The following is a 144,179-nucleotide window of genomic DNA, read 5'->3' on the forward strand; positions in this document are numbered from 1 at the left end:
CTCCTGTACTCCCTGTTCACCCACGACTGCGTGGCCATGCACGCCTCCAACTCAATCATCAAGTTTGCGGACGACACAACAGTGGTAGGCTTGATTACCAACAACGACGAGACGGCCTACAGGGAGGAGGTGAGGGCCCTCGGAGTGTGGTGTCAGGAAAATAACCTCACACTCAACGTCAACAAAACTAAGGAGATGATTGTGGACTTCAGGAAACAGCAGGGAACACCCCCATCCACATCGATGGAACAGTAGTGGAGAGGGTAGCAAGTTTTAAGTTCCTCGGCATACACATCACAGACAAACTGAATTGGTCCACTCACACAGACAGCATCGTGAGGAAGGCGCAGCAGCGCCTCTTCAACCTCAGGAGGCTGAAGAAATTCGGCTTGTCACCAAAAGCACTCACAAACTTCTACAGATGCACAATCGAGAGCATCCTGGCGGGCTGTATCACCGCCTGGTATGGCAACTGCACCGCCCTCAACCGTAAGGCTCTCCAGAGGGTAGTGAGGTCTGCACAACGCATCACCGGGGGCAAACTACCTGCCCTCCAGGACACCTACACCACCCGATGCTACAGGAAGGCCATAAAGATCATCAAGGACATCAACCACCCGAGCCACTGCCTGTTCACCCCGCTGTCATCCAGAAGGCGAGGTCAGTACAGGTGCATCAAAGCTGGGACCGAGAGACTGAAAAACAGCTTCTATCTCAAGGCCATCAGACTGTTAAACAGCCACCACTAACATTGAGTGGCTACTGCCAACACACTGTCAATGACACTGACTCTACTCCAGCCACTTTAATCATGGGAATTGATGGGAAATGATGTAAATATATCACTAGCCACTTTAAACAATGCTACCTTATATAATGTTACTTACCCTACATTGTTCATCTCATATGCATACGTTGATACTGTACTCTATATCATCGACTGCATCCTTATGTAATACATGTATCACTAGCCACTTTAACTATGCCACTTGGTTTACATACTTATCTCATATGTATATACTGTACTCGATATCATCTACTGTATCTTGCCTATGCTGCTCTGTACCATCACTCATTCATATATCCTTATTACACTGTGTATAAGACAGTAGTTTTTTTTTGGAATTGTTAGTTAGATTACTTGCTCGTTATTACTGCATTGTCGGAACTAGAAGCACAAGCATTTCGCTACACTCGCATTAACATCTGCTAACCATGTGTATGTGACAAATAAAATTTGATTTGATTTGATTTGATTTGATTTGATTTATCTTGAAGCATGTGGGGACAGCAGACTGGGATAGGGATTGATTGAATATGTCCGTAAACACACCAGCCAGCTGGTCTGCGCATGCTCTGAGGATGCGGCTAGGGATGCCGGCAGCCTTGCGAGGGTTAACACGTTAAAATATTTTACTCGTACTGGCCATGGAGAAGGAGAGCCCACAGTCTTTGGTAGCGGGCCATGTTGGTGGCACTGTATTGTCCTCAAAGCGTGCAAAGAAGTTGCTTAATTTGTCTGGGAGCAAGACCTCGATGTTGACGGGGCTGGTTTTCTTTTTTGCAATCCGTGATTGTCTGTAGACCCTGCCACATATGCCTCGTGTTTGAGCCGTTGAATTGCGACTCTACTTTGTCTCTATACTGACGCTTTGCTTGTTTGATTGTCTTGCGGAAGGAATAACTACACTGTTTGTGTTCGGTCATGTTTCCAGTCGCCTCCAGTCGCCATGATGAAATGGAATTGTTCGCACTTTCAGTTTTACGCAAATGCTACCATTAATCCATGGTTTCTGGTTAGGGAAGGTTTAAATATTCACAGTGGGTACAACATCTCCAATGCACTTCATAATAAACTCACTCACCAAGTCAGCGTATCATAAAGTCAGCGTATACGTCAATGTTATTGTCTGAGGCTACCCGGAACATATCCCAGTCCACGTGATCGAAGCTATCTTGAAGTGTGGAATCCGATTTTTCAGACCAGCATTGGATAGACCTAAGCATGGGCGCTTCCTGTTTTAGTTTCTGCCTATAGGAGGGGAGTAACAAGATGGAGTCATGGTCAAATTTGCAGAAGGGAGGGTGGGGGAGGGCCTAGGGTAGCAGTGGTCCAGTGTTTTGCTTGATTGGATGCTACAATCAATGTACTGGTGGAATTTAGGTAGCCTTGTTCTCAAATTAGCTTTGTTAAAACCCCTACATACACTTAATGCAGCCTCAGGAATAATGGTTTCCAGTTTACATAGAGTCCAGTGAAGTTCTTTCAGGGCCATCGAGGTATCTGTTTGGGAGGGATATACACGGCTGTGACTATAGTCGAAGAGAATTCTCGGTCGGCATCTGATTGTAAGGAATTCTGGGTTAGGTGTATTACACCATGAGTTGTTAATCATGAGGCATACACCACCGCCCTTCTTCTTGCCAGAGGTATGTTTTTTTCTGTCGGCGAGACTCATGAAGAAACTCGGTGGCTGTACCGACTCTGACAACATATCCCGAGTGAGCCATGTTTCCATGAAACAGAGAATGTTACAATATTCTCTGGGAGGCAACTCGTGCCCTAATTTCGTCCACCTTGTTGTCTAGAGACTGGACATTGGCGAGTAATATGCTCGGAAGTGGTGGATGTTGTGCTCGCCTTCTAAGTCTGACTAGGAGGCCGCTCCGTTTGCCTCTCCTGCCGCGCCAACGTTGTTTTGGGTTCGCCTCTGGGATTAGATCTAATGTCCAGGATGGAGGTCCGAACAAAGGATCTGCTTCAGGAAAGTTGTATTCCTGGTCGTAATGTTGGTAAGTTGACGTCGAAATAGTTATTCTCAGCTGTATGTAATAACACTTAAGATTTTCTGGGCTAACAATGTAAGAAACAATTCATAAAAATGTATTACTGCATAGGACTTGAAGCGAGGCGACCATCTCTGTCAGCACCATCTTGACAGAGAATAAGGGAAGGACAGCTTAAAATAAAAACAGGCTAGCCAGGCAAACCAGTGTATGAATCAAATTAATTTGCATATGAATGGAGTGGAAATTAGCTGACTTTGATCATTAAGGTAAGTAACATTAATGTGCCAAGCAGATTACACTTTTTCTTTGCTATTTCCAAAACATAGCAACTTTTAAGACATGGATTTCATGTTAGCAAGGTACCCAAAAGTAGTTTGAAGTAATGTTTTCATCTTATATGCTAAACAAAACTCGTAAATTGTTTCGGATAAGTTTCGGATAAATAAGCCTTGTTTGCATAACGAGGATGAAAATAATGTAATTTAGGCTGTAATATCTCCAAAATGTGACACATTAGGTCATCACACCGTTGATATAGCGACAGACGCTAATAGTTGATCGATTTCCCATTGTGGGGCAAGGGGGACACTTATTTGGCATAACAGGCCCCCGACAAAAAAATATAAATTTGAGGAACTCAGTCATGGTCTCAAGTTACTATTGACAATAAGAATAGTAGAATACAAGGTGCAATTAAAACATGTGGTTGTGCATCAGCAGTCACTGACAGTTAGTTACTCAATTAGCCATGTCAGAAAAAATGTTTTGACTAGTAGTTAGTTTAGCCAGCTATCTAAACGTGTAGTAATCATGGCAGAATACCACCCTGGCACGCAGGGGGCCCCATTGATTTTGTTAGTCATTCTCACTCAGATATCATATTAACATAACATAAGCAATTACAAAATGTGTAGAATTTCAGGAAATTTGTTTTAAAACTGCAAAAATGTATAGCACAGTCATTGTAAGTAAAACTTTCCTCAGTAAAGCAGCAATCAGCAACATCTGTGATATTCCGAAATGTGCAAGTTTTAGTGCAAGAAAGGCTAGACTAAGCGTAATCTAACTGCAAGTGCAAGAAAGGCCGGTACATCACTGAGATTACATCTCAAGCCTGGCTGATATTGATTGATTTGTATATTTGGTTGGATGGTACTGTACCTATGATAGTGATGCTGTTGGGGTCGCAGAAACAGTTCTCATGGACCTGCCAGGTCTTCTGCCAACCTCTTTTGTAGGTGATTTTTTTTCACTCTTTCCACGTTGACCATAACTCTGATGACGAGCCTCTGATGCTCAGGGAGATTCCGTAGGCATCTGCTAGCCTTCTCCAGGTCCCAGCTCAGGTAAACTTCACAGCCCAACACACTTATATCGCCACACAACGGATGGAAACCATTGGCCAGAAATTGCTGTGCAGCCATCCTAGAGGTGCCGTTGGTACATGATGTACAGTAGGTCCTGTGATCCTCTTTGATTCAAACATTCATACTGTCGCATAAGGAAGAGTGAAGTCATTCTCAGCCCACATGATAGTGTAAATGTTGCTGTAGAGAAGACACGACTGTCAGCTATGTGTGAGAGCAGCTTGGTATCAGTTTGTATTCGTCACATTTTTATATTTTTTTCTAAAAGATATACAAGAGAGACACAGCACCTTATAGTGATAAGCATACCCTACATTATTATGATGTCTCATCCCTTATAACCTTATAACCGGTAACTGCTGACCCTTGTAAAGTTAGGATCAGGTCCAGCTGATGCAAGTGAAGCTTTACCCAGAGTCACAGGCAGAGTTCAGAGCAGGAATGTTCACCAGAGACATGATCTTTGCTCTGATGCAACTCCAGGAGAAGTGCAGAGAGCAGAAGAAACCACTCTACATGGACTTCATTGACCTCACAAATGCTTTTGACCTCGTGAGCAGGAGCAGCCTTTTCAAGATGGTTGAATGAATAGGATGCACCTCAAAACGAATCAACATTCTTTAGTCTTTCCATAACACCATGCAAGGTACCATCCAGTTTGACGGGATCACTTCAGACCCTTTTACAATCTGTGACGGAGTTAACACCTCTACAGGAACGGTGAGTCCCCGCGGGACAGTTGAGCTAACGTATGCTAATGAGATTAGCATGAGGTTGTAAGTAACAAGAACATTTTCCAGGACATAGGCATACAGTATCTAGAATTGGCAGAAAGCTTCAATTCTTGTTAATCTAACTGCACTGTCCAATTTACAGTAGCTATTACAGTGAACAAATATCATGCTATTGTTTGAGGAGAGTGCACAGTTATGAACTTGAAAATGTATTAACTAACCAATTAGGCACATTTGGTCAGTCTTGATTCAAAATTTTTAACAGAAATGCAATGTCTAAAACTTTGCACATACAATGTAGTGGTCAAAATCTAAATTGCGCCTGGGCGGGAATAATACATTATGGCCTTTTTTTCTTGCATTTCAAAGGTGATGGTATAAAAAAAACGCTTGTTTTTTTACCATATTTGACCAGATCTAATGTGTTATATTCTCCTACATTCATTTCACAAACGTCAAAGTGTTTCCTTTCAAATGGTGTCAAAAACATGCATATCCTTGCTTCAGGTCCTGAGCTACAGGCAGTTAGATTTGGGTATGTCATTTAAGGCGAAAATTGAAAAAAAGGTGCGGATCCTTCAGTGGAGAATGTGTGCTCGTGCCCACCTTGTTCGTGATATTATTTTTACTCCTCCTACGGCAAGCCTTTGGGACATCCACTGAGGGAGTAGAGTGTACCTTCACAAATGATCAGATGGGAAATGATTTAACCTTGCTCGGTTAAAAGAAAAAACAATGGTGCGACCACTCCTCATACACGACTTCCTGTTTGCAAACAGCGCAGCAGACTCACAGGAGCACCTACAAACCCCCATGGACTGGTTCACGCAAGCATGTCAGGACTTCAGCCTGACCACCACCTGAAGAAAATTTTAATAATGGGACGGGGCACCGAACAGGCCTGTGGTCACTAGCACATTCCTTTATGGCAGCGAAGCTAAACAGCTTGCCCCACTGAAAGTAAAGGGGCTGAATAATTTTGCACGCCCAATTTTTCCGTTTTTGATTTGTTAAAAAAGTTTGAAATATCCAATAAATGTCGTTCCACTTCATGATTGTGTCCCACTTGTTGTTGATTCTTCACAAAAAAATACAGTTTTATATCTTTATGTTTGAAGCCTGAAATGTGGCAAAAGGTCGCAAAGTTCAAGGGGGCCGAATACTTTCGCAAGGCACTGTATATTGCAAAATATTCGGGAAGAGATTTTCAATGTACCAATTCCATGGCACATGGTTTATGAACCGAAACGTCAAAAGATACTGGATTCAAAACACAGACTTTTTCAATTGAAATTATCATACAAAATTCTTGCAACCAATAGAATGTTATATACACTGCTCAAAAAAATAAAGGGAACACTAAAATAACACATCCTAGATCTGAATGAATGAATATTCTAATTAAATACTTTTTTCTTTAAATACTTTTTTCTTTCAACATAGTTGATTTGTGCTGACAACCAAATCACACAAAAATTATCAATGGAAATCAAATTTATCAACCCATGGAGGTCTGGATTTGGAGTCACACTCAAAATTAAAGTGGAAAACCACACTACAGGCTGATCCAACTTTGATGTAATGTCCTTAAAACAAGTCAAAATGAGGCTCAGTAGTGTGTGTGGCCTCCATGTGCCTGTATGACCTCCCTACAACGCCAGGGCATGCTCCTGATGAGATGGCGGATGGTCTCCTGAGGGATCTCCTCCCAGACCTGGACTAAAGCATCCGCCAACTCCTGGACAGTCTGTGGTGCAACGTGGCGTTGGTGGATGGAGCGAGACATGATGTCCCAGATGTGCTCAATTGGATTCAGGTCTGGGGAATGGGCGGGCCAGTCCATAGCATCAATTCCTTCCTCTTGCAGGAACTGCTGACACACTCCAGCCACATGAGGTCTAGCATTGTCTTGCATTAGGAGGAACCCAGGGCCAACCGCACCAACATATGGTCTCACAAGGTGTCTGAGGATTTCATCTCGGTACCTAATGGCAGCCAGGCTACCTCTGGCGAGCACATGGAGGGCTGTGCGGCCCCCCAAAGAAATGCCACTCCACACCATGACTGACCCACCGCCAAACCGGTCATGCTGGAGGATGTTGCAAGCAGCAGAATGTTATCCACGGTGTCTCCAGACTCTGTCACGACTGTCACATGTGCTCAGTGTGAACCTGCTTTCATCTGTGAAGAGCACAGGGTGCCAGTGGTGAATTTGCCAATCTTGGTGTTCTCTGGCAAATGCCAAACGTCCTGCACGGTGTTGGGCTGTAAGCACAATGCCCACCTGTGGACGTCGGGCCCTCATACCACCCTCATTGAGTCTGTTTCTGACCGTTTGAGCAGACACATGCACATTTGTGGCCTGCTGGAGGTTATTTTGCAGGGCTCTGGCAGTGCTCCTCCTGCTCCTCCTTGCACAAAGGCGGAGGTAGCGGTCCTGCTGCTGGGTTGTTGCCCTCCTATGGCCTCCTCCGCGTCCACTGAAGTACTGGCCTGTCTCCTGGTAGCGCCTCCATGCTCTGGACACTACGCTGACAGACACAGCAAACCTTCTTGCCACAGCTCGCATTGATGTACCATCCTGGATGAGCTGCACTACCTGAGCCACTTGTGTGGGTTGTAGACTACCACCAGAGTGAAAGCACTGCCAGCATTCAAAAGTGACCAAAACATCAGCCAGGAAGCATAGGAACTGAGAAGTGGTCTGTGTTCACCACCTGCAGAACCACTCCTTTATTGGGGGTGTCTTGCTAATTGCCTATAATTTCCACCTGTTGTCAATCAGTGTTGCTTCCTAAGTGGACAGTTTGATTTCACAGAAGTGTGATTGACTTGGAGTTACATTGTGTTGTTTAAGTGTTCCCTTTTTTGAGCAGTGTGTGTATATATATATATATATATATTAGTGCATTCAGGAAGTATTCAGACCCCTTGACATTTTCCACATTTTGTTACATTACAGCCTTATTCTAAAGTGTATTAAATTGTATTCCCCCCTCATCAATCTACACACAATACCCCATAAAGACAAAGCAAAACGTTTAGAATTTTTTGCAAATGTATTAAAATATAAAACATTAAATATCACATTTACATAAGTATTCTGACTCTTTCAGTACTTTGTTGAAGCACCTTTGGCAACAATTACAGCCTTGAGTCTTCTTGGGTAGGATGCTTCAAACTGTATTTGAAAAGATTCTCGCATTATTTTCTGCAGATCCTCTCAAACTCTGTCAGGTTCGATGGGGAGCGTCGCTGCGCACCTATTTTCAGGTCTCCAGAGATTTTCGATCGGGTTCAAGTCCGGGCTCTGGCTGGGCCACTCAAGGACATTCAGAGATTTGTCCCAAAGCATTCCATCGTTGTCTTGGCTGTGTGCTTAGGGTCGTTGTCCGGTTGGAAGGTGAACCTATGCCCCAGTTTGAGGTCCTGAGCACTCTGGAGCAGGTTTTCATCAAGTATCTCTCTGTACTTTGCTCCATTCCTATTTCCCTCAACCATGACAAGTATCCCAGTCCCTGCCACTGAAAAACATCCCCAAAACATGATACTGCCACCACCATGCTTCACCGTAGATTGGTGCTAGGTTTCCAGATGGGATGCTTGGCATTCATGCCAAAGAGTTCAATCTTTGGTTCATCATTCCAGAGAATCCTTTTTCTCATGGTCTGAGAGTCTTTAGGTGCCTTTTGGCAAACTCCAAGCGGGCTGTCATGTGCCTTTTACTGAGGTGTGGCTTCCGTCTGGCCACTCTACCATAAAGGCCTGATTGGTGGAGTGCTGCAAAAATGGTTTTCCTTCTGGAATGTTCTACCATCTTCACAGAGGAACTCTGGATCTCTGTCTGAGTGACCATCAGGTTCTTGGTCTTCTCTGTGACCAAGTCCCTTCTCTCCTGATTACTCAGTTTGGCCGGGCGGCAAGGTCTAGGAAGAGTTTCGGTGGTTCAAAACGTATTCCATTTAAGAATGATGGAGGCCACTGTGTTCTTGAGGACCTTCAATGCTGCAGAAATGTGTTGTTGCCCTTTCCCAGATCGGTGCCTCGACACAATCCTGTCTCAGAGCTTTACATTCATTGCTTGAATGTTGCTCTGACATGCACTGTCAACTGTGGGACCTTATATAGACAGGTGTGTGCCTTTCCAAATCATGTGCAATCAATTGAATTTACCACAGGTGGACTCCAATCAAGTTGTAGAAACATCTCAAGGATGATCAGTGGGAAAAGGATGCAGCTGAGCTCAATTTCGAGTTCCATAGCAAAAGTTCTGAATTCTCATGTAAATAAGGGATTTGTTTTTATTATAATTTTTCATTTGAAAATATGTCTAGTAACCTGTTTTCGCTTTGTCACTATGGGGTATTGTGTGTAGATGGATGAGAATTAAAAATAAATACATTTTAGAATAAGGCTGTAACGTAACAATTTGGAAAAAAGTAAAGGGTCTGAATACTTCCCGAAAGCACTCTTTATACACTACCTGTCAAAAGTTTGGGGTCACTTAGAAATGTCCCTGTTTTTGAAAGAAAAGCAAACATTTTTGCCCATTAAAATAACATCAAATTGATCAGAAATACGGTGTAGACATTGTTAATGTTGTAAATGACTATTGTAGCTGGAAACGGCTGATTTCTTTATGGAATATCTACATAGGCGTACAGAGGCCCATTATCAGCAACCATCACTTCTGTGTCCCAATGGCACGTTGTGTTAGCTAATCTAAGTGTATCATTTTAAAAGGCTAACTGATCATTAGAAAAACCTTTTGCAATTATTTTAGCACAGCTGAAAATTTTTGTTCTGAGTAAACAAGCAATAAAACTGTATTTTTAGACTAGTTGTGTATCTGGAGCATCAGCATTTGTGGGTTTGATTACAGGCTCAAAATGGTCAGAAACAAATAACTTTCTTCTGAATCTTGTCAGTCTATTCTTGTTCTGAGAAATGAAGGCTATTCAATGTGAAAAATTGCCAAGAAACGGAAGATCTCGTACAAAGCGGTGTACTACTCCCAACGCGGTGTACTACAGACGCCTCACAAGTCCTAAACTGGTGGCTTCATTAAATAGTACCTGCAAAACACCAGTCTCAACGTCAACAGTGAAGAGGCAACTCCGGGATGCTGGCCTTCTAGGCAGAGTTCCTCTGTCCAGTATCTGTGTTCTTTTGCCCATCTTAATCTTTTCTTTTTATTTGCCAGTCTGAGATAGGGCTTTTTCTTTGCGAACTCTGCCTAGAAGGCCAGCATCCCCGCTCCTCTGCCTAGAAGGAGTCGCCTCCCCACGCATCGCCCACACAGCAGCCTCTGCAGTGCTTGTGAAAGCTGTTCAGGGGGCTGAATCTCATCCTGATCCACCTGAGGCTGGGGAAGGCAAGATGAGGAGATACCAATTCTGCCCCCCAAAGAAGGACTGTAAACAAATACTATGTGCTGCACATGTGAGAAATACATCTGCAATGTTCATGCACACACTTGCATACTGTCCTACATGTGCTTATTAGAGTTGATAGATTTATGTTCTTCACGTTGTTGTTTAGCATCTATTAACTTATTTTATTATTTGTTGTTGCTGTTTATACAGCTTGTGTGTGGGAGCAATGGTTTAAAAAATGGGAGAAGACTCGTATTTTGTAGTTCAATTCCTCATTGTACAGTATATAAGAATATATCACGCTGTTGCCAAAAAGACTGTTATTGTTCCCCTTCAATAAAATGCATTCAAAACTACTTTCTGCACATTTCTGCTGCTTTCTTAGGCTATACAAGTGCTATCTCTTGCAAAAAAATATGTTTACACCTATGCAGGACCTTTAGAAATAACAATAATCATAATAATAAACCTCTACTTTAGTAAAGAAAACAATTATGACAGGTGTGTTGTAATAAAAACGAGTGGTGTTCACTGATTAAATGCAGTCTTTCTGCATTGGGAAGAGGGAAAACCCAGATATTCACAAAGTTTGAGATGAATGACAGGTTGTTTCTTCATGCAAAATAGATTTGGGGTTTAAAATTCAATTAAGCTGCTTTATTTTAGGGGTTTAGTGAAGGTGGGCCATTTTTGACCCTTTAGAACAAGGGGAGTATACAGAATGTTAAGACGACACATGCCATTGCTTTAACCAATTATCTGACAAACACTTTTATTTTCCAGATTAGGGAGTTTGTCCCAAATCGCACCCCATTTCTGGTATAGTGCATTACTTTAGTGTACTATGTAGGGAATAGGGTGCCATTTGTGTTGCATTCTAGATCTGTACAGATCTAATGTACTGTGAATGTGCCCTAGTGGGAGTGGGAGTAGCAGAGATTTAACTCACTTATATCCTCATGTTGCCAGAGAAGTGGGAGGTCCTGGAAATCCAATTTACTTGATTTCTTATATCAGCAAGCACAATACAATTGAGTTAATGTCCTGTGTAGTAATTCGGGTTTTGCTTCCCACCCAGATTCGCAGCATTACATCCACTACAACATGACATACTGACAGAGTATGATAGGCTTGTCAAAGTAAAACCTTAAGTGATGTATATCACCATCAAGCAAGGCAAAAACACCCTCACAACCTCTTTGAAACAGAAATAGGGTTTTGTGATAGCAAAAGAGATGACTGTATCAGCATGAAAATTTATGCTGATGTACAAAATGTCAACAGGAACAAATAATACGTTTGGGTGCAACCTGAGCTTAAACTACCAGAGATCTGTATATAATGACAAGATGTTCATGTTTATGCCCTAACAATGGTCGTGGTTGTCCCTAAGTGGGGAAGGCAGGCGACAAGCTGAGGTCCAAAATAAGTCCATAGAAACGCATTAGGCTTATTTTGGAAAGATTTGGGCAAAAGTGAAACCTCTTCCTCGCTGATACTACTCATAAAAGTATGGTAGTCCTTAGGGGCAAAGTATAAAATAGTATTTCTGTGTAGTCAAACTACTTCCTGTGTGACTTTTTTTCATTACACTTTCCTTTATCTCAGTAATTAGACAATCACTCTCTGGGTGTCAGAACAAGAACCCGCAGGTGGGTCCTAAGACTGTCTATCATTATCTCATCATCCTATCAATCATTTCTCCTGGGTCACTAAGAGGACAGCATCGCCCCCAGGGCGTGTTTGCTAATAGACATACAGGTGACTCACAAGCCTGTGTGAAAGGTGTGGGAAAGTTAGCCGTGTTCTCTTTTTGTGGTATAAATGACTCTGTGCCAGCCGGGTACAGAGGTAAATATCATAAATGATCCCCCGTAATGAATATTATGTAGAAACAAGGTTTGATGGGCAGAACTCTATAGAAGCCATATTCAATGAACATTCAACTAATCCAAATATGAAATTATTAATAATCATTTCAGCCACATTATTAACATTTCAAACATTTACCTGCTGCAAGACATGTGCAGTAGTAGTCATTCCATGTTATTGCTACCGTGTCTATCCTGTGTACAATACTAGTGGGTATCCTACTTTGTTTCCACCAGATTCCAGTCTCTTTACCATATGTGATACGTGCATGTGCCCAACAGTCCCTTCACTTTACATAAGCTGTTAGCAAAACACAGTCCGAGTCACTCTTCACTAGCCTTAATGTAACTGCAATAGTAGGCATCAATTTGGCTGCTCGTACTCTATACACACAGCATCAGTCACTACATCATATGTGAGTGAGAGCAGTGCATCATGGGTGTGGTACTGTACAAGTCTCTCTAGCCAGTGTAAAGGAGTCTGCCACTGAGCTGGACTAGGGCTGGAGCTGAGTGGGACTGCAGCCCCTGGACTCCCCTCTCAACTCAACACTGCACATTTATTGACAGCCTTTAAATATTTTACTGCTCCAACTTCCTCTCCCCACAGGCACCAAGGCTGTAATCTCCTTCCCGGTTTATTAGATCATTTGTCAAAGCCCCAAAGATTTTCTTCTCTCTTTTCTTTTTGTCTTCCCTTCGGTGAGAGTTATTGTGCAACCAACGGGCCATGCAGGTCAGAATGGGAGATTAACTCCTTCCCTGCCTCCCCTTTCCTTTTTAAAACTAGAATTTACAGCTGATTAGGCTCCTTGGTATAGCAAAACATTTATGCAAGGCCAGACGCTCAGACCCTTATAAAAACCACGTGTTCCTCCACAGCCCCATACCCAAAGGTCCCAGCGGAGACTTCTACGACTCAAAGTAGTAGAAGAGAGAGTTGTGTGGGGAGCTGTGTGGAACTAGTAAGAACATCAGAAAGGAAAAAGCGGTGGTGGGTTTCATCTGGCGGTGGTGCAAGTAAAGAAATAAACAAGGCCATGTGGATGTGACCCGGAAGACGTGGTCGCCAGGCTCCCAGTTTGTATATTGAAACTCACCTAATAATCACAATATCGACGTACATGCATATTTGGTTTTCTGCATCTGATTCAATGTTAGCACTGAGCTCATCGTCCGTAGCAGTCTGTGGAATCACCATTTTGCCATTTCTTACATGGGTGTCTGAGGCTAAGCAAAAAAACTGGAAAGTGTGGCTAATTTGCATTCCCCCAGCACGTGGCAGTGTGCTATTACCAAGGTGTACAGTGAGGTGGCGGTTGGGAACTGGGACATGTCGGCTTCAAAATGGCCACCAACCTCTGTGTGTGATTTATGCCACATGCCCACAGAGTACACAGGGACGGCCACATGTATGTCCCGTCGGCAACCCTAGGCCTGGCCAATCAGCTGTCAGAACCTCTCAAGCTCTCTCCGCATGCTAACGAGATTTGACCAGAGCTGAGCAGCCAGCAACTTGGAGGATTGTTCCATTATAATGTGTTCACACACACACACACACACACGCACACACACACAACTTAGACTGATATATGGAGATTTTCCCCTATCGGTTTCAGCTTAAACGAGCTAGCTGGAACTGAGTGGTAGAGTCTTGATCTGTGACTATGGAAAAGATCATGTAAAATTGGGACTTTGCATAATAAGTGTGGGCAGGTGCAGTAAAAGTGGTTCCCTGTCTGGCACCATAGCCTCGCCTTGGAAGGATCTGAGGCCTTTCTGAAGTGGTTTATCGCAAATGACTTGGTGAATGGAAGAAATAAGCTGAAATGAAATGAGTTGAGCCGAGACTGTTACTATAGGGGTGCATCTGAAATCTGACCTGGGTCATTAGGGCATATAGGGAATATGGTGTCATTTTGAATACATGTAGGAGTATTGCTGTTAAGCATGGCCTACTATAAAAATCACTCAACATAAACTTATGTCTCTTCATCCCCTAAGGAAGAGTGATACATCACGTAAGGGAGAGAAACCACAGATCCTGAGTATTTCTACCTCATACTTTGCAACTCATTCATTGCAAATGAGAGGTGACCAGAGCAAATCAACAGAGGAAACCACATTATAAAAATGTCAAGGAATATTATCATGGGGCTAAACCGTGCCCTATAGATTAAGAGTATTGAAGCACCTATACAGACAGACCTGAGTCATTTCATGAATGTGTTTCTCAGTAACATTGTGTCGGCACACATCCGAGTATAACATGTTTGTTATACTTACCGGTGTGGTGTAGCGCTGCTCACATAATCCATGGATTCAAGTTCTTTATTCAATGGATATTTGTAACTTGTGTTTGCAGTTGTGAAAAGCTTACCGGCCATTGGCGTACCACACACACCTGCAGCCACTGCAAGGTGTGAGGGCCTACGGGCTCTGGGAGCCCACTGGTTCTGGGGGCCTGTCATACCAAATACCGTCCCTCTGCCAAAAAGGGTCCCCCACAGCGTCACAATAGGATTCGATGAGTTCTAGCTTCCTTTGCTATGCTGGTTGCTTGGCTCCATTTTACCTAGTGGTCACAGAGGACGCGGGCAGTTCTAGTTCTATTTCACCTCTTAAATGCTAGCTCAGTCCGCTCAAAATTATTACCTCAAAATCGCTCTCCAAGGATGGTGTTTTTGACAGCTACTACCTGCTGACTACCTACTGCTTCAGAGGACTGACAAGAATGTAACACTTTCTTTACCATGTATTTGTCTTTATATAAGAAAATATTGTTAAATAGGAAGAAATAATTTAAGTTGTTTTTAGATTGACGTTGCTAGTTACTTTATTTATTTACCCCAGCCTGCCTTGTCAGCCAGATAGCGAACCAGACAGTTTTATTTAGCTAACGTTAGCTGGCTAACTGTTATTGTATTTTTCTGTTTGTCTGTAGCTTGCACTTCAATGGCATCCCTCGAGGAGATTTTACCACTGATCTCAACAACATTCGTAAGCAGCAGGGAAATTCACAAATCCGGATAACATTTAAGCAGTTAACTTCTATTAGATAACTGGAAGGATTTAGCTATGTACAACCCTTTTTCAACAAGCATTTTCCATCTAGCTAGTTGGTCATCTACATTGCTAGCTATACATGTATACTGAACAAAAATATAAATGCAACATGCAACAATTTCAAAGATTTTACTGAGTTACAGTTCATATAAGTAAATCGGTCAATTGAAATACATTCATTAGACCCTAATCTATGGATTAGGGTCTCAGGATCTCGTCACAGTATCTCTGTGTATTCAAACTGCCATCAATAAAAATGCAATTGTGTTCGTTGTCCGTAGCTTATGCCTACCCATACCATAACCCCACCGCCACCATGGGGCATTCTGTTCATAACGTTGACATCAGCAAACTTCTCACCCACAAGACGACATACGTACGTGGTCTGCGCTTGTGGACGTACTACCAAATTCTCTAAAATGACATTGGAAGTGGCTTACGGTAGAGAAATTAACATCAACAACTCTGGAAACAGTTATGGTGGACATTCGTACAGTCAGCATGCCAATTGCATGCTCCCTCAACTTGAGACGTGGCATTGTGTTATGTGACAAAACAGAACATTTTAGAGTGGCATTTTATTGTCTCCAGCACAAGGTGCACCTGTGTAAAGATCATGCTGTTTAATCAGCTTCTTGATAAGCCACACTTGTCAGGTCGCTGGATTGTCTTGGCAAAGAAAAAATGCTCACCTCTAGGGATGTAAAAAATGTGCGCACTACATTTTAGAGAAATAAGCATATGGAAAAAGTATGGGACCTTTTATTTCAGCTCATGAAACATGGGACCAACACTTTGTTGCATTTATATTGTTTTATTATATTTTATATATGTATTTTTTTTAAATATTTAATATTTTTGTTCAGTGCATTTATATGTCATATTGAGGTATAAGTTAAACCTAATCAGCTGTAAGCAATTATGGTAATTCCAACTGCTCTAACTAGGTGTCTTCGCTAGACAGCAAGAAGAAGACAGAGAGAGAGATGGAGAGAGAGACAGATAGCAGTGCAAATTTACTTAGACTTCAGTATTTCACCAACTCTTCTCGTCCAACTTGTTGGGAAATCACATGTACCTACAGGGGAAGGATGGCCATCCACACAGGAGGGTGATTTTCACTGAGGAGAAGGAGAATGTGCAGACCGAGATGCATGCTGGCCATTTTCGAGTGAAGCGCATTACTGCCAAAATCAACTCAGCTTCTTCTGGCGTGGGGTTGTGAAAGATGTGGACATGTACAGCAGTGAAATTACCTTTTGTTTATCAATTTTATTATATCTGAAATTATTATGATTTCAATGAATGTCATATCATAGAGCACACAATGTTTCAAATTGTCACTTTGTACTTAAAGGTCAGTACCTGTCTAGCCTGCCAGAAGTTTGAGAGGGTAAAGACTGTGGCACCGGAGTTGAAGCCCATCAGTTGTTTAAGCATGGCACATGATCTGTAAGTGGCACAATTAACATTTTTCCCTGATAAGTTGTTTTGTAATGGCTGCTTTATTTGACCACAACAGAGTTCAATATTATAGAATGTGAGTCAGTATCCTTACGAATATGAACATCTGCATACTGTATGACACAGATACGGGTAAGAAGGAAGTAATCTTCTCTCTAAAACTTAAAATGTTAGGGATATACCTCATCGGACCCTTCATGAAATCCAGGAATTGCAACAGCTGGTGTCTGACGGCAACCGATCACTTTACCAAGTGGATGTAGGCAATACCCCATTAAGGTCAGTAAAGGAAGAGAATGTGCTTAACTCTAAATCCCCTTCTGTAACCCATTAAAAAGGGGGCTTGGAACCAAAAATAGATTTCCGTTTTGTATGATACCCATCAAGGAGGAGACTGGCGAGGCCACCTCCAAGGCGATGATGGACATCTTCAACACCCACGGTTCTCCCGGGGTCATCTTGAGTGACCAAGATTTTGAACTCTGGAACAAGGTACGAATGTTCTAGGTTATATTCTGTCACCAATGGTTTGTTTTGTTTATTTTTTACAATTTATCTTTGTTTTTCCATGGTACATAAGAAATACACTACATGACCACCTTGTCGAACATCTCATTCCATAATCATGGGCATTAATATGGAGTTGGCTTTCCACTAGATGCGTTCCAATTCATCCCAAAGTTGTTCAATGGGGTTGAGGTCAGGGCTCTGAGCAGGCCAGTGAAGTTCTTCCACACCGATTTCGACAAACAATTTATGTATGGACCTCGCTTGTGCACGAGGGCACTGTCATGCTGAAACAGGAAAGGGCCTTCCCCAAACTGTTGCTACAAAGTTGGAAGCACAGAATCATTTATAATGTCATTGTATGCTGGAGCATTAAGATTTCCCTTCACTGGAACTAAGGGGCCTAGCCCGAACCATTAAAAAAAGACCCAGACCATTCCTCCTCCACCAAACTTTACAGTTGGCACTATGCATTCCGGCAGGTAGCGTTCTCATGGCATCCGCCAAACCCAGATTTGTCTGTCGAACTTCCAGATGGTGAATTGTGATTCATCACTCCAGAGAACGCGTTTCCAGTGCTCCAATGGCAGAGAGCTTTACACCCCTCCAGGCAATGCTTGGCTTGCGCATTGTGATCTTAGGCTTTAGTGCGGCTGCTCGGCCATGGAAACCTATTTTATGAAGCTCCCGACAAACAGTTATTGTGCTGATGTTGCTTCCAAAGGCAGTTTGGAACTCGGTAGTGACTGTTGCAACCGAGGTCAGACCATTTTTACGCGCCTCAGCACTTGGCAGTCCCATTCTGTGAGCTTGTGTAGCTTACCACTTCATGGCTGAGCCGTTGTTACTCCTAGACGTTTCCACTTCACAAAAACAGCACTTACAGTTGACCGGGGCAGCTCTAGCAGGGCAAAAATTTGACGAACTGACGTGTTTGAAAGGTGACATCCTATGATGGTGCAACGTTGAAAGTCACTTAGCTCTTCAGTTCAGTAAGGCCACTCTACTGGCAATTTTTGTCTATGGAGATTGCATGGCTGTGAGCTCAATTTTATACAACTGTCAGCAATGGGTGTGTCTCAAATAGCTGAATCTACTAATTTGAAGGGGTGTCCACATACTTTTGTATATACAGTGCATTCAGAAAGTATTCTTTCTTTCCCTTTCTCCACATTTTGTTATGTTACAGCCTTATTTCCTCATCAATCTTCACATTTAGCCCATAATGAGTTGAACTTTTATTAGCAAATGTATTAAAAATAAAACACTGTAATACCTTATTTACAAAAGTATTCAGACCCTTTGCTATGAGACTCAAAATTCAGCTCAGGTGCATGCTGTTTCCATTGATCATCCTCTAGATGTTTCTACAACTTGATTGGAATCCACCTGTGGTAAATTCAATTGATTGGGCATGACTTGGAAAGGCACACACCTGTATGTAATTTCCCACAGTTGACAGTGCATTTTAGAGCAAAAACCAAGCCAGGTCGAAGGAATTGTCCATAGAGCTCCGGGACAGGATTGTGTGGAGGCACAGATCTGGGGAAGGGTACCAAAAACATTTCTGCAGCATTGAAGGTCCTCAAGAAGTGCCCTCCATCATTCTTAAATGGAAGAAGTTTGGAACCACCAAGACACTTCCTAGTGCTGGCCGACCGGCCAAACTGGGTAATCGTGGAAGAAAGCCCTTGGTCAGGGAGGTGATCAAGAACACGATTGTCATTCTGACAGAGCTCCAGAGTTTCTCTGTGGAGATCGGAGAACCTTCCAGAAGATCAACCATCTCTGCAGCACTTCAGTATAAGGCACATGACAGCTCGCTTGGACTTTGCCAAAAGGCATCTAAAGGACTCAGACCATGACAAACAAGATTCTCTGCTCTGTTGAAACCAATATTGAACTCTTTGGCCTGAATTCCCATCTTCACGTCTGGAGGAAACCTGGCACCATCCCTACGGTGAAGCATGAGGGAGGCAGCATCATGCTGTTAGGACTGGGATACTAGTCAGGATCAAGTGAAAGATGAACAGAGGAAATTACAGAGAGATCCTTGATGAAAATCTGCTCCAGAACACTCAGGACCGCAGACTGGGGCGAAGGTTCACCTTCCAACAGTACAACGACCCTAAGCACACAGCCAAGACAATGCAAGAGTGGCTCTGGGACAAGTCTCTGAATGTCCTTGAGTGGCCCAGCCAGAGCCAGAGCCCGAACTTGAACCCGATCGAACATTTCCGGATAGACTTGAAAATAGCTGTGCAGTGACGCTCACCATTCAACCTGACAGAGCTTGAGTAGATCTGCAGAGAGGAATTGGAGAAACTCCCCAAATACAGGTGTGCCAAGCTTGTAGCATCAAACCCAATAAGAATCAAGGCTGAAATCGCTGCCAAAGGTGCTTCAACAAAGCACTGAGTAAAGGTTATGAATACTTATGTAATTGTATTTTTTTTATTTTTGTAAATTTGCTTTGTCATTATGGGGTATTGTGTGTAGATTGATGAGGGGGGAAAAACTATTTAATCCATTTTAGAATAAGGCTATAACGTAACAAAATGTGGAAAAAGTCAAGGGGTCTGAATACTTTCCGAATGCACTGTATATTATATTTCAATATCTTACATTGTCAATAGATATCCCTTTCTTACCTCTCCCTCCAGGTTTGGATGAACGGACCATCCAGACCCTCAAGATTGCCATGTGAAAGTTCCTTGACGGGTATCGGGAACAGTGGGAGGACAACCTGAAAGTAATTTTCTTTGCACACAACAGCAGAGTCCCAGGGCTCCAACAACTACTTATTGTCTGCTGTATCGACGGGAGCCCCAGCTGTTGACTGAGGTAAACAATGCAATTGTATATACAATTATTGCATTTTCTGTAGTCTTTCAAATTTGTGATTGACTTCCATGCTGACCACACCACATTTATTGTGCGGTGCAAAATAAATGTACACCTACACGTTATTCAATCATTGCACCCACACTACTCACGAGTGTCTGCGTAGCAGGACGCTATTTCTGACACTCAACAAGTCCTGCCTCTCAAATCTCCTCATTGGTTTTTAGGAGCATGTACTCACGTGGGTGATTGAAAGATGAAGTGACGTCCACACTCCAGTCAGTTGTAGTAATGCAAAAAGTTGCCAACCACCATATGAAGTCCAAAGAAGAAAAAGAAGCCTGAAGGAAGGAGGAAAGATGACGAGAAACAAATTAGGCTTCCCGTTTTATCTGTGGATTAATTGTCGGAGTAGAGGACCAGGTGCATTTTAGGCAAAATAACAACCCAATTTTTATATCTCAAGCTAGCAAGCTAAATTGCCATACATTGTTTAATGCTTTTCGACCTGTCCCCAAATGAATATAATTGGTTCAGAGTGTGTTTTGATATTTAAACCTGTGTGTCCTGATCGTGTCTGGTGTGGGGATACAAAATCAACTGCGCACGTGCAGTTTGGACAGCATGTTTGCTATTTTAGGATAACGTACTTTCAGATCACTGAAACCCCACCTGATGTGGTAGAAGATCAACCGTCTTCAAGGACCACCTTCAGGCACGGGCTGAGAAGGATGTGGTGGTTTTTGACCAGGTAAAAATAATTGTCCGATGTTAATTTATTTTCTGTCCCTCCAAGGGATATGTAAGAGTTGTATTTGTAATAATATTAAATATAATTGCATTTATTTATGTTATCAATCAAGGTGAGACAAGGCACAGGTGAAACAGAAGTAGAGCCACCAGAGGAGAATCAAGAAGGGGACCACGTGCTTTGACATCTGGGCGAATGACTCGGTTTGCAAGAAGAACGAAATGAAGGTGAGACCTGGAAAACCCTGCTGCTCTTTCACTCCTAGCTCGGGTCAGTATCCGTTAAGGTGAATATAAAAATCTCAGATAACTATTTGCATTTGCACACAAAATAACCTGAAGCTAGTTTTAGTTTCTCTAACACCGATATTTTTCTCTTTGTCTTCTTAGGGTTACCTCGGTGGAAGCCAGCAATCTCCTCCAGTTGGAGCAGTTAGACGGTCAACTATTGAAAGCCCTGACACCCTACACTTCGGTGAAGCCCAATAGACAAAGTATGTTAAGCTTTGGTTAACATTTGAGAAAGCAGGAAATGGTAGTTATGCTGAGTTTATAAAAATGTACCTTAATTTATCTTCTACAGGCAGCCTAATTCAGATATTTTTTTTGACTAATCAGATCAGTACGGAAAAAGATCTAATGTGAAAAGATCTGATGTGATTGGTCAAAAGACCAATTAGTGGGAAAATGATCTGAATTGGGCTTCCTGTATAAACGCAGTCTCTTCATTCACAACTTGACAATTGATAATGTTGTCACCCATCAGACTTGTCAATTAAATTTTGTATTTTGCCTATATCTATTACATGCGTTTAATTAGTTTCAATATAGTTTAGGTGTAGTTTCTATAGCTCATTATCAGTTGGGAAGGCAACTGTCGGCTGAAGAAGGAGCAGGGAGAACAAAAGTACGTCCTCAAACTGAACACAACCTCTTAATGTACAGGATTGACAGAATCTGAAACATCCACATAAGTATTAGATTTAAAATATTCCACTTATTAAATGTAAGCACATCAATAAATTGTACAGTTATAGCAGGGCAAAACCGTTAAACAGAACTTTACAATAGCTCATATTCTTGAGCATGTCTGCACACAGCATGGTGTCATTTCATGGCCCATCCTTTGTACCCATATAGAATCATGAAAAGGCTTTTCAAAAGAACCTAACTTTTTTTTTTATCCCTGAACTGGCTGAAGTATCACTCTGTCCACCATAATTTCCTTGTCTGCTCTCCAAGTGAAGTTTGAAAGGCCAGATGAAGTACAGCCTCAGGTTTCTACCAGTGTGTGTCTGTGCGCGAACGTGTGTGTGTGTGTATGTGCATGCGTGTGTGTGTGCGTGTTCATGTGTGTGTCTGGAATGGGGTCTAGTTCTGGTAGCCCTGGCCAATTCAAACAGAGCAATTCCTTACCAATTAGAAACGCTAAATGCATTTGACTCGGTGCCATTGCCTAGTCTGATACGTGCAATTAATGTTGCCCTCGTCTCCACTGACTGGTTCAAATGGATACAGTTACAGTTCAAGGCAAGTGGTGGTGTGATTGTGCAGAGACAATTGTAGACCTTTAAACAGAGCTGACATGGACATTCAGTGGCTTTGGTTCTCAATGGTTCAGCCGGTGGTGTGTAACTTTGGTAGCAATAATACTTGTATCCATCAAGGGTTGAATTTAAAATGTGAAGGGAAGTACTGCAGGGCAGTTGATGATGATATTATGTTGCCACAGTGGATGGACTATAGGAACATTGATAACTGTATCATTACACGGGGGATAAACTGTGACAACAGCTTGAAAATGTCACTTGATTTTCAGGTGAATGACTTCTACTCATAGTTATGCACATAAGGCTACTGTATGCTAAATATGATACATTCTGTTTCCATCCGTGTTTGGTCCTGTAACATTGCTGCTTACCTCTTGGGCAAAAATTGGTTGAGTAAACATTGTTTAAAAAACAATTAAACGTACAGTACTATTACTATCTACATATCTCCATACCCCTGTTACATGATTGGTTGAATTTTCAAAAAGTCATCAACCTGCATAGTTTTAAACCCCCAAAATATCGGCCAATTTTAACCCAGATTTCAACCACAAATGCCCAAGTCTCAACGTTTGGTTTATTTCAAGTTGAATTCAAGTTTTGTTAACAACAATAAAATATCAACCAAAACTGGATGACTTTGACTTTGCCACAGTGATAGAACGCCAGATTCAGGCTTGGAGTCTTGGTTTGCATCAGATTACGGAGTTTAAGTGTTTCAAAGAGACTTTACTAACAGTGAGAGCAATCCATTGCCTAATGAACATCCATACCTCAAAACATTTCGCTGTGTGTGTGAGACAAGAAATGTAATAAAACATCTGAATTAGAGGAAGGCCTAATTGAACCAGCCGACATAATGGAGAAGCATTTTGTCTTTGTTTGTCTCTTCGTTTATTTAGTATTTTTTGCATATGACTGCACGACCAAATCTCCGGAAATCTATTTCTTGCCCCAAATTACGTTCAAATCTGTTTTTTTTCTGACCTGATTTTCAAACAGCTATTCAAACATTAGGCCACAGATGTCTACACAATGTTACCACTCCACTAACTAATGGTCACTCTCAAACAAGCACGTCGATGGTAAACAAATCTGAACCCTGGAAGGCACAGGAAACCAATCTTATTAGCACTCAATGAGCTATCTTCCAAGGAAACTTTCATCTTGGAACCGGCCTGACAAAAAGCTTAAGTCTGATGTGAGTCACCACTTCTGTGTGAAGAACTACTGTAGGGGTGACCGGGGCAAAAAGTAACATTTACAGTCTTGCTTATTTATGAAAATATTAGATTCATAATATTTTTATATAAACAACATACACTTACTCCACATTCTGTTACGTTACAGCCTTATTCAAAAATGTATTCAATTATTTTCTTTCTCATCAATTTACACACAATACGAAAACAGATTTTTAGATTTTTTTTTACTATAATACTTTATTTACATAAGTATTCAGACCCTTTGCTATGAGACTTGAAATTGAGCTCAGGTGCATCCTTTTTCCATTGATCATCCTTAATATGTTTCTACAAATTGATTGGAGTCCACCTGTGGTAAATTTAATTGATTGGACATGATTTGGAAAGGTACACACCTGTCAATATAAGTTGACAGTGCACGTCAGAGCAAAAACCAAGCCATGAGATCAAAGGAATTGTCTGTAGAGCTCCGAGACAGGATTGTGACGTGGCACAGATCTGGGGAAGGGTACCTAAACATTTCTGCTGCACTGAAGGTCCCCAAGAACACAGTGGCCTCTCTCATTCTTAAATGGAAGAAGTTTGGAATCACCAAGACTTTTCCTGGAGCTGGCCGCCCGTCTAAACTGAGCAATCGGGGTAGAAGGGCATTGGTCAGGGAGGTGACCAAGAACCTGATGGTCACTTTGAGAGAGCTCCAGAGTTCCTCTGCGGAGATGAGAGAACCTTACAAAAGGACATCCATCTCTGCAGCAGTCCACCAATCAGGCCTTTATGTTAGAATGGCCAGACGGAATCCACTCGTCAGTAAAAGGCACATGACAGCCCGCTTGGAGTTTGTCAAAAGGCACCTAAAGGACTGTCAGACCATGAGAAACAAGATTCTCTGATCTGATGAAACCAAATTTGAACTCTTCGGCCTGAATGCCAAGTGTCACGTCTGTAGGAAACCAGGCACTGCTAATTACTTTGCCAATATCATCCCTATGGTGAGACATGGTTGTGGCAGCATTATGCTTTGGGATGATTTTCAGCAGCAGGGACTGGGAGAGTAGTCAGGATCAAGGCAAATATGAATGGAGCAAAGTACAGAGAGATCCTTGATGAAAACCTGCTCCAGAGCACTCAGTATCTCAGTCAATCATGTATTTATAAAGCCCTTTTTACATCAGCCAATGTCACAAAGTGCTATACAGCCTAAAACCCCAAACAGCAAGCAATGCAGATGTAGAAGCACGGTGGCTAGGAAAAACTCCCAAGAAAGGCAGGAACCTATGAAGAAACCTAGAGAGGAACCAGACTGGGGCGAAGGTTCACCTTCCAACAGGACAACAACCCTAAGCACACAGCCAAGACAATGCAGGAGTGGCTTCAAGACATGTCTGAATGTCCTTGAGTAGCCAAGCCAGGGCCCAGACTTCATCCTTATCAAACATCTTTGGAGAAACCTGAAAATAGCTGTGCAGCTAATTTTAGAATAAGGCTGTAACGTTAAAAAAATGTGGAAAAAGTCAAGAGGTCTGAATACTTTCCGAATGCACTGTATTGGGCTATATATCAATCTAGAACAGGATTATCTATTTTGGATGCATTTTGAATGGAGTGATGGAGAGAGAGAAAGACTACGAGAGAGTGATTGTGCGTGCACATGATATTCGAGTGTTAGGCTGTTTTTAAAACTATGCAGCTGCAACTAAAACAAATACAAATCTTTACAATTAAAAAACAAGGTGGAGATTGGTAAATTAGAGAGCATTTGGTCTTTATTTTACTGTATCATAGGAAATGCTGCAGAAAATGTAGGCCTACCTGTCACAAGAAAAAAAGTTACCATGATGAGATGACACTGTAGGTCCTTATGCATTGTGAACTGCACTCCATACTGAGATGAGCTGTCAGTCCCCACCCTGAGCGTTGATTCATCATGCAGAGGCTGTAGAGAAACCAGATTTAGACATTGTATATCATTTAACAGTTCCATTTCATGCCATGCTGTTCATATAAAAAAATATTAGAATTGACCGGTTTCTCGCAGTTATTTATACCGGGAAAAGGGAGTGGTTTTGGGCGGTAAATCTCGGTAACCTGGTTCCCACCATTCAACCCTAACTCACACTGGCTGCCATCAGATATGCTTTGGTGTCTGTATCTTATCATTCATGTACTGTACATATCATTACTTCTGCTTATATATTTTCACAGGGAAGAGAAAACACACTGTGAGCACAACCAGTGAATATCTGAATTTCAGGAGGGAGGCCGAGGCCTCATTTATGGAAACACTTGAGGCCCAGTGTCAGTAGCAGGATCAGCACTTCAATCAGATGCTTGAAAATGAGGCAGCAGCCAGTGTAGCAGACAGGACAGCCAGGGTGGTTGAAATGGCCCAGACCGCCTCGTTTAACAACCGCTTCATAGCTTTTGGACAGTTTGCCAAGCCATAAAAGGACGTCAGACACCAGCAGGAGACATGTCACTAAACTAAACTGGTTCTTAAGTTCTTATGTAAAATACTTTTCTTAGTTCACTTAAATTTGTACTACAACAAAAGTATTGTGTAGCTGGGTTTCAATTACTGTTAATTGAATATCGCCTGCAGTTAAACAATGACAAAGTACATTTTGGAGCAATAAAGGTCTTAAACATGCTTACTTGTGTTGATTTTAAATGTTGGATATAACGATTAGGGATACATTCGTAAAACACAGAAAAAAAAACAGAATTGTGTAGTAGGGTATTCACAGGGGGTAAAACGTATAAGGACATAATGTCTGACTAATGGTAAAATGAAAATATATTTGGTACTTTAATAATCCCCAAGGGCAAAATTGTGTGAGGTGTTTTAGTGACCAAAAAAGGGAGAGAACCAATGAGCTAATGGACCAGGCTTGGTCTGTCATGCTAGAAGTTCTGTTTTTGGTCCAGGCACTTTGTTGTCCAAATGGTGATGGAGTTCGGTGTCTGTAACAGGCGGGAGAAAATCACAAAGAAAGAAAATAGAGAAAATATTTTATTAAACATTGTGTTCATTTGTCAATGGGACACATATCAATTTACCATAGCATAGGTGGAGATCATATAGTTGGTTATTTTTCATCTGATTAGGTCAGGAAGGGTATCTCATAAGAATGTGCTGCTAAATGACCTGCAGTATTGAATGAGGACAGTTAGCTAGAACACTTAAATGCTGTGTATGATGTAGGCCTAGGTATATACAATGTATATCTATCACAAAGACAGATACACATTATGTAGCTAGCTAGCTAAATAGATGCATTGTACATACATCCTAGGGGCCTATCACACACAGCATACTGCAAGAGTAATACCGTATTGCAGGACTGCACCTTATTGTAAGCAACTGTAATAGCTGTCCTCATTCCAAATACGTTTTCAACAATTCACAAAGACTGATAGACAAATGTTTCTTTCAATGCGTAAGCTGTTCTTTCAACCGGCTGTAGCGATCCTCTCCTTGCCTGATAACTTACAGTATGCTGTATAATTCTCTGTCTCTTTTCAGCTGGCTCCTCTTGTTCAGACTCCATTGCTCCCCACAAACAAAAATGAAAAGGATGGCACAAAACTCCTGGTTAACTCCTCCAGTGCATCTCCCTCCTCCTTCCAAAAAATACCAGTCACCGAGGATCCCAACAATGTCGCTGTCGAACCAAAAAGGCTAGTTCGTACTGGTTCTGGGCACAGCCTGGCACGGTTTGGTTTCTCTGGTGGAATTGTGCAATTTGTGGCCCTCCTGTTAGCTTGCACAATTCTTGGCATTCTCCTTCCACCTCTCTCATTAACAAGCTGTTCTCGCACACAGGACTGACGCAGACTGGATGGTTTTTGTTTGTCGCACCATTTTCAGCAAACCCTAGACAATGTCTTGTGTGAAAAACCCAGGAGGACGGCAGTTTCTGAGATACTGGAACCGGTGCACCTGGCAACGATGATCGAACCACACTCAACGTCGCTTAGGTCACTCGTTTTGCCCAATCGAACAGTAACTGAATGCCTTGATGGATGTCTGTCTGCTTTATATAGCAAGCCACGGCCACATGACTGTAGGAACAAACCATTTTTTGAACGGGGTGGTGTACCTAATTAACTGAGTGTACATACGGTGCCTTCGGAAAGTATTCAGACCCCTTGACTTTTTCCACATTGTTAGGTTACAGCCTTATACTAAATTGTTATTTCCCCTCATCAATCTACACATAAAACCCCATAATGACAAAGCAAAAACAGGCTTTTAGATTTTTGTTGCTAATTTATATTTAAAAAAATGAAATATAACATTTCCATAAGTATTCAGACCCTTTACTCAGTACTTTGTTGAAGCATCTCTTGCAGCAATTACAACCTCAAGTTTTCTTGGGTATGACACTACAAGCTTGGCACACCTGTATTTGGGGAGGTGTTCCCATTTTTCTCTCCAGATCCTCTCAAGCGCTGTCAGGTTGGATGGGGAGCGTTGCTGCACAGCTAATTTCAGGTCTCTCCAGAGATGTTCGATCGGGTTCAAGTTTGGGTTCTGGCTGGGCCACAAGCATATTCAGAGACTTGCCCCGAAGCTACTCCTGCGATGTCTTTGCTGTGTGCTTAGGGTCGTTGTCCTGTTGGTAGGTGAACCGTCGCCCCAGTCTGAGGTCCTGAGCCCTTTGTAGCTGGTTTTCATCAAGGATCTCTCTGTACTTTGCTCCGTTCATCTAACTAGTCTCCCAGTCCCTGCTGCTGAAAAACAACCCCACAGCATGATGCTGCCACCATCATGCTTCACCTTAGGGATGGTGCCACGTTTCCTCCAGACGTGACGCTTGGCATTCAGGCCAAATAGTTTCATTTTGTTTTCATCATACCAGAGAATCCTGTTTCTCATGGTCTGGGAGTCTTTCGGTGCCTTTTGGCAAACTCCAAGCTGGCTGTCATGTGCCTTTTAGTGAGGTGTGGCATCATCTGGCCACTCTCCCATAACGGCCTGATTTGTTGAGTGCTATTGAGATAGTTGTCCTTCTGGAAGGTTCTCCCATCTCCACAAAGGAACTCTAGAGCTCTGTCAGAGTGACCTTCGGGTTCTTGGTCACATCTCTGACCAAGGCCCTTCTCCCCCGATTGCTCAGTTTGGCCAGGTGGCCAACTCTAAGAAGAATCAAAGTAGTTTATCAATACATTTCTGCCTTTATAATGTTGAATATTGTAAAATTATTTAACATTTACGATAGCAAATTTCAATTTACAAAAAAAAAAAGACGTTTTCGTCTTTTGAGCTTCTAGTCATGAAATCTGTGCAGCCTACTCAATCACTTTTTATAGCTACTGTTTACAGGCCTCCTGGGCCATATACAGCGTTCCTCATTGAGTTCCCTGAATTCCTATCGGACCTTGTAGTCATAGCAGATAATATTCTAATCTTTGGTGACTTTAATATTCACATGGAAATGTCCACAGACCCACTCCAAAAGGCTTTCGGAGCCATCATCGACTCAGTGGGTTTTGTCCAACATGTCTCTGGACCTACTCACTGTCACAGTCATACTCTGGACCTAGTTTTGTCCCATGGAATAAATGTTGTGGATCTTAATGTTTTTCCTCATAATCCTGGACTATCGGACGACCATTTTATTACGTTTGCAATTGCAACAAATAATCTGCTCAGACCCCAACCAAGGAACATCAAAAGTTGTGCTATAAATTCACAGACAACATAAAGATTCCTTGATGTCCTTCCAGACTCCCTCTGTCTACCCAAGGACGCCAGAGGACAAAAATTAGTTCACCACCTAACTGAGGACCTCAATTTAACCTTGCGCAGTACCCCTAAAAACGAAAAACATTTCTCATAAGAAACTAGCTCCCTGGTATACAGAAAATACCCGAGCTCTGAAGCAAGCTTCCAGAAAATTGGAACGGAAATGGTGCCACACCAAACTGGAAGTCTTCCGACTAGCTTGGAAAGACAGTACCGTGCAGTATCGAAGAGCCCTTACTGCTGCTCGATCATTCTATTTTTCCAACTTAATTGAGGAAAATAAGAACAATCCGAAATTCCTTTTCGATACTGTCGCAAAGCTAACTAAAAAGCAGCATTCCCCAAGAGAGGATGGCTTTCACTTCAGCAGTAATAAATTCATGAACTTCTTTGAGGAAAAGATCATGATTATTAGAAAGCAAATTACGGACTCCTCTTTAAATCTGCGTATTCCTTCAAAGCTCAGTTGTCCTAAGTCTGCACAACTCTGCCAGGACCTAGGATCAAGAGAGACACTCAAGTGTTTTAGTACTATATCTCTTGACACAATGATGAAAATAATCATGGCCTCTAAACCTTCAAGCTGCATACTGGACCCTATTCCAACTAAACTACTGAAAGAGCTGCTTCCTGTGCTTGGCCCTCCTATGTTGAACATAATAAATGGCTTTCTATCCACCGGATTTGTACCAAACTCACTAAAAGTGGCAGTAATAAAACCTCTCTTGAAAAAGCCGAACCTTGACCCAGAAAATATAAAAAACTATCGGCCTATATCGAATCTTCCATTCCTCTCAAAATTTTTAGAAAAGGCTGTTGCGCAGCAACTCACTGCCTTCCTGAAGACAAACAATGTATACGAAATGCTTCAGTCTGGTTTTAGACCCCATCATAGCACTGAGACTGCACTTGTGAAGGTGGTAAATTACCTTTTAATGGCATCAGACCGAGGCTCTGCATCTGTCCTCGTGCTGCTAGACCTTAGTGCTGCTTTTGATACCATCGATCACCACATTATTTTGGAGAGATTGGAAATTGGTCTACACGGACAAGTTCTGGCCTGGTTTAGATCTTATCTGTCGGAAAGATATCAGTTTGTCTCTGTGAATGGTTTGTCCTCTGACAATTCAACTGTAAATTTCGGCGTTCCTCAAGGTTCCGTTTTAGGCCCACTATTGTTTTCACTATATGTTTTACCTCTCGGGATGTCATTCGAAAACATAATGTTAACTTTCACTGCTATGCGGATGACACACAGCTGTACATTTCAATGAAACATGGTGAAGCCCCAAAATTGCCCTCACTAGAAGCATGTGTTTCAGACATAAGGAAGTGGATGGCTGCAAACGTTCTACTTTTAAACTCGGACAAAACAGAGATGCTTGTTCTAGGTCCCAAGAAACAAAGAGATCTTCTGTTGAATCTGACAATCAATCTTAATGGTTGTACAGTCGTCTCAAATAAAACTGTGAAGGACCTCGGCGTTACTCTGGACCCTGATCTCTCTTTTGAAGAACATATCAAGACTGTTTCAAGGACCGTTTTTTTCCATCTACGTAACATTGCAAAAATCAGAAACTTTCTGTCCAAAAATTATGCAGAAAAATTAATCCATGCTTTTGTCACTTCTAGGTTAGACTACTGCAATGCTCTACTTTCCAGCTACCCGGTTAAAGCACTAAATAAACTTCAGTTAGTGCTAAATACGGCTGCTAGAATCCTGACTAGAACCAAAAAATGTGATCATATTACTCCAGTGCTAGCCTCCCTACACTGGCTTCCTGTCAAGGCAAGGGCTGATTTCAAGGTTTTACTGCTAACCTACAAAGCATTACATGGGCTTGCTCCTACCTATCTCTCTGATTTGGTCCTGCCGTACATACCTACACGTACAAGACGCTGGCCTCCTAATTGTCCCTAGAATTTCTAAGCAAACAGCTGGAGGCAAGGCTTTCTCCTATAGAGCTAAATTTTTATGGAATGGTCTGCCTACCCATGTGAAAGACGCAAACTCGGTCTCAACCTTTAAGTCTTTACTGAAGACTCATCTCTTCAGTGGGTCATATGATTGAGTGTAGTCTGGCCCAGGAGTGTAAAGGTGAACGGAAAGGCTCTGGAGCAACGAACCGCCCTTGCTGTCTCTGCCTGGCCGGTTCCCCTCTTTCCACTGGGATTCTCTGCCTCTACCCTATTACAGGGGCTGAGTCACTGGCTTACTAGGGCTCTTTCATACCGTCCTAGGAGGGGTGCGTCACTTGAGTGGGTTGAGTCACTGATGCGATCTTCCTGTTTGGATTGGCGCCCCCCCCCCTTGGGTTGTGCCGTGGCGGAGATCTTTGTGGGCTATACTCGGCCTTGTCTCAGGATGGTAAGTTGGTGGTTGAAGATATCCCTCTTGTGGTGTGGGGGCTGTGCTTTGGCAAAGTGGGTGGGGTTTTGTCCTTCCTGTTTGGCCCTGTCTGGGGGTGTCATCGGATGGGGCCACAGTGTCTCCTGACCCCTCCTGTCTCAGCCTCCAGTATTTATGCTGCAGTAGTTTGTGTCGGGGGGCTAGGGTCAGTTTGTTATATCTGGAGTACTTCTCCTGTCCTATCCGGTGTCCTGTGTGAATTTAAGTATGCTCTCTCTAATTCTCTCTTTCTCTCTCTCGGAGGACCTGAGCCCTAGGACCATGCCTCAGGACTACCTGACATGATGACTCCTTACTGACCCCAGTCCACCTGGCCGTGCTGCTGCTCCAGTTTCAACTGTTCTGCCTGTGATTATTATTATTATTTGACCATGCTGGTCATTTATGAACATTTGAACATCTTGGCCATGTTCTGTTATAATCTCCACCTGGCACAGCCAGAAGAGGACTGGCCACCCCACATAGCCTGGTTCCTCTCTCGGTTTCTTCCTAGGTTTTGGCCTTTCTAGGGAGATTTTCCTAGCCACCGTGCTTCTACATCTGCATTGCTTGCTGTTTGGGGTTTTAGGCTGGGTTTCTGTACAGCACTTTGAGATATCAGCTGATGTACGAAGGGCTATATAAATACATTTGATTTGATTGAATTCCTCTCACCTGATATCAAATCATTCTCAATTTTAGCATTTTTTAAAAAGAAGATTGATATTATAAGTATATATTATAAGTATTAATATTGCTGAGCTAATCGTATTTTGAGAATTCTGTGAATACCTGAGAAGGATGATGATGCGTTGGTATTATGAGCCTGCATTATTGCATAGACATGGAATTCTAATTAATGGGACTTTGAAAGCAAAAGTCCCACTTTAAATATTGTAATAATGACTTATTATTATTATTTAGCACCGTATTTCTCTTACAATGTTTAAGCTAGAGACGCCATTCAAACTTCACAATGTGCAGACTGATCTGGATTAACTTGCTATTAGGCAACTTTTTGATAACATTTATACGTTTTAAACTTCGTGTTGACCTTAAAAAAATATAATCTGCTTTCACGGGATTTCTTCAACATTCTGAAAGTCCCATTATTAAAAACTCCCAGACTTTCAACATTCTATTAATTATTAAGAACTTTTTGACACAAATTAGCTACTTCGAGGACTGTCCCAACAAGTTAGACAAACACTGAGACGGTATGGAATCTTAGTCTACTTCTCTGATATTCAAATCTGAAATCAGCGCAGAAATACATTCTACTAAGATAATTTAAACAGTGTTAAGTTAACTCCCTCAGAACTTAATAATTAAAGCACTGGGGGAGTAGTTCGGGCACCAGTCTTTTTAGCTAACATTCCAGTCCTGTCATTTGCCAAAGAGACTCACTCCTCTTTTGGCAATCTCATATGTTCCTCATTGGTTGTTGCTTATTGGTTGTTGTAAATAATAATTTATTTTCCCATGACAACATGTTGAGCCTTGAAAATAGAATTAGAATTATAACAAAGTCAAAAACAAACATTTAGCTATTAGTTAGGCAAGTTGTTGTATTTTGAGGCTTAAAATCAAAGCAAAGACTTTTTGTGATTGGAATTGCAGTATGTATTTAGTTTAAGAATTTAGACATGAGCTAGCAACTTTTGACAGACTGGTTATTGTCTGAACAACAGGCTGAAGGCTGAAGAAAGGCCAGTCTTTTCGGGCATATTACAGGAGTGGCAAGGAGTGGAATTTGAGCTAAAAAGACTGGTATGGAGGCCACTGAGGGAGCACATTCTAAGAATGAGACAATTAGTAAACAATGAAACTTTTGACACATCAGCTACTTTCACCACTTTCTCAATAACTTAGACACAAATTAGATAGTATGAAATCTTAGTCTACTTCTCTGCTATTCAAATCTGAAATCAGAACAGGAATAATGTTATGGCTGTAAAATGGCACAGTGATGCCATCTGTTGGTAAATGTTAATTACTGCAACTCCAGTGTTTCTAACGGTGTACTTGAGATACCCGGATCTATTCCAATGTACTGAACAAGACTGGTTACTCGCATCAATACCTCTGTCTCGTCATTTAACATTCAAACATGGTGTAAGATCGGATAACTAACCATGCTTTCCGTAAATTAAAGTCACCTGTTCTGGTTTACCAAAAAAATGCTTATTTGAGTAAAACTTTGCCGGAATTGACCTTAGCTAGAGTGCGTTTGCTCGCTAGCTTCAGTTTTGTTAGCACCGGTTAGACATGGTAGCGAACATTTCCCCCTCCCGCCGTAAGGAAGCTCAGCGGATATTGGAGTGCGAACTGGGATACGTTTTGAGGTGAATGGGAGGACTATACACTAGCCACGGGACATCTGGAAAAGGACGATGAGGTAGTGGCTGCCACTTTGACGACTATAATGGGAACTGAATGCCAACACGTATACAAACACAACCTGAACCTAACAGCAAGGTAACGCAACAGCTATTATTGATGCTCTTGAACAATACTTTAAGCCAGCAAAACGTTATCTACGAGCATTATGTTTTCGGTTGTTGCAAACAGGAGGCAGCTACATGTGACTATGGTGCTTTAAGAGATGAACTGATCAGAGATAAGATAGTGCTTGGCATAACTGATGAGGGCACGCGCAGACGTTTGCTGAGAGAACGTGACCTGACGCTGGTCTTGGCAGTGGAGACATGCCTTGCAGCAGAGCCTACTGATATACGGATAAGTTCCATGGAGCTAGAAAGGCAACTTATGGACAATGTCAATGCTACATTCAGGCAGCTAGTAAAGAAATTCTCCTTTGCCACAGCTAATTCTATAGCCAACTCTGCAGTAGACAACCCCAATACTTGTCGATAATGTGGCATTTCTCATGGGTGGGGAAAAGAACTCTGCCCAGCCTATGGAAAAATATGCACATCCTGTGGTACAGCTAATCACTTCGCAAGGGTCTGGCATGAAAAGCAAGAGAAAGGAGGGTAAAGTGCACTCCATTGAAACAAACACAGATGAAGGGAACAACAGCACAGATTATGTATATGCTAGCGAGTGCATATGGGCAGTGAGGGCAAAAGGAAAAAGGTGGTTTGTCACTCTGCTACTTAATAATAAACCACAGCGATGCCAAGTAGATTCAGGAGCCACATGTAACGTTATGAGCCTTAAAGACAAAAGGAGGCTCACGCCCAGAGACAAACTCACACAGAGTAGCACCAAGCTGAAACTGTATTCAGGCCAGTTCATGACCTCTTTAGGCTTGTTTGTGACAGTGTGTTTTACGTGGCCAGAAACACACCCTTGAGTTTGAAATAGTTGAGGGTAGTCAACAGCCAGTACTGTCAGGTTCTAAATGTGAGTGCCTTGGGCTTATTAACTTCATCCCAGCTGATCTTAATATTATAGACAAAGTCCAGGCTGGGCCCCTGAGCAAGGAGACACTCCTAAGCAAGTACCATGATGTCTTCAACGCACCGGTCGAGTCAGTTCGAAGTCCACTTTGAGTTGGACGCAGCAATCCAGCCTGTCCAGTGTGCACCCCACAATGTACCAGTGGCCATGAAAGCAGCTATGAAGGCTCAACTTGACAAATATGAAGCAGATGGCCACATCATATCTGTCACAGAGCCTACAGACTGGATAAGGAATATGGTTATCGTCAAGAAACCAGACAAGCCACGGATATGCGCTGATCTAAATACCTCAACTGGGCTCTGCGACGTTCACATTACATTATACCCATGTTGGAGGATGTTCTTTACAAGCTCCCGAAGGCCAGAATCTTCATGCTCGTGGACGCCAGAGATGCCTTCCTGCTGTGCAAGCTCGACGAGCCCAGCAGCTACATTACCACCTTTTGTACACCCTGGGGCAGGAAGAGGTGGTTAACACTCCCGTTTGGTGTCTCCGTGGCTCCAGAGGTGTATCAGCGGAAACGGCACGAGTTGTTGATGGGACTTAGTGGCGTGGAACTCATAGCAGATGACATCCTCGTAGTAGGCTGTGGGGACAGTGATGAGGCAGAATGTGACCATGACGTCAAGCTGCTGGCCCTGATGGTCAGATGCAGACAGGTCAAGATAAGGCTAAGCTTCAGTTTAAAGTGCCAGAGGTCCGCTTTCTTGCACACATCTTGTCTTCCACCGGATTGAAGGTGGATCCTGAAAAAGTGAAGGCTATCTTGGAAATGCCCCCATCTGACGTGAAGGCAGTGCAGTGCTTCGTCGAATTCGTCACCTACCTGGCCGAGTGTTCCCTACCTTTGACTGTAGACTGTCAGGACTACAAATGAGAAAAAGGACCTCACTCACATGGCTCTCTCAGATATCTCAATTCTTATTAACCAATATTAGTCCTTCTCACAGGCTATAAGTGAAGACAGACACAACTGTGCAAGTCCTTATCGAATTGCGAGACACATATTGAAGATGTTGGAAAAACTGTCCACGTTTTTTTTGTCAGCCATCAAGATGAGTAGGCCTAATGAACAGCAAAAACACTAGCCTATGTCAATCTACTATCCCCCATAGTACAACACTTGACCTATTATATTGGTCAACTTGTCCTTCTGTGTGAGAAATAAATATTCCAAACATGGTATAGGACAGTTGTGGGATGCAATTGATCCCAAATTAATACAACTACTAGCATCAACAAAAACGTTTACAAGCAATGAGGCTGATGCAACAGATCAGAACGTTTAGCTTAAAATGTCGATAAACTATTAGGCTATTTCTTCACATTATATGCGCAGCAATGCACACACGGCAGTTGGCTCTAAGTGCTAATGTTCCAAAATGCAATCAATTAGCGGGAAAACACTGTTCTAAAAAGTTACCACTTTTTATGATTATGCTTGTGATTCTTTAATATAAAGGTGCATTTCTATGGTGAAAAGGATCTTCACCAAACTTGAAACGCACTGCCTATGTATGCCAGTTAGGCTTTACACCGGTTGTAAAGCAGATTAATGTACTTAATTTTATGAAGTTATTTAGACACTTTAGTTTTGATACAAACCTTATCAAAAATATATAGGCATATGGGCTAAGCTACATGACGTGTGCAACTATGATTAAATAGTCGCCAAAGTCATGTTTCTTGCCTCGCTGCACACAAACTGGGCATCATTCACAAGTGATAGTCTGAGGGGTGAAAATATTAGCCTATCTTGTCTTTACATATACTTGAAATTTGTTTTGATTTATGTATAATGGACCATTCTCATGCACCTGTCTCGATATTGGGGCAGGGGAAAAAAATACATGTCATCAATTCACTAAAATTACTCCTGTTGTAAAAAGAAGCAATTTGCTTCATATTAGGAAAGTTGAGGAATAAACAAAGTAGGCATAGCCTATAGAAAGCTGATGGGACCTGCTTATTTTTAATAGGGGCCATCAAAACTCTGTATCCTCACAGAATTGCATAGCCTATAGAAATATTCCAGAACATGAGCTCATGGGCTCTCAAGAAGTGTTTGATTAGATTTTCAATTACCTTTGCGTTATGTCAGAGTGATTAGAGGGACAATAGAGTGCTGAGTACCAGGCAGTTAGCAAGTTTGGTAGGCTACTATTGACAATCAGCAGCATCAGAGCTTGGAGAAGCCTAGTTACCGTGACTAAACGGTCACATGGAATTTGACTGCGGCCATGACTTGTGACTGCCGGGGTGGCGGTAATACTGTCGAAGTAACAGCCCTAGGTGAGAGTGATATGTGGAACCATTTTCACCAAATGGTTCTTTGCATATCAGGAAGTTCTTTACTGGTGTGATGTTTGTGAAGAACCATCCTGTCCTTTACCTCTCTACCATGTTGTCCTTTATGCCATGAAATGCTACTACATTGTTAAAAAGTTTCTGTAATTTTACGTTGCAGTGAAAGAATGGTAAACAACAACAAATTACTGCATGTTGTGCATTTGTGCCAACAATCAGTGGAAACATTGTACCAGTTTAAGTGGCTGATTGTTATGTTGTCAAAGTTGAGCACCTCTTTTAACACTGTCACTTTTGTCATTTTTGTAAGAATATGTGACAAAGAGCTGCACTGTTAAGAGGTTACTGTGCATTTCACACTAACTTAATGGCAGTTAGTTACCTATTTTGTGTTACCTAACTGGCAACTAGCTATCAGTAAAATATTGTAAAATTCACAGTAGCTTAATAACCGTTAACTGATAGTAACTTACTTGGAACTATCTGCCAGTAACTTACTGTACTTTAACTAAACATTTTTGATTACAAGATTAGTTGAAAACTACTAAGCATTAGTTGTGGTGAGCATACTTAGGACTCAGCCTCACCTGTCTCACCTCTAGGGTGGCAGCAAATGTACCTTCCTGACCCACCATCAGGTCAGTGCGTGTGACAGAGATCAGCCACAGTAAGTTATTGTAAACAGTAAATTATTGAGAAAAAAAGCATGAACTTCTTGGTGACCAACTTCTATTTGCTGGAATATGCACAGTAACCTTTTGAGTGCAGCTCTTGATTGTCACAAGCTCTTACAAAGATTGTAGAACTGGAGTGAACAAATGAGGTACTCAACCTTCATCAACATAATGATTAAAACACTTAAACTGGTACAACACTTCCACTAACGGTTGGCACAAATACAACTTATTTTAGACCATGCCCGCCAGCACATTGCCCCACCTACATTTCAAATTGCAGTAATGATTTTACTTTGTAATTAAAATATTGTGTAGAACATTTTTCCATTTGCCAAAATGTACCAGTACCATGTGAGTACCTAACAGTGTGTCATAAGTGCATTCTAAGTATAACTGTAGAACCTGTCATTGGTTCTACCAAGAGCCAGAGGGTTCTTCATGAGAAGGTTCTAAATGGTACTCAAAAGGATTCCCCTACAGGGACAAATCAAAGGGTTCTACGTGGTACTCAAAAGGGTTACGTGCTACTCTACGTGGTACTCAAAAACCCACCTAGGGTTTCTTGTGAGAGGGTTCTAAAATAATTTAAGGGTTCTACATGGCACCCAAAAGGGTTCCTCCATAGTGACAAATGACAGAATGTCTATTAGTTTTAATCTCTGTCATACCCACAGACCCAGGGGCATAGCAGGATATTCAGGTCGCTGGCAACTGAAAGCTTGTGAGTTCAAATCCAAAATATGGTTCACTCACAAGTAATCAGAATACAGCAGAATAATGTCCCTTACAACAATAATACCTTAAACCAGCTAAAAAAACGGACCTTTTATATATTTGCCATATTTTCACAGAAACCAGTGTGTAATGACTTCTCTTATGGTTCCTAAAATCACATCCTTCTCTTAACAAAAACACTCATCATTTTTCATATTTCATGCACAACGCGTAGGATGAACACTTCATACATTTTTAATTACATCACAAATTGACATTAGTGTTCTATACATCACCTCTGACGATTCCCCATGTTCTATGTTAGAAATATTGTTCCAGTATTCGCTTTAGAACATGTTAGAGGTTCAGCGGGGAAAGGTCTGTTGAAACAAAATACATTCTTCTGGTGAACATTGGAGAGGGAGAGCTGAATGTTCTGTCCTTGATTTAAAACAGGGTGTGAGTTGTTAACCCCCACCAGTTCCCTCCCCCACTCTGCGGGTGAGAGGGGGTCTGGTTGAAGTCATTCATTGCAAACATGATCTGACCTATTTGGATCCTCACAGGATAGTCATGACAGTGATAAGGGTACAGCTGTAAGGCACCAGCTTTGGACAGTCTACAGAGCTCTTCTCTGTTCTCGTGGGGAAGTTTACAACTTGATTTGTTTCCTGATCGGGCGGCCTCGTACAGTGTTGCACGTAGCCTCGACGCCCCCCACTTGGCCTTGACGAGGCTCGATCTGTGTCACAAATAGAGCTTAATTCTATTTTAGCCTTAGGTAACGCAGACGCTCGTTGGCGCGCGCGAGCAGTGGGTACAATAATTAAATATAGACTTCTAAATTTATTTTGCAACGCTCGTGCACGCGACACGAGCTGTGTAGTCAGGGTATTACTGACCAGAATATTACGTATTTTTCTGGCCACCATGTGAAAGGTTGGTAATAATTGTGACCTATGTGCTATATTATATACTGGTAATAGTTAAGACCTAATCATAACCTGGTAATGAACACCTGACTACAGCTTATTACCTACTGTACTTCAGAGGATAAAGTTGGATATTGAAAATATTGTTAATTACATTTCTATTTGTTTCCATAGGTACCAATTACATTTTAAATCTGCATACAGTAATTGTATCATAATTCAATTGAGCACAAACGAGTGGTACAAAAGGTATATTTGCTCCTCTGTCCCTTCATATTGAAGTGGGACACACATTTATTTGTCTTCAATCTGAAACATTTTAAGAAAGAAGATTTCAAAATTAGACAGTAGCTGGACAATGACAATTTTTTACTTCTCTTTAAATGGTGAAGTTTTGTTTATAAAACTGAGGCCATTGTCCCAGATAGAGGTTCCCCAATTGAGGACAGCTTGACAGTCTTTAAAAAAAGAAAGGTAAATGCAAAATGTAAGAATGTACTCTAAAAAGAAAAGGTTCCTGGAGGCACATTTAGGGGTTCCTCAGATTGCAACATCTGCAGAACCCCTAAAGGTGCTTCCAGGAACCTTTTCAAAAGGTTCCACAAATAACATTTTAGGGTGTTAAGGTTCCTTTTATGTCCAATGTATTTGTTATAGTGTGGACACTAAATTATTACATTGAATATGTGATTGTACTTACCTGCAGTATAGTATGATTACTATTCATGTGTTTATGGTTATTTTTGGCATTGGCCTTGACCGTGACTTTTCTGCTTTGAGTGATGTCATCACCCAGAGTTGTGCCTTTTCAATGCATCTCTACCACAGGATGAGTAGGCTGTATAGCTTTACCGTATTTGTACCATTTGTACACCTTTTATTTATTAGATGTAAAGGAAAGTAATATTGAATTGCATATGGGCATTCCTTGTCCAAGTTACTACAGTATTCTATTATTAATAACAATAATAATAACATTGAGTGTCAAACTTGTAAAGTCACATTAATTTTTATTAACTTTGAAAGTCGCAGGTATCACAGAAATCTCTGGTCTCCCTTATCCCTCTCTACAGCAAAAAGTTTGCCATTCGTACAACATTTGTTGGTAATTTACCTCTCTCATCAATTCCCAGAACACATTTCAAAATTAACAGCACAGTGCTTTTCACTGATGCTGCATACTCAATATTAAAAAGGAAATGGACCCCCATTGCCACTCCCAATCCCATGGAGATGTACTCCAGCTCTTCAGTGAGTAGCTCTTCTACATCCAGGAAGAGTTGGATGTGGCTCTCATCTGCAAAAGAATTCCCCCCTATTCGTATGGTAGGTGATGGGAACTTTACACACTGTAAGACGTAAAAAAAAAAAAAAGAATAATACTTGAGTCATATTTCAAACAGTAAAGTAACAACTGAGTACAGTACAACTTATACAGTACTACTAATTTTGCATTTATTTATTTGTCTGCTGGGAAATACATACCATGTCTGTGACGTACAGTCCCTTGGATATTCTTTGAAGGGGTAAGGGAAGAGTAAAATGGCTGCAGTGATCTTCAGACCTTAAATTGGAGGGTGTGTAATAAAAAGGCTGGATTAGAATCAATAGAATTAGAACAGCTCCATTCTGTTTTGGGTACATGTTACATGCAGTAACACTGATAAAAAATAAAAAAACCTTTGAGCTTCCTCCGTGTGTGAAAGAAATCTCCATGGCCATACCCTTCCTCTCCGTTTCTGCAATGATTTTGCTGGCAACTGTGCCAAATTCGGACAGAACGTTTCTGTCCACATCCATACCGAATTTGCTTCTCATCTCAGAGAAATTCTGAAAGTCAATTTCTTTATAATGCATCAACTACATATCTTAAATTCATTAGTTTTTTTTTTTAACCATTTCTTTCTATCAGACTTTTCATCCACTTCGAATAAAATGTTATTGGTTACATACACATGATTAGCAGATGTTAATGCGAGTGTAGCGAAATGCTTGTGCTTCTAGTTCTGACTATGCAGTAATATCTAACAAGTAATCTAACAAATTCACATCTACCTTATACACACAAATGTAAAGGGATGAATAAGAATATGTACATATAATTATATGGATGAGCGATGGCCATGCGGCTTAGGCAAGATGCAGTAGATGTATAGAATACAGTATATACATATGCAATGAGCAAGGTAGGATATGTAAACATTATTAAAGTGGCATTATTTAAAGTGACTAGTGATACCTTTTTATTAAGTCCATTTATTTAAGTCGCCAGAGATTTGAGTCTGTATGTTGGCAGCAGCCTCTATCTTAGTGATGGCTGTTTTAACAGTCTGATGGCCTTGAGATAGAAGCTGTAGTGTCGTCTACTAACTCCCTGTTCACCCATGACTGCGTGGCCATGCACACCTCAAACTCAATCATCAAGTTTGTAGACGACACTACAGTGGTAGGCCTGATTACCAACAATGACGAGATGGCCTACAGGGAGGAACAACAGTGCCTTCAACCTCAGGAGGCTGAAGAAATTTGGCTTGTCACCTAAAACACTCACAAACTTTTACAGACACACAATTGTCAGGCTGTATCACAGCCTGGTACGGCAACTGCACGGCCCTCAACCGCAAGGCTCTCCAGAGTGTGGTGCGGTCTGCACAACGCATCGCTGGGGGAAACTACCTGCCTCCAGGAAATCTACAACACCCGATGTCACAGGAAGACCAAAAAGATCATCAAGGACAACAACCACCCGAGCAACTGCCTGTTCACCCCGCGATCATCCAGAAGGCGAGTTCAGTACAGGTGCAACAAAGCTGGGATCGAGAGACTGAAAAACAGTTTCTATCTCAAGGCCAACACACAGTAGGAAAATGGAGAACACTTTTTTTTTCAAGTTTTTCTTTTAATATGGCTGGATATTCTGGAAGTCTAAACACAGACGGCCAGACTCTTTGGCTGATTGATTTGTCCTGTTGCTGGCCAGTTGACACGACAGATGCTGGGTCATTTTGCTGGGCTGTTTGCTGCAGCTGGGAATTAATAAATTAACCCACCGTTCCTAGGCCGTCTTAACTGCCTCGTTCAGGAGCAGAATGACAGCTTTTCACATTGTCAGCTCGGGGGATCCAATCTTGCAACCTTACAGTTAACTAGTCCAACGCAATAACGACCTGCCTCTCTCTCGTTACACTCCACAAGGAGACGGCCTGTTACGCGAATGCAGTAAGCCAAGGTAAGTTGCTAGCTAGCATTAAACTTATCTTATAAAAAACAATCAATCATAATCACTAGTTAACTACACATAGTTGATGATATTACTATGTATTATCTAGCGTGTCCTGCGTTGCACATAATCTGACTGAGCATACAAGTATCTAAGTATCTGACTGAGCGGTGGTAGGCAGAAGCAGGCAAGTAAACATGAATTCAAACAGCACTTTCGTGCGTTTTGCCAGCAGCTCTTCGTTGTGCGTCAAGCATTGCACTGTTTATAACTTCAAGCCTATCAACTCCCGAGATGAGGCTGGTGTAACCAAAGTGAAATGGCTAGCTAGTTAGCGCACGCTAATAGCGTTTCAAACTTCACTCACTCTGAGCCTGTGGTTGTTTCCCTTGCTCTGCATGCGTAACGCTGCTCGATGATGGCTGTTGTCGTTGTGTTGTTGGTTCGAGCCCAGGAAGGAGCGAGGAGAGGGACGGAAGCTATACTGTTACACTGGCAATACTAAAGTGCCTATAAGAACATCTAATAGTCAAAGGTTAATGAAATACAAATGGTATAGAGGGAAATAGTCCTATAATAACTACAACCTAAAACTTCTTACCTGGGAATATTGAAGACTCGTGTTAAAAGGAACTACCAGCTTTCATATGTTCTGAGCAAGGAACTGAAATGTTAGCTTTCTTACATAGCACATATTTCACTTATACTTTCTTCTTCAACACTTTGTTTTTGCATTATTAATTAAACATGTTTCATTATTTACTTGAGGCTAAATTTAAGTGTTCATTCAGTATTGTTGTAATTGTCATTATTACAAAGACATTTTTTATATAAATCGGCCGATTTAATCAGTATCGGCCCCTTTGGTCCTCCAATAATCGGTATCGGCGTTGAAAAATCATAATCGGTCGACCTCTAAACAAAATAGGAAAAATGACAAGGGGTGAATACTTTCGCAAGCTACTGTATGCATGGCCATCACATGTCTAATGTTTATCATAGAAAGATTGTATTCAGCTACATTTCTTAATGTTTTGCTTGAAGTTAAATCTTGCATTTTACCAGCTAAAAGGCTACACCATGAAAAGTACAGGAGAAATAGAATGCCCATTAGTGAATTCTCATCTGAGTGGAGGTGCAACTGAAGCACACATTTTGTCTGATGCACAGCAGAAATTAAAATAAGAAGAATTTTAGATCTTCATCTACAAAACACAGAAAGATTTATCTTCTGCATTTTTTTCTGCTTGAAAAACACAGAATTCTGCATTAACACTACCCCTGGAGTTTAACATCAGGCAATCATGGGCAGCTAAATAGGGAATTCTTAGGGAATTCAGTGTCAGTGAGACCTGATGCAGGGAAAAAACATTAATGATCTTCAGAATAGCTAGTACAAACCTAGCTCTTACAAAACTGCTTAGTTGGAATCTTAAGATCAGAGTATCACATTTAGCATACATAACCTATTGTCTATAGCTATGTTTTCAAACAATTGGTGACAGATTTTCATGCAAATACTGTTGAATCGGCATAAAGAAAATATGCACATTTTCCCACCAGTGGTGTTTCCACCAAATGGACTTTTTGCGGATAAAAATCAGTGCGTGATGACGACGTGCATACAAAATGCACTTTTTCCCTGAAATGTTAAGTTATACAAATGTAAAGTTCAATATGTTTCCATCTCATTTCCAACTCTACCGTTGCATTAAATAGCAAATGTGCCTAGTGTGTTCTTGGCATGTGCACAGTCTACATCAGTGATCACCAACATTTTCTGAGTCAGGGTAATTTTCAGAGTCAAAACGCAAGATGTAACACTCAGATTTGGTTTTAAACTGCTTCAAAAACAAGCATATGCAACATTACCCAATTAAAAACAGTTATGTAGCAATGATGTTTATGCAGTAGGATATAGGCCCAATGCATTATAAGTGCATTATAAGTGCATATTGGCTAAGCTTGAATTGCCCTGCTAATGTTTTTCTTCTCAGAATATTTTGAAATTATATTTCAAAATTGTAGGTATATAATCATACTGGTTTAGATAATTTGTTGTATTACTTATGAGACTTATGGGATAGGGCAGGTACTTGTGTAGTTCCAATCACTAGAAGTGAGTACGTAGATAATAGTAACATACGTTTCTATTCAAGCGTTGATTGACATGGTAATGGCCCGATAGTATTGGAGAAAATATGAAAAAAATTGACCCCTCCGACGCTGTACGTTAAATTGTGACGTGTCATGACGTACCGTACAGCACGAATAATGCAACTCATTCTGTGTCGTACAGCCTCTCTCCACCAGGTGTAGCGCTTCTCTCACAGATTAAAAACAAGAAAGGTACACGGTGAGGGGGGATAACTAGTCAATTGTACAAGTCATTACTGCAAGCCATCATGACTCTCAAAAGCTGCGACAGACACTGTTCACTTCTGAAGATAACTTTAGCGCCGCTCTTAAAACCTGACTCAAATTCGACACAAACCTTCAAATAGGTTTGTAATGATACATTATATAAACTCTTTATAGTGTTTCATTTTCGATATAAGTTGGACAGATCAGGTGAAAAAAGTTGTTTCCCCACGCGACATCTCTCTCCCCAATTTCCCTATCATGCAGTAGGTTTCGCTTCCCCACCCGCCATTAAAAAAAAAAAACAACGGAGCTCATTGCCTTCTTCAAACATGCAGAGATGGGCAGCATGAAGGTCTCGTCATTGTTTTTGTTGGAAAGGGAAGAAGTTGTGCTTTACAATGGCATTCATATTACAGTTGCCTTGGAAGTATTACGTTTTTTGGGCACTAAAATAAGGTAAATTGTACATTACAGCGTAATGTACAAAGGTGCGTTAGCTAACACTAGCTAGCTTGCTGTTGCTAGCTAATTTGTTCTGGGATATAAACATTGGGTTGTTATTTTACCTGAAATGCACAAGGTCCTCTACTCCAACAATTAATCCACGGTCAACCAAATTCATTCTCGTCATCTCTCCTTCCTTCAGGCTTCTTTTTCTTCTTTGGACTTTTATATGGCGGTTGGCAACCAACTTTACAGTGCATTACCACAAAGATGAACAGAGTGTGTACCTCAGTTCATCTTTCAATCACCCACATGGGTATATGCTCCTAAAAACAACAAAGGAAATGGTACGTGGGTATATGCTCCAAAAAACAATGAGGAGATGGGAGAGGCAGGGCGTTGAGTGTCACAAATAGAACCAAGTTATATTTTAGCACCTGGCCACGCAGCCTTTCGCGAGCGGTGTGGGTGCAATGATTGTTTGTGTAAATTTATTTTGCAACGTGAGCGACGTTGTCAGCATGTGGGCTGAAAAAAACAATGTATTATTAGTTAACTAGCTACAGTGCAGGCTAACTCAATGAGCTAGCTAGTTGGATCTTGCCAACTTTACATACTGTAGAGATAGCTAGCTAAGTGAATGAAATATCACCAGCTACCAAACTTCATATTAGCTAGCTATCTTGATGTATTCGTCAATGTAAAAAACAAACTCCAAATGCATTTGTAGGTAGCAAGCTAACAACCATGGAGGAGGGTGAAAGGATAGCCGCCCCAACTGTAAAAGTGAGAGAGTAGGCTAGGGCAGGTACTTGTGTAGTTCCAATCACTAGAAGTGAGTACGTAGATAATAGTAACATAATATTCAATGTGGTGTAATTTGAGTATAATGACGTCTGTTTCTTGTGAGGTTGTCTGTCCTCAGATAAAGAGAGCTATGAAAGCCTGTCTACAGATGAAGAGGTCCCAAGGAAGAGCAGTGATTCTCAGTCCTGGTCCTGGGGACTCAAAGGAATGCCAATTTTTTTGTTTGTTACCTTAGCACTATATAGATTAAGGAAATTAGATATTGAGCTGAACCGGTTTTACATTATTTACATGATGCATAAGAAGTGTAGTGTGCTGTTTAAAAAAATATTTCTGTATATATGAATTACAAATCAGCTTTTAACTAGTTAAATCATGTTTCTAGTCTATTGCATAGTTACAATGTGTAGCCATTGATGTCCCAGGACCAAGATTGGTAAACTCTGTTGAAGTGTATGTTTGTAATACATACATGCAGACACAGCATCATTCAAAGACTGGAATTTGATACTCCTGGTATTGGATATGACTGAAACATGAGCTCAAAGACATTCATACCTGAACTGCACCTTTATTTGCCAAGGTAGAGTACATGATCAGTGAATATGTTACATGTACAGGCTACAATGTGGGGATCTCATGCATGGTAATAACTACATGTGTATATATGACTTGCATCCTTGGCACACAGTTATATTTTATTCTACTCAATCCATAGGCTTCATTAATGTCATTCAGACTGTTTTGAAGTTGATACAACTGGCTATGATAGCTGAGGTTCATAGCTAGGTTCTGAACTAATGTGTATACCAAACGCTTTATGGTCCATACACAGACCGGCGACATAGCTAGCTACACATCCATAGGCATACAGGTATTTTTATCCTCCACTGCACAATAAGCAATAAAATAGTTAGCTAGCTACTTTACTTCATCTGCATTGCATGGCAAATATCATCAAGGCAAGCTTACAAAATCGTAAATTACATTCAATTTGTAGTAAGTAAATCCACATTGATGGGACAGGAGTGGAGAGGGTAGTAAGTTTTAAGTTCCTCGGCGTACACATCACGGACAAACTGAATTGGTCCACTCACGCAGACAGCGTTGTGAAGAAGGTGCAGCAGCGCCTCTTCAACCTCAGGAGGCTGAAGAAATTTGGCTCGTCACCAAAAGCACTCACAAACTTCTACAGATGCACAATCGAGAGCATCCTGTCGTGCTGTATCACCGCCTGGTACGGCAACTGCTCCGCCCACAACCGTAAGGCTCTCCAGAGGGTAGTGAGGTCTGCACAACGCATCACCGGGGGCAAACTACCTTCCCTCCAGGACACCTACACCACCCGATGTCACAGGAAGGCCATAAAGATAATCAAGGACAACAACCGCCACAGCCTGTTCACCCCACTATCATCCAGAAGGCGAGGTCAGTACAGGTGCATCAAAGCAGGGACCAAGAGACTGAAAAACAGCTTCTATCTCAGGGCCATCAGACTGTTAAACAGCCACCACTAACATTGAGTGGCCAACATACTGCTGACAACTCCAGCACACTCTAATAATGGTAATTGATGTAAAAAAATGTATCACTAGCCACTTTAAACAATGCCACTTAATATAATGTTTACATTCCCTACATTATTCATCCCATATGTATATGTATATACTGTACTCTATATAATCTACTGCATCTTGCCATCTTTATGTAATACATGTATCACTAGCCACTTTAAACTATGCCACTTTTATGTTTACATACCCTAAATTACTCATCTCATATGTATATACTGTACTCGATACCATCTACTGCATCTTGCCTAGGCTGTTCTGCACCATCACTCATTCATATATCTTTATGTACGTATTCTTTATCCCTTTACACTTGTGTGTATAAGGTAGTAGTTGTGGAATTGTTAGGTTAGATTACTCGTTGGTTATTACTGCATTGTCGGAACTAGGAGCACAAGCATTTCGCTACACTCGTATTAACATCTGCTAACCTTGTGTATGTGACAAATAAAATTGGATTTGATTTGATTTAAATGGAAGAATACTCTTTTTGCAAATTGGATGGCTCTTAAAACAGCCTTTGGTTGTGCATAGTACTATACAGTACATGGTGTTGCCAGGGAACAGCACCTTCTTCGAAAAAGTAGGAGATGAAGATATGCCACACACGGATTGCCTCTTGCTGCGTTGTTGGACCCCATCTTTAAAACTTCCTGTAGAGCAGCAGACTTTTCCTCTGGCACACGGTATCGAACTGCAGATCCCCTCCTGTTTCTTGTGTCCATCCTCATGAAGGTATGCAGGACATAGGTAACCTTCACACGCCTGAATTCCTCCAGGAGGCAGTCCCAGATGGCCCTGGTCACCCAACCTTGCACTGTCCTACACGGTAACTATGTAATCGTTTTGAAAGAATCTCCAGGTACAAGGTATATATAGGAATATGGAAGATAATGTCATTATTAGACTTTTACATCACCAGGTAGCATGTGACAATAACAGGATGATATCAAGGATAGCATCACAAATTAATACATAAGTACCACTTGAAGCTTGATGAAGAGTTGATCATTTGAATCAGCTGTGCAGTGCTAAGGCAAAAACAAAATGTGCACCTCTTTGAGTCCCCAGGACCAGGACTGAGAACCACTGCTCTTAATTGGGACTTCTTCATCTGTAGACAGGATTGCATAGCTCTCTTTATATGAGGACAGAAAACCTCACAAGAAACAGACTTCATTATACTCATTACACTGCACTGAATATTATGTTACTATTATTGTAGTATCTTGAATAGACCAACATATCTAAGGAGGATATGTAATCTTTACTTGTCATTTATTAGTAACTGATTTACACCACTATCTATCATGGAGACCAATACTCAACTATCTCTATTGCTCACAGAACAGTTACCAATATAGGACTGGTGATGGCGCCGCCTATTGGTTAGATGAGCCAGCATCATTTATCACACTATAACAATCCTCCCCCCATAAATCTGAACTAACTCTTGGTTAGTTTAACATTTTCAGATTTAACACCTACTGTAGGAGTATTCCAACAACAGTTACCATTATCATTGTAACTGGTAAGTAATCTCTTCACTTAGCATCAATAACATAACCTTACAGTGTGTTTCTTACATCAACTGAACAACTGATTCAATGTTTTTATTGCCATTTCACTTTTGTTTATTGGAAGCAAGGGTAGACTACCTTACTTCCTAAAGGAGATAAGGGTGCATACTAGCCCATGAGAAACAAATATCTCCTTTACTTTCCTAACTCTTTGTGAGAGTCGCAATTCCCCTCTAGGTGAACCTTAATGCCTTAATAAGTGCATTGTCCGTTGGTGGCCGTGGAGTACCTGTGTCCTGTGGCAACTCCTCGCCTGCTGGACTGAGCTCTGTGTTGCATGTCACTGGCTCTGCATAGTCCTGTTCCTGTCTGCTGTCCTCGTCTCTGTTGTCTGTCACTGGCTCTGCATAATCGGTTTCCTGTCTACAGTTTACGACACTTGTCATGTGATTTCTTGAACCAGGCCAGGTATCCATTTAGGTCCATACCCAAAGTTCTGGGTATACCGTACACTGAGTCAACACCTCAATACACCTCAACATCATCTCCATTATCATCTCAACCAGTGAAAGTCCGGTGGATGAATGTGGCGTGACACGATAGCTAAACAACGCTCTACTCAGTTTTGTCTCAAACAAGTCACCTGCACTCTTTTTCATTAGCTCTTTGAATGTCTGAACAGCTCTCTCTGCCAAACCATTCGACGCAGGATGGTGTGGTGCAGAAGTGACGTATGTGATTCCATTCTTTGTCATGAACTCCTTACTGTTCTCACACACAAAACACTGAGCATTGTCTGAAACAATCATCTCTGGAATGCCATGAATACTGAAACTGTTCCTGAGGCACTCCACAGTAGCAGCAAATGTAGCTGAGCTCACTGGATATACATCCATTTTGAGTGAGCGTCTACTATCACCAAAAACATCTTCCCTATGAAAGGGCCTGCATAGTCTATGTGTAGCCTTCTCCAAGGCTTACTGGGCCACTCCCATAGATGGAGTGGTGCACTAGCAAGTGCTTTCCTTTGCTCTTGAGATGTGGTGCATGACTTTACCTTCCTTCAATGTCAGTCCAAATTAAGTCACCACATGTAGCTCCTGGCCAAGCCTTTCATTCTGGTCATGCCGGGATAACTCTGATGTTGCTGCTCGATCATCGGTGTGTGTCCTCTATCTGGAATGATGACATGGGCTCCCCACAGCACACAGCCGTCCTGGACACTGAGGTCGTGCTGCCTCTGTTTGTATGGAGCAAACTCTGGTCCCACATTATGATCTGGCCACCTCCTCAGTGTGTACTCACGGACCCTCGACAAGACTGGATCTTTCGCTGTCCAGTTCTGGATTTGCTGGGAGGTCATCAGTAGGCTGTTCTCCTGGTCCAACATCCGCACTCGTTCCTCCGGAGGCAGACTGCTTGGACACTCTGGGAGAGGGAGGCGGCTGAGGGCATCTGCATTACCATTGTCCTTGCCTGCTCTGTAAGTAATAACATTCTCATATGCTCGTAGTGTTACTGCCCATCTCATTACTCTAGGAGATGCCATCTGTGGCACTGCTTTTATTTCATTCAACAGACTGATAAGAGGCTTATAGTCTGTACAGATTTCAAACTTTCTCCCATATAGATACTTATGAAACTTCTGCACCCCGAATACGATAGCTAACCCCTCCTTAACACGTTGTGAATAGTTCTTCTCTGCAGGTGAGACAGTGCGTGAAACAAACCCTATTGGCTTCTCCCCCCCATCTGGCATGCGATGAGACTCTGCCGCCCCTACTCCGTAGGGGGCGAGGCATCACAGGAAAATATCAGTTATTTTCCTTCATCATAATGCACTAACACTCTGCTTGACTGCAACAGTTCTTTTGACATTTTGAAGGCCTTTTGTTGTTTTGATCCCCAACACCATGGCTCGTCCTTCCTCAGCAGCTTGTGCATATTTACATTTTTTTTAATTTTACTAGGCAAGTCAGTTAAGAACAATTTCTTATTTTCAATGACGGCCTAGGAACAGTGGGTTAACTGCCTGTTCAGGGGCAGAACAACAGATTTGTACCTTGTCAGCTCGGGGATTTGAACTTGCAACCTTTCGGTTACTAGTCCAACACTCTAACCACTAGGCTACCCTGAGATTCAGTAGGAAACTATTATAGTAGTTGATTAGGCCCAGATATGATTTCAGTTCTGTGACTGTGGTAGGCATTGGTGCATCCTGCAGGGCCTTTACTTTCTCTAGCACTGGATGCCGTCCAGTAGCGTCCACCCTGTTTCCTAGGAATGTCACTTCCTTCTCCATGAAGCTGCACTTACTCCGTTTCAAACGTAGCCCAGCCTACTCCAGTCGCTGTAACACTCTGTCCAGTGTTCGGATGTGGTCCTGATTATTTCTTCCTGTCAGGAGAATATAATTGAGATACCCTCACAGCGTGCAGTGTGTCTCCATAGCTACAGTCCTGTGCTAGCTTCCTTAGCTCCGCGACATATTCAATTACACTTTCCTCTGGTTTCCTATTTCTTGAGTTGAATTTCCACTTTTGTACTATTTCATTTGGTTTAGGATTTAAATGTGTTTTCAGTACACTCACCAAGTCCTCAAATGATTTCTCCCCTGGCTTTGCCGGGCTCAGTAAATTGCTCATCAAGGTGTATGTTTGCATGCCCACACAGCTCAGTAGAATGGCCCTTTTCTTTGCCGCGTCAGCATTCTCATTTGCAACAAAAAAAATGGTTTAGGATTTCGCAATATTCCTCCCACAACTGTGTCTTGTTGTCAAATGGTGCCACCAATCCTACTGTGCCTGCCAACCTGTCCAGTCACACACTGTATTTGCTAGCTTCCCCATGTCAATAGCTGTCACTCGCTTAGCTTAGCATTTCCTAGCGAACTAGCATGCTAATATTCACTCACGTTAGTTTCACCGTTCATAACTCCTAAAATTCCGTATTCTCTCCGAAAACTTCTTCTGATTTTGCCTTGTCGTCAAATGTAGTATCTTGAATAGACCAACATATCATTGGAGGACACAGGATGTAATCTTTACTTGTCATTTATTAGGAACTGATTTACATCACTATATATCATGGAGACCAATACTCAACTATCTCCATTGCCCACAGAACGGTTACCAATCTAGGACCAGTGATAGCGCCGCCTATTGGTTAGATGAGCCCGCATCATTTATCACTCTATAACACTCCTCCCCCCATAAATTTGAACTAACTCTTGGTTAGTTTAACATTTTCAGATTTAAATCCTACTGTATGAGTATTCCAACAACAATCTCCATCCTCACTTCTAGGGACTGCCCTATCCAGAATAGCCTACTCTCTCACTTTGACAGTTGGGGCTACTAACATTATCCATTCACCTTCCTCCATGGCTGTTAGTTAGCTACCTTCAAATGCATTTTGAGTTTTTTACAGTGTTAAATACATCAAGAGCAATAGCTAATATGAAGTTAGGTAGCTGGTGATATTTAATTAACTTACCCAGCTATCTATACAGTATGTAAAGTTGGCTAGATAGCTAGCTAGCTCATTCAGCAGCTCATTTGAGTTAGCCTGCACTGTAGCTAGTTAGCTAATAATACATCTATTTTTTTTAAACATTTTTGAAATGTATTTACTTTACTTGAATAGATTGTCCCAGCCATATGGACAACTGGAAACAGGGCAGCAAAGTTTGTTTGTCACCAGAGTGTTTTATTGCATATTGCTATTGAACTGTTTACCCATTTAATAACTAGACCTTCATTGCTGGATTGGCTTGTGGGGAAAGCCAACTCCACACTATTTATCCCGCATCTGGAGGAGACAGTGGAAGAAACACATTTGGCAAATCGAAACCTTGCTCATCCAGTGGACCCAAATCGACTTTATCTGTTACTGGGTCAGGAGATGATGCCACTCCCTCTGACTCACCTCCTGGTGCTGCTGGCAGCGATATGTGTGGCAGAGCCCCTTACCACCCCCCATGGCAGTGACAACAAGGTCCTGAAACACACAGAGGCATCACTCACCAAGAGCCAGAACCTAGAGATTGAAAATGCCATTGGGTAATTTAGTAGAACTGAGCAGGGAGATGGACCAACCGCAACCCCTGCAGCCTCTTTCACCACCACATCTCTCCCCAGCTCCTACCCCCACCCCTCAGTGCCCAGGTAATCAGGTAATGTTGGTGGGCAGCGACAGCTGTGGGTGCCCTGTTGCATGGTGAATATTGGAGGAGAGATCTGCACCTACCCTGTGGGATACACTCTGCAGGGGGCTGCAGAGTGCCTAGATATAGATGAGTGCAAAGGGGATGGGCCAGGACCATGCATTCTCTATGCCAACTGCACAAACACACCTGGCTCCTACCTGTGCAAATGTCTCCGTGGTTACCTGAGTACAGGAGGATGCCAAGATATTGATGAGTGTGCTCTAGCTGAAGTGACAGGGCTGCAGACGTATGGGTCTGGGGCTGACTGCAGGAACACCCCTGGATCCTTCTCATGTTCCTGTCCAATTGGATACGTTATGGCTCTTGATGGACATAGTTGTGTGGATGTTGATGAGTGCAGCTTTGAGGAGCAGTGTCGCAGGGAGCTGGGGAACGTGTGTGTGAACACCCCTGGTAGCTTTGTGTGTCAGCCTGGATTCAGAGCCGAGGTCCCAGCCTGCATCGGCCTCACTCACCCCTATCTGAGATATCAACTGCAGCCCTCATCCTCCACATGCAACATCTGTTTTGCCAGTCACATTCTGTTAAAGGTCCCCAAAGCACACACACCCCTGGGTCACTCCTCTTTTCAGTACGCTGCATCTAGCCACTGGAATGAGCTGTAGCAAACACTCAAACTGGACAGTTTTAACTCAATCTCTTCATTCAAAGACTCAATCATTGACACTCTTACTGACAGTTGTGGCTGCTTTGCGTGATGTATTGTTGTCTCTACCTTCTTGCCCTTTGTGCTGTTGTCTGAACCCAATAATATTTCTACCATGTTGTGTTGCTATCCTGTTGTGTTGCTACTGTCCTATGCTGTATTGTCATGTGTTGCTGCCTTAGGTCTCTCTTTATGTAGTGTTGACTCTCTTGTTGTGATGTGTGTTTTGTCTTATATTTATATATATTATTTTTATCCCTGTCCCTGCAGGAGGCCTTTTGGTAGGCCGTCATTGTAAATAAGAATTTGTTCTTAACTGACTTGCCTAGTTAAATAAAGATGAAATAAAATAAAAATACAAACTTGCTATGCTCATTTCTTGATGCACAATCGAACGTGCGGCTATATGCTGCCAGCACGCCCACAAGCGAGTCACAATGGGCGGCCTAAGTGGCATGCGGCAATTACCGATTGCTAGTGAACATGCCGCGTCCCACGCCACCTTCGCGCAGCCCAAAGGTCCCCCGTCCTCTCTGCTTCTCACCGCTTTCCTTCCATTGAAAATGAACGGGAAGCGGTGTTTCACCACGCGTGCTAGTGAACATGGGGCCAGAGAATGTGAAATATTCCTCGATATTAAAAATGACACAAGCTGCAAGTAATAACAACGCAAGCTTGTCGAAACGCTCATTTCATGGCTTATAAATATGTGGAACAAAGTTCTAACAGTGCTGAATAACAACTTACATTAGCATACTCATAAAAACAATTGCTCTTTGCTCTATTGGTTTAGTCTCTCTAGTTATGGTTTTAAAAGTTTTTAAATCTCACATTATTAACTTGTGTGCGTTCGAGGCTTCTTTTTTGTTTTACTGTCTATGGCGCGAGGAAAATGCAGACACCGTGATCTGAGCTATCTGATTGGCCAGCGGTAGATTTAGGTGCACTTGATTTGCTCTCTGGGCCTGCGGGGTAGCTGAAGTTCTACCTGAAGTACAGACACATGAAATGGTTCAAAATGGAAACACTGCCTTCCCGGCCCTGGGCTGCTGAATCAAGTGCAGCTACCGGCAACAGCGTGAACCGAACAAAAAAATAGGAATGCAAGGCTTTATCGTTGGGTTTTTTACAGAAATGTTGTCGCTCAACTAGGAATGGATTGGAGATCGACCAGAAGATAGGTTGGTGACCACTGGTCTACATGATTAGATTATTATGGAAAGAGTGAGAATATTTGTATTTGTCAAACAGCATTCAATTGTCGATCATCGTGTCACCAGAATAAGACACTCAATATTTTTTGGGAAAGGAGCATCTAGCACTTTCACCACCCTGTGAAGTTCATCATATTTTATTTAAGCAATAGCCTAATAAACTGCATGCTTTCCCTAGTCGTAGTGTGAGGACCACCCACCATATCATCGTGTGACTTCAATATGATGGTTATTATATCAATATTTGCGCATAAAGGCGTCTTCACTCTTTTTAATAAAGTATGACTTGCTTAAACTGTGGATGGAAATGTGGTTAATGACTATGGATTTAAGGAGGGGTGGTCCTGCTGTCTCCTTTTCCTGGAATGTGGCAGAATATGTCACTGGTAACTGAGTGGGTGGCCAAGCACTGCTTGGAAGCCATGCATCAGGTCATTGATATGTTTCAGGAACTGTAAAGACAGAGATGAATCGTGATTAACCCTTACCTAAGGTCTTCACTAAATAAGACATAGCCTAGCAAGTACATTGACTATGTTGCCCCTCAGCAATCTGAGAGAGAGAGAGTCTATGTTTTGCTGTCTATTTACATTTCTTAGTCAGCGGGCTATATAACTTCTGTACCCCTTCCATTTGTTCCCTCCCCCAGCCTTCCATCCAAGCTATAAGATTCCTGCCAAAAAAGAGACTCCAAAATGTTAAAAAATAACGCGTTTGGTGTTCGTCAATAGGCATGTGGGAGACTCCCCACACATATGGGAGAAGATACTCTGGTCAGATGAGACTAAAATGGAGCTTTTTGGCCATCAAGGAAAACGATATGTCTGGCGCAAACCCAACACCACCAAGGGGGTGAATACTTTCGCAAGCCACTGTATTTGTAAGGGTGTGAGAACCATGAGCCTCCTAGGTTTTGTATTGAAGTCAATGTACCTAGAAGAGGACGGAAGCTAGCTGTCCTCCGGCTACACCATGGGGCTACCCTACAGAGTGCTGTTGAGGCTACTGTAGACATTCTTTGCAAAGTAGTGTGTTTAAATCCATTATTTGGTGACGTGATTATATTTAGTTCAGTTTTTTCTAAAAAAGGATCACACTTAAATGTTTGACTATTTTTATTTTTGAAACTCACTGAGGATGGTCTTCCCCTTCCTCCTCTGATGAGCCTCCACCGGTTTAAAGTCATGGTGATCAACTGCACTGATGGAGTGCAAATCACAGAAAATAGGTGTGGCAGTTGCAGCAGTAGAAATAAATATTTGGGTGTGAGAGATTTTAGTGCAGAAGGTCTACAGAAAGTTTTGAGAGATGGGGTTCCATCCTCCCATGCCGATGGCCTGGTGTTGGGTCATTTTTTACTCCATGTGTAACTCTGTGTCGTTGTATCTGTATCTGTCGAACTGCTTTGCTTTATCTTGGCCAGGTCGCAATTGTAAATGAGAACTTGTTCTCAACTTGCCTACCTGGTTAAATAAAGGTAAAATAAATAAATAAATAAAATAAATAAATTTTGGGCCAAAGTAGTGGGATGGGGTGGTGGGTATTGGGGATAATGTATACGATAGATGGTTGTGCAATGTAAAATAAAAAAATGTACCTTCCCATTTTCCTTGTGACCAAAGTGTGCAATCCGCACTCCGACCTGCGAAAGGCAGCAATATGCAACACAGCGTCTAGTCAGCCGGAAATACAAACGAAGAAGAAAAGATTACGCGTTTGTTTACAACCAGCCTGTTCGGTTTTTCTCCTTCAGACCAGTCCAAGAAATTACTTTTGTGCTATTTGTTAAAATGGGATGTGATGGTGGAACTATTCCTAAAAGGCATGAGTTGGTAAAAGGCCCAAAGAAAGTTGAGAAGGTATGTAGTGGTATAACGTTAGCTAGCTTTAACCTATCGTAGCAGGCGTAAAATAAACGAGCTAGCCTGCACTTTAGCTAACCTTCTTTCAAACATGTTAGCATTTTTTAAAATTGGCTAACTGGCTTCGCTAGCTAACGTTTTTTTTTTTTTTTTTTTTAAATCAGGGAAGATGTGTCCGCCCAAACTGAACTAATGTTAGATAAATGTATAAATTTAATTTAGGTAGCTAGCTTTCTTGTATTAACTGGTTAACACGCCATGTTCACACAGTCACCTAACGTTAGTTCTAACTGATTTAGCGCCTATTGACGGTGGTATAGTCTGACGGAAGATGTTTTGTAAGGACCGACGCTGGCTCTAAACGTTAACACACATCACTTGCGGTACGTTTTTGGAAACATAAGCAACTACCTTTTCATATCAGATAAATAGTTTAAGAAACAAAATGTTAAATTACCATACACCTTTTTATATAGGGTTAGGGTTCCCACACGGCCATATATCCATGTTACAACGCTTTTTTACGCAACACACGGCGTGGACTAGATAGCTACCTGTTAATCAGCATCTTAAAAGCATGGGGACCGGGTGGGTATAATTTGTGTTACGTTCCAACATGAATCTGTTCCAAAAACTTAGTAACTAACAAGGTTGCCAACAAACAACGCATACAAAGTTGTATAGCGGCAAAATAAGATACCAGGTAGGGAGGGAGTGGGCAATTTTGTGGAGTTTTTCACTCACCACGTTTATTCCGAAAAATGCCTGTCCTGGTTAGCCTATGGACAAACATTAAGAATAAACTACGTGGTGAGTTGATGCCTGTTCGGCAGCAAGTTAGCTAGGTGAATTGATCATGCTACTTTGTGTGCGTTGTTTGTTGGCATCCTTGTTTACGACGTCTTTGGAACAGATTCATGTTGGAACGTTCCACAAATTATACCCACCCATGGGGACCGGTTAATATATTTTTTGTTTTTACATTTGAGTCATTTTTTTTCAGTCCCACAAAAAATGCCGAAGCCCTCACTCTGTCAAGCATTATTATGGTGTATGCCTGCCTGTAAGTCTTTGCTAGTGTCTTGTGTGATGTGTGTTAGAAACGTGATTTATGTTTCTAGAACCATAAACAGAACATGTAAGGTTCTTGGAATAACATTAGGCTCCTTTAGTCCATTATTGGGCTAGCTAACAAGGGGCTTTATGGCACAGGTGGTAGTCAATCAGAGTTGCACCATGGCTGTAACCTCTCTTATCACTATTCTTGCAAGCAAAGTATTTCAGATATAACCAAATGCAACTGAACAGTGCAGTGGGCAGCAGCTAAATTGAATGTGTAAATCTTTCTGCACTACAGGTTGACAAAAATGCAGAGCTTGCTGCCCGGTGGAAGTACTGTGCTCTCAGTACAGAGAAACTCCGGCGCCCTATTGTTGCTTGTGATCTGGGAAGGTGAGGACTTTTTAAAATCAGTTTGTTGTGAACTAGTCATATAGTATGACACCATTTTGTTTCTAGCAATCTACAATATTTTGTGTTGGCATTATCAGTCTCCTAGGTGTCCCTATTAGATAATTGGATATAATCAGCCTTTTAGTAATATGAAAATCAAGAAGTAAGTGCTACTTGTTGATTGGGTGCAGTTAAGAATTAAATGGCGCTGAATATTATTAGCTTAGGTATAGGCTACTTTTACATACTTCTAATCACACATGGATTTCATAATCAAAATGCTATTCTTGCTTACAGACTCTATAACAAAGATGCTGTGATTGAGTACCTTCTGGATAAATCTGCAGATAGACCCAACAGCGAGGTTGTATCACACCTTCGTGGCATTAAGGTATGGTAATTTTCCATGATTTCAGCTGAGGCCACATATCATTTCATTATCTAAAGTGAATCAAGTGTGTGTTTGTGTCATTCCACAGGATATAAAGGAGCTGAACCTGACTGACAACCCAGCCTGGGAGGGCGAGAGAAGGAACACCAAAGGGGACCGCTATGAGGACATGCACTGTGCCATGTTCATCTGTCCTGTGGTGGGCCTGGAGATGAATGGCAAACATAGGTATGGTGTGTGTGTGTTGCTATGGTGTGCACTAATGAATATGACTCTATATACAAGCATCTCATCAATGTCTGCATCTTATCAATGTCTTTCAATGACAAGCGTAGAGTGGGGCATTTTGACCCGGAAGTGTAATCTCACGATGTCTGCATTTTGCTGAGTTCTGGCACTGAATCATGTCCATTAACCTAGAACCTGAGTGCCAGCCTGTCTGCGCTATAAGTTTTTTTTAACTCCGTCACAAACCGATCTGGGACCAAGGTATGTGCAGTAGGCCTCAGTGCTATACTATAGAGATAAGATTCTAAGTGATGATGTGAGCCACTACACTATTTGTGCATTGCCCCATTTTTATTTTATTTTTTAGGTCTAATGCAGCCTTAAAAAAAGACATGTAGCTCTATTTAAATAATTTCTGGGTAATAATTTTAGAACCTTACTGTAATTGTTTTCAATTAAAATTGTCAAAAATAAACAAAAAGCTTCTTAGAAAATATAGCAATTTCTCAAGCAAGAATTTTACCAGGACTGTCTGGGAGTGGTCTAGGTGGGCAGGAGGGAAAATGAAAACTAGTTATTGGCAGAGGTTTGGAACTCTCTTATTGGTCTATTAACTAGTTTCAAGTATTGTGCACAAGTACAGTGAAATGCTTTTCTTGAAATCTCTTTTCCAACAATGCAGTAATCAATATCCGTAGTACTATAAAGTAAAGTAGAACAAAAACACACAAGTAAGTAATTAAGCTATATACAGGGTCAGTGCCAATACCATGTTTACAGAGTGCAGGGATACTGAAGTAGTAGGGGTAGTTACATTTTATGCCATGTAATGCATGTGGACACCTGCTCGTTGAACATTTACATTTTTTAATCATGGGCATTCAAATGGAGTTAATCCCACCTTTGCTGCTATAACAGCCTCCACTCTTCTGAGAATTTCTGTGGGGACTTACTTCCATTCAGCCACAAGACCATTAGTGAGGTCAGACACTGATGTTGGGTGATTAGGCCTGGCTCGCAGTCGGCGTCCCAATTCATCCCAAAGGTGTTCGATGGGGTTGAGGTCAGGGCTCTGTGCAGGCCAGTCAGGTTTTTCCACACCGATCTTGAAGAACATTTCTGTATGGACCTCTCTATGTGCATGGGGGCATTGTCATGTTGAAACAGGAAAGGGCCTCTTCCAAACTGTTGCCACAAAGTAGGAAGCACAGAATTGTTGAGAATGGCATTGTATGCTGAAGTGTAAAGATTTCCCTTCACTGGAACCAAGGGGCCTAACCCAAACCATGAAAAACAGCCCCAGGCCATTATTCCTCTTCCACCAAATTTTACAGTTGGCACTATGCATTGGGGCAGGTAGCGTTCACCTGGCATCCACCAAACCCAGATTAGTTGGTCGGACTGCCAGATGGTGAAGCGTGATTCATCACTCCAGAGAATGCATTTCCACTGCCCCAGAGTCCAATGGTGGCAAACTTTACACCGCTCCAGCCAAAGCTTGGCATTGTGCGTAGTGAGCTTAGGCATCTACTGTCAATATTTGTCTATGGAGATTGCATGGCTGTGTGCTCAGTTTTATACAGCTGTCAGCAACGGGTGTGGATGAAATGGCCAAATCCACTAATTTGAAGGAGTAGGGAGTTTCTGGCACCAGATCCCATTTGACTACAATACCACTATGGCTGCATTTAAACAGGCAATTCTGAACTTTTTTTCATTAATTGGTCTCTTGACCAATCAGATCAGCTCTTTTGCCAAAAATTGGGCAAAATATCGGAATTGGGCTGCCTATGAACCACAGTGGCAGCTTGGCTTGATAATGATCCCCTGTCCAATCCCAATTTGCTAAAATATCACCATTGCTAAATACAAAAGTTTTGGTAAGAGGGTGATAATTCCCATGGCAGAGTTTTTTTCATGTACTGATGGTAGCACTATATTTTCCCTTACAATAGATGTGTTGCATCACAACCTTAACCCTAAACCTTATGCGATCTTGTTTCTCTCAGGTTCTGTTTCCTGCAGACCTGTGGCTGTGTGTTTTCAGACCGGGCCCTGAAAGAAGTCAAGACTGAGATCTGCCACAAGGTAGGACACAAGGTAGAACAGTGCATTCGGAAAGTATTCAAACCCCTTGACTTTTTCCATATTTTGTTTTGTTTCAGCCTTTATTCTAAAATTGATTCAATAGTTTTTTCCCTTCGATTTACACCATAATGACAAAGCAAAAACAGGTTTTTAAAAATGTTTTGCAAATTTAAAAAACTATCACATTTACATAAGTATTCAGACCCTTTACTCGGTACTTTGTTGAACTAACTTTTTACAGCAATTACAGCCTCGTCTTCTTGGGTATGATGCTACAAGCTTGGCACACCTATATTTGGGGAGTTTCTGCCATTCTTCTTGGCAGATCCTCTCAAGCTCTGTCAGGTTTAATGGAGAGCGTCACTGCACAGTTATTTCCAGGTCTCTCCAGAGATGTTTGATCAGGTTCAAATCCGGGCTCTGGCTGGGCCACTCAATGACATTGAGACTTGTCCTGAAGCCTCTCCTGTGTTGGCTTTGCTGTGTGCTTAGGGTCATTGTCCTGTTGGAAGGTGAACAATCGCCCCCAGTTTGCGATCCTGAGCACTCTGCAGCAGGTTTTCATCAAGGGTTTCTCTGTACTTTGCTCCGTTCATCTTTCCCTCGATCATGACTCGTCTCCCAGCTCCTGCCTCTGAAGAACATTCCCACAGCATGATGCTGCCACCACCATGCTTCTCTGTAGGGATGATGCCAGGTTTCCCCCAGAAGTGACTCTTGGCATTCAGGCCAAAGAGTTCAATCTTGGTTTTGTCAGACCAGAGAATCTTGTTTCTCATGATCTGAGAGTCTTTTGGCAAACTTCAAGCATGTTGTCACGTGCCTTTTACTGAGGAGTGGCTTCCGTCTGACCACTTTACCATAAAGGCCTGATTGGTGGAGTGCTGCAGAGATGGTTGTCCTTCTGGATGGTTCCCCCATCTCCACAGAGGATCTCTGTCAGTCACCATCGGGTTCTTGGTCACTTCCCTGACCAAGGCCCTTCTCCCCCGATTGCTCAGTTTGGCCGGTCGCTCTACAGACAATTCCTACTACTTATTGGGTTGGTTTTTGCTCTGACATGCACTGTCAAATGTGGGACCTTATATTGACAGATGTGTGCCTTTTCCAAATCATGTCCAATCAATTGAATTTACCACAGGTGGACTCCAATTAAGTTGTAGAAACATCTCAAGGATGATCAATGGAATCAGGAATCACCTGAGTGCAATTTCGAGTCTCATAGCAAAGGATCTGAATACTTTTGTAAATATGTTTTTTCTTATGTACATTTGCAATAATTTAGTTCATTTTAGAATAAGGCTATAATGTAACAAAAGGGGAAGAGGCCTGAATACTTTCCGAATGCACTGTAAAACATACACCACATCTATTCAACAAGCTCTGTGCTACATTTGTCAAATTAGTAACAAAACAAGGTACCACCATGGTTAACTTTTTTTGGTTGGTAAAACTAATAAGAGGGTAGGCTCTCACAAAGTAGATAGACTCCAATATCTTCATTTTTTTCCCCCACTAGCAGCAGCAGCAGGGGAAAAAAGCTTTTTCACAGGTGTTTCAGTCCAAGCCTTCAGTGTGTACTAAAATAAGATATTGGAATGTTCTGTATGCAAACCTCTACCCTCTTATTATTGAATCAGTTACTACCCTGTCCATACATTTTCCTTTGTTACACAAAACCTGCTGTTATAGTCAGTCATCTGTATTTTGACAGTAGAGAGTTTTCAAATGGAGGGTGGTGCTGTTTGTGTCTTCTACTGTAGATTAATCAACCTTTAGGACGGCGTGTCCCTGCACAGTTGTTAGACAGGTACAACTGTGAACCAGTTAGCTGTTTGTGCTCACATGTGAATGATTAACCTTCCAGTCTGCTGTTTTTGACTTGTTTGGTTACTTTGAGTTCCATGGAGTTGGCCACAGGTCCATTTCTGTTCTTATGGCGTCAATTGTTTGCCTTGATATGGAGATACGAATTTCCCTGGTTTGAAATTTCGAAATTATACCGTATGTGTGGTTTAGCAAAGGAAAGCAAATAAAATGTTGGAGCTACTGTATCTGCCATCTTTTACATAGAAAAGTACCATGGTGCCCCATTCACCATGCCTGCTGCACTGTGTTCTAACATTTGTATTGATTACATGTTCTATTTAAGGTAAGAATGTGATAGGTAAAGTAGGACACACAATGCACAGGAAATCCTACTGAGAAACAGCAGATCGCCTCCAAAAAATCATTGTGCTGTAACTTTACGACAGTAAAAGCCCTCCTCGGTGTCATGGAAACCAGATAACCCCCCCCCCAGCCCTGTGCCTGTCGTTATTCCCAATCCCATGATTCCTCCTGCCAGCTGACCGTAACCTGAGCCAGACTAAATGACGAAGCTGCCAGATGATTGGAAACCATGTGGTGCTGTGGTATTAGTTGTGAAAACCTGACCCTAGGCCACACATTGACTAGAGTCTGATTTCAATGATACTCTTATTTTTGGGAGGCATAGAGGAGCAACATCACTGTCTCTGATCTCCATCTTGCTAACTACTATTTTGATTTTTATTCAAACAGATAAAGTAGTGATGTAGTTCCTCTATGCCAAAAGAGTCCATTATTGAAACCAGACCCTAGTCACTGTTACCCAAGGTCGAATTTTCAGGACTACTGTGGAATCGGGAGAGCGAGCAGCACAACAGGTCACCTTTCCGACTCCATCAGAGCGTGAGAGCAGCATTGTTGTGGTTGTCCACTTGTGGGAATTTTCCTTGCTAATTCTCAAGGGGGAACAGATTAAAGTGCCTTGTCCATTTGCACTGCATGTGATTGTACGATTTGTTTGCAAAAGGGCTGTTGATACAATTTGCACAAAGTCAGGAAGCAAAGCGAAGATCAAGCTAAGTTAAGATCAAGTGAATTTAGAACAAATGTTTAATGTATTCAAAGCATTTGGGAATTTCAGTGAATAGCTAAACTTCCTTTACAGTGAACAAACATGTTCTGGGTTAAAAAAAAGTGCATGCTGTATGATTTCCACTTTCAAGCCCTTAATATGTTACATTTCTTGAAATCAATTGAATTATGGTTTGATGTCAAAGTGGCAGTTCACATTTATTGTACCCTGTTCTCTTAAATTGACAACATACACAATGTAACAATATTTAATGTCAGTGCAAATGTTTAGGCCTATTTGGCTTATTATACAGTTGTACTGTACAGTTGTACAGTTGTACAGTTGTGCCAGTACTAAGCTCAGAGGGTAGCATTTAGCAGTAGTTTAAATTATCAAAGAACAGTGGGACATTTTTTTTAATGTAACTTTAAATAATTATTAACATATTTTTAGTAGTTGCAAAACAAATAGGAAACAATGTTAACGGGTCATGATTAGCACACGCAACATTTATACCTTTTAACAAACACACCTGTTTACTGCTCTTTGTTAAGCTTTACATATCAGCCTCAAGGCCTTCGTCAGAGCTTTTGTCAGTGTTTTACATTTTTTGAGATTGGAGTATAAGGAAAACAAGCATATGTTACCAAATATAACAAGGTGTATTTCATAACTATTCTAATAGTGTGTACATAATATATTAAACAAGACTGTGAAACCACAATGAGGACATTGACCCGTCAAGCAAGTTTTCATAAATCATTGGGTACAGTACAAGAAAAAACATCAGTTATCTGAAGTGGAGGCATTAACTTAATGTTCACATTTACAACATAACAATCACAGACAAACATATGTAAAGCTGTCATAAAATGAGTGCCACTTTTTATTTGCAATAGGCAATCACACAATATAATAGTTTACTTTTAAATGGATTATTCTTAACATGTAATCGAGTGTGTGAGTGAGTTTTTGTTGTTGTTGAACTGGCAATATTCAAGTTCCCACATCTAAGGAGCCATGTCCAGAGAGCTCTGTATTGCTCTCCCTTGTAAAGTTTTGCCGAGTTTCTTAGGTACAGTGGCCAGTTGTTACAACACATCTAAGCAACCATGTCCACAGAGCTGTCTGTTTTTTTTTTCTGTAAAGGTTGACAAATGTCTTTGGTACAGTGGCCCATGTGGTTCTGTTGTCAAAGTGCACCACAGGTCAGTAAAGGTCCTTGTTTGACGTGGGGGGAGACTAGTGAATTCTTTAGTGATTATGGTTGCATCAGACACTGTGCCTCTTAGTGATACAGAGCCTAAATTTACCACAAAGTGTTTCCGGACAACTGAGATATGTCAATAACAAGTCTTCCCTGCTCCCCTCGCAAACAGTTTCCTACGAATAGAGAAGAATGTTAGATAATTGTTGCTTAGCTTTTAATTGCGTGTCCAAGCAGTGACTTTCTCGAGATTTGAGCTAAACGAACCAACAGAAGTGCATCAAGGCTCTAGCAGCACACTTTAGTACAGCCCTCTGAAGTGATACAATAACCAACAACTATTGGGAGAACTACATCCATTTTGGTCAGGAAGAACCCCACAACCTCGTCAAAGTCCTACCGTGGCATTGAAAAGAGAGGTGGCATTGCCTTGCGTGGCAAGTTGCCACCATGACTGGATGGGAACCATGGCTTGCTGCAGGACCTTGTCTCTGTGCCACTGCTCCAGGCAGTCCAACGCTTCTGGGAAGGCCTTGCTCTCAAACTTGTTGGCAAACATGCTGTTTCTGTCGATGATCCATTGCAAATCCTCCAGACCATAGATGCAGATGTCCCTAACATAGCGGCCTGCGGAAAGACGTGCAGCAGAAAGGACATAAAGATGAGATTCAGCTCAGTATCAAAGTCTATCAACTGCTGTTGCTCAAACAATGGCACCGGAAGGGATGGCTGCCGTTTTACGGGCTCCTAACCAATTGCACAATATTATTCGATTTTTTTCCGCACTAACTTTTTTTGGTACATAATGTTTCTGCTACCTTCTCTTATGACCGACGAGATTCTGGATATCAGAACCGTGATTACTCACACCGAACTGGACAAATACTTTTTTTCTGTAATCCGTCTGACGCAAAGGATTTACTGCTGCTCCCGGACCAGGTCCAAATCTCCGTCATTCGCATGAAGAGGAGACGGAGATACAGAGGCCGCAGATCTGGGTGCCTTGTGAGAATTAGTCAGCGACTGGGTAACCCGCCTCTCCCATTCGTCCTATTGGCCAACGTGCAGTCACTGGAGAATAAACTGGATGAGCTCCATTTTTGAGACTATCCTGCTAAAGGGACATTTAAACTGTAATATCTTGTTTCACCGAGTCGTGGCTGAATGATGACATGGATAATATAGTTGGCTGGGTTTTCCGTGCATCGGCAAGACCGAACAGCTACCTCCGGTAAGACGAGTGGTGGTCTGTTTATTTGTCAATAACAGCTGGTGTGAAATTTTGTATTAAGGAAGTCTCAAGGTTTTGCTCGCCTGAGGTAGAGTACCTCATGATAAGCTGTAGACCACACCAACTACAGCGAGACCAATTCAAGACCAAGACCGGAGAAAATCGAGTCAAGACTGAGACAGGAAGGAAGAGGTCTGGGATTGAATCAAAACCGAGGACAGAACAATGTGAGCCCAATTCAAGACCATGATTGTAATTTTGTCATATCACCACCATATTAAGAGTTCAAAATGTTGAGTATTTCTGTGTTCATATTTCAGAACAACATATGGATTCTTTAGACATTCAGAATAGTGAAAAAATGCTAACTGAGGGAAAATAGAGCCACTCTACAAATTATTACTAATCCCAACACAGTGGGGAACAATGGGCCTTTACACCTTCAGAGAAGTGCTAAGGATTTATAAAATGATTATAATATTATTTTCAATAATGTTCTGATTTTAATCTCTTCTGTTTTTGTTGGAAAGGGTTAATAATGAAAATAAAAATATACAACCAGGATTTTTCTTTGCTGGTCTCTGGGGAGATTAAATATAGGTAAGTCAGCCATTGGCTAGGCCTGCAGAAGCTAGATAAAGACATCTGCCATTCAACTGTATAAGGGTAACATTTTGGAGTGGAATCAACCAATAACATTTTGACTTAATGGGTGGGACCATTTTTACAAAAATGTATGGAAACTTCTGCCTTGAAGGCCAACAGGTCAGTGCACAATAGCAAGCAGTATTTTCCCCACGGTCTCGCTAGCTTTTGTTGTCGGCTAGTTTGCAGCTGCTGCAGCAGGTCTTATCAAAGAGGATGTTGCTGCTAATTTGATAGCGTCTCCCTTTCAACTAGAAGTTAAATTTCAAATCATCTGAGTGGAACTGTTTTTATTTATTGCAGAGCGCTGGCTTTTGTTAGCCATCTCTTGGGAAAATAACTTATGAACAGTACTAGTCAAAAGTTTGGACACCAACTAAATCCAGGGTTTTTCTTTATTTTTTAAAACTATTTTCTACATTGTTTAATAATAGTGAAGACATCAACTATGAAATGACACATGGAATCATGTAGTAACCAAAAAAGTGTTAAGCAAATCAAAATATATTTGAGGTTCTTCAAAGTAGCCACCATTTGCCTTGACAGCTTCGCACACTCTTGGCATTCTCTCAACCAGCTTAATGAGGTAGTCACCTGGAATGCATTTCACTTGACAGGTGTGCCTTGTTAAAAGTTAATTTGTGGAATTTCCTTCTTAATGCATTGAGCCAGTCAGTTGGGTTGTGACAAGGTAGGGGTGGTATACAGAAGAGAGCCCTATTTGGTAAAAGACCAAGTCCATATTATGGCAAGAACAGCTCAAATAAGCAAAGAGAAACCACATTCCGTCATTACTTTAAGTCATGAAGGTCAAGCAATCCGGAAAATTAAGAACTGTGAAAGTTTCTTCGGGTTCAGTTGCAAAACCCATCAAGCGCTTTGATGAAACTGGCTCTCATGAGGACTGCCACAGGAAAGGAAGACCCAGAGTTACCTCTGCTGCAGAGGATAAGTTCATTAGCGTTACCAGCCTCAGAAATCTGCAATTAACTGCTCCTCAGATTGTAGCCCAAATAAATGCTTCACAGAGTTCAAGTAACACACGTCTGAACATCAACCATTCAGAGGAGACTGCGTGAATCAGGCCTTTATGTTTGAATTCCTGCAAAGAAACCACTAAAGGACACCAAGAAGAAGAGACTTGCTTGGGCCAACAAACATGAGCAATTAACATTAGACAGGTGGAAATCTGTCCTTTTGGTCTGATGAGTCCAAATTTGAGATCTTTTGTTCCAACCGCCATGTCTTTGAGACGCAGAGTAGGTGAACGGATGATCTCTACATATGTGGCTCTCGCCGTGAAGCATGGAGGTTTTGATTTAATTTATAACACCAGGATGAATGCCACTTTTTAAAACATTTTCTAACAAAAGACCACGTAAGATATGGTAGTTTTCATATATTCTTAGAATGTGGGGGAATTACGTATTCTAAGGCACTGGTAACTTTGTGCTAAAGGTGAAATGTTTTTTTTTGCAATGGGAAGTAATAGTTGTCAATTTTGATTAGGAAATGTTTATTGGTTGTGTTTTTGTATTCTTAGGATTTGGTCCTACTGGCTTTTTATGTAAGTTTATGGACTGCTTATTCTTTAACAATGCCTTGGATAGCTCTTTTTTCCCTTTTCACACACATGCGGAAACCTCACCTGGCTTAACTGGTGCCTCCAGAGACGAAACCTCTCATCACTCAACGCCTAGGTTTACCTCCACTGTACTCGCACCCTACCATACCCTTCTCTGTACATTTATGCCTTGAACCTATTCTACCACGCACATAAATCTGCCCCTTTTTAATTCTCTGTCCCCAACGCACTAGATGACCAGTTCTTATTGCCTTTAGCCGTACACTTATCCTACGCTGGACGCTTCTGACTTAGAATATGTGGGCAATACCTAGGTGTCTGGTTAGACTGTAAACTCTCCTTCCAGACTCACATTAAGCATCTCCAATCCAAAATTAAATCTAGAATTGGCTTCCTATCTTGCAACAAGGCATCCTTCACTCATGCTGCCAAACACCCTCTGTCACAGTGCCATCCATTTTTGTCAACAAAGCCCCATATACTACCCACCACTGCGACCTGTACGCTCTCCTTAGCTGGCCCTCGCTTCATATTTGTCGCCAAACCCTCTGGCTCCAGGTCATCTATAAGTATTTGCTAGGTAAAGCCCCACCTTAAAGCAGCTCACTTGTCACCATAGCAGCACCCACCCGTAGCAAGCACTCCAGCAGGTATATTTCACTGGTCACCCCCAAAGCCAACTCCTCCTTTGGGCGCCTTTTCTTCTGCTGCCAATGACTGGAATGAATTGCAAAAATCACTGAAGCTGGAGACTTATATCTCCTTCACTAACTTTAAACATCAGTTGTCAGAACAGCTTACCTATCATTGCACCTGTTTTTATTTATTTTTATTTCACCTTTATTTAACCAGGTAGGCCAGTTGAGGACAAGTTCTCATTTACAACTGTGACCTGGCCAAGATAATGCAAAGCAATGCGACACAAACAACAACACTGAGTTACACATAGAATAAACAAAAGTTGTCAATAACACAATAGAACAAGTCTATATACAGTGTGTGCAAATGGCGTAAGGAGGTAAGGCAATAAATAGGCCATAGTAGCGAAGTAATTACAATTTGGCAATTAACACGAGGGATAGATGTGCAAGTAGAAATACTGGTGTGCAAAAAAGTAAATAAAAACAATATGGGGATGAGATGGGTAGTTGGATGTGCTATTTACAGATGGGCTGTGTACAGCTGCTCAGATAGCTGATGCTTAAAGTTAGTGCACCTGTACATATCCCATCTGTAAATAGCCCACCCAACTAGCTCATCCCCATGTTATTTTTTTCTCTCCTTTGCACCCCAGTATCTCTACTTGCACATTAATCTTCTGCACATCTAAATCCACATCAATGCTTAAACCACATCAATCTGATTGGGTGGGCCTTTCAAGCCCGATAGGTTTGCCAATGTGCAAACATGTCCATAATAGATAAGGCTCTTAAGATATTGCTTCAAGAAAGGAGTGTATATATTTCGCCTGGTGAAGCGGTTTTATGCGCTGACTGAATGGAAGATGATAAATCTGAGTTTTCCCCGCTGATCTCGGGAGGAAATTACGAGTCCTCACTGTCCAAGACTGAGTACAAATGTATCTGACTGACACTGAGTCCAGTACAAGACCAGTGGTGACCCGCCATTCAGGGCAGGTGGGGCACACTGATTGGACTGATCATGTCAACATAATACTTTCAAAATCATAGCTAACAAGCAGTCATCATCATGAATCACGTCGACAAACTACTGGCAAATCCTTTTCATATGAAGAGAAATGATAGATTAAACCTATTAGTGCTCATCGGCCATTGGACATAAACATTACACAACAAGTTGGAAATCGCAAATTCAACATTGAGTGGTTTGGAAGGAATCAGTGGCTAACTGCAAGGGTTGCAAAGCAATCACTAGCCTGCTGTTCAGTGGAGTGGGTATATGGTCCAAGTCTGGGTTTAAGGGTCTCATTTCCAAGCTTAGGTACACTGCAGTATCCACCGAGAGGCTCTTGCTGCCAAGGGAATGGCTGACAGCTTGAAAGATGTTTTGGACACTACAGTGAAAATGGGTAACTTTGTTAAAGCAAGGCCCCTGCACTATGCAAGGATATGGGCAACGGACACTTTTGCAACATACAGAAGAACGCTTATTATCAAGGGGCAAAGTATTGACACATTTCTTTTGAATTGAGAGACTAGCTTAAAGTTTTCTTTACTGACCATAATTTTCACTTCTGACCGCTTGCATGATGACGAGTTTCTCACACGGCTGGCCTATCTGGGTGATGTTTTATCTCGCCTGAATGATCTGAATCTAGGAATACATGGACTCTCCGCAACTATAGTCAATGTGGGGCGGCAGGGTAGCTAGTAACCGCAAGGTTGCAAGTTCAAATCCCCGAGCTGATAAGGTACAAATCTGTCGTTCTGCCCCTGAACAGGCAGTTAACCCACTGTTCCTAGGCCGTCATTGAAAATAAGAATTTGTTCTTAACTGACTTGCCTAGTTAAATAAAGGTAAAATAAAAAATGTGAGGGACAAAATTGAGGCAATGATTAAGGACAGCACACAAGTCTTTCATTGTATGATTTTTTTTTTTTTTGTGCAAATTAACTCAAGCTTACAGACAATGTCAAATGTGATCTAGAGAAACACCTGAATGAGTTGGGTGTGCAATTATGCAGGTACTTTCCCGAAACGGACGACATAAACAACTGGATTCGTTATCCCTTTCATGCCCTGCCTCCAGTCCCCTTTCCGATATCTGAACAAGAGAGCATCATCGAAATTGCAACTTGCGGTTCTGTGAATATTTAATCAGAAGACACTGCCAGATTTCTGGATTGGGCTGCGCTCAGCGTATCCTGCCTTGGCAAATCGCGCTGTTAAGACACTGATGCCCTTTGCAACCACGTACCTATGTGAGAGTGGATTCTCGGCCATCACTAGCATGAAAACTAAATACAGGCACAGACTGTGCGGAAAATTATTTAAGACAGACTCTCCAATACAACCCAACATTGTAGAGTTACGTGCATCCTTTCAAGCGCACCCTTCTCAGTTATTTACAATTTTTGATGAACAAATAAGGTTTTATATGTAAGCTGTAAAATGATTGATTATTATTATAATATTTTGTGCCCTGGTCCTATAAGAGCTGTTTGTCACTTCCCTCGAGCCGGGTTTTGACAAACTCACACTCATTGTTATGTTTAATAAATGTATCGTATAGTGTGTGTGGCAGGCTTACAATGATGGCAAAAAAACATTTGAAAGTGCATTGACCCTGGTACTAAGGGGGTACGCAGTTGGAGGTTGAATGCTTTGAAGGGGTATGGGACTATAAAATTTTTTGGAACCACTGGTCTAGAGGGTCTACACCAGAAGTTAATGGTTATCCGTGGGAAGAATGTATATGGTGGGTGCAATTAAGCTTGGAATGTGCTGAGTGCAGGGAAAACGATCACGTGGTAGCACTGATAAGGGGAGAAAGCCGTGGATTAGTGATGAAGGGGATCGAGGTCGGGTCACATTAAGGGAGAAGGAACAGTTTATTTTCCGTATCACTTAATTTCCTGCCTAGCAGTATATATGCCATGTTTAGCGAGAAGGAGGAGCCCACCTAAATTGGGGTATTTCTATTACCACTATTGGAAATTTTGTTTTTGTCTGTTCAGGTGTTCGATCCTTTTGGGGTGAATAAACTTGGCCTAAGCTTTCATAGTGTCTTAGGTTCTATATATCAGAGTAAGAATTCAACACAAGCAAAAACTAAAGCAGGAAGTACGAGTGACTCGCTTAATACGGAAGTGGTCAGATGATGCGGATGCTAAGCTACAGGACTGTTTTGCTAGCACAGACTGGACTATGTTAGGGGATTCATCCGCTGGCATTGAGGAGTATACCATATAAATCACCAGCTTCATCAATAAGTGCATCAATTACGTCATCCCCACAGTGACTGTACGTATCATATCCCAACCAGAAGCCATGGATCACAGGCAACATCGCAACCAAGCTAAAGGCTAGAGCTGCCACTTACAAGAAGCGGGACACTAATCCTGACGCTTGTAAGAAATCCTGCTATGCCCTCAGATGAACCATCAAACAGGTAAAGCGTCAAGGCTCGGACACTCCTCGGTTTGCAAACTGTTACGGATTAGAGGGAAGCCCAGCCATGAGCTGCCCAGTGATGCGAGCCTACCAGACAAGTTAAATGCCTTTTATGCTTGCTTCAAGGCAAGCAACACTGTAGCATGCATGAGAGCACCAGCTGTTCCGGAGGACTGTGATCACACTCCGTAGCCAATGGCAAGAAGGTGGTATGAGGGCCCGACGTCCACAGGTGGCGGTTGTGCTTACAGCCCAACACCGTGCAGGACGTTTGGCATTTGTCAGAGAACACCAATATTGGCAAATTTGCCACTGGCGCCCTGTGCTCTTCACAGATGAAAGCAGGTTCACACTGAGCAGATGTGACAGACGTGACAGAGTCTGGAGACGCCGTGGAGAACGTTCTGCTGCCTGCAACATCTTCCAGCATGACCGGTTTGGCGGTGGGTCAGTCATGGGTGGGGTGGCATTTCTTTGGGGGGCCGCACAGCCCTCCATGTGCTCGCCAGAGGTAGCTTAACTGCCATTAGGTACCGAGATGAGATCCTCAGACCCCTTGTGAGACCATATGCTGGTGTGGTTGGCCCTGGGTTCCTCCTAATGCAAGACAATGTTAGACCTCATGTGGCTGGAGCGTGTCAGCAGTTCCTGCAAGAGGAAGGCATTAATGCTATGGGCTGGCCCGTCCGTTCCCCAGACCTGAATCCAATTGAGCACATCTGGGACATCATGTCTCGCTCCATCCACCAACGCCACGTTGCACCACAGACTGTCCAGGAGTTGGCGGATGCTTTAGTCCAGGTCTGGGAGGAGATTCCTCAGGAGACCATCCGTCATCTCATCGGGAGCATGCCCAGGCGTTGTAGGGAGGTCATACAGGCACGTGGAGGCCACATACATTACTGAGCCTAATTTTGACTTGTTTTAAGGACATTACATCAAAGTTGGATCAGCCTGTAGTGTGGTTTTCCACTTTAATTTTGAGTGTGACTCCAAATCCAGACCTCCATGGGTTGATAAATTTGATTTCCATTGATAATTTGTGTGATTTTGTTGTCAGCACATTCAACTATGTAAAGAAAAAAGTATTTAAAGGGAATATTTAATTCATTCAGATCTAGGATGTGTTATTTTAGTGTACCCTTTATTTTTTTGAGCAGTGTATATATACATACATACACAGCCAAAGTCAATTTTACATACACCTTAGCCAAGTACAATTTAAATTAGGTTTTTCCACAATTCCTGACATTTAATCCTAGTAAAAATGATCTGTCTTAGGTCAGTTAGTATCACCACTTTATTTTAAGAATGAAATGTCAGAATGAGAGAAGAATAATTTATTTCAGCTTTTATTTCTTTCATCACATTCCCAGTGGGTCAGAAGTTTACATACACTCAATTAATATTTGGTAGCATTGCCTTTTATTTTGTTTTACTTGGGTCAAATGTTTCTGGTAGCCTTCCACAAGCTTCCCACAATAAGTTAGGTGAATTTAGGCCCATTCCTCCTGACAGAGCTGGTGTAAATGAGTCAGGTTTGTAGACCTCCTTGCTCGCACATGGTTTTTTCAGTTCTGCCCACAAATGTTCTATGGGATTGAGGTCAATACCTTGACTTTGTTGTCCTTAAGCCATTTTGCCACAACTTTGGAAGTATGCTTGGGGTCATTGTTCATTTGGTAGACCCATTTGCGACCAAGCTTTAACTTCCTGACTGATGTCTTGAGATGTTGCTTCAATATATCCACATAATTTTCTCTCCTCGTGATGCCATCTATTTTGTGAAGTGCACCAGTCCCTCCTGCAGCAAAGTACCCCCACAACATGATGCTGCCACCACTGTGCTTCATGGTTTGGATGGTGTTCTTTGGCTTGCAAGCCTCCCCCTTTTTTCTTCCATACATAAAAATGGTCATTATGGCCAAATAGTTATATTTTTGTTTCATCAGACCAGAGGACATTTCTCCAAAAAGTATAATCTTTGTCCCCATGTGCAGTTGCAAAAACTGGGATTGATTTGCTTTTAGGTTATTTTTTGCACTGTGGCTATAGAAAGGACGTTCATTTCTAAGACGTTCATTTCTAAGAGACAGAACGCGTCTCCTTCCTGAGCGGTATGATTTCTGCGTGGTCCCATGGTGTTTATACTTGCGTACTATTGTTCGTACAGATGAACGTGGTACTTTCAGGTGTTTGGAAATTGCTCCCAAGGATGAACCAGACTTGTGGTCTACAATTGTTTTCTGAGGTCTTGGCTGAATTCTTTAGATTTTCCCATCATGTCAAGCAAAGAGGCACTGAGTTTGAAGGTAGGCCTTGAAATACATCCACAGGTACACCTCCATTTGACTCAAATGATGTCAATTAGCCTATCAGAAGCTTCTAAAGCCATGACATCATTTTCTGGAATTCTTTAGACTGGAGCGTTGGCCTTTGTGGGTTCGATTACAGGCTCAAAATGGCCAGAAACAAAGACCTTTCTGAAACTCGTCAGTCTAGAAATGAAGGCTATTCCATGCGAGAAATTGCCAAGAAACTGAAGATCTCGTACAACATTGTGTACTACTCCCTTCACAGAACAGTGCAGACTGGCTATAACCAGAATAGAAAGAGTGGGAGGCCCTGGTGCACAACTGAGCAAGATGACAAGTACATTCGAGTGTTAAGAGTTCCTCTGTCCAGTATCTTTTTTCTTTTTATTGGACAGTCTGAGATATGGCATTTTCTTTAACTCTGCCTAGACGGCCAGCATTGCTGAGTCGCCTCTTCACTGTTGACGTTGAGACTGGTGTTTTGCAGGTACTATTTAATGAAGCTGCCAGTTGGGGACTTGTGAAGTGTCTGTTTCTCAAACTAAACACGCTAATGTACTTGTCTTCTCGTGTAGATATTACCTCCGTTACTTCGACTAACCTGTACCCCTGCACCTTGACTCGGTACCGGTACCCCCTGCATATAGCCTCTGTTATTTTATTGTTGCTTTATTAAACTTTAGTTTATTTAGTAAATATTTTCTTAACCATTGTTTTGGTTAAGAGCATTTCAGTAAGCACCTGTTGTATTCGGCAAATGTGACATACGATTTTGATTTGTGTGAACAGTTTGCTTCCTAATCAGAAGACTAATCTGGAATCAAGGAGCAAAACATGCCCTAGACAAGTGAGGTCAAGAGTAGAAACTGACTTTGATAGGGAGTTGTTGTACCTTTGCATCCATTGTGTACTGTCCCCTCTTGGTCCCTCCATTTGATTGTCCGGATCTCGCCACCCCAGCCGCCTCCTACATGACTTCCTGGCGCTTCTAGGAGCAGATAATCGATTCAAAACAGATAATTTCATTCTCACTTTTCATTATAGCTTCTCATGTGTCACTTGCAGTGCCTTCAAAGTTTTCATACCCCTTGACTTATTCCACATTCTGTTGTTACACACTGAATTCAAAATGGATTACTTTTTTTCTCTCACCCGTCTATATACACTATCCCAGAATGACAAAGTGAAAACATGTATTTTGAATTTTTTTGTTAATTTATTTGAAATGAAACAGAAATATCTCATTTACATATGTCAATACTTTGTAGAAGCACCTTTTGGCAGCGATTACAGCTGAGAGTCTTTCTGGGTAAGTCTCTAAGAGCTTTCCACACCTGGACTGTACAACTGTTGCCCATTATTCTTTTCAAAATTCAATTTCGTCAAATTGCTTGTTGATCATTGCGAAGCCATTTTCAGGTCCAGACATTGATTTTTCAAGTCGATTTAAATCAAAAAATGTTACTCGGCCACTCTGGTAAGCAACGCCAGTGTAGATTTGACCTTGTGTGTTAGCTTATTGTCCTGATGAAAGGTGAATTCATCTCCTAGTGTCTGGTGGAAAGCAGACTGAACCAGGTTTTCCTGTAGGATTTTGCCTGTGCTTAGCTCCGTTCTGTTTATTTTTTAATCATGAATAACCCATAGTCCTTAACGATTACAAGCGGGGGGTTGTGTAATCTGTGTTTTGAAATGAATTGCTCGACTGTGGGACCTTACAATTATCTGTATGTGTGGGGTACAGAGATGAGGTAGTCATTCAAAAGTCCTATTATATACTATTATTGCAAACAGTAAGTCCATGCAATGTATTGTGGTGTTAAGCAAATTTGTACTCCTGAATGTATTTAGGCTTGCTATAACAAAGGGGTGGAATATTTGACTTGTTTTTCCTAGCCACTGTGCTTCTGCATTTCTTTCTCTTTGGGGTTTTAGGCTAGTTATCTGTAAAGCACTTTGACAACTGCTGATGTAAAAAGGGCTTCATAAAATACATGTCATTGAGCTACGCTGGTTTACTTTACTTCAAACAATGTGGGCATGTTGAACCCCCTTCCTTTTAAGTTTCAAGGCTAGAAGTAATCTTTGAACACCCCAAATAAATGTACTGTAAATCAGCCTTTCACGAACTGTTACTAGGCCGCCAGGATTTATCGACTAAGCATAGCCTTTCCGCTCCTAGGTTTTTGCTTTTGGATACATTTCAAATTGGAAAGGTTGTGCGTGGCATAGCTATGCACTCATGGAAAGATTGTAGATGTCTTATGTTTTCCTCGCGGATTTAACATTGATATAAGCTCAGAACCACTTGTGTTACAGAGATTACAAGTTGCTTTTTATGTGCTGTTTGTAAACTTGTACTTTACCTTTAATGTGATTGAGCGTCACCCAGTAGTGCTCATCTGGGCTGAATGTGTCCTTGGACCACTCTAGCAGGTCTCTGGACACGTGACTCCTCAGTACAAACTCCACAAAGGTCCTGGTTAGTGCGTAGTAGGCTGTACCAAAGTACATCTGAAGCCTGTGGGGCGGAGCACCTTTCTTTGGGCCTCCGTGCTTGGGGGCCACGTGGGAGCCCCTGACTTCCCTGTACTGCAGCTGAGTCCGGTGCCTCATAGCCGCAGGCTGCTTGATGCCCGGGGTCATGTTTCTGTCCCTCCACTCCTTGCTCTGCATGTAGCGCACCAGCTCCAGGTTGCTCTTTACAGGGAAGTCCTGGCCGCACAAGTTGAGCACCTTCCTCCAGGGCACAGGCGATGCCGCCAGGTCCCTCATGCAGTTGATGTCGGCCTGCAGCCGTGAGAAGCCGGCATAGGTCACCATCTCGCTGTGGCTGGCCAGGAACACATTGGGAAAGCAGCCCACAAGGCTCTCCACGGCTTCCCTGTACTCCCGCGGAGCCTTGGCGTCCACGTGGATACAGTAGACATTCTGCGGCATGTAGATTGCCCGAAGCAGGCGCAACAATAGCTCCAGCTCCTTGTGGACAGTGAGGATGAAGGCCAGAGGGTAGTCTTCCTCTTCCCGGCTCAGCGGGCTGGTGATGAAGTGAAGCTCCCTCACCAGATGGGAGCAGTCCTGGTCCCCACCTCGATTTCCCATACTCAGAAGATGGCTCTCCACCTGGCAGTCATGGCGTTGCCATGCTGTTGAGCCCTTGGTGCTGGGGAGGAAAGCTTGGCAGTACTTAGAGAATGGCCTGCAGCCCAGGGGCCCACTCTGACCCTGGGGATCTGTGCCAGCCATGGCCCTCAGGTAGATGACTGAGCAGATGAGCATGCATATTCCCAGGCAGAACAGGAAACTGCGCTTTGCGCCTTCCAGCTGGAGCATAATAGTCCAGCACTGGACGGATACCACACAATTACCTGCAGCGAAAGACCAGGGTTAGGCTGTACTGTAAAATGACAAAGCCAGACTTGAGACATTAAAAGTATTTTAAAGACTCATACCCTTCCATACTTTTTATGGAAGATTATTGAAAAATAACCACAATTATCAGCAATGTTTTACAACCGTAAGAATAATCAGTTTCCTCATTGCAATTCATACGGGGATTCTTTCTAGAGATGTTTAAAAACCCAGCACACAGCAAAGATGAGTAGCTTTTTATGGAGTGCTTATTAATCCGATCAACAGATGATACAAGTGAGTAGAGAGGAAATATTTAGATAATGCTGCTAGATGGACTGAGGAAGATGGCTCAGGAAATTGAAGAAATGAATCATTAAGCAATGCAAGAGACAGACTCATAGACATCAGAATAGAAATGCACATTTGAATTTTGAACCTAGCCATGCAAACAAGGTTTGTATTTTTGCAGTATACAGGTTTCGAAATATGGAAATGCTCTAGCTCCTAGATACACAATACCCTGGATCTAAATAGGATCACACAGCCATAATTAACATCATACATTTTCTTAATCACTTGTAAATCAAAGTAGGTCTACCTGTTGTTCCTGCTAACAGATTGATTATATTTTGTAAGAAGTGAGCTACACTGCTTCGCTCATTCACTGCACTACCACTGGTGGAGAATCAATAAGAATCCAGTTGCTCTTATAACACCCTCTGCAGTTGCCTGATAGCACACTAGAGAGACTTATTCACCGGAGACTTGCTAGAACCCGATAATCAGTGGCAGCCTGTTAAAGAGATTTGGACATTGGGCTTGTTATGTGAATATGTAATGAAATCCCAAGGGTCTCCCACATCAACTACACAGGCCATTGTGACATCAAGGAAAAAAACAACAAGATTGGTCTATGCAGTAATTATGTCAACAGACAGGTAAAGTTGAATAGAACCCCCAGGGATTTATCTCATTCTTGGCTTACTGATTCTGAGAGAGCCGTCTTGTTTGCTTATGGCAAACTGCCATTGATTTATTGTTTGTAGTTAATGGGAGACTTTTTCACGAGAAATGAAACCGTCAACTGGCGTTGTTTATTTAGAAACTAAGCAAACTATGTGTGGATAGCAGTGTATCATCCAGTGTGCAAGATTTAAAAAAAAAAAAATGTGAACCACCTGTTGCCATTTATTAGTTGGATTAAACACTGCTAGTTCTCATGGAGCCATGCTTTTATTTTATCACCTGTTAATGGATTGAGTAATTAACCAGATATTCCATCACTCTTAGGCATTTGTAATTGAAAGCTCATTGTGGGATTGTTTAATACCACACACATCATTGCATACTACCCTCAGCAACATTTTGATTCAGGGCAAATACAATCTACCATTACCTCCCAAGTGTTACACGCACACAGAGGATAAGGCTATCCAGTTACCTTAATTGCAGTTGAACCCAGGGTCCTTTTGCTGAAGAATAGGTTAAACATTAAGGGCCTTAACAAAAAATGCCGAGCCGGAACCAACAGGGAGTCCAGCCTGGCACACGCAGGGAGCTGGAGCCATGGGTTGTCAAGGGATGGGCTGGTGGAGCTGATGCTGCTGCATTTTGCTGTGCGTTGCTTTTGTTGTGGTTGTCTCAGGGCGGCGGGTGGCTCGCAAGGTCGTTGTACTCCACATCCGTCTCTGTTTTGAGCGTGTGTGTGTGCCTGCGTGGGTCATTTCTTGCTCTCACGTCTGTGGCTGAGGCGCTCCCACTGCATCCCACCTGAGATGAGGGCCGGCCCTGCCTGGTAAGGGCGGATTCTCTCTCATTTGGCGCACACACACACCCATATACAAGCACTGGCAACCTTTCCCGACAGTCTCCTACCACCTTTAAAATGATCTTCAACTGCCTCGCTTAATTTTTTTTCTCTCTTCATCTCTCACCCCGTATCGCTATTTCTCTCTCATTCTCCTTTCCCAATTTTAGATTTAACACAAAAGCTAAGCAACCCCAATCTTCCTTCCAATGTCAGATTTGCAGCAGTCGCAGCATGGATTATGGATCTTATCCTCGACTTCTCTCTCTCTGCCTCTCTCGCTCCCTCTCTCCTGGGAGAGTTCTCAGATGGTTCTGCTGCTGTGGCTGGTTTAGTGCTGTGTAGAGTAGAGTGCCGCCGGAGGCAGCGACAGCCTCAGCCAGTGTTTTGTTTGCTGCCTGGTCAGCGACTGAGATTAGTTCTTGTTGTGTTAACAGGGCCACATGGCCAGAGGTCACATTGAGCTGACACCAGGACACAATAGGTCCCCCCTGCTGGTGGGCTTTTGTCTTTGTGTGGCCGAGTGTGACGTTATGAGTGTGTGTATATGAACATGAGTGTGCACGTGAGCGTTTGTCACTCATTAATGAAAATAAACATTCACTAGTAATGCACAGGTCTGTTTTTATTAAAGAAGGGGGAAAGAACACAACAGAAGCTGTTGATTTGAGTAGAATAGTCATTTGTCCCTCCATTATTCCACAATTTTGCTTTTAGCCTGCCAAATTATGGATATAATGGCCTCCCCTCTTATCACTTTCTGTTAAATGAGGAAGAGCTTGGTTTTTGTTTGGAAAGTGTATTGGAAAGTTGGAAAGCAGTTGGCATCAGTTTCTGGGATTACTTATCTCTTTCCAGTGATCCTGCTGACCAAGGATGGGTCTGAGAAGCTATTTGGCATCGCAGCTAGCTTAGCTGCTAGCTGGCTGCATATCAAGCTAGCGAGGTTTTCTTGAATGCAGCCCGCGACGAGGTTAGCCATTGTGGCTGGGACCGCGGATTGTCCCGGGTTTGTGGCTGTCTAGATCCCTGCTGTTGTTTTCAATCTTCCCTGTGACCTGCCCTGTCTGGAACTGAGAGGAGTAACAGCGTAACATACATTGCTAGCTACTATGACAAGACCAAAGCCGGCGGGAGTACCATTGAGGACAGTGGTGTCTCTATCACACGTGAAGGATATTTTAATTGAACAAAAGAGACCTTACAAGCAGTTGTTACAAGAAAATAGCTTCAAGTGTTTTGTCCAAATTCTCGTGGATTTTATCAATAAAAGAATGGACGACCTGACCAGAGATTTCCAGGACCTGAAGAACAGTTTGCAGTTTTCCCAGGGTCAGCTCGATGAGTTGAAACAAGAGAATGGCAAGATGACAGCAATCTGTAAGTCATTAAGAGAGGACCAGTTCTGTGTGTGAATTCATGATAACAATGACCGATAAATCAGATTATCTCGAGGGACAATCAAGGCGGAACAACATAGTTGTGGATGGAATCACCACATGAGACCTGGACAGAGTCTGAGGATAAAGTGAGGGAAATGATCTCTGAGAAATTGAAGATGGACCACAGGAAGATTGAGGTGGAGCGTGCACAAATGACTGGAAAACCCACCACCGGCCCAGGTGATTAGGCCCAGGCCAATAGTGGTCAAGTTCCTGAAGTTCAAGGACAAGGTTGCTGTTCTGGAAAGAGCCAAGAAAGTATATCTTCCTCTACGAGGACTATCCTGAAGCTGTGCGCCAGAAGAGGAAAAAACTGATCCCTGCCATGAAAGCTGCCAGAGCGCGTGGGGACATTGCGTACATCCGATATGACAGGCTCATTGTCCACCCTCCCTCCCAGAAGCATGGAATGGATGAGCGAGCTAATCATATGGTTTGTAGCCTCAACTCCGCAGCGCGCGCGCGAACACACACACGCACCAATTGATTAATGGACTGCTGAATGTATTTTTCTTTTGCTTTGTCTGCTCTTTTCAGTATTATGTCTATCGCTGATAAGCTACCCAGGAAAGGGCTGAAAATAGCCCATATTAATATATGTAGCCTTTAGAAATAAGGTTAATGAAATCAATAACTTGCTAACATCAGATAACATTCATATATTAGCAATTTCTGAGACTTACTTAGATAATTCATTTGATGATACATCAGTAGCAATACAAGTATACAACATGTATAGAAGAGACAGAAATGCTTTTGGGGGAGGTGATGTATACAGTGGGGCAAAAAAGTATTTAGTCAGCCACCAATTGTGCAAGTTCTGCCACTTAAAAAGATGAGGCCTGTAATTTTCATCATAGGTACACTTCAACTATGACAGACAAAATGAGGAAAAAAATCACATTGTAGGATTTTTTATGAATTTATTTGTAAATTATGGTGGAAAATAAGTATTTGGTCAATAACAAAAGTTTATCTCAATACTTTGTCATTGCCAACAAAGGGTATATAACAGAGGTCAAACATTTTCTGTAAGTCTTCACAAGGTTTTCACACACTGTTACTGGTATTTTGGCCCATTCCTCCATGCAGATCTCCTCTAGAGCAGTGATGTTTTGGGGCTGTTGCTGGGCAACACAGACTTTCAACTCCCTCCAAAGATTTTCTATGGGGTTGAGATCTGGAGACTAGCTAGGCCACTCCAGGACCTTGAAATGCTTCTTACGAAGCCACTCCTTCGTTGGCCGGGCGGTGTGTTTGGGATCATTGTCATGCTGAAAGACCCAGCCACGTTTCATCTTCAATGCCCTTGCTGATGGAAGGAGGTTTTCACTCAAAATCTCATGATACATGGCCCCATTCATTCTTTCCTTTACACGGATCAGTTGTCCTGGTCCCTTTGCAGAAAAACAGCCCCAAAGCATGATGTTTCCACCCCCATGCTTCACAGTAGGTATGGTGTTCTTTGGATGCAACTCAGCATTCTTTGTCCTCCAAACACAATGAGTTGAGTTTTTACCAAAAAGTTATATTTTGGTTTCATCTGACCATATGCCATTCTCCCAATCTTCTTCTGAATCATCCAAATGCTCTCTAGCAAACTTCAGACGGGCCTGGACATGTACTGGCTTAAGCAGGGGGACACGTCTGGCACTGCAGGATTTGAGTCCCTGGTGGCGTAGTGTGTTACTGATGGTAGGCTTTGTTACTTTGGTCCCAGCTCTCTGCAGGTCATTCACTAGGTCCCCCCATGTGGTTCTGGGATTTTTGCTCACCGTTCTTGTGATCATTTTGACCCCACGGGGTGAGCTCTTGCGTGGAGCCCCAGATCGAGGGAGATTATCAGTGGTCTTGTATGTCTTCCATTTCCTACCAAGCTTCTTACCGTACCTATCTTCAAACCAATCTGCTTACCTATTGCAAATTCAGTCTTCCCAGCCTGGTGCAGGTCTACAATTTTCTTTCTGGTGTCCTTTGACAGCTCTTTGGTCTTTGCCATAGTGGAGTTTGGAGTGTGACTGTTTGAGGTTGTGGACAGGTGTCTTTTATACTGATAACAAGTTCAAACAGGTGCCATTAATACAGGTAATGAGTGGAGGACAGAGGATCCTCTTAAAGAAGTTACAGGGCTGTGAGAGCCAGAAATCTTGCTTGTTTGTAGGTGACCAAATACCTATTTTTTTTCCACCATAATTTGCAAATAAATTATTTAAAAATCCTACAATGTGATTTTCTGGATTGCCCCCCCCTCATTTTGTCTGTCATAGTTGAAGTGTACCTATGATGAAAATAACAGGCCTCTCATCTTTTAAGTGGGCGAACTTGCACAATTGGTGGCTGACTAAATATTTTTTTGCCCCTGTAATGCTTATAGAAGATCTTATGTCAAGTGTTATTGAAGTGTTGTGGTTGCAGGTTCACTTGGCACATCTAAAGCCTTTTCTTTTGGGGTATTGCTATAGGCCACCAGGTGCTAACCGTCAGTATCTAAATAATTTGTGAAATGCTTGATAGTGTGGTCCCAGCCACAATGACATAAACAGAGAGGTCTACTTTCTTGGGGACCTGAATATTGACAAGCTCTCCACTCAAGAGGAAGCTTCTTACTGTAATCAAGCTCTCCACTCAAGAGGAAGCTTCTTACTGTAATCAGTGCCTGTAATCTGGTTCAGGTTATTAATCAACCTACCAGGGTGTTTACAAACAATACAGGAACAAGACTGTCCAAGTGTTACGATCACACTTTGTTCTAAATCTATGTCCGTACCCATTGGATCACAATATAGTGGCTTTATCCAGGAAAGTCAAAGTTCCAACAGCTGGGTCTGAAAATAGTGTATGAGATCATACAAAAGATTTTGCTGAGACTCTTATGTGGATGATGTTAAAAATATTTGTTGGTCTGATGTGATTAATGAGGAGCATCCAGACGCTGCACTTGATGAATTTATGAAAATGCTTCTTCCAATTATTGATAAACATGCACCTGTTAAGAAATTGACTGTTAGAACTGTTAAGGCTCCATGGATTGATGAGGACTTGAAAAAGAATGGTTGAAAGAAATGGGGCAAAAGGAGTGGCTAGTAAGTCTGGCTGCACATCTGACTGCAAATTGAGAAATTGTGACTAAACTCAGCAAAAAGAAAAATAAACTTTATTATGAAGCCAAGATCAATGATATAAAGAATGATGGAAAAAAAACTTTGGAGTACTTTAAATGAAATTATGGACAGAAAGACAAATTCAACTCCATCTTTCATCGAGTCAGATGGATTATTCATCAGAAAACCATTTGATGTTGCCAGTTACTTTAATGATTATTTCATTGGCAAATTTAGGCAGGAAATCCCCACAACGAACAGTGAGCAATTGTATTAATGCATAAAAAAACAAATAGTGAAAGAAAAGCAGTGCGAGTTTGAATTTTGTAAAGTTAGTGTGGGAGAGGTGGAAAAATTGTTATCGGTCAATAATGACAAACCTCCTGGCATTGACAACTCAGATGGAAAGCTACTGAGGATGGTAGCTGACTCGATAGGAGTTGCTATCTGTCATCTTTTTAATCTGAGCCTAGAGGAAAGTCTTTGTCCTCAAGCCTGGAGGGAAGCCAAAGTAATTCCGCTACCTAAGAGTGGTAAAGCGGCTTTTACTAGTTCTAAAAGCAGACCTATAAGCTTGCTGCCATCTCTTAGCAAACTGTTGGAAAAATTATTTGACCAAATACAATGCTATTTCACTAAACAAATTAACAGCAAACTTTCAGCATGATAATAGAGAAGGGCACTCAATAAATGTCTGATTGGTTGAAAGAAGATTGTGGGAGCTGTACTGATAGATTTCAGTGCGGCCTTTGATATTATTTACCATAACCTGTTGTTGAATAAACGTATGTGCTATGACTTTTCAACTTCTGCCATGTTGTGGATTCAGAGCTATCTGTCTAATAGAACTCAAAGGGTTTTCTTTAATGGAAGCTTCTCTAATGTCAAACATGTAAAGTGTGGTGTACCACAGAACAGCTCTCTAGGCCCTCTACTCTTTTTGATTTTTACCAATGACCTGCCACTGGCATTAAACAAAGCATGTGTCCATGTATGCGGATGATTCAACCATATATGCCTCAGCAACCACAGCTAATGAAGTCACTGAAACCCTTCAGTGCTAGACCTCAGCTGAATCTGGTAATGGATGGTGTGGCTGTTGAACAAGTTAAGGAGACTAGATTACATGGAGATTGATTCTAGATTGTAAAACTGTCATGGTCAAAACATAGATTCTATAGATGGGGAGAGGTCTAGCCGAAATATAGGGATGCTCTGCTTTTTTGACACAACAATCATAAAAGCAAGGCTGTAGGCTCTAGTTTTGTCTAATCTTGATTATTGTCCCACCGTGTTGTCCAGTGCTGCAAGGAAAGACCTAGTTAAGCTGCAGCTTGCCCAGAACAGAGTGGCACGTTTTGCTCTTAATTGTAATCAGAGGGCTGATTATAAATACTATGCATGCCAGTCTCTCTTGGCTTAGTGTTGAGGAGAGACTGACTGCATCACTTATTTATATAAGAAACAATGTGTTGAAAATCCCAAATTGTTTGCATAGTTAACTTACACACAGCTCTGACACATACACGGATCCCACCAGACATGCCACCAGGGGTCTTTTCACAGTCCCCAAATCTAGAACAGATTCAAGAAAGCGTACAGTATTACATAGAGTCCTTATTGCATGGAACTTCCTTCCATCTCATATTGCTCAAATAAACAGCAAACCTGGTTTCAAAACACAGATAAACACATCGCTGCACAACGACTCTCCCCTATTTGACCTAGATTTGTGAGTTTGTGTGTATACATTGATATGTAGGCTAGCTGTGCCTGTATGTAGTTCTGTCCTTGAGCTGTGCTTGTCTTTTGATGTTCTGTATTAAGTCGTTCTGTATTAAGTCATTCTGTATTATGTCTCATGTTTTGTGTGGACCCCAGGTAGTGTAGCTGCTGCCTTTGCAACAGCTAATGGGGATCCTAATAAAATACCAAGTACCGAATGTGTGATAGTCATACTGCATATTTATTTTCTACAACTCTTTGCGTGCACGCTGCTTGAAACCACATACAGTACATGTGGAAAGTATACCCGATAATGACAAAGCAAAAACAGGTTTTTAAAATGTTTGCGAATAAGTTAAATTAAAAACAGGAATACCTTATTTACAAAGTATTCAGACCCTTTGCTATGTTACTCAAAATTGAGCTCAGCTGCATCCTGTTTCCATTGATCAACCTTGAGATGTTTCTAAAACTTGATTGGAGTCCACCTGTTGCAAATGCAATTGATTGGACATGATTTGGAAAGGCACACACCTGTCTATATAAGGTCCCACAGTTGAAAGTGCATGTCGGCGCAAAATCCAAGCCACGAGGACGAACGAATTGTCCGTAGAGCTCCGAGACAGGGTTGTGTCGAGGCAGAAATCTGAGGCACACATTTTATTCAGCTTTGTTCAATTGTATTCTTCATACTATAAAATAATGACACGGAATAATAAGTCCATCTTTTCTGCTAAATGAACTAGTGCAGCCCATAGCCATTTGGCATATCCACATCAGGACTTAACATAAGGACAACTCAGAGTATGCTATTATTTTCTTCTGAAATAGATTACATTTTCTACATGCTTCTTTAGACCGGTCTAAAATAAATAATGGATTTAGGAGGTGTGGAAGCCAGGGGATGCTAAATGTGTATGTTCATTAACTGTCAATTGCCGTGAGGCCGGCAGTTAGTTGCTTGACAATCACTGGCTGACAAAATTTTGTGAGAACCACAGGCCTAGTCTCCACATGTTATTGGATTGTCAACATTGCAGAACCAAAAATGGGTCTCTGTTGAAGGTTGTTGGTCTTCCAGCAGGACAACAACCCAAACACACATCAAAAAGCACCCAGGAACAAACATTGAACTGTTCTGGAGTGTCCAGCGACGACTCCAAATCCGAATTCCATCAAACATATGGCGAGATGTGAAAACAGCAGTTAGTGGAAGGCACCACTCGAGTGGGCCAAAGAAGAAGCTCTTTTATGGCTACAAGAAGGCACTTTTTTTGTTTTTTATCTCAAGTATTAGTTCCTGGGTGCCATTTTGTTGTAGTTAGCTTAATTAGGCTAACATTGTATTTTTTTTTAAATGGTTCTGAAATGGGGAATTATTTTAGAAAGGTACAGGGGTGCCAATATATTTGGCCACCACTATCTTAGTACTAGACTTAGGTTATTTATTGTTTTGTGATTGTAAGTAACTATGTTCCATTAAGATTTGGATAGTATTATTTACTAGGGCTGGGAATTGCCAGTCACCTCACGATACAATATTATCACGATATTTAGGTGCCGATACGATTATGTATTACCATTTTCAGAATGATATTTGTATTGCTATTCAATACTGTGATTTTGAGGTTCCATGGTCCAAATATAATGCTTACTATATGTCTGCTGCAGAGGGACAAGAGAGAGCCATGAGAAAGTTCGTTTTGATCAGTCATGGAAATAAAAGCTCCCTATTTAAAAAGTAGATGGAGAACAAGCTATGAAGGAAAAATACAGAACTAGCGCAAAAATAATATTGCGATATTGTCAAAATAATACTATACTATTGTCAAAAATAATATCCCGAAATGTAACTATCCCCCCCCACCACCACCTTCTTGCTTCATGTCCTTGTTATTGTGGCTCTAAAGTACACAACATACATGTTTATATGTTCCTATATTTGCATTGTACATTGTGAATAAAATACAAGACGTAGCCGTAGGGGAGTTTAGAATCCCTACATGTGTTTTCCTTTCATAAACCATCCCCGTAATGTTAAATTAATGGATTCAAATAAGATACTCAAAAGCATAACATATGTCATGAAAATAATGTATAAGAATGTCTGGGCTTAACTAAACCTTCTCTTGGTTGCAGTGTGGCGACCCGTTCAAAGACGAAAACCTTGTCGTCCTCAACGGGACCAAGGAAGAGGTGGAAAAACTGAGGGAGAAAATGGAGGAGAAGAGGGCCAAGGCAACAAAGGTACACATTCGTAGAGTTTTCTAATAAAAAATGTAGACATGCATTGATGTCAGTGAAACTTGTACTTACTGTAAGTAGAAGTAAAGATTCTCCCCTTACCGGTTATGTCAGTTACCTGGAATTTACTGTAACATTAACCACGTTTCCATCCAACCATTTCATGCGGATTAATTACATGATGTATAAAAAAAGTATTGGGCTGATGGAAACATGAAATGCCGGTACAATTGTATAAATGCCAACAATACCATTTGTTCGTTTGACATGGTGGAATCTTTTTGTGTCGGTAAAATGAATTGTGCTGGAAATGGCGGTGGAAACGACTTTATTAGCAAATATTGATATAATAACAAATCATATTGATGTAAACTTGGAGTCATGTGGCGATGTGTTGTGTGGTCCTCCCACTACGATTTGGGAAAGCGTGCAGTTTATTAGGATACATAACTTTTTGTTTTTTTTATCATAAACTTCATATGGTGGTGAATGTGCAAGGTGATGCGCTTGATGCTCCTTTCCAATAAATATCCAGGGTTTTATTCTGGTGACATTATGATCCATGCTTGGCTGCCGTTTGACAAATACAAATAATATCACTCTTATCCATAATAATCTCATAATGTAGGTAGCCTACCAGCACTGTATCTGCGAGCTGTTGGCTAGAGCGCATATGCCAAGACCAGAGTGGGCACATTTTCTAAACACGTTTTTGTGACTAAACCATCAGTAGAGTTGAAAATGTGATGGAAACCCATTTAACTTGTATTTTTCATTCGGTGCATGGGAATTTAGCAACAAACGTTATTTTTTATAACTATGTCATCACGCAGAGCCTTTTATCCGCAAAGGTCAGTTTGATGGAAACAAGTCTCTGTTGGGAAAATGTCCATATTGTTTGATGCAGATTCAAGAATATTTGCATGAAAATCTGTCATCAATTGGATGGAAACCTAGCTAATGATCTTTTTTTTTTTTTAGAAACCAAAGAAGAACAAAGTTGCAGAGACTGTTGCCAAGCCATCTGACTCAAAAGGTAGGAAGTGACGATGATGCTTGACAAATATCATATTTTGGTTTTATGTACACACAGGCAGAAATTGGTGCAACCAGTTTGCAGAATGAATTACAGTTTTGCTTTTCTATATTGATATTGCCCCCCGCCTAGCTCAGTTGCCACCCACTTAAAATAATTTGGACTTTCAATAGAATTGATTAACATTTTTGGGATACCCATGTAGCGCTCCTGACAAATTGTTTTCTCAATTACAATTGAAATCTATGGGAAACACAGGTGTAAATACCATTAAAAAAGCATAACATGCCAATCACATCAACCTTCAGTCATCTAAGGTTATGTCTGACAGAGATCTACATAGTGATGGAAAATATGTCCACAACGGCCAATGACATGAGCTAGCAAAGTAACCATGCAAAGCTTGACCTTATTAGTTGCTCAAACACCAATTGCTCATATTTGTTTTGGCTGCTTTTGATTGCGTAATAGAACACATTTACATTGTATTATGTAGACTTGGGCTAAACGGCACCCTATTGCCTATGTATTGCACTTATTTTGACCAGGGCCCATACGGCTCTGGTCAAAATTAGAGCGCTTTGTATTGCATGTATGTGTATAGTTTTGTGCCTTACTGGTTAGTTATTTATTTGATAATGCCCGAGAAGCTGGTGTTTGGAGCATATATTGTAGAGGGCTGGCAAACCGTGACAATGTATCCTCCAAACACCTGCTTCGAGGGCATTATCGCTTTTATACACTGGGTTACCAACATATTCAAATAATGATTTACATATTTTCATTAACGTTATCTCGATGAATTTTTTTTCATACTATTTCATCCATCCACAATAGTAGCGACACAAATCTAGGGTTGCTACCCAAACCAGCTGGACGTTCGTTCTATCGGTTCGAGTTCCAGAGACCCAGTCATTGTCTTTTTGTTCTGTATCTATGGCCGCAACCGAGTTGTTCGTTCTAAATGTTCCAATGCCATACTGGCTGGCAACATTCTAATCCCATGCTTGCTAGCTAGCCAACTACAGCTAATTTACAGTAATGTCAAACATTGCAGCCAGAATAACAGCAAAGTAGCTGCATTTGCGTTTGTTTAATCTGTTTTGAAGTGATATTTATTTAAATACAGTGTATTCGGAAAGTATTCAGACACCTTGACTTTTTCTACATTTTGTTACGTTACAGCCTTATTCTAAAATGGATGAATTGTTTCCCCCCCCATCAATCTATACACAATACCCCCATAATGACAAAGCATTTAGAAATATTTGCAAACTGGAATAACATTTACATAATTATTCAGACCCTTTTTAAAAAAAAATTTTTTTACTCCAAAACACTCTCCTTCAACCCACCTCTCCCAATGTGGTGTGGCATTTTTTTATTCACCTCGAATCTGGAATCCCCCAACAGAAGCTAGCCAGCTCACTAGCTAGTAGTCAGCTAACCACTGATAGCGGTCATCAGCTAACCATTAGCTCGGAAAGCTCTCGCCAGTCTGTACAACACGACTCAAACCAGAGCATACCGGACCTAATATCTCTCCATATCACCGGATTCCTACCGCAAGCTCTGGACATTTTCATGTGGATCATCGCAGATGGCTAGCTGCTATCCAAGTGAGTACTGGCTAACGTCGGTCCCGGAGCAAGCACCAATTAGCCTGTAGCTAGCCCATGCTAGGCCCTTTCTCCCGGCTAGATAAAGAAGCCACTCCTGTGCTACAATAAAATACCCCTTTCTACTGCCGGTACGGGGCACGGGGCTACTCAACTGGCCTCTACATCGCGACGTCTACTGAATGCCCATCCGCTAGCCGCGGCCTGCTAGCCACAGCCCGCTAGCTGTCTAGAGCATATTGGACTGTTGGCTGGATAGATCCATCAGCCAATTTCTCGGGCCACTATACCTATTTTGACCATTTGGACATGGACCCCTCTGCTACTCGGGGTCGCTAGCGCCGGTCTGCTAGCTGTCGCTAGCACATATGCGGTGACATTACCTGGTTTAAACGTCTCTAGAGACAATATCTCTCATCATTACTCAATGCCTAGGTTTACCTCCAATGTACTCACATACTACCATACCTCTGTCTGTACATTATGCCTTGAATCTATTCTAGTCCTGATAGCCTTTAGCCTTATCCTACTTCTCCTCTGTTCATCTGGTGATGGAGGTTAGTCCAGGCCCTGCAGTGCCTAGCTCCACTCCTACTTCCCAGGTGCTCTCATTTGTTGACTTCTGTAACCGTAAAAGCCTTGGTTTCATGCATGTTAACATTAGAAGCCTCCTCCATACGTTTGTTTTATTCTCTGCTTTAGCACACTCTGCCAACCCGGATGTCCTAGCCGTGTCTGAATCCTGGCTTAGGAAGACCACCAAAACCCCTGAAATGTCCATCCCTAACTGTAACATTTTCCGACAAGATAGAACTGCCAAAGGGGGCGGTGTTGCAATCTACTGCAGAGAGAGCCTGCAGTTCGAGCTTCTACTTTTAACAATCCACCTTTCCAGAAACAAGTCTCTCACCGTTGCCGCTTTCTTTAGACCCCCAGCTGTGCCCTGGACACCATATGTGAAATGATTACCCCCCATCTATCTTCAGAGCTTGTGCTGCTAGGTGACCTCAACTGTGACATGCTTAACACCCCGGCCATCCTACAATCTAAACTGATGCCCTCAATCTCACACAAATTATCAATGAACCCACCAGGTACAACCCCAAATCTGTAAACACGTGCACCCTCATAGATATCATCCTAACCAAGATCTCAGCGATTGCTGCCTCATTGCCTGCATCTGTAATGGGTCTACGGTCAAACGACCACCCATCACTGTCAAACGCTCCCTAAATCACTTCACAGCAAGCAGGCCTTTCTAATCGACCTGGCCTGGGTATCAACCTCATCCCGTCAGTAGAGGATGCCTGTTTATTCTTTAAAAGTGCCTTTCTCACCATCATAAATAAGCATGCCCCATTCAAAAAATGTAGAACCAGGAACAGATATAGCCCCTTTGCACCCCAGTATCTCTACTTGCACACTACAGTGCCTTGCGAAAGTATTCGGCCCCCTTGAACTTTGCGACCTTTTGCCACATTTCACGCTTCAAACATAAAGATATAAAACTGTATTTTTTTGTGACGAATCAACAACAAGTGGGACACAATCATGAAGTGGAACGACATTTATTGGATATTTCAAACTTTTTTAACAAATCAAAAACTGAAAAATTGGGCATGCAAAATTATTCTGCCCCTTTACTTTCAGTGCAGCAAACTCTCTCCAGAAGTTCAGTGAGGATCTCTGAATGATCCAATGTTGACCTAAATGACTAATGATGATAAATACAATCCACCTGTGTGTAATCAAGTCTCCATATAAATGCACCTGCACTGTGATAATCTCAGAGGTCCGTTAAAAGCGCAGAGAACATCATGAAGAACAAGGAACACACCAGGCAGGTCCGAGATACTGTTGTGAAGAAGTTTAAAGCCGGATTTGGATACAAAAAGATTTCCCAAGCTTTAAACATCCCAAGGAGCACTGTGCAAGCGATAGTATTGAAATGCAAGGAGTATCAGACCACTGCAAATCTACCAAGACCTGGCCGTCCCTCTAAACTTTCAGCTCATACAAGGAGAAGACTGATCAGAGATGCAGCCAAGAGGCCCATGATCACTATGGATGAACTGCAGAGATCTACAGCTGAGGTGGGAGACTCTGTCCATAGGACAACAATCAGTCGTATATTGCACAAATCTGGCCTTTATGGAAGAGTGGCAAGAAGAAAGCCATTTCTTAAAGATATCCATAAAAAGTGTTGTTTAAAGTTTGCCACAAGCCACCTGGGAGACACACCAAACATGTGGAAGAAGGTGCTCTGGTCAGATGAAACCAAAATTGAACTTTTTGGCAACAATGCAAAACGTTATGTTTGGCGTAAAAGCAACACAGCTGAACACACCATCCCCACTGTCAAACATGGTGGTGGCAGCATCATGGTTTGGGCCTGCTTTTCTTCAGCAGGGACAGGGAAGATGGTTAAAATTGATGGGAAGATGGTGGAGCCAAATACAGGACCATTCTGGAAGAGAACCTGATGGAGTCTGCAAAAGACCTGAGACTGGGACGGAGATTTGTCTTCCAACAAGACAATGATCCAAAACATAAAGCAAAATCTACAATGGAATGGTTCAAAAATAAACATATCCAGGTGTTAGAATAGCCAAGTCAAAGTCCAGACCTGAATCCAATCGAGAATCTGTGGAAAGAACTGAAAACTGCTGTTCACAAATGCTCTCCATCCAACCTCACTGAGCTCGAGCTGTTTTGCAAGGAGGAATGGGAAGAAATTTCAGTCTCTCAATGTGCAAAACTGATAGAGACATACCCCAAGCGACTTACAGCTGTAATCGCAGCAAAAGGTGGCGCTACAAAGTATTAACTTAAGGGGGCTGAATAATTTTGCACGCCCAATTTTTCAGTTTTTGATTTGTTAAAAAAGTTTGAAATATCCAATAAATGTCGTTCCACTTCATGATTGTGTCCCACTTGTTGTTGATTCTTCACAAAAAATACAGTTTTATATCTTTGTTTGAAGCCTGAAATGTGGCAAAAGGTTGCGAAGTTCAAGGGGGCCGAATACTTTCGCAAGGCACTGTACTTGCACATTAATCTTCTGCACATTCTCCCATTCCAGTGTTTAATTGCTATATTGTAATTACTTTGCCACCGTAGCCTATTTATTGCCTTACCTCCCTTATCCTACGTCATTTGCACATGCTGTATATAGACTTTTTTACTCTTATTATTGTATGTAACTCTGTATGTGTCAAACTGCTTTTCTCTATCTTGACCAAGTCGCAGTTGCAAATGAGAACTTGTTCTCAACTTGCCTACCTGGTTGAATAAAGGTGAAATAAAAATAAATACAACTCCTGCGCTGTCTTGGCTGTGTGCTAAGGGTTGTTGTCCTGTTGGAAGGTGAACCTTCGCCCCAGTCTGAGGTCCTGAGCGCTCTGGAGCAGGTTTTCATCAAGGATCTCTCTGTAATTTGCTCCGTTCATCTTCCCCTCAATCCTGACTAGTCTCCAAGTCCCTTCTGCTAAAAAACATCCCCACAGCCTGAAGCTGCCACTACCATGCTTCACCGTAGGGATGGTGCCAGGTTTCCTCCAGACGTGATGCTTGGCATTCAGGCCAAAGAGTTCAATCTTGGCTTCATCAGACCAGAGAATCTTCTTTCTCATACTCATTTTTTAGGTGCCTCTTTGCATACTCCAAGCGGGCTGTCATGTGCCTTTTAATGAGGAGTGGCTTCTGTCTGGCTACGCTACCATAAAGGCCTGGCCTGATTGGTGGAGTGCTGCAGAGATGGTTGTCCTTCCGGAAGGTTCTCCCATCTCCACAGAGGAACTCTGGAGCTCTGTCAGAGTGAACATCAGGTTTTCGGTCACCTCCCTTACCTTCTCCCCTGATTGTTCAGTTTGGCCGGGCGGCCAGCTCTTTGAAAGAGTCTTGGTGATTCCAAACTTGTTCCGTTTAAGAATAATGGAATAATGGAGGCCACTGTGTTCTTGGGGACATTCAATGCTTCAGAAATGTGAAACCCTTCCCCAGATCCCCACAATCCTGTCTCGGAGCTCTACGGACATTTCCTTCGACCTCATGGCTTGGTTTTTGTGCTGACATGCACTGTCAACCGTGGAACCTTATATAGACAGGTGTGTGCCTTTTCAAAATCATGTCCAATCAATTGAATTTACCACAGGTGGACTCCAAGTTGTGGAAACATCAAAGATGATCAATGGAAACAGGATGCACCTGAGCTCAATTCAAGTCTTATAGCAAATGGTCTGAATACTTATGTAAATAAGGTGTTTTTGTTTTTTAAGAAATGTACTATAATTTCTAAACTGGTTTTTGCTTTGTCATTATGGGGTATTAAGTGTAGATTGAGGAAAAACAATTTAATCGAACAAAATGTGGAAACAGTCAAGGGGTCTGAATGCTTTCCGACTGCGCTGTACATACAAAGCAATGAGCTAACGATGTGCCATTTCCCCCCTGTGCAAAAAATATGCTCTCTCTTCAGGACACTGTTGTTCAGAGAAGCTAGCAAACAATACAGCTAACACAGTTTCAAACTGGAGCTGGAAAGACCGCAAACTAGCTGCACGTCGTTTTGTTTGTCCTGTTTTCTATTAAAAGGACTTTGTATATATCCATAAAAATTATACTGATTCATGATTTCAACTGGCTGAGAAAAGCTGCCTGCCTGTCTTATCCCGCCAGCTGTTCATTACTATGGGACAGCTGCCGATCTAATTTGAATATTGAAACAATGTTGCAAATGTTCGGAGAGACAGACAGCAAGGTTTATACAAATCTCTGCTGTTAAACTAAATGTTAGTCTAAAAGAAATTAGATAATGTCTAGATTATTTTTATAGTGTACATCAAGTTTATAAATTGCATAGCTGGGCTGATGAGACAGTGGATTGCGTAGTCAGATGGAACATGGTAAATAGGCATGGTAACTTGTGGAATAGATATCAGCTGTAATCCACTTTTAGCACATAGTGGTTAGAAACAGAAGGTCCATGTTAGCCTTTATGCAACGGGTGGGAATAATCCTGACTTACTGATTGGTTAAAACTGCATTCCGGCCAATGTCCGTTCCACATGTTACCATCCTCCAAACACCGGCTTCTCGGGCATTGTCACTTAAATATTGCACTCAAACTAACTTATAGCTTCAATGAGAAAATGTCTTGATCTGAGGTAGATGGATGTTTGTCTATACTCAATTTGAATGTTTCCTCCAAATAGCTTGTCACCCACCACCCATCAAAATATAGATGGGAGAAAAAAAAAGATTGTTTTATTCACATGTGCATATTTCATCCACTCCAGCCTACTTTGATTAGCTTTTGGAACATAAATAATGTTCAAATAATTCATCATATTCACACTATTGTTAAAGATTGTACCTCTTTTCAGACAGACAGGAGCTTCATGAAATGTTTTGGAAACATTCTGTTTTTCTCCCCAAAATGCCAGTGTGTTATAGATGTTTGTTAAAACGTTCTATGTATTTCTTGTTACCATTCATCTCTTTCGTTCCTATATAGAAAATCCAGAGTCCACTGAAACTGTTTCTTCAGAGGGCCAAACTTCAACACAAAATGGTGGAGACAACAGCCAGCCAGGTATTTGTGGTTTATTTTACTAGGAAGGGATACTTCAGGATTTTGAGGCCCTTTATCTACTTCCCCAAGTGTCAGATGAGCTCATGGATACCATTTATGTCTCTGCATCCAGTATGAAGGAACTTAGAGGTAGTTTCACCAGCCAATGCTAACTAGCATTAACTTAATGACTGGAAGTCTATATGGTATGTACTAGCATGTTGCCAGTTACTATAGACTGCCAGTCATTGTGCTAATTCTAGTTAGCAATTGCACTAACGCTAGATCTTGCCTTTCAGACACTATAACCTCTCCATACAGTTCATAACTCAGCAGCATGATGTTTCTAATGTTATAACTGTCATTGTAATATTGAGGAAAGCATTAAACCCTTAAAGTGTGTGTGTGTGTGTATTTGGGGGGGTTGAGATAGGCAGAAGACCAATTTCCATTTGGCACCAAAAAATTATATTTTATTTTATCCTACACAATTAATGGTAATTTTGTCTTCTCCCGCTAGTCCCTGAACCCCCTGCTTCTTCCAGCACCAAGGTGGTTACACCCTCGGCGGCAACCGGAAGCAAGAGGTCCATCCAGACCATGGAAGAGAAGTCGGAGACCTACAAATCTCTCTTCACCAGCCACAGTTCAGCCAAACGCACCAAAGACCAGACGTCCAACTGGGTCACCCATACCCCCTACCATTTCTAAATTACTTCACCTCCCCTAGATCACCACCAAGTGGTCATGGCAGGCAACACACAACCAGATTGTGTATTTGAAGGGTATCTATATAAGCTTATTAATAACACATTCATAACCCATACTTAACACAATCATAAGAAGTACGTGAGCATTTCATAAATGCTTATGTCAACAACCGCAAGTTGATAATTCACATTTCTGCATTTCTGTGACGAAGCCAATATCAACTTGCTACTGCTTATGAATGTGTAATATGAGGGTTATGAAGCCTATGTCGGCATCCTTCAAGTAAGGTCTTAAGGAAGTTGACATTTTTCTTATAGGTATTCTTGGCTCAGGCTAATGAATCAATAGCCTATAGGAAGCACTATTAATGCTCCTTTTTCTAGGAATGGCTGTATTATATGTAAGTCTTATCTAGGTATGGATAGATGTAGATTTGGAAGTCATTATGGTTTGCTATGCAATATGACATGGAAATTATATCACAAGGGCCTAGTTTATTTTTTTGTATAGGAAGTGGAATAGTGAGTGTTTTTGTAGTGTTCATTCAAAACATGCTTTCAATAAGCTCATTACTTATGTCTATACTCCAATTTGAATGTTTCCTCCAAATAGCTTGTCACCCACCACCCATCAAAATATAGATGGGAGAAAAAGATTGTTTTATTCACATGTGCATATTTCATTTTTATTTAAATATTTACCATTTGTTATTTTTTTTAATTTTTTTTATTTAACCTTTATTTTACTAGGCAAGTCAGTTAAGAACAAATTCTTATTTTCAATGATGGCCTAGGAACAGTGGGAGATTTGAACTTGCAACCTTTCGGTTACTAGTCCAATGCTCTAACCACTAGGCTACCCTGCCGCTACCCCGCTTTGTTTGGGTTGAGGGTTGAACAAACATATGTCAAAATAAAGACTATGTCCTTTTACTTACAAAATGCATTATTTTTTTATATGGAACAACATATTATAGTAGTGAAATAAAGGTGCATTAGGTGGACTCAATACGGGATTTATTTGTTGTCCCTTTCAATTTGTATTTTGGGTGTGTCGCCAAACTACTGCTTTTTTTTACTGTATATTTATTGTAACTACTGTACCTCAACTTTTCATGACACTGCAGGTGTTTTTCAGGTTTAAGAGTGGGATTATAGGATTTAAGGTATATTTGGATTTCAATTATATTAGCCTACTTTTAGTACACGGCCATGAAAGTGTAAATTAACCCAAAAGAGCGCAAATTGCAAATGTCGTTTAAGTCACTCGAAGGTGTCATGGCTTTAATAATTCCTGTCACAAGATGGCAGCAGAGTTGTAACTTTGCCTTAGAATCTACTTAGAGTAGTAGAACTCTGGAACTCTACTCTGCGGATAAGTAGATTATATTAATTTAGGATATGACCACTGGAAAAAGTCGCATTGGAGAATTCTGTTAAATTAATTAAATACATTGTGTGTAGGCCTACTCTTTCGATGAAAGACTATGAGGAAAGCCCCTCAACGTTTCAATTTGATGTAGCCTATGCCCTAAAGGCCTGTCTACATACTCTGAGCTTTAATTCTCATTCTTCCCAAATCCCATGCCCTTGTAAAAAAAAAAAAGGTACCTTGTATTTTCTTCTTAATTATTAGGCATTTTACATATAACTATCTTCATGTAGTCCTCAAAGATGGATTAAACTGAATCAAATAGGGCGGCCATGCATTTATTCTCATGAGTTCATTCACGACATTTTCACAGTACATAGTTTATACATTGACAGTCAAGAGAAATATTTTCTTTCAACGCAATTGTGCAAAAATAAATACAAACAGTATAGGCATATGATTAGTCGTATGATAATGTGCATTGTGATTCGTCAATTTAAATGAAACTTTGAAGGAAAGCCAGGCTATGCATTTTTGTTAGCCTTCAGCAGTTCATTGAACGAAAATTCGAATGCGTCAATGTGTTGTAGTAGGTAGTAAGTAGTTTAGTTGACAGGTATTTCGCTATAGGCTATTCTTATCCTCTGGCATTTGGCTTTGAAAATGCGACAATTTCAGGATATATATTTGAATCTATCTACCTTACACACGTTTACGATAGTCTAAACAATACATGTGATGTTAATATGAGACGGGGTTAAATTAGTCCAGTGGTTTAGGCTCAAAGAATCCCCACAGTAAATTGTATAAGAAAATTGAGCTGTAGTTGATCGAAAAGGAAAGAAACGAAAATGAATGGGCCTAAGCCTATATTGACAGCTCCTCACATGGTTTACAAAATGATTTATTCGATGAAGATACACTTTCATAAGTAAGATTTTACTCTGCAATGTGTAGATTCAACAGCAATACAATTTCAGGGAGATGTAGAAAAGTCTAACCGCGTCAGAGTAGTTTACAACTGGAATTTGCATAGGCCTTCACTCAGGTGTATTACCATGTAGGGCGCATGCGCATTCCAAGAAAACCAGGTGAAATCAGCAATTTTGACCACTTGCGAATTCACTCATTCGTAGCCACATCACTGGAATTATACCGCGTTCCTTGCAGATGTCTTTACTGGAGAGGCTAGACTGGCGGGTAAGCGAATGCATGTTTTGCTTTATTCTGTTATTTAAAAACATTAATGGGTTATTCATTGTCTATCTTTCGACCTAAGTCAGCTCATTAATTGTAGGTTATAGTGTTTTAGCACCTTTGAAATAGGCTACTCCGCGGTATTTGATAGTGGCTGCTAAATATGCTATTTGAATTCATTATTAAAGACCATAATTATGATCATATCAATCAATCAAATGTATTTATAAAGCCCTTTTTACACCAGCCGATGTCACAACGTGATAATAGACCATATAACGTTGATCCATTGAAATAAGGTGGTCCTCGAGTGCTCACGATTTAGGAATTTGAAATCCTGCAGAAGATACATGGTTTAGGCCTGAATTTGCCATACACCTGGTCACTATACACATAACTTGTGTGACTTAAAAATACGTGACCAACGGCGACTAAGATTCATAGTTCATATTGGCAACTGGTTTTCTGATAACTTGGCTTGTGCTATTCATTTCAAGAACATTATGTATTCTGGTTTTCACAATACTCAGTAGACCAAATCTGCTCCATATAACATATACTATTATAGACTACACTAGATAAATGGTTCAATAATAAAATACTATAAAAACACATTTCAGTTAGGCTACTTAGAGATTGCACATGTGCTTCAAAATTGATAATTTGTCTCTGAATTTCTTAGTTGCACATAGGCTATATAGCCTACACGAACTAGCTTCTTCAGTGTGACAGATAATATTAGCATAATTCAACTCTTTATTTTTCTATTTCGAAAGCGCGTTTTCACGTTAAACCACTTGGCCCATGTGACACCTAACGTATTACTAATTGCTTTAATGGATAACGATTTACTTTACAAGTGTCTATTCTATCAATAGTCCTTGTTTAAACGAATTGGTCTTGACATGATAGTCATTGAATTTTTTTAATAAAATAAAAACTGTTCACAACGCAACGGCAAGGCTCCTCTTGCGTGTCCAACCTCGTTTACTCTGTACAACGGCGATGTAAAGATGCCTTCATTAATTAGTGAGCATTCATTTCTGGTTTATATCACATCACGCACAGAAGAACCACACGCAGCTTACAGCCACCGCATCGTTCATGGATGAGTTGATCTTCGTTCCCCAATTTTAATTGTTTCCCAGAGACGATGATCACATGCGCGCAACAGGCAAAGAATCGCATTCCCCAAACCTTGATGATACATTTAGACACCTGTATTGTTCTCCCATGCATATAAATGATTATCAGACAGAAAATGATTCACACCATTAAGTTACTGCTGTAGCCTATCTCTAGGACTCATTATATTTCACAATAATATTGGAAACTTAACAATTAAAAGAAAATCCCAAGCATAAGTGTAGGCCTATTGTGTTTAAAACACAAACATCCTTGTGCTTGAAGTAATGCATATCAACACATCAAAGGGAACCGTTAATTTGGATATTGCAGTGCTCCACCATAAATGTTAATTAAACTTTTTCGTTGAAATCCCTCGTGCTTAGAGGTTTCGAGAAGAAAGATGCTTTTAAGCCTTGGGTCTTTGAGGTTTGTGAAGGCACCAAACTACAACGTGAAGCTCCGTAATGCAACTATGCATAAGTAAGTGTAAGTAGGTTTAAGTAAGTGTAAATTATTTAAACAATTAAGTTTAGCATGGAAATCGCAATATTTGATATGAGCGCCTTGAAGCTTGATGTATTAAGCGAAATATGCTCATTAGTTTTTCAGACTGTTGGCAAGCAATGGTGGTGCGCTTTGCCAGTGAATCCAACGCCTGTCGTCTCATCGAATATAAAGTGAGAAAAGTAACAACATTTTGACAGCCCTGCAATGTTATTGGCGTGGATCGCATTGAAGTATACGCGCATAATGTTTTACATTGATTTTCGTATAGGCTATTGTTTTGCAAATGTGCTCATTGCATTGATTATCGTATTGCTTAACATGGCCAAAAATACATAGATTTTCGATTACATTCATAGGCTATAATTGTTATCACTTTTTAAAGCAAGTTTTCCAACTATAATATTAATACATTTAGTTATTCAGACACAATTACCAATAATAAGAGAATAATAATAAAGTAGGCCTGTTATTATTATTATTATTTAATTAATTAAACTACAGTAAGGTTATCGGAAGTATAATCCTATAATATCTGTGTCATGCGAGCAACTGCAGACGGACAGCAATATGATTGGCTCCAATAATAACCGATAACAACCAATCAGCAAACTTTTATTCTGCCATATTCAAGATGACATCATGACAAAGGCACGCCCCCTAAAAATATCTAACCTGTGCAAATTTAGTACACATGCTTTCCGAGCGGGTTCAGTAAGGAGAAAAGGTTTGAACATCATCACTTTGTCCGTCAGAGGGAGTCAAGTTTCTTATTCAGCGCTTCTTCCCATATTCACTGAAGAACTGCTTACTGAGTCGTTGGGATGGAAAGGGAACTTGCTTGACAACCGTTTTCACTCAGTTGCTGTTGAGACCTACGTTGATAGCCGCCCGAATCACGCTCAAACGTCAGTGCGCTTCAAGGAACCGCCGCCCTCTCGAGTTGAAGAAGTTGATTCATGATTTCTAGGAAGTACAGTATTACTTCATTTCCTACCTGGATTAACTCGTAGAAAACCATCAATTTACCTGGTCAACCTTCTTGGTGTAAAATTTTGCCTGTCAGAAACTATGCTGTGGAAACTAGCAGATAACGTGAAGTACGAGGACGACTGCGAGGTAAATTCTAGATATACACATAGACAAACCGCACGGCATTAGGCCTGCGTTTCAACAAGGCTAGGATTTATGAAAAAAACATTTTATGAAAATGTTGTGGCCCTCATGCGCTCCATCACACCATCGCATCTGAAATTGGTAGCCAATTTTATGGATCTTTTTTTGCGCGACAATAGCTTTTAGGCAGACTTGATAAAAGCTTTACAGAATGAAAATGATTTTGATGGAACATTTTTTAAATGATAAAGCATTTGGAATAAGACAGATCGGTGGTCGGTTTATGCTATTTTCGTTGTCACTATTTGCTTTTATGGAATTCATATTAAATGCAAGTTCAAGTGCATTAGGGCACCCATGTTTGGTTTTCTGGTTTCTTTGCATTGTCAATATGTTTTTAAATATGCAACATTATTAGATGTCTATAGGCTAATCTCGATGGGCGTTTGACTCTATCCGCAGAATCTCCTCGACTAATGCATTGGCGACTGACGCCATGTAGTTTTGATTTCAGTAAATCACTTTTAGATGAGTCTATATGGATTGTAAAGTACTTTTTTTTTGTTACACGAGTGGGATTTTAATGAAAGTGGAAAGCTTTTTGATTTATTTAGGTTTATTTCTCTGAGCTAGGCCTAAATCAGGTTATTGTAAATAATTAAAACAAAAATTACAAAATTATTATTGTTATTATTATTGTTATTATTATTATAGGCCCACATGGGTAGTAAAATAGTTCCCTCCTGTGTGTCTATTGAGAGCTGACCATGGTGACAACAATATCTCAACAGTCCACATAGATTGCATAAACTATCAGAAAGTTTTTCAGTTTAACAAAATATGTATTATTAGGCTACTTTGAATACTAAAACCACATATTGCCTATTTTTTTCTGAAAAATAGGCTGATCTCCAGAAATTGAGTACTGCAATAAAATAAAAAATGTGCCTTATTTCGCCCACTAAATGTGAGACTAGGCATGACTGTTTAAAACATTTCACTATATAGACCATGCATTCCTAAAGGATGGTGAAAAATAAATCTCGATGTCAGGCCTAGCTGTCAACACAGTTGTTATTTCAAATTTTGTCGACGATTGTTGATTCACTATGAATTTGGTTGATTGACAAGGGGCACAACATTTTATCTTAATTTATCTTAATATCATTGTCAACCTTAACGAAAGTCTCTCTGTTCCCAGGAAAGGCACGACGGGAGTAGCAATGGGAACCCCCGGTTACCTCACCTCCCCGCAGTGAGCCAGCACCTTTACAGCCCGTCACCGTCTCTCTCCCACTCGGCCAACTCAGACTTCCAACCCCCGTATTTTCCACCTCCCTACCAGCCTATATCATACCCCCAGTCCAGTGACCCCTACTCGCACCTCGGCGACCCTTTCAACATCAACTCCATACACCAGTCGTCGAACCAGCAACAATCATGGCCGGGGAGACAGGGTCAAGAAGGACCCCATTCGCGAAGCGGACTCGCTAGTCAGATTCTGGGCCTGGAAGGCGGCTCGTCCGCCTTGAGGAGAGAAGGTTTCCGACGGCCGGAACTGCTACCGCCTCACGCTCATAGCATTGAGTCATCCGTCATTGGTGATAATATAGGACTGCACGAAATGGGCCATGGCCTCGATGATGTTCAAGTGAGTGATTTCATTGTGATTTTGTTGCTGACTTTAAATTGAAAGAAGCATGACATCTAAAACAATAAAAACATATAGGCATGCAACAAAGGCATGGCTTTTTATTATGGTGTCATGTAATGGATGGAATGGAAATGGCATATTTCATAATGAACTTCCTTGTAAGAATGACCATAACATCACTTATATTAAACTTGTTTTTTTTTCAGCATGTAGATGATCACAGTATTATAATGGCAGATCAGACGGTCATCAAAAAAGGTGAGTTTATTTTACTTTCCACATAGCTACTTTACTACTGTATATTAACTCATTTATTAAACTCATTGATAAAATGGTGAAAATGCTTTTACCACTTCAAGACAATACACTTACTGGTTTGTGAGATAGACATGCTTGGTGTATAAGGCACTGCGTGTGCAGTTCGGCATTGGTGTGCAACAGGTAACAAGGATGCAATAGAGAAACATTGAGTGCTATTTCCATGAACTCCATCCCTGAAATTGCTTGTTACTAAGTACATACCTGGAAAAATCTTCTTCAACAAATATTTTGCAATTATTTGTACAGTGATGTCTTTGCATTTGATTATAAAAAATCGGAATGGGAAAGGCTTTTCGCTGTACTTGTTCGTACATACATTGATAATCCCCCGTAGTCACGAGGTGCACTTAACTAAGCCTAGTTTGATCCTCTATGTGTTCTCGTGCTGAGGTCGTTTGAATAGAGCACCGGTAAAAATAACCTTTTCAAAATAGCAGGCTATAGCTGACAAGATGTAACTGTGAGGACATTGTGCAATCCTTGAAATCCTGTATTGACTGGGGAGAGAGGGGGAGAGAGGGGGAGAGAGAAAGAGAGGGAGGGAGGGGGAGAGAGAAAGAGAGGGAGAAAGAGAGGGAGAGAGAGAGGGAGGGAGGGAGGGAGGGAGGGAGGGAGGGAGGGAGGGAGGGAGGGAGGGAGGGAGGGAGGGAGGGGGGGGGGGAGGGAGGGAGGGAAAGAAAGAGGGCGGGGAGGGAGGGGGAAAGAGAAAGAGAGGGAGGGGGAGGGAGGGAGGGGGAGAGAGGGGGAGAGAGAAAGGGAGGGGGAGAGAGAAAGGGAGGGAGGGGGAGAGAGGGGGAGAGAGGGGGGGAGAAAGAGAGGGAGGGAGGGGGAGAGAGAAAGAGAGGGAGGGAGAGAGGGGGAGAGAGAAAGAGAGGGAGGGTGGGTCTTTAGAGGCCTACGCCAGTGCATTCGACTCCTTTTGAATTCCAGTTAAAAGCCGCCCAATGGATTGCTCTTCTCGAGACTCGCTGGCTGACTTTCTGCGAAACCAGCTTTCGCTGGGGTGTGGTGTCCTACTTGCAATTCAGTCATTTGTTGGGGCATGAAATGTTTTGAATGAGGAGGATTCAGAGTGTCATCTATTGCGCCTTCCTTCAACAGTCTTTCACTCAGAAGAAGGCCATGTTGTGCATTGATTTGAAATCCTGCACCACTTTTGTAACTCAACGAATTTATAGATGTATGTCGATATTGAACGGATCATACGAGTAGTAAATGTATTATAGGTTTGTTAAAACAACATTACTGTAGATATATAGGTTCAAGAACTGTAATGATAGATAACATTGTTGTGGTATGGTGGGTGGCTACAGTTAGTAGTGTGAATGACATGTCCTTAGCAACATTGGCAAGAATGGTAAAGAGTAGTTGATGTTGTCTTTTCTGTAGTAAAGCCTACGTGTATAATGCTAAACTGCTTGCTCCACAGGATGAAGCATGTGAACATATGTATAGTTAATATGATATAAAATAGCCTAATGTGCATGCTCAAGTATTTATTTATGTTTTTAGACAAAGGATTCTGATGGCCATCTAGGCAGTAGAAAGCTTGAATATGATATTTAACCCAGCTATAACCGTTTGTTTTAAAGCTACCTAAATGCTCCTAATGCCTCATTTTGCATACATATGTATTTTTCTCAGTTGCAGGCATTTTGGATTAGAGACACACATTACATTGGTGGACATTGTTGATTTTTAGATTTGAATCAATACGATCATCTGATCAAGCATACAGTATTAAGGAGGTAACAAGTTGTATGATTAAAAAAAATAGTTGTCATTAAAATGTGCAATGGCTCACTTTATTGGCCTTACACTCAAGGGCAGACTGTAGGTAGCCTACAGCCTACTACTGTACATTATTGTAAACGGTGAAAGCAAAACTTCCCTCTTAGCTGTTCATCCAATAGATGAGCTCTAAATCATAATTTTGCCCCCCTTTTGTGATTCTTCTCTCAGTACTAGGACTACGAGGGGGCAGGAACTTTGATCGCTTACAGAGGACTTATTATGAGGGGGGCATTCTTGCTGGTGAGGACGAAGGTATATGTAGTGTACTTTGTATGTTTGTCTGGGTGTGACTTGTTTAGTTTGACCCTTGAACTTTTGACCCAAAATGACCACCCAGTTTGCCAGTTGGACAAGTCTTTAGATTAGGTTATTTTTAGCCACTCAATTAGAAGTAGCTACAGACCCTTAAACGTTTAATCCAAAATGGCCGTCTAATATAGGCCCTGTTTCTGTATATAATTCTTCAGATAGGCAAGGCAGGGAGAAGGGATTAATTGGGAAGATTTCAATTGCATACTCCTCACCTTCTCTCTCCTTGTCTCCTTCTCAAAACCCATTGGAGGAGAAGGTCAGAGGGGAGGATACTCTGGCGTTCTCATCCAATGGGTTTTGAGAAGGAGACAAGGAGAGAGGAGGTGAGGAGTATGCAATAGCAATCTTCCCTCTGTGAAGAAGTATGGAGTAGTGGTGGATGTCATGTCAGTGGGTGGTAGGAATGAGGGGACTTTTAGCTGTGACACCGCAGGAATTATCGTTATCTAGTTAATGGCTACTTAGGGTCTACGTTTTGGCTTCCACAAAGTAAACATGTTTGTTGTTTACGTGTAACAGTTCAGTCACCCTGATTTTTTACAAATCATTATGATGGTGTTAAATTTCATAGTTTATTATAAGGAAAAGCATGTTAAAGTTGGAATCCAAGCTGCAGTGTTTGGAGGTTACAAACAGTCTGGATAAGATTTACAACTGTCGGCAGACGCAGCCAGTCTTGATGACTCAACCTGAATTTCTCAAAGAAACAGTCTCTTCTCCGAGAACATTTTTACAATGTAGCACAAACTCCAGAAAGTCCAATAATGTTGTCTAGTGTCCGTCTGTCCTCGCTGCAAAGCAAAATTCCCAATGGGACAATACAGATACATTTACCTTGATACTCCAACTTTTACTCTTACTTTTACTAATCCTACTCTCATTATCATTTCTCTTCACATCTATATTAACCTACACTCATACTAACCACTCCACTCTCTCCACCCCTTCCCCAGGCCCCATGTCTCTCCCCAAGAGCAACTCACTGGGTCTGCCCTTCCAGAAGGAGTCCCTGCTAGGCATGGTTTCCAACCCCACCGAGGTGTTCTGCTCAGTGCCCGGACGCCTCTCGCTTCTCAGCTCCACCTCCAAGTACAAGGTGACTGTGGCTGAGGTGCAGCGGCGTCTGTCCCCTCCCGAATGCCTCAATGCCTCCCTGCTGGGGGGAGTCCTGCGCAGGTCAGTATTCGCACAACGTCAATCCATTGTGAGATGGTTCTGAGACATTATAAGGGGTGTTAAACATGTATTGCAAAGCATTACAACATCATCATAATACGCTATACGGCTTTAAGTTTTTAGTTTTAGCCTGAAGGGTTAAATAAACAAATACATTATAACTGCATCATAATGCATTATACCGGCAGGTGTTGCCGTTTTTTTTATTGTTTTATTAGGTGTAATTGTGAACAATGGCCAATATCTAGTCCGTTAAAATATGGTTCACAGCAGCTCAAAGGATCAGTGATTGTGGTACAGCTGATGTGATGTAGTTAGGAGATCACAGAGAGATGTGCATACAATACGTTTCTCAGTGTACTCTGATGTTGCTCCTGTTTTACAGCTATTGTTAGTGAGCCACTTCCGGTTGCTGGATACTAAACGAGTAAAAGATTGTCGGCCTATATTTAGTTGTACGCTCTTAGCAAAGAAGTTGCTATCGCGAACCTAAAAGGGTTCTTCGGCTGCCCCCATTGGAGAAGCCTTTGAAGAACCTTTGTTGGTTCCAGGTAGAACCCTTTTGGCTCCAAGTAGAACTGTTTTAAAATGGTTTTACCTAGAACCAAAAAGGGTCCGCCAATGGGGACCGCCGAAGAACCCTTTTGGAACCTTTTTATATAAGAGTGTAGGTCTATACTGTGAAAAGTTCATACCTGGTTCATGGACAGACATTCATTTAGGAAAGTTTAGTGATTCTCTAAAAGCAGATGTGTCGCTGTTCGACTTCATTGTTTGTGTGGAAGCACCGTGACTACCTTTGTACGTGCTCTGCAATTCCGGGTACTTCGCTTTGGGGATATGTTACATCAGAGTAGTTGGCACCAGTATGATAGATAGAGTGTGTTTGTGTGTTGGTGTGTTTGTCTATGAGTTCAGGGGGTGGGGCTATAGGGCTGTTTTAATTGCTGCTGAGCGGTTGACCTTGTGCCCCATATATCAGCAGGCAGTCTGTTGAGGGACTAGGGGTTCGCTCCTGCCTATTTTTGCTGGGAATGCAAGTTTTTTTAAACTTCAATGTGACCCCGCCAGTGCCACACACACACACACACACACACACACACACACACACACACACACACACACACACACACACACACACACACACACACACACACACACACACACACACACACACACACACACACACACACACACACACACACACACACACACAGTTAACTAGGTCATGAAGCGATAGGCGAGGGTGTGGAGGGAGCGGGGCAGTTACACACACGCCTCCCCAAAGACACTGTCTCTCACCCGTCACGGAGGGAGTGAAGCCTGCCACTCAGTCATGCGGAAAACTGAATTGGCTACAGCGAGTGGGGAATTTTAGTGTGTGTGTGTGTGTGATTTCCCTTCTATGTTCTTAGGGCGGGAGAAACATAATTTGACTGGAATATTTCCGAATCCAAACAGTATAGTTATTCCCTCTGCAAGGCAATCAAACCATCGAAATGTCTGTATAAGGACAAAGTGGAGTCACAATTCAATGGCTCAGACACGAAACGTATGTGGCAGGGTCTACAGACCAATCACGGACTACAAAAGGAAAACCAGCCACGTCACGGACACCGACATCTTGCTTCCAGACAAACTAAACACTTTTTCCAACTTTGAGGATAATACAGTGCCACCGACGCGGCCCGCAACCAAGGACTGTGGGCTCTCCTTCTCTGTGGCCGACGTGAGTGAGACATTTACCCTCGCAAGGCTGCCGGCCTAGACGGCATCCCTAGCCGCGTCCTCAGAGCATGCGCAGACCAGCTGGCTGGTGTGTTTACGGACATATTCAATGTCTCCCTATCCCAGTCTGCTGTCCCCACATGCTTCAAGATGGCCACCATTGTTCCTCTACCCAAGAAGGCAAAGGTAAAAAAAATAACTATCGACCCTTAGCACTCACTTCTGTCGTCATGAAGTGCTTTGAGAGACTAGTCAAGGATCATATCACCTCCACCTTACCTGACCCACTTCAATTTGCTTACCATCCCAATAGATCCACAGACAGTGCAATCGCCATCACACTGCACACAGCCCTGTCCCATCTGGACAAGAAGAATACCTATGTTAGAATGCTGTTCATTGACTACAGCTCAGCATTCAACACCAGAGTACCCTCCAAGCTCATCATTAAGCTTGAGACCCTGGGTCTCAACCCCACCCTGTGCAATTGGGTCCTGGACTTCCTGACGGGCCGCCCCCAGGTGGTGAAGGTAGGAAATAACATCTCCACTTCGCTGATCCTCAACACTGGGGCCCCACAATGACGCGTGCTCAGCCCCCTCCTGTACTCCCTGTTCACTCATGACTGCGTGGCCATGCACGCCTCCAACTCAATCATCAAATTTGCAGACAACACAACAGTAGTAGGCTTGATTACCAACAACGATGAGACAGCCTTCAGGGAGGAGGTGAGGGCACTCAGAGTGTGGTGTCAGAAAAACAACCTCTCACTCAACGTCAACAAAACAAAGGAGATGATCGTGGACTTCAGGAAACAGCAGAGGGAGCACCCCCCTATCCACATCGACGGGACAGCAGTGGAGAAGGTGGAAAGTTTTAAGTTCCTCGGCGGACACATCACGGACAAACTGAAATTGTCCAACCACACAGACAGTGTGGTGAAGAAGGCGGAACAGCGCCTCAGAGGCTGAAGAAATGTGGCTTGTCACCTAAAACCCTCACAAACTTTTACAGATGCACTATTGAGAGCATCCTGTCAGGCTGTATCACCGCCTGGTATTGAAACTGCACCGGCCACAACTGTAAGGCTCTCCAGAGGGTGGTGCAGTCTGCACAACGCATCACTAACTACCTGTCCTCCAGGACACCTACAGCACCCGATGTCACAGGAAGGCCAAAAAGATCATCAAGGACATCAACCACCCGAGCCACTGTCTGTTCACCCCGCTACCATCCAGAAGGTGAGGTCGGTACAGGTGCATCAAAGCTGGGACCGAGAGACTGAAAAACAGCTTCTATCTCAAGGCCATCAGACTGTTAAACAGCCATCACTAACACACTGCCTACATACAGACTTGAAGTCATTGGCCACTTTTAATAAATGGATCACTAGTCACTTTAATAATTCCACTTTAATAATATTTACATATCTTGCATCACTCATCTCATATGTATATACTGTATTTTATACCTATAAAAATCTATTGCATCTTGCCTATGCCACTCTGTCATTGCTCATCCATGTATTTATATGTATATATTCTTATTCCATTCCTTTACTTAGATTTGTGTGTTAGGTAGTTGTTGTGAAGTTGCATTTCGCTACACTCGCAATAACATCTGCTAACCATGTGTGTGTGACCAATAAAATTTGATTTGTGTCATAGTGGTTTTTTTTTTTAGGTTAGGATGGCACTTTTTCATATGATTTATTTGTTTTCAAAAGTGAATGATGAGGTCTCCTTCAGGGATGGGGGAGACTTTTGCTGCTAGGTTTTCTCAATGTAGTAGGAAGTCTGAAGTTTGGGTGACAGCCCTTACAACATCACTTATTGATGCTTACTTTTCGATTAGTAGAAAAAACATTTAATCACAAATAGCCTATAGAATGGAATATGCTATATTCTTCAGTTGGAGGGACTGTATGACCGTTATGAATTCAGACATTTCTACACATTAAATGACCCCAATGTGGCCTTGTTCATATGAAAGCAGACATTTGTCAAGTAACGATGATGACACTAACTGTATTTGTCCTTATTTTTCCAACAGAGCCAAGTCTAAAAATGGTGGCCGGTCATTGAGAGAGAAGTTGGACAAGATTGGGCTCAACCTGCCCGCTGGAAGGAGGAAGGCTGCTAATGTCACCCTGCTAACTGCACTGGTAGAAGGTATGCTGCCCTCTTCGTATTTAAAACTGTGGTTAATGAGCCAAAAACATATATGACATCATAGAAATACAATGCATAGAACTCGTCTCCATCTTTACTCCTTGAACAAGTTGGCTCGTCCAAAATGGAGAGCCAATTGAATTAATTGTTGCACATATACAGAGATGTGATAAACAACATATCATTTGGATGTTTTTGTAGTCATCCCATCAGAGATGGTCATTTTGTTTACACCACTTCCACTGGTGTTGTACCATCTATTCATTATATTTATATGGTTAACCTAAACGCTGCGATTCCGTTACTGTGACATGATTACCTAAATTATTATAATATTGGCTGTATAAAAGTTACTGGAACTTGGCTTCAATAGTAGCTGTGGCTGGTCTTTGTCTTGTAATTTCCTCATTTTTGGTCAAAATGGCAGTGACTTAGCTGATGTTTGATTTTGTCTTTCACTACATTTAACTGCCTTTTAAAAATCAAGGAAGCTTTGACATTATCCACCTGGACTGTCTTGGTGACATTTTGAGGTTACCAAGCAGCTGGCCAAGACCAGTAGAGTAAGAGAATAGCCCTGAAACACAACTTCACAGAGTCCAACCCTTTCTATTACAGCTGTGGCATTATCTAATACAGTACATGTGACCAAAGGACAAAGAAACATGTAGCGTGTAACCTTCCTGTCTTTCAAATCACACAACTCTTGAAAGATGTAAAATACCCATCTCCTCAAATAATTTTCAGGGCGAAGTATTTCATGAAGGTTTTTCTTGTTTAGATCATTGTTTTTAGGCTGGATAGTCACCTCTGTCTACTTTTTCATTAAATTCCGTCTTTGACGCTTTCGTCAGTCTTACCTCGGCTAGATAATGTCTAAGCAATGATGCATAGCTGTGTGCCTAGCCGCCCGAAGCCACGTGTAATTTCATTTTTTTCTCCCATATAAACTCTACTCACTATAAATGGAGTGACAGTTCGGTGCAGGAGAATGACTCGGGGCCAGTGTTATTTAGAGACCTTCAAAGTCTGAATTAAGGCTTGTTATAACGTGTTTGACTTGCCAGTGGGGTTAACTGACCTTAAAGCCTAATGTTTCTGAATAGCTACATTCCCCAAGTGATCTGTGTGTCTATCAATAAGTGCCTCTGTTTGGTGCTACAGGCCGTCCGGGTGCAGTTAGCCACATAAGCCCATTAAAGACCATGCAGGAAGTCACCCCTGAAGATGGGATATATTCATCTCAGTGGCACAGCTTCCCCCGAGCCAAGAGACTGAGCGCAACTGATTCTTTTTTACGTTGCACCACTTCAATGTTCCCCTTTCTACATATACTGCCCCTGTGGGATGTGGGATGTCAGCAAGACCACATTCACACTTGTCTCTTAGATACGTTTTTTGTATTTTGTGTGTGTTTGTTTGTGTGTTTTATGTGTGTGCAACACTTGTGTGTTTGTCTTTATAGGTGAAGCCCTTCACTTGGCAAGGGATTTTGGCTACGTATGTGAGGCAGAGTTTCCGGCAAAGGCCATCGCTGATTACCTGGGTCGACCACATGTGGAACGCAATGAGGTCAACTCGCGCAAGAACATGCTCCTTGCTGCCAAGTGAGTCTCCCTCCCCCCTCTCTCTCTCTCTCCTCCAAATTAAGGGATGTACCCTGCGGGTTTTGAACTTATGTGACGTTTTGGACTCGGTTAAAACCTTTTCAAATAGTTTTCAAGCTGCTCTTGATTTATAAAACATCTTGATGTCTTCACTACTTTTAAGACCTCCCAATCTCATAGTGTGTACATGAAACAGTGTACACATATAAGTGAATCATTGTCACCCAGACATAAATCCAATAGTCCATGTCTGGGTCATGTACATTCCGTTTCCTTTATCTAATTTCTGTCATTTAAAAAAAAAAAAAAAAAAATGTGTGTTTGCGTGTGTGTGTTGGCCATATATTTTTCCACTGTGCTGTGATGTTTCACAAAAATTCTGAACCTTTTGATTCTCATTGTTTCTACAGGATTGTAAATGGAAGATGAACACCTTTGCTAAGAGTATTATTATATTATTGATTGATTAACTATGCCTTTTCAAATCACCCAGCAGTTCTATTTGCAGAGTTAGCTCCAAGTAAATTTTTTCAGCCATTCCTGAACCTGTGACCAAAAAAAGCTACACTTGAGCAGTACCAAAAAAAGTGATCTAATGATTCCGTCTCTTTGCAGCAAAATCTGCAGTTCTAGGATTGTTGTATCCCCCTTATATATAACTTTCTATTGGTTGCAAGAATTTTGTATAATAATTTAATTTGAAAACAAAGTTTTGAATCCAATGTCGTTTTGGATTCAACTTCGTTTTGTGTATCAGTTCATAGACCTTGTGCCATGGAAAATCTCCTCCCTATTATTTTGCAAACTGTATGTACAAACTGCTGTACATTCTTTGGTCCTTAAATGAAACTGGTATACTTTTTTATTTATCACAATTTTCTTTAGCCAATTTTGGTCTTTAAAGCAGAGCCGACACACAAGTTCCTCACCTTATACCTATATAAATCCAATAGTCTATGTCTGGGTCATGTACATTTCTTTACCTTTATCTAATTTCTGTAATCGTTTTCTTTTTAAAAGGCAAATATGTAAGGAGTTCACCGACCTGCTGACTCAGGACCGCTCACCTCTGGGGAACTCGCGGCCGGCACCCATCCTCGATCAGGGAATACAGAGCTGCCTGACCCACTTCAGCCTCATCACCCACGGATTCGGCTCGCCCGCCATCTGCGCCGCCATGACCTCCCTCCAGAACTACCTAAACGAGGCCCTCAAACAGGTGGACAAAATGTACCTGAGCTCTGGCAGCGACACGCAGGGCTCCTCCGACAATGGTAGCAAATCCTCCGACAAAATGGAGAAGCACAGGAAATGAGGAAATGCTCTCACATTGGACTGTATAGCCCCCCCTTTCCCCTTTGGACTATTTTGACGTCCTATTTAGTAGCGAAATTGTCGATATGATTCCAATTCTAGATCATTTGTGTTTTCACACAGTTGAATTTACGATTTCCTGTGCTTATGGCCTGTGCTCTTTTACGAGTAGAGTTTTTCAAAAGACTTGTCACTGCTTTTGCGTTGTTACTACCATTGGCTGGTTTCAATGCGAGATCAACCTACCTTGGTGCCTACTGTAATAGTAGGTGCATAAGCTGCTTACAGCCAAAGGGCCTAGACGCTGTTGACATGGGGAAAGGAACAGAAAACAGACTTTGTTGTTTCCCTATAGGACATAAATTCAAGATGGGTCATTGTGGTTGTAAATTCTTTTCAGCTATTTTCCTTCCTCTTCTGTCTGGAGACAAATCCTCTGATTTCCTCTGTCTCTTCCGCGGTGCTCAATTCCCATTGGACTTACCAAAGGACGTTGTTTTACAGGAGATAAGAAAATCCACTTCATTCTTGTTTTCATAACGACTTCAATGGGTACGGTGTTATTGTGCTTTCTTCATGGGAGCTTCTTTCGTAGGTCTGGTAAAAAAAAAAGAGCCTGTTTCTTTGTTTGTCTACATTCCCCAGAAACCTTAAAGATGATTTGCAATGGCAGCCATTCAGTGTTCGATGAGGGATGGTTACTTGTGGGTTGTGACAAAAGCCACAACAATGGGGTCTTTGTTACTTGTATTCCTGTCTTTAAGTACTTATATTGGCCATTGGTTCCTTTAGTATTTTTTACAGTTTGCAATGTAAAAGGAATCAGTCCCCGACCAGATTAGATATCCCTCACCTTCAGTACAAACTATTCCATGTTGATGTTAACTGTATCCAATCATAATCAGCCATTTTCATCTATCTCTTTTAGCCAGAACACCAGCAAAAGTGTATGTGTTATGTTGTGTGAGTGTGTGTCTGTATGCAAAATGTATATATTTCTTTTTGAAAAATAGTGTTTTTAATTAGACAATGAACTACAAACAGAGGATTTCCCCTGTTATCTTTACCTTGAATGTAAATATTTTCTAATTTATGTTGTAATTTAATGGGATATGTAAATAATGGTATCATTATGGTGTGTGGCTTAACTTTTTATAATGTGTTAAAGTTTTATAAAATGGGTTAGTTTTTTAAAAGTAGAGGTTAGGCAGTTGGTATGATATGCTTTTTGAATATGTGTAAAGCTGTTTTAAAGTTATAGGAAAGAATATAAAAAGTCAACCCTGTGTATAACAACTTTGTTGATATTCTCCCATTTGGGCAAGAGTTTTGCCACACACACGCACGCACGCAGCAGCAGCAATGTCCAACAGGCAAAACATTTTCAGTTGTGTGTTTCATAAATTATGGGCATTTGCGTGAAGATTTTCCTATAAATAAATGGTAAAAAGAATGGGAACAATGGGCATCATTATGTAACTTAGCTACACAAATAAGCGATGTTGCTTGGTGCATGAGGATGGTACAAAAAGGCAACATGTGAGAACAAAACAGTTCTAGTTGATGTTTTCACTTAGTTAACCATTTGGTGCACAACACACATACTTGTTTGTCTCCCTAAAGATTTATTTTGTGTTCGTATTTTTTTGTTCCCCTTTTTACATTTATATGCCCATCTTGGGAACAGGTGTTTTTGTGTGTTGCCCAATAAAAGCTTATCTCTACTTTAGCATATAACACACTGACAAATGGACGAGAATGTTGGATGTTTCACAGTAGGTGACGATTTTGATCTGCGAGGAAAAAAACAAAAGTGCTATGGTGCTCAATGTGTTGACTCTTGAGCAAGGCCGCTTAATCATCACTTACCCATCCCCACTGAATCATATGGCAAGTCTTTGTTTACACGGATCACAGAAACTCTCACAGCACAAATCCCTGCCTCCATTTTAAACAAAATGTGTCATACCATTATGCATATTAGACACTTGACTCAGATTTCAGAGTATGTCTCACTTATGTGACACACATGTAGGAAGCCTACAACATACCTCCTATCTAGGCTATCCCATGCCTCATTGAAATGTGTTACCACTGACCTACTTTTAGCATATCTATTTTACTACCCTGTGTCTTACAGTGTTGTTTGGAGTGTAACAAAGTGCCTAGTTGGATAAATAGAAGCTGTTTGACTCATGTCATGCCTAGCAGCCCAACAAGTAGGGGCCTCTCCCTTAGAACCTGTTTGACCTGTCAGTCTCGCTATGGCTTATAGCGCTCTCTAGCAGTTGTCTGTAACTGCCTTCAGTTACATTTATACATGTTCTTCTCCAGGGGGGTTGAAAGCTGAGACAGGGGAACTGCTTCAATTGTCTTTGATGACCAATCTAGCACGGTTGCGGCAACATTTCCTTGCCTCAATGGCATTGATCACAGGTTCTTTCTTTTCTTCCCTCTCTCAGGCTAGCGTTAATGTTTGTCTACTGCCAGGTGTTGCTTTTTGTTATCAGCTTTAGCCGCAAGCTAGTTATTAGCTACAGTAGGTAACCATTTGCTCTTTTGAATGCCGCCCTCAGTGGATGTTGGAGTTTTGTGGGTTTACTGTCACATGCTCAGAATGTTATGATGTTTGAGACGGCTGTGGGTTCTGAATTACCATTAACATTCTGTGCCTTCCAGGTTAATGACAGGTTTCACTCCTTTACGACATGTGCAATGTTCAACAAAAGCTGAATGATCCTGTATTTGTGACTGCTGATGAGGAAAAAAACTCTTTAGAGTGTTCATGGAACATTTAAAAGTTTATTCCCCCCCCCCATTCATCACAACTAGATCTTCATTTGCATTGGCCATATTTTATCCCTCTATGGTTAAAGTGACGCACCCATTCACTCATTTTCAAGTCAACATAGGACGGTTTATATGTGAAGCAGGTTTGGACCTGTTACATGTACCTGTACCTGAATCTAATATTCGTCTTCTCACCCAAACATAATTGATGAGCTAAAATATATATTTAGATGCCCAAAGCTAGTTGTAAATGTTCAATTCATTGAGTGATAAACATATTTTATGTAAGCTGTGACTCGATGACCTTTCTATATAGGTCGCGGGAAGTCACATGACACGGTGGTGGCCAGCTATGCAAGATTTGGATGTTCCAAGGATCCCGGATATCGGTGTGAGTGGTTGAATTCTCAGAAAATGGTGGAAGCGGATACCGAGTTTGAAACTGATGGTGTTGGCAAAGATGAGTGAGAATGAAGCTGATGAGAATACTGGATAGACTACAGTCGTTAAATGACAGATTAAGAGAGCTAAAATCGCAGTTAAAAGGCTGTCTAGTATGACTACTGCTCATGGCACAACTTCTTCACAGTTTTGTAGTAAATCAAATCAAACTTTATTTGTCACTTGCACCGAATACAACAATTGCAGACTTTACTGTTAAATGCTTACTTACAAGCCCTTAACCAACAGTGCAGTTCAAGAAGAAGAAAATATTTACCAAGTAGACAAAAATAAAAAGTAATAATAAAAAGTAACACCATATGAATAACAATAACAAGGCTATATACAAAGGGCAACCGGTACCGAGTCAGTATGCGGGGATTCGGGCTAGTTGAGGTAATCTGTATATGTAGGTGGGGGCGAAGTGACTATGCATAGGTAACAATGTAAATGGTCCGGTGGCGATATTATGAATTGTTCAGCAGCCTTATGGCTAGGGGCTAGAAGCTGTTGAGGAGCCTTTTGGTCCTAGACTTGGCGCCCTAGTACTGCTTGCCGTGTGGTAGCAGAGAAAACAGTCTATAACTTGGGTGACTGGAGTCTCTGACAATTGTATGGGCTTTCCTCTGACACCGCCTATTATATAGGTCCTGGATGGTAGGAAGCTTGGCCCCAGTGATGTTCTGGGCCATTCGCACTACCCTCTGTAGCACCTTACGGTCAGATGCCAAGCAGTTGCCATACCAGGCAGTGATGCAACCGGTCAGGATGCTCTTGATGGTGCAGCTGTAGAACTTTTTGAGGATCTGGGGAACCATGCCAAATCTATTTAGTTTCCTGAGGGGGAAAAGGTTTTGTCGTGCCCTCTTCACGACTGTGTTGGTATTTTTGGACAATGATAGTTTGTTGATGATGTGGACACCAAGGAACTTGAAACTCTCGACCAGCTCCACTACAGCCCCGTCAATGTTAATGGGGGCCTGTTCAGCCCTCCTTTTCCTGTAGTCCACGATCAGCTCCTTTGTCTTGCTCACATTGAGGGAGAGGTTGTTGTCCTGGCACCACACTGGCAGTTCTCTGACCTCCTCCCTATAGGCCGTCTCATCCTTGTCAGTGATCAGGCCTACCTACCACTGTTGTGTCGTCAGCAAACTTAATGATGTTGTTGGAGTTGTGTTCGGCCACGCAGTCGTGGGTGAACAGGGAATACAGAGGGACTAAGTACACACCCCTGAGGGGCCCCAGTGTTAAGGATAAGCGTGGCAGACGTGTTGTTGCCTACTCTTGCCACCTGGGGGTGGCCCGTCAGAAAGTGCATTTTTTGTAGGAGTGCAGTTTTAGGATAAGAAGATGTACAGTACCTGGGAGATCCGTTTGATATTGCTAATCTGTGAGGGTGACCAGTGAGGGTGACCAGAAGTGGAATTTTGTTTATTTTTTTGTGTGCCGGCAGAACAAAAGGAGCGTGTGTTGCACCTCACCAGAATCAAGGCGAAAGAGGAGACTGCTTTCAATTTTCAGAGCAGTGCACCAATCCAGGGCGTGATTTCTGGAGTGTCTGTGGAAGTTGGGGCTGAGAAGACTAAGATGAATATTCCTGGAGTAGTTGGGGGTCGACGATTTAAGCGTATGTTCAATGGAAAGAAGATAGAGAGTACGTCTGCATTAGTATTTTTTTTATGTCGCTCCCTACATTTGTCAAGGTGGGATATGTGGGTTACCCTGAGAGGGCATTTGTCCCTAGGTTACTGCAGTGTTTCAACTGCAAATAATTTTGACATGTGTCAAGTGTTTGCAAAGAGTGTGACTTGAGTAATTATTTAGCTGCAGAAGATGATGATGTGGAATGTTGCAATTGTGGTGGGAATCATGCACATGAGCTCCCTGAATGTCCTGTAAGGGTGAAGGAGGCAGAGATTGCCAGGATAAGAGCTCCAGTGTGTCTCCTATGCAGAGGCAGCGAGTAAAGTTAAAGGATGTTCTAGTGGTTCTGTTGCCATGGATACACTGCACTCCAGTGCTGTGGGTGCCGTTCGTAAGGTGCAGGATCCAGATACCCTTCTCGTGAAGAAAATACATCTTTGGGCATTTTTTGCTATGGTAATAAACTGCACGGAATCAAATAAGAACTACAGAAAGATTGATGTCATCAGATCTGCAGCTGAACACTTCTTGGGAATGAAGGATGTAACCGGTGAGGAGCTGACCAGAGCAGCAGTTCTGTCCTCTTAGGTCACCAGATCTGAGTAGGGCTCTGAGTGTATTCTGAAGGACTAAAGGATTTTGTTTTTAGTTTTGTATTTTGTTTTCAGATGTTTGAGTGGATTAAACTTGAGTTTATTTCCCTTTTCCATTTAGAATTTCCCCCTTTCTCTGCTTCACGCATCCAGTAGTGGGTGGCAATACATCGTTTCAGGTGTAGTCCTCCCTAAAACACAGCTGAAGAAGAATGACATTGTGGTCCAAAATGGAGGAGGACAGATCGTGAGACACTCACTGGCTTCAAAGAAGACAAGAATCCTAAATTGTTACCCAAGTTGTGTGAGTCATTCTTTTGGCATATTATCCTGTCTTGATTGAAACAAATGGGTTCAGTTAACAGCACCTCAGTGGGAATGTGTTCATGTATGCTTGACTGCATAACAAAATGTCAATGAGTGAATTCCACAGCAGCTCATCACTTATTTTATCTACTTCCTTCTTGCCCTTTCCTAACAGACACAACATAACCACCATTCAAATCTGCTCCTCATTAAGAGTAATTTGCAGTTGCTCTAATCGGTACTGAAACTCTTGACCACTGAAACCACTTAATTGTGCAAGGTTGAAAACATGCCATGTCACATCCCTATCAACTACAGCGGTTCCTTATTTCCTCATTTAGAATATCACTCATTGTCCCTTGAAAATGGGTACAAGACAAAAATCAATACAGATAAGAGGGACACAAAAAAGGGGTCTAACCTGGGACTTGATTTTAGAGGAGGAGGAGGGGGAGGTGAGTTAAATAATGAGAACACCAAACAACAATGGGGATGGTAAACAACTAATCCGGGGGAGAAAATATGGAAGAAATTAATCTAAATTACAGATAAAGATAGGTTTTCTAAAGGGGGGGGGGTTATAGACCCAGGGAAGTGGGGAAGGGGCAGGGAGGAGGGTGCACTCACTGCCTAAGTCACTCCTCTTCTCTGCTTTTTGTTCTTTTATTTTAGACTCATTCTGTGGGAATGTGGTGGCCTGTCCCTCTTCCTCTCGCCGCCCACCCAAACACCCCTCCTTCTCCTGCTCCTCACACATCCTACCAATTAGACTGCAGTGCAGGCTGCAGTGTCACCGGGTCCACAGCCATCCCTCTATCCCACGCCTCCCCTCACAGACAACAGATGTTTAGGTTTCTCAGGGAACTAGCTCTGCTAGCTACCTCCGCTAAGAACCAAAAGAAGGATTTTGTCCTCTTCTCTGAACTGCTAACTAACTGGAACTAGGGACTAGGACTCCACTTCTTATGATAGAGGTCACATTTATCAAGGATAAGATTTCTCCCAATTTGCTATGGCCTCCTCTTCCTCTGTCTTTCTATTTAGCACAACAGAAAAACAGATAAATTACAAGATGGCCGACACCGAATCTCTAGCCAAATGAAAAGCATCTGTTGTCTCCCTAATAAACATACCTTGTCCACCTATCTAGCACCGAGCAACAACAGTAATTGGAACAAGCTGTTTAGTCAACAAACAGGCCTACATGTACAGACTTGGTACTATGCGGCCCAAATGGCTGAACAAACACAGCCTTTACAGCAATGGAGTTTAAATGTCTAATCCTATTAGTATTGGACTTTGAAATTTTTCCAGTATTGTCTTCATTTTCAATGGATTATAGCCCTTATGGATTATGAATGTATTATTGATTTCTCCCTTCCACTTCTCTCCCCTAGCTCTTTCTATCTGTCTCTTTCTCATTATTCATCACATGGCTGATTCCCAAGCCTATTGTGCTAATGATTGTTAGCGGACTCCTAATGCTATTGCAATACGTTAGCAATTTGCATTGGGTGGGAGGACTCTGTAGAGGGATCAGAGTCACCCACGAGCCACCTGTTAGCCAGCCCAGCCCTGCCCAATGCATCATGGGAAGGCTTGGTGATGCCAACTGCTAATCAGTCCATGACACTCACATACTGTAAACGTAAGAATTCTGGCCAATAGAATTGCAACCATTTTCGAAAAGCTAAGATTTTAAAGCTGGAATCCTTAATGGTGAAACTGCCGCATCCGTTTTGCGATATTACAACATCAAAGAAGTTACTGCAAACAGCAAACACCATTTCCCCCTCAGACATCATTGCACGTGTGATAGAAGCGCAGAATCCTTTTTTTTTACCACGTTGGGCAACGCTCCTCACCTCCAATTTGCCAACAAAAAAAAAACAAATAACTGTGGCTGTGGGGCAGAAGGTAGTGCTGTTTCCCTTACTGTGGATTCCATATTTAAGGAATAGGCCTACGACTCAAATATAGCCAAAACGAAGCACGTTATGAAATGTTATTGTAGATACTGTTATTGCAAAAGTGGAAAATTACAGATACAATTATGGAAAACTACCCTAGGTGACAGCAAAAAAAGTCACTTTTCCCACATAACTGAAACACAGTAAGGAGGTGAGAGAGGGATTTGGACAAAAGCTCAAAAGATCTTTGTAATGGCCCACTGACACACACAGCACATAGAGCATACATTAATTGTTCAGTTATAGTATAGATATTTCCAATGCAATAAAAAGTTTAAAGATCACCAAGAGCACGTTGTTGTGAAGCAAATGTTGTAGCAGAAAGCAAACGACCAATGAAACAAAGTACATACAGCCTTCAAATGAACAACTGCTCATCATCAATCATGCCTTCAAATGAACAGCGAGACAGTGAACCTCCCTACTTCGTTTCAAAGTATGGTAATGTTTGTGACTATAGAGTGAACACATGAGATGAGAAATCTTCAGGGACGGAATGGGACCAGAAAATGGCCCAGGCATTTCGAACACACTGGACCATTTGGGGCTCCTACACTGGCCCATTTTTTCCCCGTGAGGCCACCATTATAAAACAAATTGGGGTTATTCTGCTCATAACCCCCAAATTAGACCGGCCCACTTGGCAAAAGATGGACCAACCCATTTTGCACTGCCAGAACTGCCCTATAACCAGTCCGTCTCTAGCAATCTTTAGACTGTCTAATACATCACTGACAATATCAACACATAATACAAATACACTTACTGTAACAAAGTGTATTTCAAGTAATCAATGGTACGTAAAAAAATCACAAGACTGGATTGAACTTCATGACTCAAATGAATGTGCATGGTATTTGAAGGTGTCATGTGTAGGTTATACGCTGTCATACCTCTACTTGTAGTGGGCCACTGCATCATACCCACACTTCATGGGACATTATCTTAACTGTCATCTTTTAGTCATGCCTTTAAAGGGAAAACAGCCCATACTGAATATTTTTTTCTCTTTTTCAAACTTTAGCCTTGATGACACATAGTGCACTGGTCGACCCTTGTAAGGAAGTCATCAGGATATGTACAGTTAAAAAATATATATATATATATATTGGTTATCATTATGCTAATACACATGCACAGTAGATAGAATTTACTTCAACATTGTTGTGACTCTTGAAGGTCCTGAACTTATAATAATAAATAAAAAACATCTGGGTGAGATGCGTTGTTTGATTGTTTGTGTTGGTCGTTGTTGCTATGGTATAGTTAGAAGTGTGGAAAATAACTGTCCTTGAGGGGGAGGGATGGATAGTGGGGGTGGGGCGGGGGTGGGGTGGGTGGGTGGGGTGGGTGGGTGGGGGAGCAGGGATGCCCATAAGCAGGCACAAGCCTTTATGGTTCAGCTAAAGGTAAAACTCATTACTCCCACAGACAGTCCCTAACCAGCTGTACTGCATGGTTAAAGCAGATGCCCCCAGGTATTTTGACTTTTGACTAATAAAGAAAGTAGAGCAAGGGAGAAACACATGGAAACATCATACAGGGAGGGCACATACTGTCATTTTAACCATGCAAGCAGTTCTGGGAAATTGAGGGAAGTTAATCATGATGTTGAGATATAAGCAGAAATGTATATCGGAAATGTACCGAAAGTTAGAAAGCTAGTAATAAGTCGGAATCTTGAGATATTTATGTAAATAATCAAAATGAGATGTGTATCTGTTAAAGTTAGAGACAATAGTAAACATGTGAGACCAAAGCTGTGCTTTCTTTGACAATAAATGCTTCCAGTATGGAGTGAATCACTGGAAACCACATTAATTTCCTGCATGTGTTTATTCAGTGGAGATGAGATACAAGCTGTCCAGACTTGTTTGCAATGTGCAGGATTAAGGGGGAAAAGATGAGTTGAGAGAGAACACTATATCCAGGGAAGGGCCATGGCTGACGATAAGTGTTCTTTAAAATGTACTGTGTGACAATCACTTGAGGACTAGACAAGTTAGACAACACCAAAAGGGAAAATAAATTACAATCAGGATCATTTCTAAGAGCAATAAGAGGGAGGTATGTGATTGACATTGAATTTCTCAAAAGAAATGCATTTGCAAAATGTTTTAGTCTCAGGACAACAATTGATTTATGATACATTGTTGGAGGAACCTACCTGGCAGATTGGTGATATATGTATACGTACACATTGATAAATCAATTGGTGACAATATTATTTCATAGCAGATCCCATACTCACCAGCATGCCCACTTATTAAAAACCATAGGGGTGTGATCTGACAGCAAAATTGCCTTAGAAAAAGTGGGCTTCCTTCTCCATCCACATACCTCCCTCACACCTTATAACACCCATGTGCCATAGCAACCACAGCCAGTGTCCTAGGCCTGTTGAGTATTATGGTGTTGGAGAAAGACTCGTGTTTACGGTATACTCTGGCATCCGGCCAGAGCACAGATTTCTGCCTAAAGAGGGAAGGTGGTGATGAAAAGGTTCAATGCCGCCTTGTCAAATCAGCCACCCCCTCTTCAAGCAACAGGGGACAGAGGAAGAAAAGCCTTGCTAGTTTCTTTACCTGAATTGGGTTGTTCTCTACCCATCATTCCATTCATTCACATCTAAACTCCTTCTAGTTCATGCACACAACCTGTCCAACTCTTAAAGCTCAGTAAAAGCTGAGTGATATATACTGAACAAAAATATAAACGCAACAGTCATCAATATAAAAAAATTAAGTTACAGTTCATATAAGGAAATCAGTCAATTTAAATTATTCATTAGGCCCTAATCTATGTATTTCACATGACTGGGAATACAGATATGCATCTGTTGGTCACAGATACCTTAAAAAAGGTAGGGAAAGTGCATCAGAAAACCAGTCAGTATTTGGTGTGACCACCATTTACTTCATGCAGTGTGACACATCTCCTTCGTGTAGAGTTGATCAGGTTGTTGATTGTGGACTGTGGAATGTTGTCCCACTCTTCTTCAATGGCTGTGCAAAGATAATGGATATTGGTGGGAACTGGAACCTGCAGTCGTACACGTCAATCCAGAGCATCCCTAACATGCTCAATAGGTGACATAAATGCCGAGTATGCAGGCCGTGGAAGAACTGGGACATTTTCAGCTTCCAGGAATTGTGTACAGATCCTTGCAACATGGGGCCGTGCATAATCATTCTGAAACATGAAGTGATGGTGGTGGTTAAATGGCATGACAAAGGACCTCGAGTTCTTATCCACAAAATGTTATTGATAAAATGCAGTAGTGTTCTTGTCTGTAGATTATGCCTGCCTATACTATAACCTCACCTCCACCATAGGGCACTCTGTTTACAATGTTGACACACCGCCATACACGTGGTCTGCAGTTGTGAGGCCAGAGTTCTTTATAACAAAATTGGAGGCAGCTTATGGTAGAGAAATTAACATTAAATTATCTGGCAACAGCTCTGGTGGACATTCCTGCAATCAGCATGCCAATTGCATGCTCCCTCAAAACTTGAGACATCTGTGGCATTGTGTTGTGTGACAAAACTGCACATTTTAGAGTGGCCTTTTATTGTTCCCAGCACAAGGTACACCTATGTAAGGATCATACTTTTTAATCAGCTTCTTTATATGCCACACCTGTCAGGTGGATGGGCAAAGTAGAAATGCTCACTAACAGGGAGGTAAACAAATTTGTGCAAACAATTTGAGAGATGTAAAGCTTTTTGTGCGTAAGGCAAATTTCTGGGATATTTTATTTCAGCTCATAAAACATGGGACCAGCACTTTACATGTTGTGTTTATATTTTTGTTCAGTATATATAACGTTCTGGGAACATCTTTTTTGTTCAGTATAAATACTGTTGTGGGAACAGACTTCTAATAACTCTAAGCACAGATAGCAAATTAATTTGCTTATTCATGCAAACACATATTTTTTATCACGGCACGGCATCCGTGAGATTACAACCTATGATATTCTGTTCTCTACCCAAGGAATTAGTCCACTGCGCCACCAGGATGGAGCTAGCATGCCATGTTTTTTTCAACTCATACAAATCTGTTCATTTTTGTCTATCCAAACAGAAAAATTAAGATAGCACAGGAGAAGAAGGCAGATGTTTTACGTGTCACAGTCAATTGTGTTTTTTGGTTTGTTTATTTGTGTTGTTTGTAACAATTTGTTGTACTTATTTTTTACATAATTTCGCCACTACCGTCTCTTATGACCGAAAAAAACTTCTAGACATCAGGACTGCGATTACTCACCACGGACTAGCAGAATCATTTTTTCTTTCACGACTCTGACGTCCCCGACGCGAAGGATATACTCCTTCCTCGGGAACAGGCCCTGATCCCCGTGATATGCGTGAAGAAGAGGCAGGGAAAGAGGGGCCGAAGGGCGGGCTGCCTTCGGAGAATTCGTAGGCGATCGAATAAACCACCACTTCCCTCCATTCTGCTAGCAAAAGTGCAATCTTCGGAGAATAAAATAGATGAGTTACGCGGAAGATTAAACTACCAACGGGACAAAACGGTAACATCTTATGCTTCACGGAGTAGTGGCTGAACGACGACAACATCAACATACAGCTGGCTGGTTATACGATGTACCGGCAGGATAGAACAGCGGCTTCTGGTAAGACAAGGGGCCGCGGACTATGTATTTTTGTTAACAACAGCTGGTGCACGATATCTAAGGAAGTCTCGAGCTATTGCTCGCCTGAGGTAGAGTATCTCACGATAAGCTGTAGACCACATTACCTACCGAGAGAGTTTTGATCTGTATTCTTCGTAGCTGTTTACATACCACCACAGTCAGAGGCTGGCACTAAGACAGCATTGAATGAGCTGAATTCCATCATAAACAAACAAGAAAATGCTCACCCAGAGGCACTCCTATTAGCCGGAGACTTTAATGCAGGGAAACTTAAATCTGTTTTTCCAATTTTAAATCAGCATGTTAAATGTGTAACCAGAGGAAAAAATAACTCTGGACCACCTATACTCCACACACAGAGAAGCATACAAAGCACTCCCTCGCCCTCCATTTGGCAAATATGACCAAATAATTCTATCCTCCTTATTCCTACTTACAATCAAAAATTAAAGCAGGAAGCACCAGTAACTAAATCAATAAAAAAGTGGTCTGATGAAGCAGATGCTAAGCTACAGGACTGTTTTGCTAGCACAGATGGCATTGAGGAGTACACCACATGAGTCATTGGCGTCATCAATAATTGCATCGATGATGTCGTACAGTGACCGTACGAACATACCCCAACCAGAAGCCATGGATTACAGGCAGCATCCACACTGAGCTAAAGGCTAGAGCTGCCGCTTTCAAGGAACGGGACTCTAAGCTGGAAGCTTATAAGAAATCCCGCTATGCCCTCTGACAAACTATCAAACAGGCAAAGCATCAATACAGGACTAAGATCAAATCATACTACACCGGCTCGGTTGTTTGTCGGATGTGGCAGGGCTTCCAAAACGAACACCTATGTGAGAATGCTATTCATTGACTACAGCTCAGCATTCAACACCATAGTACCCTCAAAGCTCATCAATAAGCTAAGGACCCTGGGACTAAACACCACCCTCTGCAACTGGATCCTGGACTTCCTGACGGCTGCCCCCAGGTGGTAAGGGTAGGTAACAACACATCAGCCACATGATCCTCAACACAGGGGCCCCTCAGGGGTGCATGCTCAGTCCCCTGCTGTACTCCCTGTTCACTCATGACTGCACGGACAGGCACGACTCCAACACCATCGTTAAATTTGCCAATGACACAACAGTGGTAGGCCTGATCACCGACAACGATGAGACAGCCTGTAGGTTGGAGGTCAGAGACCTGGCTGTGTGGTGTCAGGATAACAACCTCTCCCTCAACGTGATTAAGACAAAGGAGATTATTTTGGACTGCAGGAAAAAGTGGACAGAGAATGCCCCCATTCTCATCGACGGTGCTGTGGTTGAGCAGGTTGAGAGCTTCAAGTTCCTTGGCATGCACATCACCAACAAACTAACATGTTCCAAGCACACCAAGACAGTTGTGAAGAGGGCACGACAAAACCTATTCCCCCTCAGGAGACTGAAAAGATTTGGCATGGGTTCCCAGATCCTCAAAAGGTTCTACAGCGGCACCTAGTATGGCAACTGCTCGGCCTCCGACCGCATGGCATTACAGAGGGTAGTGCGATCGGCCCAGTACATCACTGAGGTCAAGCTTCCTGCCATCCAGGACCTCTGTACCAGGCAGTGTCAGAGGAAGGCCCTAGAAATTGTCAAAGACTCCAGCTACCCAATTCATAGACTGTTCTCTCTGCTACCGCACGGCAAGCGGTACCGGAGCTCCAAGTCTAGGTCCAAGAGGCTTCTTAACAGCTTCTACCCCCAAGCCATAAGGCTCCTGAACATCTTGTCAAATGGCTACACAGACAATTTGCATTGTCTGCGCACACCCACCCCCTCTTTACACTACTGCTACTCTCTGTTGTCATCTATGCATAGTCACTTTAATAACTCTACCTACATGTACATCAGTGGTGGGCCGTCAGGGCCAGCAAGGCCTTCTCTGCTGGCCTAAACATCATCAGAATATATATTTTTTTAAATATATTTTCCCACAAATATATACTAAATTATTCCCCAGAGTAAGAGTTATACTCTTCATTTCATAGCTTCCCTCTTGGTTGCACTGCTTCTAGCCCCAGGTGGAGATTTGGAGGGCTGGTCTTTATGTTAGATCTTTTATCCTATCATATTCAGCCATCATGTGTTGCCAGGGGTCTACAATCTGCCCTCAGGCCTTCAGAATCAACAGTGCGGGCGCTTGTAGCTGAAAGTGAATGGAAATGAAAATTTAGTATCAACCAATCAGCTTTAGAGTTGGCTATTGTATGCCTGCTGGCTGGCTCCAGTGTTACACAGGAGCCAGCTAGCAGGCGTAGTGCGTGCATGTCTTTTGATTGGATTACCAATATTGAGAGGCAGGTCCTATATGGGCAGATCTATGCAGAACCTCAGAACTAGGAAACTGAATTTGATAAATGAATTAATTCACGTACTACTAAGCTGTTTTTTCAACCCACAATGGCAGAAGGAGGAGAAGATATCGATTTGGTCGAGGAAATAATTATAACGCCATTCTCAAGACAAACTTTTCAAGAAAAGTTAGACACTGTCAGGAGAGGTCGCCCGACACCGACGCTACAAAGCCTGTCACAGGCGGGAAAGGGGTACGTTCGCCACTTTCAAAGTTCCAACTACGAGCGCTATCAATGACTCACAGGCTCTGAGAAGCACTGCAAACTGTACTGCTGGGAATGCCTATTATTTGCAAGTGATCAATTTGGTGTTTGGAGCCACACTGGCTTTGCAAACTTGAGTTGTCTAACCAAGGCAGCAACGAGACACCAAAGTACGGCTGGGCACTTACAAGCAATGGTGCTTTTGAAAACTTTTGGGGACACCCGAGTGGATCTACTGCTCAACGAACAAGCGCGCAGGGCAACGGAGCTGCACAATGAAAAGGTATTGTACTCTTCCCCTGCAATTATCTGAATAAAAATGTCAATTTCAAGGTGACGCAACGCCTGGTTATACTGCGCTTCTGCCTAAATGTATAGTGTCTAGAGCCATGGCATCATAATGATGGTAATAAGAGGTGGATTAATTCGGGTGGGACTGTGTAGGACCTCACTGAAGGCCCAGGCCCCAGGCCCACGGCACGCCACTGATGTACATACTACCTCAACTAACCGGTGCACCCATACATTGACTTTGTATTTGGCGCATGTGACGAATAACATTTGATTTGATACACCATTTCAAAGGAAAAGTCCCTTGTGTAAGGGACCTGCGTGGTTCTCATACCGGTTACGGTGTCCACATACCGGTGAGTTCCTAACAAGTTCAGGAAGCCAAGCTTGGTGAAATGTTTACAGCAATGGGGGCAGACGTTTTGATCAAGAGAGACCTTTATAAAATATTCACATTTTCTCTGTGTGCATATGTATTTTACAGTTATAAGGAAGGTGAAATCTTATAGTTAGTCATTTTATAATTTGACTATACTATATTTATAAAGCATATACTGTAAGTAATTTCAAACCTTATTCATACAGTTTTGTTTAATACAAAATACATAATTTAAAATATTACATTTTCATATTTGTATCATATTTGTACTGTGTAGTTGAGCTTGTGTCCTCAAAAGTGACTACACCTCTGCAATTAATTATTTATTTATTTTTTACCAGAAAGGTGATATTTTAACCTTTCTTAAAGTATGCAGTATTACTAGTTATTGTTTGTGGCCCTCTTGTGATAAATACTGTAATTACTTTTGGGGATTACGTAGATCCCATTTTCGATTCCATTTAATTCCATTTAGTTGGTTTTAAGATCAGGTATGGCCAATTAGTGGGCGCGGTCAACACACCTGAACACACTTAGAGACTCACTTAGACAGAGTTTTGTTGATTCTGAGAATGGAATATATACATTTAAATAACATTTTTAGAACATTTTCTGAACGTTAAAGAAGTTATCTTGTGATTTTTGTGGAAAATATTACTTTAAATTGCACCATGAGGAAACCTGGAGGAAAAATTATGCTGAAGTACTGAAATTCCCACAGAATAACATTGTATGTTAACATTTCTGAACTATTTGAGAACATTTCCAATGTCAAACCAGTTGGAGAATGTTACTATAACATTACTAAAATTGACATTAAATGTAACCATGTTTAAACGTTTAGGAAATGTTCTGTTAAAGTAATGAAATACCAAGAAAATTAAGTTTTTCGTCAAGTTCCTTAAATGTGCTGAGAATGTTCAAAAGCCAAGCAACTATCCTGCACCATTCCCAGAAAGTTGTGGGAATGTTGTATGCAAAATAACCATCGGACATCCAGGCTCTCACCATGCTCCAAGAAACATATGGTTCTCAGAACATTATGTGCTAACTGGGTATGTTGTAATGTGCAGGGCATTAAATTGGCTTACTTTGCTGCAACAAATTGTGGTAGACCGGCTCTCATTGATCCAAGCAGTAGGTTTCCAATACCTTTGAATATTCAAACATGTGTGAGAGAGAAAGTAAAAGAATCTGGCAAAAGTGGGAGAGAAAGAGAAAGAGAGGGAGGTAGAGGAGACTTCACATCAATGGCTAGATATGAACAGCATGTTACACTTTGATGACCTGAAATGTCATAACTGAGAAAAAAATAAAGGGTCAGAAATCTCCCTCTCTCTGCGGGCTGTGTGTGTGTGCTTTCATATGTCTGTGTGTTTTTGTGTTTGTGTGTAAATGCATATGTGTGTAGTTGCTCGAATGAGTGTGTGTGTGTGTGTGTGTGTGCTTGCATGTGTGTGCTTGCATATGTCTGAGATAGAGCATGCTGCCATGCACCTGTCTGTCCTGGGTAAAAAGAGTCTAAACAAGCGTGACTACCACAGACAACAGTTCTGCTGACGCCCACTTCTGGAGAAAAAAATATATATAGAGCATGAGAGAAATAGCGAGGGAGGGCACCAAGAGAAAGAGAGGGACTGACAGGAAGAAGAGGAGGAGAAAGAGAGAGGCAGAGTAGTGGAGGATAGAGAGATACAGTAGCTGTAGATAGATCCCAGATGGTAGGAACATGAGGCGGATAAACTTCTTATCTCAGCATGTTTTCACAATGAGATGTGCTGCACACAGTATTGTGTGATTAAGCTGTGGTCTGACTGCAGCTTACTTACAGTGTAAATATTAAAATCTAATCTAATTTTATTGGTCACATGCACGTGTTGAGCAGATGTTATTGCGTGTGTAGCGGAATGCTTCATTATCAGCGTCAAAGCACTCTACTGTACAGTATATGTGCCATATAGGAACAAGGAACAAGTATGTGAACCCTTTGGAATTACCTGGATTTTTGCATAAAATGGTCATAAAATGTGATCTGATCTTCATCTAAGTCACAACAATAGACAAGCACAGTCTGCTTAAACTAACAACACACAGACAATTATACGTTTTCATGTCTTTATTGAACACACCGTATAAACATTCAAAGTGTAGGGAGGGAAAAGTATGTGAACCCTTGGATTTAATAACTGGTTGACCCTCCTTTGGCAGCAGTAAACTCAACCAAATGTTTTCTGTAGCTGCGGATCAAACCTGCACTAAGGTCAGGAGTAATTTTGGACCATTCATCATTACAAAACTGTTTCAGTTCAGCAATATTCTTAGGATGTCTGGTGTGAACCACTCTCGAGGTCATGCCACAGCATTTTAAACCGGGTTGAGGTCAGGACTCTGATTGGGCCACTCCAGAAGGCGTATTTTCTTCTGTTGAAGCCATTCTGTTGTTACTTCTGTGTTTTGGGTCGTTGTCCTGTTGCATCACTCAACTTCTGTTAAGCTTCAATTGGAGGACAGATAGCCTTGCATTCTCCTGCAAAATTTTTCCGACGATAATAGCAAGCTGTCCAGGCCCTGAGGCAGCAAAGCAGCCCCAAACCATGATGCTCCACCATACTTTACAGTTGGGATGAGGTTTTGATGTTGGTGTGCTGTGCCTTTTTCTCTCTCCACACATAGTGTTGTGTGTTCCTTCCAAACAACTCAACTGTAGTTTCATCTGTCCACAGAATATTTTTCCAGTAGCGCTGTGAAACATCCAGGTGCACTTTTGCAAACTTCAGACGTGCAGCAAAGGTTTTTTTGGACACCAGTGGCTTCTTCTGTGGTGTCCTCCCATGAATGCCATTCTTGTTTAGTGGGCCACCTAATAAGGATCACCTAATAATCCCCAGTTTACAATTGGCTCATTCATCCCCCTCCTCTCCCCTGTAACTATTCCCCAGGTCGTTGCTGCAAATGAGAACATGTTCTCAGTCAACTTACCTGGTAAAATAACGGATAAATAAATAAATATATAGTGGTTTACATATCTTAGACTCATCAGAGATGTTAGCATGTTCCAGAGATCTGTAAATATTTAGCTGACACACTAGGATTCTTCTTAACCTCACTGAGCATTATGCGCTGTGCTCTTGCAGTCATCTTTGCAGAATGGCCACTCCTAGGGAGAGTAGCAACAGTGCTTAACTTTCTCCATTTATAGACAGTTTGTCTTACTGTGGACTGATGAGGCATTTAGAGATACTTTTGTAACCCTTTCCAGCTTCATTCAAGTCAACAATTCTTAATCTAAGGTCTCTTTTGTTCAATGCATGGTTCACATCTGACAATGCTTCTTGTGAATAGCAAACTCAAAGTTTGTGACTGATTTTATAGGGCAAGGCAGCTCTAACCAATGTCTCCACTCGTCTCATTGATTGGACTCCAGGTTAGCTGACTCCTAACTCCAATTAGCTTTTGGAGAAGTGATTAGCCTAGGGGTTCACATACTTTTTACAACCTACACTGTGAATGTTTAAATGATGTATTCAATATAGACAATACAATAATTTGTGTGTTATTAGTTTAAAGCACACTGTGATTGTCTATTGTTGTGACTAAGATGAAGATCAGATCAAATTTCATGACTGACTTATGCAGAAATCTAGGTAATTCCAAAGGGTTCACATACTTTTTCTTGCCATTGCATATGCAGGGACAACAAACAGATTGAAGGTTTTATTTCGGCATGATCTATTAGTGTCTCACAACTCAATCCCGGCAAAGGGAGTGATGAGGATTTCTGCTGAAAACAATACCATTGTATATCATTTGACCACTGGCTCATAACATTGATACACTCTTAGACAAAAAGTGTGCTATGTGGGTTCCCCATAGGAGAACCCTTTTTGATTCCTGGTAAAAAACCCTTTTTGGTTCCACGTAGAACCATTTTGGGTTCCATGTTGTACCCCTCTGTGGAAAGGGTTCTAGATGGAACATTAAAGGGTTCTACCTGGAACCCGAAAGGGTTCTTCAAAGCAGAAGAATGGTTTTAGGTTTTAAATAGCACACAGCTTGCCCAGAGCTGATTTCAGAGTACCCAGTTAATATTGCAGACATGAAATAGATCTCATTCTCACAAGACATCAGTGTAGCTATTGTAAGTTGTGTATGTTCATGAATGTGTGTATGTGCATGTTTTGTTTTGCTTATCTGTCTTTCTGCTGTGTTGTCAGATGGCTATGGTATTTGTCATTGAACAGCAGAGCAGATGTGAGGGTTGGGTATCGGACCGTTTCCAACACCATTGTCAACATAAAGATGTGTTGTGCTATGGAGAAATGTTATTATGCGATAATGATAACATAAATCATACAAATGCCTAATGATACCATGTCACATTATCAGTCTTGGTGTCATGCCCTGACCTTGGAGAGCCTTTTTATGTCTCTATTTGGTTTGGTCAAGGTGTGATTTGGGGTGGGCATTCTATGTTTTGTTATCTATGATTTTTGTATTTCTATATTTTGGCCGGGTATTGTTCTCAATCAGGGACAGCTGTCTATTGTTGTCTCTGATTGGGAACCATATTTAGGTAGCCCGTTTTCCCTCCTCTCTTTGTGGGAAGTTGACTTTGTTTAGGGCACATAGCCTTTGAGCATCACGGTTTGTTTTTGTAGTGTTACTTGTTTTGTCCGGCGTCATTTTGTTTAATAAACGAAAATGTACGCTTACCACGCTGCACGTTGGTCCTCTCCTTTCAACAGCCGTGACACTTGGTTTATTGAAAAAGTTGTTGATGGGGCATGAGGGAGTTTATACTGAACAGAAATATAAACACAACATATAAAGTGCTGGTCCCATGTTTCATGAGCTGAAATAAAAGATCCCAGAAATGTTCCATACGCACAAAAATATTATTTCTCTCAAATTCTTTGCACAAATTTGTTCACATCCCTGTTAGTGAGCATTTCTCCATTGTCAAGATAATCCATCCACCTGACAGGTGTGGCATATCAAGAAGCTGATCAAACTGCATGATCATTACGCAGGTGCACCTTGTGCTGGGGACAATAAAAGGCCACTCTAAAATGTGCGGTTTTGTCACATAACACAATGCCACAGATATCTCAAGTTGAGGGAGGGTGCAATTGGCATGCTGACTGCAAGAATTTCCACCAGAGCTGTTGCCAAAGAATTGAATGTTCATTTCACTACCATAAGTTACCTCCAATGTCGTTTTAGAGAATTTGGCAGTACATCCAACCGGCCTCACAACCGCAGACCACGTTTAACCATGCCAGGCCAGGATCTCTGCATCTGGCTTATTGCTTATTTACCTGCGGGATCGCCAGAGGGGGGACGGGGTGCTCAGGTGTATTTCTGTCTGTAATAAAGCCCTTTTGTAGGGAAAACTCATTCTGATTGGCTGGGCCTGGCTCCCCAATGGATCGGCCTGGCTCCCGTGTGTGGGCCTATGGCCTCCCAGGCCCACATGTTGCATGTTGCATTTATATTTTGTTCAGTATACATTATGGAAGTTTAGCATTAACCACCTCATTATGTATCATAACACAAACAAGTCTAAACAAGTCTGATGTATTGCAATGCCATATGGACATTGTTATTGAACTGCCACACCCAGGCATGCACGCACGCAAGCATGTATGCACACACACACAAACACACGCACAGATGTTGAATAAATTCCTCTGTTATGCAATGTAGCATAGTGTCAGGGTTGCTTTCTAAGTGTAATCCGTTACAGTTACGAGTGTCCAAAATTGTAATCAGTAATGTAACTTTTGGATTACCCGAACTCAGTAACGTAATCTGATTACATTTAGTTACATTTAGATTACTTTCCCCTTAAGAGGCATTAGAAGAAGACAAAAATGTATGTTACCAATTGAATGACATCTACTGCTGGATAAATCAATGTTCAAGTTTACATAGCTGATCATATATGGATGATCAATTTTACTTCATGGGTTGGTTATGTAGGCTTCTTCTAACCCAGAACTTTCTACTACATATAATAATACGATTAAATTATCATTACATTAAGAACAAAAGTCTATCAGAATTCCAGTCATTCTAATAAATGTTATACCCCTTGATCTTCAAGAATATGACTTGGAAATATGGAAGTATAGATTAGCCAAATTGTTTTACCTGAGCATAACCCCAAAACTAAGGACATGTCATGGAGGACTGATTGGGCTCATTGATTCAAGTTGAAAAATAAATGCTGCGCTCATGGAATGGCATGCTTTTAGCACTACTGAAAGGTCCTATTTACATGTGAAAAATATATTCCATATGCTGCATTTCTTATAGGCCTATTGTTTACCTTTTTGTTTGTGACACTTTATCTTGATAATATGCAACTGTTTAAACGGAAAATCCACATATGAAACAATAACAAACCCCCACCTCTGTTTTGGTAAAAAGCTGAGGGATGTGCCTGGAGAAAATAACCACTCTCAGATGAATAGACAGATATGAATGCAATGATTTCAAAATTCTGCGAGTTTGAGCATGTGTCCATTAGGCCTATGGATTTTAAAAAATTCAGCATGAATTAGATTGAGCAATAAAAGCCCAACTTTTATTCCATAGGCTGGGATCCGCACTATGCAGCTGTTGCAAGAGCACATTTTTCACTGGCTAACGACTGGTTTCAAAAACCATGATTGATAGGCAGCTTAAATTTCTTGAATTCAACCATTATTTGGTTCAAATAGACAATTAGATTTGTGAACAGCCATCCACAACAACCACAATCGGTAAGGCGCAAATAGCTAAATGAGAGAGCAGCAGTGTGATTCACATCGATGCGCTATGTGGGTCATTCTATGAAAATGGTGGCTTTTTGAACAGCCAACCTTTACACATTTACATTTTTTTTTAAATCAAAACTTATAGTCAGACAGTAGTTAACCCCTTAACATTATAAATCAACATAAATGACAGCTATATATATATATATATATATATATATATATATACACTGCTCAAAAAAATGAAGGGAACACTTAAACAACACAATGTAACTCCAAGTCAATCACACTTCTGTGAAATAAAACTGTCCACTTAGGAAGCAACACTGACAATAAATTTCACATGCTGTTGTGCAAATGGAATAGACAACAGGTGGAAATTATAGGCAATTAGCAAGACACCCCCAATAAAAGGAGTGGTTCTGCAGGTGGTGACCACAGACCACTTCTCAGTTCCTATGCTTCCTGACTGATGTTTTTGTCACTTTTGAATGCTGGCGGTGCTTTCACTCTAGTTGTAGCATGAGACAGAGTCTACAACCCACACAAGTGGCTCAGGTAGTGCAGCTCATCCAGGATCGCACATCAATGCGAGCTGTGGCAAGAAGGTTTGCTGTGTCTGTCAGCGTAGTGTCCAGAGCATGGAGGCGCTACCAGGAGACAGGCCAGTACATCAGGAGACGTGGAGGAGGCCGTAGGAGGGCAACAACACAGCAGCAGGACCGCTACCTCCACCTTTGTGCAAGGAGGAGCACTGCCAGAGCCCTGCAAAATGACCTCCAGCAGGCCAAAAATGTGCATGTGTCTGCTCAAACAGTCAGAAACAGACTCCATGAGGGTGGTATGAGGGCCCGACGTCCACAGATGGGGGTTGTGCTTACAGCCCAACACCGTGCAGGATGTTTGGCATTTGCCAGAGAACACCAAGATTGGCAAATTCACCACTGTCGCCCTGTGCTCTTCAGAGATGAAAGCAGGTTCACACTGAGCACGTGACAGACGTGACAGAGTCTGGAGACGCCGTGGAGAACGTTCTGCTGCCTACAACATCCTCCGGCATGACCGGTTTGGCGGTGGGTCAGTCATGGTGTGGGGTGGCATTTCTTTGGGGGACCGCACAGTTCTCCATGTGCTCTCCAGAGGTAGCCTGACTGCCATTAGGTACCCGAGATGAGATCCTCAGACCCCTTGTGAGACCATATGCTGGTGCGGTTGGCCCTGGGTTCCTCCTAATGCAAGACAATGCTGGACCTCATGTGGCTGGAGTGTGTCAGCAGTTCCTGCAAGAGGAAGGAATTGATGCTATGGACTGGCCCGCCCGTTCCCCAGACCTGAATCCAATTGAGCACATCTGGGACATCATGTCTCGCTCCATCCACCAGCGCCACATTGCACCACAGACTGTCCAGGAGTTGGCGGATGCTTTAGTCCAGGTCTGGGAGGAGATCCCTCAGGAGACCATCCGCCACCTCATCAGGAGCGTGCCCAGGCGTTGTAGGGAGGTCATACAGGCACGTGGAGGCCACACACATTACTGAGCCTCATGTTGACTTGTTTTAAGGACATTACATCAAAGTTGGATCAGCCTGTAGTGTGGTTTTGCACTTTAATTTTGAGTGTGACTCAAAATCCAGACCTCCATGGGTTGATAAATTTGATTTCCATTGATCATTTTTGTGTGATTTTGTTGTCAGCACATTCAACTATGTAAAGAAAAAAGTATTTAATAAGAATATTTCATTCATTCAGATCTAGGATGTGTTATTTTAGTGTTCCCTTTATTTTTTTGAGCAGTGTATATTTAACTACATTACATAAAAAAATGCTTGTGCTTTCTTTTTGTCACTGGTGTTACCTATATTTTAGATGACAATTCAAGCTTTCTAGAATGTAATTTCAGTATTTTATTTGCATAGATAATCAAATAAAGAAAAGGTACATGATAATACTTAGAAATTGTTTGGAAATAGTAATACTTTACTTTAAACATGTACGTGTAAAGTTCTATTGTCTGACATTTTTCCATTTATACTATTGTTATTTTTTGTAATATCAGAAATAATTGAAGTTGCGTCAATGAATGATTATACCCTTAAAATGTTTACCAATGAATGTAGCAACAGTTAGGTAGATACAAAAACCATATTAAATTAAATTGGGCAACTGCAATATGCCATACAAATCAATTCCAAATCAAATTTGATTAATCACATTCGCCGAGTACAGTAATACCAGTGACGCAATGTAACACCAGTGACACGATGTGATACCAATGACAAACATAAGATTATTTGTAACAAATGTTATCAATTTATTAGTCATATTTTTAAATACAAATAATTTCAGATTTCATAAAATGGGTTGATTTAATATGAACAATAAAATGAGGATTATTGGTCAAAGATTAAGACCAAAAGATGAAGCCTACTGACTAAAATGTGTCTTTCATAACACAAAATTGTCATACAAACATATAAAACATGTCCACTAGAACATTAGAAACACTAACATTGAACATAAACTTAAACTGTTTTCCTAATCACATTGATATGAACATTTTGTATGCAGTAAAACATGCTCATGGAATTTTCTTGTATTGTTCTTCACTTTTTCTTCAGATATGTTTGTATTTGCCATGTTATTGTGTCGTGTCCATCTCTTATCATCTCTGAGATAATCTCCATTGCTTTCTAGCTACTGACGGCTTCTTCACTAGTAGCCAGTTCACATCTGTCACTTTCACACAGTCAGGTGCTCCTCCACATGTGGAGCGTCACTTGCTTGTGTGACCTCCCAGAAGTGAACTGACCAGATCTCTGAAGCATGCTAGCAAGTGATATGTGATTACATTATTGAAACAATAATAAAATGCTAATAAGTATTTTTTATATAATTGTGAAGGTTTTATAAAACAGTTTGTGGTGTTATTGATTGTCACTGGCATTATCGTCATGTCACTGGTGTTACCAGCAAGAACAGTAACACCAGTGACAATAACACCAGTGATAAATCTGCAGACAAGATGGCATATCTAAGATGGCAGCCACTGTAGCTCAAACCACACTTCTTAAATTATAAATAAATGACTTAATCATGAAATTTCATCAATAATTTGAATTAAATTTCCTTTCCCCTTACTATAAACTATATAACAACACTAGTGACACATCTTAAGTCTTCGCATGAAATTACCAAGTTAATTATCAAATTGTTAACATATGAAGAGAGAGTGCAACTCACCATGTGCTTTTCAAAACAGTTCCGTCTCCAATGAACCTTTGACCCAGGAAAATTGTGTCAAGGATGTTGCATTTTTTCAAAGTGGGGATTTCTATACAGTTTAACACCAATGACATGAAATTGAGGGACAGCTATTACTTGTAAATTATTTGTAATATTTATTTGATATTTTCGTTTTTTTAGTAGTCCACTAAATAACTATAATAGTTTCCTTTGTATGGTTTAAAGAGGGAGAAAAATAGATTTAAACTCAAAATATGTCACTAAACCATGACTCCTGACCTGACGGACATGCCAATTTCATGGTACTGACCGTGCTCTACAATATATATAAAAAATAGTTTGCAATATATCTGTCTTACGTATGTTTTATTAAAAATAAAACACTTCAATTACACCCCCGTAATTGTTTTGTGTGTCATTATCTCACACTTTTAAGTGTTTTTTTTTCTGGTGAATAAGGCCGGGAAAGTAAAGCCACCCTTTTTGTAGAATGACACATGTAGATATCAATAATAAAGGATATCTGTAACGTTCGTCGGTGGAAGAAGGTGAGGACCAAAGCGCAGCTTTTATCTGAACAACATCAAACAAAGAAACAAAAAAACACAACCGAAACTGCTCCGTCAGGTGCAAAACACACTACACAGAAAGTATAATCACCCACAACTCAAGGGTGAAAAGAGGCTGCCTAAGTATGGTTCTCAATCAGGGACAACGATTGACAGCTGCCTCTGATTGAGAACCATACCAGGCCAAACACAGAAATACCAAATCATAGAAAAAAGAACATAGACTGCCTACCCAACTCACACCCTGACCATACTAAAACAAAGACATCACAAAGGAACTAAGGTCAGAACGTGACAATATCCGTATCGCCGTAGACTACACCACTGCTGTCCTCCTTACCTCTAAGCGTTTATTGATATTGGATAATCTTTGGATGCCGACAGAAGTCACGCCATTGGCAGACATAGATTGGACTGTAGCTTATTTAAAAGCTTAGTCCTGCTCTTTTCCCGCGATCCATCAAACACATTTGGTGTGTCATCATATTGGTCTCTGATTTATGGTGAGACTCGCTCAGGTGGAACAAACTTAAATGTGCGTTTTTTTTCCCAATGCTGATTTGAATGTCATTGACAAAACAGAGAAGTGTCAAAGATTTTTTCCGTAAACATCCTTGCTGAATTTAAAAGTAATCCTCGAAGTAATCATCTAGTTGTTCAAAAGTATCTGTAATCTGTTTACAATATTTTAACATAACGGATCACAGTTACCACTTCTTGTAATCCCTTACATGTAATGGATTACATGTAATCCGTTACTCCCCAACCCTGCATACGGTATATAGCACATTAATTAGGCCTATGTACATATATGTTGACTGAATGGGGATTCTAACCCGGGCTTCTGGTGCGCCACAAGACTGTTAACCCACTGAGCTAAAACCTTAACATATACACTACCGTTCAAAAGTTTGGGGTCACATAGAAATGTCCTTGTTTTTGAAAGAAAAGCTATTTTTTGTCCATTAAAATAACATCAAAATACAGTGTAGACATTGTTATTGTTGTAAATGACTATTGTAGCTGGAAACGGCAGATTGTTTATGGAATATCTAAAAGGTGTACAGAGGTCCAATATCAGCAGCAATCACTCCTGTGTTCCAACGGAACTTTGTGTTAGCTAATCCAAGTTTATTATTTTAAAAGGCTAATTGATCATTAGAAAACCCCTTTGCAATTATGTTAGCACAGCTGAAAACTGTTGTTCTGATTAAAGAAGCAATAAAACTGGCCCTCTTTAGACTAGTTGAGTATCTGGAGCATCAGCATTTGTGGGTTTGATTACAGGCTCAAAATGGCCAGAAACAAAGAAATGAAGGCTATTCCATGCGTGAAATTGCCAAGAAACTGAAGATCTCATACAACGCTGTGTACTAGTCCCTTCACAGAACAGCGCAAACTGGCTTTAACCAGAATAGAAAGAGGAGTTGGAGGCTCCGGTGCACAACTGAGTAAGAGGACAAGTACATTAGAGTGTCTAGTTTGAGAAACAGACGTCTCACAAGTCCTCAACTGGCAGCTTCATTAAATAGTACCCGCAAAACACCAGTCTCAATGTTAGCAGTGAAGAGGTGACTCCGGGATGCTGGCCTTCTAGGCAGAGTTGCAAAGAAAAAAACATATCTCAGACTGGCCAAAAGAAAGAAAAGATTAAGATGGACAAAAGAATACAGACACTGAACAGAGGAGGATTGGAAAAAAATGTTATGGACAGACGAAATCTAAGTTTGAGTCCGAACACCTGAGAGAGAAGCAGAAATAATGAAAAGATGCTGGAGGAGTGCTTGACGCCATCTGTCAAGCACGGTGGAGGCAATCTGATGGTCTGGGGGTGCTTTGGCGGTGGTAAAGTGGGAGATTTGTACAGGGTAAAAGGGATCTTGAAGATGGAAGGCTATCACTTAATTTTGCAACGCCATGCCATACCCCGTGGACGGAACATAATTGGAGCCAATTTCCTCCTACAACATGACAATGACCCAAAGCACAGCTCCAAACTGTGTAAGAGCTATTTAGAGAAGAAGCAGTCAGCTGGTATTCTGTATATAATGGAGTGGCCAGCACAGTAACCGGATCTCAACCCTATTGAGCTGTTGTGGGAGCAGCTTGACCGTATGGTATGTAAGAAGTGCCAATCCAACTTGTGGGAGGTGCTTCAAGAAGAATGGGGTGAAATCTTTTCAGATTACCTCAACAAATTGACAACTAGAATGCC

The 144,179-nt window shown here is 41.6% G+C and overlaps 3 protein-coding genes across 10 annotated transcripts; 2 read left to right on the plus strand and 1 right to left on the minus strand.

Annotated features, from left to right (window-relative positions):
• Window positions 1–40,684: 40,684 nt before the first annotated feature.
• On the minus strand, window positions 40,685–81,647 carry LOC112267165 (beta-1,3-galactosyl-O-glycosyl-glycoprotein beta-1,6-N-acetylglucosaminyltransferase 7). Of its 4 annotated transcripts, none has more exons than XM_024445366.2 (5): window positions 80,510–81,644; window positions 78,081–79,082; window positions 76,607–76,702; window positions 41,206–41,284; window positions 40,685–41,069 (listed from the first exon to the last, which is right to left on the minus strand). In XM_024445366.2, exons 2-5 carry the CDS (start codon window positions 79,045–79,047, stop codon window positions 41,063–41,065), a joined length of 1,149 nt encoding a protein of 382 aa, XP_024301134.1. In that variant the 5' UTR covers window positions 79,048–79,082; window positions 80,510–81,644; the 3' UTR covers window positions 40,685–41,062. The 4 variants fall into 4 exon arrangements, with proteins under 4 accessions (XP_024301134.1, XP_024301125.1, XP_024301106.1 ...); XM_024445338.2 differs by lacking the exons at window positions 40,685–41,069; window positions 41,206–41,284 and adding exons at window positions 64,873–66,019; window positions 66,244–66,470 and having other exon boundaries at window positions 80,510–81,640; XM_024445348.2 differs by lacking the exons at window positions 40,685–41,069; window positions 41,206–41,284; window positions 80,510–81,644 and adding exons at window positions 64,873–66,019; window positions 66,244–66,470; window positions 79,667–79,961.
• On the plus strand, window positions 57,410–99,328 carry LOC112267181 (replication termination factor 2). The gene is made up of 9 exons (XM_024445377.2): window positions 57,410–57,593; window positions 58,954–59,048; window positions 59,346–59,439; window positions 59,528–59,667; window positions 61,677–61,755; window positions 89,283–89,390; window positions 90,369–90,423; window positions 97,558–97,635; window positions 98,135–99,328. The coding sequence occupies exons 1-9, from the start codon at window positions 57,525–57,527 to the stop codon at window positions 98,323–98,325; spliced, it is 909 nt and encodes a 302-aa protein (XP_024301145.1). The 5' UTR covers window positions 57,410–57,524; the 3' UTR covers window positions 98,326–99,328.
• A 1,493-nt stretch (window positions 99,329–100,821) lies between these two features.
• On the plus strand, window positions 100,822–117,177 carry LOC112267150 (transcription factor AP-2 gamma). Of its 5 annotated transcripts, none has more exons than XM_024445303.1 (8): window positions 100,822–100,896; window positions 104,843–105,292; window positions 105,502–105,553; window positions 107,579–107,662; window positions 108,676–108,898; window positions 112,679–112,797; window positions 114,263–114,404; window positions 115,425–117,177. In XM_024445303.1, exons 1-8 carry the CDS (start codon window positions 100,867–100,869, stop codon window positions 115,717–115,719), a joined length of 1,395 nt encoding a protein of 464 aa, XP_024301071.1. In that variant the 5' UTR covers window positions 100,822–100,866; the 3' UTR covers window positions 115,720–117,177. The 5 variants fall into 5 exon arrangements, with proteins under 5 accessions (XP_024301071.1, XP_024301093.1, XP_024301052.1 ...); XM_024445284.2 differs by lacking the exon at window positions 100,822–100,896 and adding an exon at window positions 103,217–103,644; XM_024445293.2 differs by lacking the exon at window positions 100,822–100,896 and adding an exon at window positions 103,217–103,644 and having other exon boundaries at window positions 107,579–107,650.
• Window positions 117,178–144,179: the final 27,002 nt, after the last annotated feature.

Source organism: Oncorhynchus tshawytscha, linkage group LG02, assembly GCF_018296145.1.
Source record: "Oncorhynchus tshawytscha isolate Ot180627B linkage group LG02, Otsh_v2.0, whole genome shotgun sequence".
NCBI classification, from domain to species: Eukaryota; Metazoa; Chordata; class Actinopteri; order Salmoniformes; family Salmonidae; genus Oncorhynchus; species Oncorhynchus tshawytscha.

What these genes read in the sequence shown, in the direction of transcription:
- LOC112267181 (XM_024445377.2), top strand. Translation starts at nt 57,525, where the DNA reads ATGGGATGTGATGGTGGAACTATTCCTAAAAGGCATGAGTTGGTAAAA. An exon ending in GCCCAAAGAAAGTTGAGAAG is followed by an intron (nt 57,594 to 58,953) that starts GTATGTAGTGGT and finishes TCTGCACTACAG; the next exon opens with GTTGACAAAAATGCAGAGCT. An exon ending in GTTGCTTGTGATCTGGGAAG is followed by an intron (nt 59,049 to 59,345) that starts GTGAGGACTTTT and finishes TCTTGCTTACAG; the next exon opens with ACTCTATAACAAAGATGCTG.
- LOC112267165 (XM_024445338.2), bottom strand. Translation starts at nt 79,047, where the DNA reads ATGCTCCAGCTGGAAGGCGCAAAGCGCAGTTTCCTGTTCTGCCTGGGA. An exon ending in GACGCTCAATCACATTAAAG is followed by an intron (nt 76,703 to 78,080) that starts GTAAAGTACAAG and finishes ATCTGCTCCTAG; the next exon opens with AAGCGCCAGGAAGTCATGTA. An exon ending in CCTCTCTTTTCAATGCCACG is followed by an intron (nt 66,020 to 66,243) that starts GTAGGACTTTGA and finishes CTCTATTCGTAG; the next exon opens with GAAACTGTTTGCGAGGGGAG.
- LOC112267150 (XM_024445284.2), top strand. Translation starts at nt 103,597, where the DNA reads ATGCTGTGGAAACTAGCAGATAACGTGAAGTACGAGGACGACTGCGAG. An exon ending in TCAGACGGTCATCAAAAAAG is followed by an intron (nt 105,554 to 107,578) that starts GTGAGTTTATTT and finishes TTCTTCTCTCAG; the next exon opens with TACTAGGACTACGAGGGGGC. An exon ending in GCTAACTGCACTGGTAGAAG is followed by an intron (nt 112,798 to 114,262) that starts GTATGCTGCCCT and finishes TTGTCTTTATAG; the next exon opens with GTGAAGCCCTTCACTTGGCA.